This window comes from Salvelinus fontinalis, chromosome 28, assembly GCF_029448725.1.
Source record: "Salvelinus fontinalis isolate EN_2023a chromosome 28, ASM2944872v1, whole genome shotgun sequence".
In the NCBI taxonomy this organism is placed as follows: domain Eukaryota; kingdom Metazoa; phylum Chordata; class Actinopteri; order Salmoniformes; family Salmonidae; genus Salvelinus; species Salvelinus fontinalis.
In genome coordinates this window covers 16940925-17082074 of record NC_074692.1, presented here as the reverse complement: position 1 = coordinate 17082074, position 141150 = coordinate 16940925, and the positions used below count along the sequence as shown (strand labels likewise).

General features: G+C 42.3%; 2 protein-coding genes and 2 long non-coding RNA genes across 6 annotated transcripts; 2 read left to right on the top strand and 2 right to left on the bottom strand.

The window, feature by feature from the left end:
* Positions 1-26620: 26620 nt before the first annotated feature.
* On the bottom strand, positions 26621-37613 carry LOC129826303 (uncharacterized). Its single transcript, XR_008755013.1, has 5 exons — positions 37524-37613; positions 34268-34342; positions 33635-33759; positions 29284-29525; positions 26621-28998 (listed from the first exon to the last, which is right to left on the bottom strand). It is a non-coding gene; the product is annotated as an uncharacterized LOC129826303 (long non-coding RNA).
* Positions 36993-95613, top strand: LOC129826300 (ras GTPase-activating protein 1-like). 3 transcript variants are annotated; one of them, XM_055886867.1, is made up of 27 exons: positions 36993-38420; positions 75992-76144; positions 81265-81400; positions 81703-81773; positions 82351-82468; positions 82763-82794; positions 85499-85551; positions 86572-86722; positions 87040-87118; positions 87245-87368; positions 87615-87771; positions 87990-88077; positions 88170-88250; positions 88647-88804; positions 88983-89059; positions 89193-89365; positions 89614-89773; positions 89949-90091; positions 90591-90706; positions 90897-91001; positions 91368-91454; positions 91584-91651; positions 91767-91855; positions 92049-92126; positions 92214-92348; positions 92477-92556; positions 94286-95613. In XM_055886867.1, exons 1-27 carry the CDS (start codon positions 37891-37893, stop codon positions 94332-94334), a joined length of 3291 nt encoding a protein of 1096 aa, XP_055742842.1. In that variant the 5' UTR covers positions 36993-37890; the 3' UTR covers positions 94335-95613. The 3 variants fall into 3 exon arrangements, with proteins under 3 accessions (XP_055742842.1, XP_055742843.1, XP_055742844.1); XM_055886869.1 differs by lacking the exon at positions 36993-38420 and adding an exon at positions 66697-67098; XM_055886868.1 differs by lacking the exon at positions 90897-91001.
* ccnh (cyclin H) lies at positions 93436-100986 on the bottom strand. The gene is made up of 10 exons (XM_055886870.1): positions 100714-100986; positions 100336-100465; positions 97854-97976; positions 97693-97766; positions 97254-97467; positions 96873-97036; positions 96600-96670; positions 96338-96446; positions 93861-93924; positions 93436-93784 (listed from the first exon to the last, which is right to left on the bottom strand). The coding sequence occupies exons 2-10, from the start codon at positions 100450-100452 to the stop codon at positions 93749-93751; spliced, it is 972 nt and encodes a 323-aa protein (XP_055742845.1). The 5' UTR covers positions 100453-100465; positions 100714-100986; the 3' UTR covers positions 93436-93748.
* A 1225-nt stretch (positions 100987-102211) lies between these two features.
* Positions 102212-115181, top strand: LOC129826299 (uncharacterized). Its single transcript, XR_008755012.1, has 2 exons — positions 102212-102439; positions 114002-115181. It is a non-coding gene; the product is annotated as an uncharacterized LOC129826299 (long non-coding RNA).
* Positions 115182-141150: the final 25969 nt, after the last annotated feature.

Below are 141150 nucleotides of genomic sequence, written 5' to 3'. Positions count from 1 at the left end.
AAACAACTCTTAGCAAACTGTTGGAAAAAATTGCGTTTGACCAAATACAATGCTATTTCTCTGTAAACAAATTAACAACAGACTTTCAGCATGCTTATAGAGAAGGGCACTCGATATGTACTGCATTGACACAAATTACTGATGATTGATTGAAAAAAATAGATAATAAGTAGATTGTGGGAGTGGTACTGTTAGATTTCAGTGCAGCCTTTGATATTATTGACCATAATCTGTTGAAAATAATTGTGTGTTATGGCTTTTCAACCTTAGCTCTGAATCCACGATATGTCTATCTATCTAATAGAAGTCAAAGTGTTTTCTTTAATAGAAGCTTCACCAACATGTAAAGTTTGGTGTACCGCAGGACAGCTCTCTAGGCCCTCTACTCTTTTCTATTTTTACTAATGACCTGCCACTGGCATTAAACAAAGCATGTGTGTCCATGTATGCTGATGATTTAACCATATACGCATCAGCAACCGCAGCTAATGAAGTCACTGAAACCCTTAACAAAGCTTTGCAGTCTATTTTGGAATGGGTGGCCAGTAAGAAACTGGTGCTGAACATCTCTAAAACTAAGAGCATTGTATTTGCTACAAATCATTCCTTAAGTTCTTGACCTCAGCTAAATCTGGTAATGAATTGTGTGGCTGTTGAACAAGTTGAGGAGACTAAATGACTTGGCGTTACCTTAGATTGTAAACTGTCATGGTAAAAACATATAGATTCAATGGTTACAAAGATGGGGAGAGGTCTATAAAGAGATGCTCTGCTTTTTTGACATCACACTCCAAAAAACAAGTTCTGCAGGCTTTAGTTTTGTCTAATCTTGATTATTGTCCAGTCGTGTGGTCCAGTGCTGCAAGCAAATACCTAGTTAAGCTGCAGCTGGCCCAGAACAGAGCGGCACGTCTTGCTCTTCATTGTAATCAGAGGGCTAATATAAATACTATTCATGCCAGTCTCTCTTTGCTAAGAGTTGAGGAGAGACCGACACTTCTTTTTATAAGAAACATTAATGTGTTGGAAATCCCAAATTCTTTGCATAGTCAACTTACACACAGCTTTGACACACACACTTACCCCACCAGACATGCCACTAGGGGTCTTTTCACAGTCCCCAAATCGAGAACAAATTCAAGAAAGCTTACAATATTATATAGAGCCCTTATTGCATGGAACTTTCTTCCATCTCATTTTGCTCAAATAAACAGAAAAAAAAATATTATTACTTAACATATTGGAAAGAATAAACAGAGAGTAATATTGACCCAAAATTAAGAAAAGCTTGGACTATGTACAGACTCAGTGAGCATAGCCTTGCTATTGAGAGGCCGCCGTAGGCAGACCTGGCTCTTGAGAGAAGACAAGTTAAGTGCACATGAGATGGAAACTGAACTGAGAGAGAGAGAGAGAATTGTAAATACAACGAACATTTATGTTGATTTATTTTCCCTTTTTTGCTTTAAGTATTTGCACATCCTTATAACACTGTATATAGACATAACATGACATTTGAAATGTCAATTCTTTTGGATCTTTTGTGAGTGTAATTTTTACTGTTAATTTGTTACTGTTAATTTCACTTTTATTTATTATCTATTTCACTTGCTTTGGCAATGTAAACACATGTTTCCTATGCCAATAAAGCCCTTAAAATGGGAGAGAGCGAAAGAGAGAGAGAGAGAGAGAGCGAGGAGGAGAGAGAGAGATGGTGTTAGTCTCCACAATTCAGAAGTTAAATGCCTACTCTTCGTAGATGACCTATGCCTGCTGTCACCCACAGCACATGGCCTTCAGCAGAGCATGGACCTGCTAGAGCAGTACTGCCAGACCTGGGCCCTGGCAGTAAACCCCAAAAAGACTAAAATAATGATTTTCCAGAGAAGATCCAGATCTTAGGGAATTAGACCAAAGTTCTCAATTGGTACAACATATAGAGAGGACTGCACACACTACACTTACTTAGGTTTTTGTCAACTGGACACCTTAATGAGGCAGTGAATGAACTGAGAGAGAAAGCACGCAGGGCATTCTACGCCATTAAAAAGCACATTCAAATTGAAATACCTATTCAAATTTGGCTAAAACTAATTGAATATGTCATTGAACCAATTGCACTTTATGGCATTGAGGTGTGTGGTCCACTTGCAAAACAAGATTTCATCAAATGGGACAAACAACCCATTGAAACCCTGCATGCAGAGTTCTGTAAGATTATCCTACATGTCCAGAGGAAAACTACAAGAAATGGCCATAGATCAGTGTCTAGGTGCAACTTCACTCTACTCAGCAGCTGGATGACGCACAGTGTATGCCACCAGGCCAATCATATCCCACTGAGCGGATGGGAAAGGTCATCGACGTAGTCTCGCACCTGGCCTGCTCTACCTGTCAAAATGTATCGCACTCTGCCTTTTATCTCCGCTGTACCTCTACAGCTCTCTGGCTCGCTAAAAGTAATATAATAAAACAGCCAAGTGTACAAAATATGGTGGGCTAGCCTCGATGAGAATGAGGTGTTATTTGAAACAAAGCCTAGTTCACAAATCATGGCAGTGAACACAATCATGCTGAGGACTGAGGACTGATAATATAACATTGAGGACTGATATAATTGATATAACACTGAGGACTGATAATGTGGTTTCTTAACCACAATAGCAGGGTTGGCAGGGTTTACAATGTTTAAATAGGTCATGTCTTTGGCTGGGCGTTTTGCGACCACCTACTGTACAGGCCAAATCAATTAAGTGCATGACCTAAACCACATGGTACACAGACATTTAGCTAATGTGTATTGGAGAGATCATTAGGAGGAAACTAGAGGGGGAGTTTGCAGTGTTATCCGATCAAACGCCCCGGTGGAGAGGGATGACACACAGACGTACTCGTAGCAGCTCTCTGGTTCCTGTGACCACATTACGTTTATGGTTATTAGTCACATCGGGAAACATCCACTCAGGCATGGTCAAAGAGAAAGAGAAACTCACTGAGATTACTTTTGAATATATTATTCAGTATGTACAGTGCCGTCAGAAAGTATTCAGACCCCTTAACTTTTCCCACGTTTTGTTGTGTTACAGCCTGAATTTAAAATGTATATTTTTTGTCACTGGCCTACCTACACACAATACCCCATAATGTCAAAGTGGAATTATGCTTTTGGAAATGTTTACAAATTAATAAAAAATGAAAAGCTGAAATGTCTTGCATCACTATGTATGCAAACCCTTTGTTATGGCCAGCCTAAAAAACTTAATGTGTAGAAATTTGCTTAACAAGTCACATAATGATTTGCAAGCAAACAATAGTATTTAACATGATTTTAATTTGACTACCTCATCTCTGAACCTCACACATATAATTATATGTAAGGTCCCTCAGTCAAGCAGTGAACTTAAAACCACAAAGTCCAGGGAGGTTTTCCAATGTCTCGCAAAGAAGGGCACCTATTGGTCGATGGGTAAAAATAAACAAAAGCAGACATTGACTATCCCTTTGAGCATGGTGAAGTTATTAATTACACTTTGGATGGTGTATCAATACACCCAGTCACTACAAAGATATGGGCATCCTTCCTAACTCAGTTGTTGGAGAGGAAGGACACCGCTCAGGGACTAGTGGCCTAGCCAGTCTCCAGACCTGAACCCAATAGAAAATCTTTGGAGGAAGCTGAAAGTCCGTATTGCCCAGCGACAGCCCCGAAACCTGAAGGATCTGGAGAAGGTCTGTATGGAGGAGTGGGACAAAATCCCTGCTGCAGTGTGTGCAAACCTGGTCAAGAACTACAGGAAACGTATGATCTCTGTAATTGCAAACAAAGGTTTCTGTACCAAATATTAAGTTCTGCTTTTCTGATGTATCAAATAGCGGTACTTATGTCATGCAATAAAATGCAAATTAATTACTTAAAAATCATACAATGTGATTTTCTGGATTTTTGTTTTAGATTCCGTCTCTCACAGTTGAAGTGTACCTATGATAGAAATTACAGACCTCTACATGCTTTGTAAGTAGGAAAACCTGCAAAACCGGCAGTATATCAAATACTTGTTCTCCGCACTGTATATGTTAATATTGTGTTTCCCTTTCTTTAAAAAAATGATGCTGTATATAAATAAATATATCGAAAGCATACTATCTGTCATAAAGCATGATAGCAATGTTATATGATTAATGTAAAAGCCATCATCACTCCTATAACATGAACCATATACTGTACATTGTACTAATCTTGGTCAGTGTAAGACAGCATTGTGTTTAATACAGCTGGAATTCATTTAATCGATTTTAAAGAATACTTCTGACAAAAAATGCCTGAGGGCTTAATTATTGAAAGACTAGATAGACTAAGCCTACATTTAATGTATATTATGAGAACAATAATAAACTATTCTAGATTAGAAATACAATAGAATAGAGACCGCCAGGGTTAGATAGTACAGAAGTGTTGTGTGCCAAAGCAGTGAAGAGAGTAGAGGAAGATGGATATAGGGTGAGGGATACTGAGAGGATTCCTGTGAGTTGGCAGAGACCAAGAGAGAGTCATTGGAAGAATATGTGCTTCTTTGGTAGTCAGTGTTGTTTATGATGAGGGAGGACCATTTTTTTTCTTATGAGCATGGCCTTACTTCTATTACAGCATATTGGATGACTGTCATTTATATTCCATTCGCCCAGTTCAATGTAACATCGATAGGTTTAGACTACTACATGATACTACAATTTCCCCTATACCTATCATGAGGTTGCTACAAAGAGAATTTGAGGTGACAGACAGTGGACAGACAGTGACATATTCAATACCGCCTTGCACACTCTTGCCTGCATCTAGCTGTTATAGGTATAATCATTTGTCCAACCTTTGCAAACAAGAGTTTCTATTGGTCAAACTCAGGTATGTTTATGCCTGTTTCGTTACATTTGCTTCAGTTTAAGAAAAGTTTTTCACCAGAATCGGCGGAATGAATACACCACTGAGCACACGTAAAAACAGTTCAATTTCATAGCAGCCACGTTGAATTCCTTCTCGCGTCTATGTGCTCTCCTCCTCTTCTCATCTTTTCCCTTTCGTTTGTGGACTTCAATGCACAACACATCAGCTGTATGTGACCAGGCGAAAAAAACATTCCAAGCAAACCATATCGTAACCGCTACACACGGCATACATCGTTGCCACCATATTATCTAAAATAATGTCATAGACAACATAGCTAATAGAACTAACTCATTAGCAAACCCGCTACAATTGTGCTGACAAACTGCCTGGGAGCTCCTCAGTGGTGAAACTCCTCCTCCTTCAATCAGTGGTGAACCAGGTGGAACAAATCTTCCAGGCAATCTGGGCGTGCCAGCACCTAGCTCTGCTGTTGTCTTTAGACCGCAGTGAAAGGAGCATTTATAAAACCACAAGACCAAGGAAACTTCATCTTTGTGATCAAGGTGACTGTGCAAGTCCAAGCCCTCCACAAAACTGTGAAAGACAGCCGGTAAGCGCCATATTGGCCATGTTTGGTTAGACTGACTTAAGCAGTGCACTGCTAATAATACTCTGGAAAACACAGACTTAACTCTTAACTTTGATAGGACCTTTGCAGTGGTATTTATAACTTCAAATGTTGTTTGTGGGGTAAAGGAAAAGTAAGAAGAGCCAAATTCATTGTTGACAAAGAACTTGTTTGAAATGGTTAAAAGTCATTTAAACTTTGTAGAAATCTTAGTAAACCAAGTTCTTAATTCAGTAACAAATGTATAGTCTAAAATATCTTTGGCTAAAAAATGTAAGATGTGTCTGCTTACCTACTGATTAGAAAATAAATCTAATGTTTTACTACTAAAAATATTTTGAATGTATTTGGCTAAAATGCTAATTTAGATAAAAATATAATGATTCTGCTCATTTAAATAAAAATGGTGGGTTTCTATTTTGGGAAACATTTGCTTAAAAGTGGAAACCTTGTATTTTATAATGGCAGAAATGTGTTTATCTGAGGTGAATGTGGATAATTTTGTGTATTTAATTAGGCTGTCAACTCAAATAATAACTTGTATTTGTCATCTCTTTTTTGAGGTTTTTCACCTGTTTACTGCCAACCAAAGAATGGTAAATAAAAGGCAAACAACTGATTCCATGGCTATTTATTGAGTGAAATCCAGTTAAAATCTTCATGTGGAGGGACTGTCCTTTTCAAGTGGGGAATTGCACAAGAAAGAGGTCAAAACTTGACAACAATCATGCAGTAACGTTTCAGTGTATAGTCAGTAACCAGTTTAGCAGTTACACCGGTGGGCCCCAGTGGAAATAAATGAGTCAAACCAAAAGCTTACACTATCTTGACTTGGAAGATTTCCAGTGTTGTGTTGAATAGTCATAGCCAGCTAGCTAACATAGCATCCCTCTGTTTGAGCAGGGTGTTTGAGTAGGCTAAACTAGCTAGCGGCATTTGTAGCTAAGTAAGTGAGACTGAAACTGAAAAAATTGATCGCTCTCTTGCTCTTGCTTCTCCTTCATTGTTGAAGAAAAGAATTTGATCAAAACTGTTCAACTATTGTCTTTCTCTCTCTTTGAGTCAACTACTCACCACATTTTATGCACTGCAGTGCTATCTAGCTGTAGATTATGCTTTCTCTGATCCTTTGATTGGGTGGACAAAATGTCAGTTAATGCTGCAAGAGCTCTGATGAGTTAGAGGACGTCCTCCGAAAGTTGTCATAATTACTGTGTAAGTCTATAGAAGGGGGCGAGAACCATGAGCCTCCTAAGTTTTGTATTGAAGTCAATGTACCCAGAGGAGGACGGAAGCTAGCTGTCCTCCGGCTACACCATGATGCTACCCTACATAGTACTGTTGAGGCTACTGTTCATTGCAAAACAGTGTGTTTTAATCAATTCTTCGGTGACGTGAATATATTTAGTTTTTAATAACTTCACTGAGGAGGATGGTCCTCCCCTTATTCCACTGATGTGCTTCAGTAAGGTGGGCTTTTTAGCATTTATAGACATGTTTGTCAATTGTACTGCAGAAATGGATCAGAATTTTCTGAAGATAGAGGTTGTGGTGGCTGTGGTAGAGAAGTACTTGGGATGGCGAGGATTTAGCCTACTGCAGAACAGTTGCAGGGGGTGTTGAGTGGTATTGTTCTGTCCTCTCAAACTGTTGGTCTGGAGTAGGATTAGATAGGGATGAATAGTGGAATGGGTGGTGCTTTTTTTTTTTTATAGAAGGCCAATATTTGGCAAGGCAATTTTCCCAATTTGTATTACTGTATAAATAATTTCATGTAGATAGGCCATGAATTTTCTCACACACCAGTACATTAGGTGGCGGCATATGCAACTAAAAGTTGGATGCGGTCTGCCAACCAAATCGTAAAGAAGATGAATAGAGTTACAGCTTTGAGACCCCTCGATTAGACTACAATCATCTCATTAAAAGGTGGAAATCATCATACCAATCACACCATTCATATGGGGAATGTGGTACCCCACACGGCACGTGTGGTAAGCGTTACCTTTGAATAGTGATTCAGATTGTACTGTGTGTACTGTGTGATACGCAACCCTTTCAATGGTGATTTTGGACAATTTCAACTAAGCCTGAGTGTGCATGTTCATCAAAGAAGGCCAAAGTTCAAATTCGTGGGTTTTTCAAATTGTCCATTCTCACCAGCAGCAGCGTAGGGCAAGTGTGTGTTCGCTGCCCCCCCCCCAACTTGTAAGGATCAACGCTGAAGACGAGAAGCAAGTACAGGGAGAGAACATTTAGTGGAAAACGGACATCAAACCAAAACAAGAACAGCGTCTGGACAGGGGGAACAAAACGACATAATGCTGACACGGGCAGGCTGAGGCTGGACAAGCTGGCTGAGGCGTAGAAGCCAAACGAGCCGGAAGAGGCGTGGCAGCCTGATGGGCCAGCTGAAGCATAATATGCGGTGGGCACCTGCCGACCTCTCGAGCCAGCTGTTCTTGACATAATATGGACTTGGTCTTTTACCAAATAGGGCTATCTTCTTTATACCACCCCTAACTTGTCACAACACAACTGATTGGCTCACACTCATTAAGAAGGAAATACATTCCAGAAATGACAAGGCACACCTGTTAATTGAAAAGCATTCCAGGTGACTACCTCATGAAGGTTGAGGTAATGCCAAGAGTGTGCAAAGCTGTCATTTGTTTAACACTTTTTTGCTTACTACATGATTCCATATGTGTTATTTCATAGTTTTGATGTCTTCACTATTATTCTAAAATGTTGAAAATAGTAAAAAATAAAGAAAAACCCTTGAATGAGTAGGTGTGTCCAAACTTTTGACTGGTACTGTATATGTATTTTATCTGATTCTTCATAACTGTCTTTGTTTCAGAAATGAATACACAACTTAAAAAATAAATCAAATAAAAACGTTATCCTGGCAAAGGAAATTCAATTTAGAGGCAAGGCACTGAGGCGAAAGAGGTACATTGTCCCTCAGTGCTGACCTCCGGCTCAGAACCTCCTCAGGTCCAAAGGCAGGACCAAAGGGAAGACCATAGTCCAGCTACAAGTAATACCCAGAATAATAGTGCTCAGAAAAGGAAAGGGGAAACAGTGGCTGCCTGGAGAGAAATGAAGGAGTAGCTGCACAACATCCTTGTGGAGAACATGCCCCCCCAACCCCCCCCCCCCAGTAAAATCCATCTGCTCCGTGTGTGGGATCGAGCCAGAGATAATATGGCGGTCCACTGACTGTGGGGCTGAGACAATATTTTGTCCTAACTGGTTGGTGGCCACCCATAAAGACAAAAACATTGTGCACTACCTGGAGATCTGGCAGGTAATTATCATTGACAATGTTTCATCATGTGTCCAATTGACAAAGAAACTAATTTCTCAAGCATAAGTTATGTGAAATGGTCAGTGTCTGAGGCCTTTGCAGTTGCACTTAAACTGATCAACAAAATGTATTTATTCTCTGTCTTTCTCTCTCTGATACATATTTACACCCACAACTTACTTATTTTCACCAGGTCATGCTTTTTAGCCATTGCTAAATCATTGAAACCAAGCACAAACTCTTAACCAAAACTTTTCCTCTTAAGGATGGTCAATTTATAAGGACCCTTCCGTTTGCTTTCGAATGGCATTGGAGGCGGAGAGAAGGCCATAAGTGCTCACTCTACCACAGTAGACTTCTAAGGGTATTTGATGACTTTGGTAAGTAATAAAGAATTTGTAAGTAATATCAAATCAAAACGAAATCAAATGAAATTGTATTTGTCACATGCGCCAAATACAACAGGTGTAGAAATTCCAATGAAATGCTTACTTACAAGCCCTTAAAAAACAACGCAGTAAGCAAAAATCGTTCAACTTAATCTCTACATAAGATTTTAAGTGTCTTTCAAGGCAATTTTGTTCAAGGCAATTTTGTTTGCATTTTTAAATAATATACACTGAGTATGCAAAACATTCCAGTTATTTCCATGACATAGACTGACCAGGTGAATCCAGGTGAAATTTATGACATCTTACTGATGTCACTTGTTAAATCCACTTCAATCAGTGTAGATGAAAGGGAGGAGACAGGTTAAAGAAGGATTTTTAAGCCTTCGGACAATTGAGACATGGATTGTGTAAAGAAAAATGTAAGAGCCTTTCAATTGGTTATGGTAGTACATTCACCCAACTTGACACAACCGTGTTAGGCTGTTCTGAGGTGGTTTTAATGTTTGGTTGAATCAGTGTATACCCCTTGCTTATTGCTTGTGCCTTATTTGTAGTAGCGTAACTGTACCGGCTTTCGTCGGTGGAACGAGAGGAGGACCAATGCGCAGCGTGGTATGTATCCATATGTATTTGAATACTCTTCAATACGAACAAAACAATAAACAGAACGAAACCAACGACGCTACAATCCTGAACTAGTGAACATAGACAAAACAGGAACACACGAACAGGAACAATCACCGACAAAACACACTACAAAACAGGCTACCTAAATATGGTTCCCAATCAGAGACAATGACTAACACCTGCCTCTGATTGAGAACCATATCAGGCCAAACAAGAAACCCCACATAGAAACAGAAAACATAGACTGCCCACCCCAACTCACGCCCTGACCATACTAAAACAAAGAAAAACCAAAAGAACTATGGTCAGAACGTGACAGTAACTGTGTTATGATATCATTGCTAGAACAATAAGAAACTATTACTGGATATAGTCATTGGGATAGTTGTTGTTGTCATGGGAGACTTTAACTAAACTCAGCAAAAAAAGAAACGTCTCTTTTTCAGGACCCTGCCTTTCAAAGATAATTCGAAAAATCCAAATAACTTCACAGATCTTCATTGCAACGGGTTTAAACACTGTTTCCCATGCTTGTTCAATGAACCATAAACAATTAATGAACATGCACCTGTGGAACGGTCGTTAAGACACTAACAGCTTACAGACGGTAGGCAATTAAGGTCACAGTTATGAAAACTTAGGACACTAAAGAGGCCTTTCTACTGACTCTGAAAATTACCAAAAGAAAGATGCCCAGGGTCCTTGCTCATCTGCGTGAATGTGCCTTAGGCATGCTGCAAAGAGGCATGAGGACTGCAGATGTGGCCAGGGCAATAAATTGCAATGTCCGTACTGTGAGACGCCTAAGACAGCGCTGCAGGGAGACAGGACAGACAGCTGATTGTCCTCGCAGTGGCAGACCACGTGTAACAACACCTACACAGGATCGGTACATCCGAACATCACACCTACAGGACAGGTACAGGATGGCAACAACAACTGCCCGAGTTACACCAGGAACGCACAATTCCTCTATCAGTGCTCAGACTGTCCGCAATAGGCTGAGGGAGGCTGGACTGAGGGCTTGTAGGCCTGTTGTAAGGCAGGTCCTCACCAGACATCATCGGCAACAACGTCGGCTATGGGCACAAACCCACCGTCGCTGGACCAGACAGGACTGGCAAAAAGTGCTCATCACTGACGAGTCGCAGTTTTGTCTCACCAGGGGGGATGGTCGGACTCGCGTTTATCATTGAAGGAATGAGCGTTACACCGAGGCCTGTACTCTGGAGCGGGATCAATTTGGAGGTGGAGGGTCCCACATAGTCTGGTGCAGTGTGTCACGCATCATCGGACTGAGCTTGTTGTCATTGCAGGCAATCTCAATGCTGTGCGTTACAGGGAAGACATCCTCCTCCCTCATGTGGTACCCTTCCTGCAGGCTCATCCTGACATGACCTTCCAATATGACAATGCCACCAGCCATACTGATCATCCTATTCGTGATTTCCTGCAAGACAGGAATGTCAATGTTCTGCCATGACCAGCGAAGAGCCCGGATCTCAATTCCATTGAGCATGTCTGGGACCTGTTGGATCGGAGGGTGAGGGCCATTCCCCCCAGAAATGTCCGGGAACTTGCTGGTGCCTTGGTGGAAGAGTGGGGTAACATCTCACAGCAAGAACTGGCAAATCTGGTGAAGTCCATGAGGAGGAGATGTACTGCAGTACTTAATGCAGCTGGTGGCCACACCAGATACTGACTGTTACTTTTGATTTTGACCCCCCCTTTGTTCAGGGACACATTATTACAGTTCTGTTGGTCACATGTCTGTGGAACGTGTTCAGATTATGTCTCAGTTGTTGAATCTTGTCATGTTCATAGAAATATTTACACATATTAAGTTTGCTGAAAATAAACGCAGTTGACAGTGAGAGGACATTTCTTTTTTTGCTGAGTTTAATTATGTGATTGGCCACCCCTTTACAACTCGGAAGACAGGGTTTTGCAGATATTAAAAGTGAACATAACAGTTTCGGTAAGCTATTGCCCTCAAATCATTAAAGGAGAAAACATAAAACATCAGTTTGAGTTACAGCAGCGGATGTTGTTTATTTAATGCTGTTAGTGTCAGCCCTGAGATTGGAAGGTTGGGTTCGATCCCCAGTTTTGTCATACCAGATACTCTAAAAAGCGGGACCTAATGTATCTCTGCTTGGCACTCCACATTAAGCAGATGGATTCGGGGTAAGGCATTGCGGTAGACTAGCATCCTGTCCAAGGGGTATACTTGTATATCAAGTTGCCTCACACTACTGAACAGGAGATAGGCTTCTGCCCCATGGGCTGTTATGACTGGGACAATGCTAACGATAATGCACTCAGAGGTAACGTTATTTCTCCATATATTTTTCACCAACTAAACTTCTTAAGCTTGTTAGTTATGCAAAGTTTTCTACATTGTTGACCACGAATGATGGTAAAACTGAATTCCTGACCACGGATTGTGCCGTTACGCATCACAGATATGTCAAAGAAAACAATTTATATTTGCATTGGGAAATGTGTAATATTTGCTCCATTCTTTTTATTGGAACATTTCATGACTAACTATTTTTGTTCTTTCAGGCCGAGCGCATGATGTGCGAGTAGAGCTTTGCCATAGGTCAGGTACATGCTTTGACATTGCACACCTCGCCAGCCTCAGACAGCAGTGGTCTGCTCACTACTCAAGCGGATAACCAGCCTGCAGCTTGAGAGTGATGTTTAACAGAGGGCTATATGCCTGTCATAAAATGTTCCTCATAGGACAATAAGTCATCACTGATTCTATACTATGTCTACTTTGTCTGCAAAGTTCATAACCAAATTCCTGTTTTGATAAACAGATCTGTTATAGAAACCATGTGCTACTTGTATGTGAAGATGAATTTGCTGTATGTGTTGATGTCCTACTCTGATGGAACGCAGCAATGAGTGTTTTTAAGTGACTCTGTATATTCATTTCAGGGAAGGGTATGCTGCCCTGACAAATGAGACCTTTGAGGAGTTCCGACATGCTATGTCGGCACTTGATATGTTGCGCAGTCTGCCCCCAGAAACTGCAGATGGAACCCAGTGCCCGCGCTGTCTCAAGGTTTGTTGTATTTATTGGGACAATTTTTTTTTTTATCACCCCAAAAAACACATTTAAGGCATAAGATGTCAATTGTGCCGTCTCCCTGTCACGGTCGTCGTAATGAGCGGACCAAGGCGCAGCGTGATTGAAGTTCCACATCTTTATTTAGGTGAAACTTTAAACAAAAACAATAAACCAATAACAAAACGTGAAGAAGTGGTGCACAAACATAAAACAATATCCCACAAACACAGGTGGGAAAAAGGGCTACTTAAATATGATCCTCAATTAGAGGCAACGATTACCAGCTGCCTCTAATTGGGAACCATACATACACACCAACATAGAAAATTTAAACTAGAACACCCCCTAGTCACGCCCTGACCTATTACACCATAGAGAAACAAGGGCTCTCTATGGTCAGGGCGTGACACTCCCTCTTCAATAAACAGAAATGATCTATTAGAAACATCTCTGTTCCATTTTTGTCAAACAATTATACAGACTAACAGACCTCTAGTTTTTCCTTTTATTTGTTTATTGGGATCCCCATGGTCTGTTACAAAGCAGCAGCTACTCTTCCTAGGGTCCAAAAACTATAAAGCAAGTATATTTGACATCTCTTTACAGGACAATGGAACAGTGGTGGTAGCAGCGAAAGAGCTTTTAGGTTTGCCTAGGAAAGAATAGTCTGGATCAAGTTATCAGCCACCAAAACATAAGGAAAAGTACTTTGCAAACCAAGCTGATGTGGATCGATTTGTTTGTAAGCCCATATCACCAACAGGGGTATTGTCCGAACGTAATATGCACTGCATTTTAAGGATACCTTCCATTGTTACCTTATGCACGACTGGAAGAGAATGTGACAAAATCTAGAATTATTTGAACTCATATCAAAGCTCGCCACTAATTCATATTTAAATGAGGCAGTTATCCCTCCACTTCATCTGTTTGACTTAGTTGTCTTAAGGTTGGAGACAGTATTTTGGTATTGTGTATGTTGAATGCAATTTAATCGGTTGTCTCATGCGACATCTATTTAGGCACTGAACCTGGCACCACTGTGTGTGATCTGCTTCAGGCAACAGCCCCAGTGCGTTATTGTCACAATGGCGTGTATAAGTGGCAGAGGAAGTCAGGCGCAGGAGAGTCAAATAGAGTGTAGAATGGAGTACTTTAATTAAAGTCCCAGTAATCTGCTCCATAACACTCACGGGAAAAAACATAAAACAAATCTGGGTACGAAGACCCGACGCACACCTATACACAATCAACACAACACTTGACAACGAACAATCTCTGACAAACACATGAAGGGAAACAGAGGGTTAAATACACAACAGGTAATGAATGGGATTGACAACAGGTGTGTGGGAAGACAAGACAAAACCAATGGAAAATGGAAAATGGATCGATGATGGCTAGAAAACCGGTGAAGTCGACCGCCGAACACCGCCCGGACAAGGAGAGGCAACGACTTCGGCAGAAGTCGTGACATTACCCCCCCCCTGACGCGCGGATCCAGCAGCGCGTCGACACCGGCCTCGGGGAAGACCCGGAGGGCGAGGTGCAGGGCGATCCGGATGGAGGTGGTGGAATTCTTTTAACATGGAAGGATCTAAAACGTCCTCCACCGGAACCCAGCATCTCTCCTCCGGCCCGTACCCCTCCCAGTCCACGAGGTACTGAAGGCCCCTCGCCAGCGTCTCGAATCCAAAATGGATCGAATAGCGTACGCCGGGACCCCCTCGATGTCTAGAGGAGGCGGAGGAACTTCACGCACTTCAGCCTCCTGGAGCGGGCCAGCCACCACCGGCCTGAGGAGAGACACATGGAACGAGGGGTTAATACGGTAATTTTTGGGCAGTTGTAATCTATAACATACCTAGTTCACTCTCCTCAGGACTTTAAACGGCCCCACAAACCGCGGACACAGCTTCCGGCAGAGCAGGCGGAGGGGCAGGTTTCGGGTCGAGAGCCAGACCCTGTCCCCTGGTACGAACACCGGGGCCTCACTGCGGCGACGGTCTGCGCCAATTTTCTGGCGCCTTATGGCACGCTGAAGGTGGACGTGGGCTGCCTCCCAAGTTTCCTCAGCGTGCCGAAACCAATTGTCCACCGCAGGAGCTTCGGTCTGACTCTGATGCCAAGGAGCCAGAACCGGCTGATACCCTAATACACATTGAAAAGGGGTAAGGTTAGTGGAGGAGTGACGTAGCGAGTTCTGGGCTATCTCTGCCCAGGGCACGAACTTCGCCCACTCCCCTGGCCGGTCCTGGCAATAGGACCGCAGAAACCTGCCCACATCCTGGTTAACTCTCTCCACCTGCCCATTACTCTCGGGGTGAAAACCTGAGGTAAGACTAACCGAGATCCCCAGACGTTCCATGAACGCCTTCCAGACCCTTGACGTGAACTGGGGACCCCGATCAGACACTATATCCTCAGGCACCCCATAATGCCGGAAAACATGTGTAAACAGAGCCTCCGCAGTTTGTAAGGCCGTAGGGAGACCGGGCAAAGGGAGAAGACGACAGGACTTAGAGAACCGATCCCCAACGACCAGGATCGTGGTGTAACCCTGTGAAGGTGGAAGATCAGTCACAAAATCCACTGACAGGTGCGACCACGGCCGTTGAGGAACGGGTAAAGGTAAAAGCTTACCTCTAGGCAGGTGTCTAGGAGCCTTGCACTGGGCGCACACCGAACAGGAGGAAACATAAATCCTCACGTCCTTAGCTAAAGTGGGCCACCAGTACCTCCCATCAAGACAGCGCATCGTCCGACCTATCCCAGGATGACCAGAGGAGGGTGATGTGTGAGCCCAATAGATCAATCGGTCGCGGACAGCAGACGGAACGTACAGACGACCAGCTGGACACTCAGGAGGAGAGGGCTCTGCACGTGACGCCCGCTCAATGTCCGCGTCCAGCTCCCACACTACTGGCGCCACCAAACACGACTCTGGGAGTATGGGAGTGGGATCCATGGGTCGCTCCTCTGTGTCATACAGCCGAGACAATGCGTCTGCCTTGACGTTCTGGGAGCCTGGTCTGTAAGTAAGCGTAAACACAAAACGAGTGAAAAACATGGCCCACCTTGCCTGGCGAGGATTTAGTCTCTTCGCCTGCCGGATGTACTCCAGATTGCGGTGGTCAGTCCAGATGAGAAAAGGGTGATTAGCCCCCTCAAGCCAATGCCTCCACACCTTCAAGGCTTTTACGACAGCTAACAGCTCTCGGTCCCCCACATCATAGTTACGCTCCGCCGGGCTGAGCTTCTTCGAAAAGAAAGCACAGGGGCGAAGCTTCGGTGGCACACCCGAACGCTGAGAGAGCACTGCTCCTATCCCAGCTTCGGATGCGTCCACCTCTACTATGAATGGCAAAGAGGGATCCGGATGAGCCAACACAGGCGCCGAGGTAAACAGAGCCTTCAGTTTACCAAAAGCCCTCTTCGCCTCGGCCGACCACTACAAGCGCACCGGTCCCCCCTTTAGCAATGAGGTAATGGGAGCTGCAACCTGACCAAAACCCCGGATAAATCTCCGGTAGTAATTGGCAAACCCTAAAAAACGCTGCACCTCCTTTACCGTGGTTGGAGTCGGCCAATTACGCACGGCTGTAATGCGGTCGCTCTCCATTTCCACTCCTGAAGTGGAAATCTGATGCCCTAGGAAGGAGATGGATTGTTGGAAGAACAAGCATTTCTCAGCCTTGACATATAAATCATGCTCCAACAGGCGACCAAGCACCCTGCGCACCAAGGACACATGCTCAGCGCGTGTAGCAGAGTATATCAAAATATCATCGATATACACCACTACACCCTGCCCGTTCAGGTCCCTGAAAATCTCATCTACAAACGATTGGAAGACTGATGGAGCATTCATCAACCCATATGGCATGACCAGGTACTCATAATGACCTGAGGTGGTGCTAAATGCCGTCTTCCACTCATCACCCCTCCTAATACGCACCAGATTGTACGCACTCCTGAGATCCAATTTTGTGAAGAAGCGGGCCCCGCGCATTGACTCCATTACTGTATTGATCAAAGGTAGCGGGTAACTATATTTTACCGTGATTTTATTAAGGTCTCGATAATCAATGCACGGGCGTAAACCGCCATCCTTCTTCTTCACAAAAAAGAAACTCGAAGAGGCGGGTGAAATGGATGGCTGAATGAACCCCTGACGCAGGGATTCAGAGATATAATTATCCATAGCCACTGTCTCCGCTTGCGACAGAGGATACACATGACTCCTGGGATATGCAGCGTCTACCAGGAGATCTATCGCACAATCCCCCTGTCGATGGGGTGGTAATTGAGTCGCCTTCTTTTTACAGAAGGCGAGTGCCAAATCGGCATATTCTGGGGGAATGCGCACGGTGGAAACCTGGTCTGGACTTTCCACCGTAGTAGCACCAACGGAAACCCCTACACACCTACCTGAGCACTCTCGCGACCACCCCGTGAGAGCCCTCTGTGGCCAAGAAACAGTGGGGTTATGAGTAGTTAACCAGGGTAGGCCTAACACCACAGAATACGCAGGGGAATCAATAAGGAAAAGACTAATCTTCTCCTTGTGACCCTCCTGCGTTATCATAGACAAAGGTGCGGTGACCTCCCTGATAAACCCTGACCCTATTGGTCGACTATCTAAGGCATGAATAGGGAAAGGCATATCCACAGAAACAACAGGAATCCCTAAACTATGAGCAAAATTTTTATTAATGAAATTCCCAGCCGCGCCTGAATCTACTAGCGCCTTATACTGGGAATGCAGGGAAAAATCCGGAAAGGTGACAGAGACAAACATAAGTGCAGCAGAGGGCTGTGGATGAGTATGGTGCCTACTCACCTGGGGTGATGCCAGAGTGCCCTGCCTGCCTTCTCTATTCCCAGAGGAACCAATCCGGCACCGATCAGCAGTGTGATCTCTGCGATCGTAGATGGTGCTCGAGCGGGTACCCCCTCCGGTCTCCCTGCGCACCATCCCTCCCAATTCCATAGGTTTGGGAGAGAGAGTGCGGGAGGATGGAACAACCAGACCCCGATCTAGACGTCCCCGAGTAGCCAGCATGTTGTCCAGCCTGATGGACATATCCACCAGTTGGTCGAAGTTGAGGGTGGTGTCTCTACAGGCCAGCTCCCGACGGACGTCCTCGCGTAGACTACAACGGTAGTGGTCGATCAGGGCCCTGTCGCTCCATCCAGCGCCGGCAGCCAAAGTCCTAAACTCAAAAGCGAACTCCTGAGCACTCCTCGTCCCCTGCCTCAGATGATAGAGGAGCTCACCTGCTGCTCTGCCCTCGGATGGGTGGTCGAATACCTTCCGGAAATGGCAGATGAGCTCCTCAAAATGGTCCAACGCCTTATCCTCTCCACACACAGCGTTGGCCCACTCCAGGGCTTTCCCGGTAAGGCATGAGACGAGGGCGAAGCTTTTCTCACGGTCTGATGGTACTGGAGAGACCGTGGCCAGATACAAGTTCAGTTTTAGGAGAAAACCCTGGCAGCTGGCAGTATCTCCATTGTATTCCGTGGGTAGGGATAACTGGATCCTGTTCTGTTCCGGAGGATAAAAAACGTTCAAAGGAATTCCAGGTGCTGGTGGAGGTACTGGAAAAGCTCCCTGTCTCTCCCAGCGGTCCATACTCTGGACAATGCGATCCATGGCAGCGCACAGACTTTCAATCTCTGCCGCGTGTTCCAGGACGCGTTCCTCAACCTCCATTAGCGAAGTGCCTCCTCCTGGTGACTTCATTTTTTATGGTCAGAGATTCTGTCACAATGGCGTGTATAAGTGGCAGAGGAAGTCAGGCGCAGGAGAGTCAAATAGAGTGTAGAATGGAGTACTTTAATTAAAGTCCCAGTAATCTGCTCCATAACACTCACGGGAAAAAACATAAAACAAATCTGGGTACAAAGACCCGACGCACACCTATACACAATCAACACAACACTTGACAACGAACAATCTCTGACAAACACATGAAGGGAAACAGAGGGTTAAATACACAACAGGTAATGAATGGGATTGACAACAGGTGTGTGGGAAGACAAGACAAAACCAATGGAAAATGAAAAATGGATCGATGATGGCTAGAAGACCGGTGAAGTCGACCGCCGAACACCGCCCGGACAAGGAGAGGCAACGACTTCGGCAGAAGTCGTGACAGTTATACCTGTACTATACTTGATATTAAAAAAAAATAATAATGTTTAGGGTTGCCATGGATTTCAAGCAGACAACGCCATCAGGTCCAAACCCAAAACAACAGAATTGGACGAGACAGGTGTATTGGGGGGTTTCCTGCGAGCATGAGCACCCGCTTTACTTCTTGAACATGAAAAAGGGTGAAAGGTGGGATGCAGTAATGAGTTTTTTTATTTAATTTTTTTTGTATTTTTTTTCAGTGTTTGATTTATTTCGTATGCAAATAGGATATATCTCTTCTGTAGTTTGTCAAATGCAGTCTACCTGCTGCGAGTGATGAAGGAGTGGATGAGAGGCAAGAACATCAATCTCATCTTAATGTATGACATTGCATGCAACAAAAAAAGTATATTTCTAGATGAAATTCAACACTAGATATGTTGAAGGTGCTGGCCTGGCAGATGGGGAGCAGATGGAGAGGCTGTGGTCTGATCTGAGGCGCTTTGGGAAGGTCACCAAAGAAATGACGCCGTCCCATCGTATTGACCTCCTGACTGATGCACTTCTCCACCATGGGAAAAAGATACGCCAGAGGAAACGTTAGTACACCTGAAATTGTTATTAATTTACTTGATGCTGGTTGACTCTAGCGATGCTCCTAACATTTCCTATGTTTTAGTGGACTCTATCTGCCGCGAAGGCTTCCCCGAGCAACAGAAGTTGCAAAAGAGGCAGAATGGTAAACCATTATATTGACAATCTAAGCATATCATTTCATTATTGATTAGAAATGTTGTCACAGTTATGTTTTAGGAACAACACTGGACACCATTAGGAATTGGGGCAGGAATGTCAGTGTCAACCTTGAGGCAAAAACCTGCTCTGTGCTGGGAGGAGCGATATGTTGCAATGCTACAGCAAAATACAATGTATGTAATTGCAATGTATGTAATTAATTTCAAATGACTAAACCAAGTTATTTTTAAGCATGCATTATTGTATGCCCTCTCTAATCAAATGTTTTTTTTCAGTGTAAGCATGAAAGTGGAGATGGAACAGCTGTTTGTCAGCTTGTGCAGATCGAAAGGTAATTCCTCAGTTAACAGTGCAATTGTTAGACCAATGAATATAATTGATCTCCCTGCTCAAAGTATTTAGAACCAAAGTATTTAGAACCTTTCTGATTACAGAAAACTAAAGATCATGGAGAGGAAGAACAGCATCCTCCATCGATGGACCCTCACCAGCAGTCGCTTCCACGGACTGCAGAGTATCAGGGCACAAAGTGTGACCCAAATGCAGACACAGGAGGCAGATGGTTGGAGTCTTACAATGTTTATTAATCCAAAGAGATAGGCAAGAGAATGGTCGTGGACAGGCAAAAAAGGTCAAAATCAGATCAGAGTCCAGGAGGTACAGAGTGGCAGATAGGCACGTGGTCAAGGCAAGCAGATTGGTCAGGCAGGTGGGCACAAAGTCCAGAAACAAGCAAGGGTCAAAACCGGGAGGACTCTAAAAAGGAGAATGCAAAAAAACAGGCAAACGGGAAAACCGCTGGTTGACTTGGAAACATACAAGACAAACTGGCACAGAGAGACAGGAAACACAGGGATAAATATACTGTGGAAAACAAGCAACACCTGGAGGGGGTGGAGACAATCACAAGGACAGGTGAAACAGATCAGGGCGTGACAGCAGAGTAACAGATTGAGGATCAATCTGGAGGGAGCCTTCAGTCTGGTGCTAGAACGGAGATTCCTCTGTGGCATGATAAGAAAATATGCTGGTTATATACTGTATATATATATATTTTGTTTTTCATTTTTTTTTCAACAATATGACTTCTATGATATTTCTTGGTGGGCAAACACAATTATAATTTTTTATTTTTGTCTGTTCTTGAACTTGGTTTCTGTTGCTTATGATCTATTGTTGGATGGTAACAGAGGAATTGTATAGCAGCTTTTGTCACCTTCAAATGTTTTATCGTTCAGATTGAATTACCTTCAACATATTTTGCCACGGGCGATAGTAAGAAAATTGTGAAGGACTACAACCTGAGGAGACAAGGTTCGTCCTCAGAGCTCCCACAGGCCCTGGTGTATGAGCATGCAGTGCAGGTGGACAGCACTGTTTGTTAATGGAGAGCAGGAGGAGCAGAGGATGATGGGGAGTTTCACCTCAAGCAAAGGCTCTTTGTGCTCAATTCCATCAGAAAGCGGGTGTATGAAGAGAAGCGGTACATTGAGGAGTAGAGAACTTTTTATAAATAGGTCATTAGGCTTTTAGATAGGGTTGAATATACTCCTCAGTAAACTTGGGAAACAGCTTGATTGTACCACTAGAGACTTTTAATGATAAGAATAAGCATATATTTGATTGATCAGAGAGTTTATGTCCACATGCCAAGCCAACAGGCTTTAAGCGAGAGCTTAAAACGCATCAGTTTTCACTATCTGAACACCTGAATCACTTCTTGGGCTAGGCTTAACTATACTCATTATATAGGCCAGGCTACACATATTCATATACAGCATACATAGGTCTACAAGTTGTTGAAATTTAAATGAAATGTTCCCGCTTTCGCGGAGACTGCATTCATGGTGAACGCTGCAATTTCAATCTGAAATGACCTTTACATTTCTATAGCCTATGTCTCAGCTGTGATTCTTTCAGAATTTTCTGATTAATCGATTCTTGTTGCTCTATCGTTCTTTCATTTGAATCACAACTACGTTTTCGTATATAACGTCGGATTGTTTTAAATAATGTATGTAACAAATAGGCTAACAACTGACATCGTTACAGAAACCAGAAGAGTTGTGAACTACAAATATGGTGCCATATTTTGTCGTTTTCTTCCTAACCCTAACCCTTGCTCTCCTTTATCAATATCTTCACCAATATCATTCCAATTGACGTGTAACATGACATGTACCTTAATTAATACCTAAATAAAGCTGTATTACATCAGCACATGCCATTTCAATATTTTAAGTTGTGCACTTTTTTAAATGTGTTTTTCGGTTACTAAGATTCAAGCTTGAAATGTGAGGCTGACATGATTTAATAGGTGTCCCTTGGTGAACCTTCATGTTCAGCTTACGTTATGATATGTCAATCTATTCATGATTTACAAATCATTAAAGCGTTAAAATTGACCTTTAGGGGGCACCACTGAGCCCCCCATGTGCACCAGGGTTTTGGGGTAGGAGACAAGAAAATCTGAAACATCCCAAATACGTATTTGTGCCAAACCCCAAGTCTAAGCTACAAAAAAGACAAGAAAGTCTGTCTTTGCAAACATGACCAGATCTGGCATGATAAACACATGGGTTTTAGGACGTCAAAAGCTGAATAATAGGTCAAACAAGTATGTAAATGTATATATAAAACTGAAATTATATCGACATTAGAGCCTCAAAAAATACAAATAAATATATAATGTGTGGCCATTAAACCCCCTATAGTCTATGCCGGGACATTATCAAATCGTATTTGTCACATGCGCCGAATACAACAGCTGTAGACCTTACTGTGAAATGTTTACTTTCAAGCCCTTAACCAAAATTGCAGTTTGAAGGAAACTACCAAAGAAAAGTAAGAAATAAAAGTAAGAAATAATTCAAGAGTAGCAGTAAAATAACAACAGCGGCCCTGTGTCTATTTAGGATATTGCTTGACAATGATGCACTGAATTCATTATCATGCAGATGGCAGTGCCATGACGCGTTTTAACTTTTGATGAAGTTTGCCAAGGACAAGTAAGGCTCCAGCAGATGGACACATCTTATCCATCCACATATATTGCCTATATGCTGCAGCACCACATGATGCAAGCAGCCTACCACCATACACGTTAGAACATACACTTATTTGCATGGTTTTAATATAGGCTATGTTGACATATAAAGACGTAGGTCAATGTCAAGTAGTAGCCTATAGAGCCTAAGCAGATAGATGCACCTGTCGCATCCTTAAGCCTATAATAAACTCCACTATAAAGACGTGCTTAATATCGCATAGGCCGATAGGCTATCGAGTAAGCGATTTGAAGGAAAGTCGGCCATATAACATCGACTGTTGTTCTCTCTTACAATCGATTAAACATATTGGCCTTAGGTAGACTACAATTTCTACAAGTAGGCTAATATAATGGAAAGTGGACTACCAGTGGTTCATACTGTTGTGCAGCTGCATGTGTTGGATGTTAGGCCGATCATTTTTCTTTATCGTCCTTTTTTGACGTTGCTTACTTACTGTATATTTCTCTGACTTCTCGTCTGTCTGTCATACAAATTCACCAGGAGAAAGTAGACCCGTCGCCTAGGCGTAAATGGTGCAACATTCAGCCCCTCCAAAACTCCCTAATTAATCTGACACACCCCTCACGCAGGTCCACTGATGTTAGGATCACTATTTCAATTTGCCTACAGATTCAATAGTATTTGCATTTCAAAAATGCAATATTCTCATACATTTTGATCATTTTTTCTCAGTTTTCTCAAGAGACATTCACTAAGAGACTATAAGTTGTTCAGACCAATGTGTTTCTCTAGCATATCAACATAGTGCCATGTGACTATAGCCTTTAGCCTACCACTATAGCCTACTGTAAAATCATATCCTGCTTTAGGCTAAATACTATAGTTTTCTGTGTACTTCAATAGGACAAATGGAAAGAGTACCTACTGTATGTCCAACCATTCGAAATGGTGGTGTTGTGTACCTACAATGCACTGCTTGGGTAATATAGCCTGGTTCCTCTCTAGGTTTCTTCCTAGGTTTTGGCCTTTCTATGGAGTTTTTCCTAGCCACCGTGCTTCTACACCTGCATTACTTGTTGTTTGGGGTTTTAGGCTGGGTTTCTGTACAGCACTTTGAGATATCAGCTGATGTAAGAAGGGCTATTTAAATACATTTTATTTGAACATTCCACTCAACAGGAGTGAAACGGTTGGATAGGCGTTACTAGTGTTGGATCTGGAAAGTCACATTTTAGAAAGGTGTTATTGTAGTGTTGCAATGGGCAGAAATGTCTTTATACAGCAAAATAATTCACACACACTTGTGAATGATGTTTCCAGTCTAGGGCCGGAAACTACTTTGTGAGAGGCATTTTTTCCTATGAGCCGTTCTGGCTCGCACAAGCCAAGGCTCCTGCAAGGCTCCTTCTTACTTATCTACAAGGATGCATTGGAACCCTGAAGCACACTCCACCACTCCCTGTGCTTTATCTGGTGAGACGTGAGATATTGTAGATCATCATCTACAGCCCATAAATTAACATCCTAAATCAGGGATCAGCAACTAGATTCAGCCGCTGGACAATTTTTTTCTTGAGTGTATGGTCAGGGGGCCCGGAACATAATTAAGCAATAAGGCCTGAGGGGTGTGGTATATGACCAATATACCATGGCTAAGGGCTGTTCTTATGCACAACGCAACGCAAAATGCCTGGATACAGCCCTTAGCCGTGGTATATTGGCCATATACCACAATCCCCCAAGGTGCCTTATTGCTGTTATAAATTGGTAACCAATGTAATTAGAGCAGTAAAAATACATGTTTTGTCATACCCGTGGTATACGGACTGATATACCAAGGCTGTCAGCCAATCAACATTCAGGGCTCGAAACACCCAGTTTATAATTACAAATAGTTTGTAGACTGCATATTGACTGCAAGAAGCCCAAACATATGTTTGACTAAAACATACACTGCTCAAAAAAATAAAGGGAACACTTAAACAACACAATGTAACTCCAAGTCAATCACACTTCTGTGAAATCAAACTTACCACTTAGGAAGCAACACTGATTGACAATAAATTTCACATGCTGTTGTGCAAATGGAACAGACAAAAGGTGGAAATTATAGGCAATTAGCAAGACACCCCCAATAAAGGAGTGGTTCTGCAGGTGGTGACCACAGACCACTTCTCAGTTCCTATGCTTCCTGGCTGATGTTTTGGTCACTTTTGAATGCTGGCGGTGCTTTCACTCTAGTGGTAGCATGAGACGGAGTCTACAACCCACACAAGTGGCTCAGGTAGTGCAGCTCATCCAGGATGGCACATCAATGCGAGCTGTGGCAAAAAGGTTTGCTGTGTCTGTCAGCATAGTGTCCAGAGCATGGAGGCGCTACCAGGAGACAGGCCAGCACATCAGGAGACGTGGAGGAGACCGTAGGAGGGCAACAACCCAGCAGCAGAACCGCTACCTCCGCCTTTGTGCAAGGAGGTGCACTGCCAGAGCCCTGCAAAATGACCTCCAGCAGGCCACAAATGTGCATGTGTCTGCTCAAACGGTCAGAAACAGACTCCATGAGGGTGGTATGAGGGCCCGACGTCCACAGGTGGGGGTTGTGCTTACAGCCCAACACTGTGCAGGACGTTTGGCATTTGCCAGAGAACACCAAAATTGGCAAATTTGCCACTGGCGCCCTGTGCTCTTCACAGATGAAAGCAGGTTCACACTGAGCACATGAGCACATGTGACAGACGTGAAAGAGTCTGGAGACGCCGTGGAGAACGTTCTGCTGCCTGCAACATCCTCCAGCATGACCTGTTTGGCGATGGGTCAGTCATGGTGTGGGGTGGCATTTCTTTGTGGGGCCGCACAGCCCTCCATGTGCTCGTCAGAGGTAGCCTGACTGCCAATAGGTACCGAGATGAGATCCTCAGACCCCTTGTGAGACCATATGCTGACACGTGCACATTTGTGGCCTGCTGGAGGTCATTTTGTAGGACTCTGGCAGTGCACCTTCTTGCACAAAGGCGGAGGTAGCGGTCCTGCTGCTGGGTTGTTGCCCTCCTACGGCCTCCTCCACGTCTCCTGATGTACTGGCCTGTTTCCTGGTAGCGCCTCCATGCTCTGGACACTACGCTGACAGACACAGCAAACCTTTTTGCCACAGCTCGCATTGATGTGCCATCCTGGATGAACTGCACTACCTGAGCCCCTTGTGTGGGTTGTAGACTCCGTCTCATGCTACCACTAGAGTGAGAGCACCGCCAGCATTCAAAAGTGACCAAAACATCAGCCAGGAAGCATAGGAACTGAGAAGTGGTCTGTGGTCACCACCTGCAGAATCACTCCTTTTTTGGGGGTGTCTTGCTAATTGCCTATAATTTCCACCTTTTGTCTATTCCATTTGCACAACAGCATGTGAAATTTATTGTCAATCAGTGTTGCTTCCTAAGTGGACAGTTTGATTTCACAGAAGTGTGATTGACTTGGAGTTACATTGTGTTGTTTAAGTGTTCCCTTTATTTTTTTGAGCAGTGTATATTGTGACATTCTCATTGCTTTCACAGCCCTTTAATTCATGACAATAACGACAGTGACCGGAGAAAAGGTAGCATGCATATCTGCTATGCCTACGGCTTCCAGAATGTATAAGATAAGAAACATTTACAATAAATGTAATTATATCCGAATCATGGATGACAGAGCAGACAGTTTTAAATGTATGGCTCAGTTGGAATGAGAAATATGAATACTTACAGTTAGGATCACCACTTTATTTTAAGAATGTGACATGTCAGAATAATAGTAGAGAGAATCATTTATTTCAGCTTTTATTTCTTTCATCACATTCCTAGTGGGTCAGAAGTTTACATTCATTCAATTAGTATTCGGTAGCATTGCCTTTATATTGTTTAACTTGGGTCAAATGTTTCGGGTAGCCTTCCAAAAGCTTCCCACAATAAGTTTGGGGAATTTTGGCCCATTGCTCCTGACAGAGCTGGTGTAACTGAGTCAGGTTTGTAGGCCTCCTTGCACGCACACTTTTTCAGTTCTGCCCACAAATTTTCTATAGGATTGAGGTCAGGACTTTGTGATGGCCACTCCAATACCTTGACTTTGTTGTCCTTAAGCCATTTTGCCACAACTTTGGAAGTATGCATGGGGTCCCATGTGGCTCAGTTGGTAGAGCATGGCGCTTGCAACGCCAGGGTTGTGGGTTCGATTCCCACGGGGGGCCAATACAAAAAAGTATGAATGTATGTACTTGTAAGTCGCTCTGGATAAGAGCGTCTGCTAAATGACTTAAATGTATATGGAAATGTCGTTATTCATTTGGAAGAACCATTTGCGACCAAGCTTTAACTTCCTGACTGATGTCTTGAGATGTGGCTTCAATATATCCACATAATTTTCCTGTCTCATGATGCCATCTATCTTGTGACGTGCACCAGTCCCTCCTGCAGCAAAGCACACCCACAACACGATGCTGCCACCCCCGTGCTTCACGGTTGGGATGGTGTTCTTCGGCTTCCAAGCCTCTCCCCTTTTCCGCAAAACATAACAATCGTCATTATGGCCAAACGGTTCTATTTTTGTTTCCTCAGACCAGAGGACATTTCTCCAAAAAGTACAATCTTTGTCCCCATGTGCAGTGTCAAACCTTTTATGGAGGTTTTGGAGCAGTGGCTTCTTCCTCGCTGAGCGGCCTTTACGGTTATGTCGACATAGGACTCGTTTTACTGTGGATATACTTTTGTACCCGTTCCTTCCAGCATCTTCACAATGTCCTTTGCTGTTGTTCTGGGATTGATTTGCCCTTTTCTCACCAAAGTACGTTCATCTCTAGGAGACAGAACACGTCTCCTTCCTGAGCGGTATGACGGCTGCGTGGTACCATGGTGTTTATACTTGCGTACTATTGTTTGTACAGATGAACGTGGTACCTTCAGGGGTTTGGAAATTGCTCCCAAGGATGAACCAGACTTGTGGAGGTCTACAATTTTTTTTTTCTGAGGTCTTGGCAGATTTCTTTTGATTTTCCCCTGATGTCATGCAAAGAGGCACTGAGTTTGAAGGTAGGCCTTGAAATACATCCACAGGTACACCTCTGATTGACTCAAATGATGTCAATTAGCCTATCAGAAGCTTCTAAAGCCATGACATAATTTCCGGAATTTTCCAAGCTGTTTAAAGGCACAGTCAACTTAGTGTATGTAAACTTCTGATCCACTGGAATTGTGATACTGTGAATTATAAGTGAAACAATCTGTAACACAAACATATGTATTAGGACTCATTAAAATCAACTGCATATTTAATGTAGAGTTATGAAATTGACTAAAATGTACAGCCATGCAGTTAAATACTATCATACAGATAAACAAAACTATTTATTTTACTTTCATTCCTCTTTCTGTCTCACAACTTATGCTCATGAGATGGAAGCATTTAATTTCAATATACTGGACACTTAATTTCAACATATTTTTGTGACTCAATCCGCACCATTATGAAACAAAGCAAACAACCACATTTTTACCACTCACATCCGACACCAGCATGGCCAAGAGTGTCAGTTATGGGTCCCACTGACCCAGCACCTGCGGGACATGGGGGCCCGGGGGGGGGGGGGACAGGTAGACCCTACCCCACAAAAAACATCTTGATTTTTGTACACTTCATTTTGGCCCATTCTACCCCTCACCTTCCCATGCATGCAAATTGTCCCAAGTTTGTTGCTGTAATACAGTTTGGGTTCTCAGTCAACTTGCTTGGTAAAAGAAGGGCCAATAAAGAAATATAAACTTCTGAAAGATGTCGTAAAGGACAAAATAGCTAGAAAGGAACATGTCAATTCCTAGGTTAGACAAAATACAGCTAGGAATGTGATCAGCTCGACATTAGCAAATTCTTTACACGCGAATGGACTTCCAAGTGCAAATTGCGCTCGACTTCGCGATTCGGACGCTGTGGGCAACTTCAGTCAAGGTTTGTTCTTGAATACAAACATCTGTAATGGGTTCAGGGTTTTTTATACGAGTGACAGGTGTAGTGGACTACTAGCTGAACCAGCAAGGATGATGAGGAAATATATAGAATTTTGGTTTTCAGTGGAGTGAAGAGAAGTGGACCCACCAGAAAAGTCTCCAAGGCAGGATACCCAGAAAAAAACACAAAGGTCTGAAACAAAGAATGTAAAATTGCTAATTATACATCATAGCAGTAATATGACCCATAGCCTTTCCCCTGCATTCACAAACAGGTAGAGGCTACTACTTTGTAGTTCAGCCCCCACAACACCTCCCCTACAGTAATGTAGCTGAAATATGATTGGTCTCAACTGAACATTTTGGTGTTAACAACCCTATTTTTGTTGTTGCTTCAGGGTCTTCGCTAGTTGCAATGAATGTGGTTGCAGAAGCATATTTTGGACAGACTTTTGAAAATGGAAGAATGTAGACCCACCGGCTGGGGGGTCTGGGGGGCCCCGGAGGTCCGCTGAGGCCAGTCTGTTCCTCACCACGTCTGAGGGGCACTGGAGCCCGACTGGCCCTCGCCATGTCTGGATGGGAGTGGAGTTCTACTGGGGCCAGGCTGGACCTCGCCGTTTCTTGGGGGGACTGGAGGTCCACTGTGGCCCATGCCACTTCTTGGGGGGACTGGAGCTGCACTGGGGCCCGGCCGACCCTCGCCGCGTCTGGGGGTGACTGGAGCAATGTGCAAAAGGACTATTGTTAAGTTACACTAATAGACTATCAAGAAAGATCTGAAAGATTAATATCAAGGAAAAACCATAAGCTACAGAACATGAACTGCCATTAATAAGGCATTATTCTACACATGATCAGAGAGGGAGAAACATTAACCCCTTTACCAAAAGAGCAACTTGATCTACAAAAATATATTATGGTGCAGCGCTTCCCTTACTTTTCACACAATAAACCATTTGCATACAGTTGTTAAGAGTAATTTCGGGGGCCGTCCTACAATATCTATTCAGTTATGTCAAGTATAAATTTCATTGGAAAATTGAACAAAAACAAGATAGAATGAGACAAAAATAATTTCAAATTTGAGGTCCCCTGCCTTCGCCAGTATGTCTTCCAGCGGTTTCTATCCAAAAGATGACGTTCGCTTGATGGTTAACTCATGCCCCAGACATCGAATTACGATGGTCCTATCCTCAAAAGAGCAATAGGGGAACCAACCTTTTTCACCACATTCATCTAACAGGGAAGACACAGAGAGCTTGGCGTGGATAACATACACTACCATTCAAAAGTTTGGGGTCACTTGGAAATGTCCTTGTTTTTGAAAGAAAAGCACATTTTTTGTAGATTAAATTGATCAGAAATACGTTGTTAATGTTGAAATTACTATTGTAGCTGGAAACGACTGATTTTTAATGGAGTATCTACACACAGAGGCCCATTATCAGAAACCATCACTACTCTGTTCCAATGGCATGTTGTGTTAGCAAATGCAAGTTGATCATTTTAAAAGGCTAATTGATCATTAGAAAATCATTTTGCAATTATGTTAGCACAGCTGAAAACTGTTGTTCTGATTAAAGAAGCAATAAAACTGTCTTTCTTTAGACTAGTTGAGTATCTGGAGCTTCTGTGGGTTCGATTACAGGCTCAAAATGGCCAGAAACAAAGACCTTTCTTCTGAAACTCGTCAGTCTATTGTTGTTCTGAGAAATGAAAGCTATTCCATGTGAGAAATTGCCAAGAAACTGAAGACTACTCCCTTCACGGAACAGCGCAAACTGTCTCTAACCAGAATAGAATGAGGAGTGCTAAGGCCCCGGTGCACAACTGAGCAAGAGGACAAGTACATTAGTGTCTAGTTTGAGAAACAGATGCCTCACAAGTTCTCAACTGGCAGCGTCATTAAATAGTACCCACAAAACACCAGTCTCAACGTCAACAGTGAAGAGGCAACTCCGGGATGCTGGTCTTCTAGGCAGAGTTCCTATGTCCAGTGTCTGTGTTCTTTTGCCCATCTTAACCATGTATTTTTATTGGCCAGTCTGAGATATGGCTTTTTCTTTGCAACTCTGCCTAGAAGGCCAGTTGAGGACTTGTGAGGCGTCTGTTTCTCAAACTAGACACTCCAATGTACTTGTCCTCTTGCTCAGTTGTGCACCGTGGTCATCAACTCTTCTTGCCCTAACGTCTTCAGTCATCTGTCCTTTATCCCTTGACTCCCTGAGCTCCTCAGCCATCTTCTGGAATTTCCTCCTCTCCATCTCACCTAAACTCCCCCACCTGCCACTGAGGGTTGTCGGGTCACCTGAGATGACAATATTGTATACTGATGTCAACTATAACAGAGGATATTGTCGTGGTGAAAGTGTTGTGAGCTATTGGCTTACTTGACCAATACAGGATCACCTTCAAACTGCTAATGCTCACCTACAAAGCACCCAATGGACTGGCGCTCTCATACGTTACTGACCTTCTGCACCCCTACATTCCGACCTGCTCACTGCACTCCTCTAACAATGGCCTCCTCATAATTCCTTGCACCAGGCTCCGCACCATAGGAGACGTTGCATTTAGCAGTGCAGCCCCTCAAAATAGCACACAAAAACTGTCACAAATCTCCGGTTTATTGTACCGATGCGGTGGTACAAGACAATGGGCGCTTTTGCGCCAGTGCCACGGGACACAGTTCTACCGTGACAGAGCTAAGGCGAGAACACCATGTTCTTTCACTATTTAATCAGATATTCAACTGATTAACAGGCCAGATACAGTAGGTTATAAACACACAATAACACACGTGACCCATGATGTAACAATATTATAAAGCTATTATAGTCCCCACATAATATACGCCATTAAGCAGACACTTGTAAGCGACGTAGTCATGCAACTTAGGCATATGTAGCTTAACCTCTTTCTAAATATGTTGGAAAACAAATTGCTTTATGTAATGAAGAGCACCAGTGTAATGAAACAATTCACTTTTAAATTGTTCTCTAATTGAACATCACGGAATACCCAAGTCGAATGTTTCATTGGTGTGACATGCGTCACCTAATTGTGATTGCGCCTACTTGCGTCTCGTTATTGGTGGGTGGGGTTTTCCCTATACATTTCCAGTGTTTCCCAGTGGCTAGAAGATTCCCATTAATTGTAAATGTTGGAGTGCCTTCAGAGGACAAGAAAGGTGAATGTGACTTAGACCAAATTTCCAGTAATGGCAGGCTGGTAGTATGACCTCCAGCACTTGGAAACGAATTAAGAAACATGGCATCACTTTGTACTTACTGCTATGTAATTACAGTCAAGCAGTATTGGTTGTTAGATAACAGCACAACTCCAGCCAACCTGTTTCAGAACAATGTTGATACTGCATAAATTATTGTGTACTAGTTATATAGGTTTGAGGGCAGCTTGATGTAGCGTGAATAGATACACTGTCATTACCACTTACTGTAGGCATCCCATCTCACAACTGCTGAATTATTATGGATTGACAAGTGATTTGTAGTGAGCCACATAGTTTTAAGTAATAGATTTCTGAATACATTTCACTTGTGATTCAAACCATGGACCTCATTCCTGTAAATCACTCATTAATGTGCAAAAATCTTCCTCAACCATGAACGCTTATTGTCAGAAGAATCCATATTCCTCCTACCCCTGGGCAAGATCATGCAACATCACAAAGTTCACTTCCACTGCTATGCTGATGACACGCAGCTCTACCTCTCCACCAAACCCACCACTCCCCTGCCTTCACAACATCCAGAGCTGGATGAGCATGAACCTTTTCAAACTCAACAGCAACAAGACAGAGGTCATGCTCATCAGCGCCAAATCCACTCTTTCAAAGCATCACCAAAGATGGTTTCCTGGTCCATCTCTAAAACACAAGTCAAAAGCCTCGGTCCCTCCCTGGATAGTTCCTTCTTCCCACATAAAAACCAGCACCCGGACAGCATTCCTCCACCTCCGCCACTACAGCATCGAAACCCTCATCCATGCCTTTGTTACTTCCCGACTAGACTACTGTAACACTCTCCTCACCAGATCCCCACCAAACTCATCAATAGACTCCAACTGGTTCTGAACTGCTGACAGAATTCACACCAGCACCAGATCAACTGAACACGTCAAACCAATCCTGGCTCCCTGTGGTATCCTGTATTAACTTTAAAATCCTCCTCCTCACCTACAAAGCCCTCCACAACCTACCTCTCTGATCTTCTCCCAGTCTATGCCCCCTCCCGCTCCATCCGCTCCTCCTCTGCTGGTCTCCTTGTCTCCCCCCATTCCACCATGTGTGCCCGGGCCTTTAGCTCCTATTCCAAACTCTACCACCTTAAACCAAACCCTTACCCTAAACTGGGTTTGTATCCTCTTCCCAACCCCTCCCTCCTCTTTTTATCTGTCCTATTTTGTCTGGTCCTTTGATTTTAGATTGTTTCTATTTTAAATTGCACTGTTGATTGACGCACTTCATTTTATGACTTTACGTACCGCATTTCATTTTATGTAGGCCTACTTTTAATGTAAGATGTCTTTGAGTGTCCCGAAAGGCGTCCGCCAAATTAAAATGAATTAATAGCATTGTTTAAATAAAACTCTTACTTAAAACCCCCTTTAAAAACATCCAGCAGGAAACAGTCTTATTTGAAATGAGGAATATATCATATTTTTCTGACTAAAATAGGACTACTGTGGAAAGATGCATTATGGAATGGAGAAGTGAAAGTGATAGAGTAATTCTCAACATTTCACATCAGAATGTAGGACTAGATGTTTTATGTCGGAATAAACATTCATCTGAGAATACATACCTTTCCCCTTCAGCAGCTCTGCGCAAAACAAGTTATAGGCAGACACCGCGCTTATAACCAGCAGCTTTGCGACACCGGGTGTTGCAGGAGGTATTAAGTGAACACCCATAGTTACCAATCCAGTTCTGTAATTTCAAAAGGAAAGCATTGTCGTTAGATGTAAGTCATCTAAAACCATTCAAGCATAACACTGTATAACTTCTGTGTTGATAAAATGCTGTTTACAGTACAGTAATTAAACATGATTTTACACTGTTGCCTGATCCTGCCTAATCTGCAGTGTTTTAGGTAGTGGATTGTTCTTTTTTTCTGACAATATTCTAATAATACAGGGGGTTAGGAAAGAAAAGAACTTGACCAGGGGTCAGTCAGTAATTTTGTGCTATGGTGGAATGTCTCCCCATTATGCTCGTACCAATCCAATGCTTTTAGATGCAGTGGGTGAAAGGAAAGTGTGAACACTTCTGGATGCAGGGTGTCAGAACACAGCCTATTTCTTTACCCACTCTCCCCGAAATCAATGTGTACCCAATCCCCTCTTGCCACTAACCCCTCAAAATCCACCAACCCTAGTCACGTCTCTAATTCCACCTCCCTTCCTCTCTTGCGCCACCTCTTCCCTCCATTTCATACCTTAACTAAAGACACAGGTAGTCCTGTACCTGCAGCAGCCTTCGTCACCAGGGCTAAGGACCTCCTTTTCATACCCTGTTCATGATAATACACAAGGATGCCCCTGATGTTAGCTAACAACAACAACAAACAACAACAACAAAGATATATGAAATATTAAATTGTAACATGGCTATATGTAAGTGTTATCTAGTCTTTGAATAAGAGCCTTCAAGCCATTTGGTCTAACTGACAGGGGATTAGCCTTTGCCAGCAAGACCAACAGCCCTTGGTCAGGGTAGTTGGAACCAGTATTTTCATTGTACTTCACTCACATAGATAGCCTACTGCAGGTTACAATATGAAGCAAATTAAAACCACTAAAGCTGCGATTAAGTTTCTTCCATGTCTCTGTTTTGGTAAAAAAATATATACACTGTTCAAAAAAATAAATGGAACACTTAAACAACACAATGTAACTCCAAGTCAATCACACTTCTGTGAAATCAAACTGTCCACTTAGGAAGCAACACTGATTGACAATAAATTTCACATGCTGTTGTGCAAATGGAATAGACAAAAGGTGGAAATTATAGGCAATTAGCAAGATACCCCCAATAAAGGAGTGGTTCTGCATGTGGTGACCACAGACCACTTCTCAGTTCCTATGCTTCCTGGCTGATGTTTTGGTCACTTTTGAATGCTGGCGGTGCTCTCACTCTAGTGGTAGCATGAGACGGAGTCTACAACCCACACAAGTGGCTCAGGTAGTGCAGCTCATCCAGGATGGCACACCAATGTGAGCTGTGGCAAGAAGGTTTGCTGTGTCTGTCAGCGTAGTGTACAGAGCATGGAGGCGCTACCAGGAGACAGGCCAGTACATCAGGAGACGTGGAGGAGGCCGTAGGAGGGCAACAACCCAGCAGCAGGACCGCTACCTCCGCCTTTGAGCAGGAGGAGCACTGCCAGAGCCCTGCAAAATGACCTCCAGCAGGCCACAAATGTGCATGTGTCTGCTCAAACGGTCAAAAACAGACTCCATGAGGGTGGTATGAGGACCCGACGTCCACAGGTGGGGGTTGTGCTTACAGCCCAACACCATGCAGGAAGTTTGGCATTTGCCAGAGAACACCAAGATTGGCAAATTCGCCACTGGCGCCCTGTGCTCTTCACAGATGAAAGCAGGTTCACACTGAGCACATGTGACAGACGTGACAGTCTGGAGACGCCGTGGAGAACGTTCTACTGCCTGCAACATCCTCCAGCATGACCGGTTTGGTGGTGGGTCAGTCATGGTGTGGGGTGGCATTTCTTTGGGGGGGCCGCACAGCCCTCCATGTGCTCGCCAGAGGTAGCCCATTAGGTACCGAGATGAGATCCTCAGACCCCTTGTGAGACCATATGCTGGTGCGGTTGGCCCTGGGTTTGTCCTAATGCAAGACAATACTAGACCTCATGTGGCTGGAGTGTGTCAGCAGTTCCTGAAAGAGGAAGGCATTGATGCTATGGACTGGCCCGCCCGTTCCCCAGACCTGAATCCAATTGAGCACATCTGCGACATCATGTCTCGCTCCATCCACCAACGCCACGTTGCACCACAGACTGTCCAGGAGTTGGCGGATGCTTTAGTCCAGGTCTGGGAGGAGATGCCTCAGGAGACCATCCGCCACCTCATCAGGAGCATGCCCAGGCGTTGTAGGGAGGTCATACAGGCACGTGGAGGCCACACACACTACTGAGCCTCATTTTGACTTGTTTTAAGGACATTACATCAAAGTTGGATCAGCCTGTAGTGTGGTTTTCCACTTTAATTTTGAGTGTGACTCCAAATCCAGACCTCCATGGGTTGATAAATTTGATTTCCATTGATAATTTGTGTGATTTTGTTGTCAGCACATTCAACTATGTAAAGAAAAAAGTATTTAATAAGAATATTTCATTCATTCAGATCTAGGATGTGTTATTTTAGTGTTCCCTTTATTTTTTTGAGCACTGTATATATATATTGGACAGGGCTGGATAAATGTTTCCACTCTCAAATTCTTAGACAGAGCTATGGAAGAAAGGACTGACCATCCATGATATAGCTTGAGGCTATACAGTGTTTGTTTTTCATTTATTTTGTTTACAAACATTGGAGTAAAACAATCTTATATTTGGGGTTCTGGTGGGGTATGACAGTTGAACTAAGCTCATAAGGCATGTATAAGTTATATTCTTCAAGAATCAAATGGGTACATATAATTAACTTATAAGTCCAAAGATGTATGTAGAAACTGCTGATTTCACAATTAAAAGCCTAATGACAAGTAGCTAGCTAATCTGATTATATATTTCACCTGTCAGTGTTTTACTTATTATTTTCAGACAAACATTGAAAGGAATTGTTGAACACATCCGGTTGATTGGAGAAGTCATCATTGAGTGGGAACAGACTAGAGTGGAACAGAGAAATTACATGTAACATTAGCTACACAACGTGACGAGAATCCGTTAGCTAGCTAATCTTTTTTTTAAATTATAGCTAGCTGCTGTAACTAACATTATTTTGTCAATACTTGCCAACTTGGCTAGCTCAGAGACTACGCAACTATTAAAATCAGGGTCTAAACAGCTCACCAATTTATAAATCAAGCATGCTTTTATAAGAATCATGCTTAATCTAAATATGAAAACCCAGGAAATTGACAAAAAAATCCCGGGAATTGTTTTGCCTTCTATGGTGAACATGCGCACGCGGTCTCAGTTAAAATCACCATTGAAAGGGTCCAGTATCAGACAGTACTATGTGTGGTTCTGAATTACTATTCAAAGGTAACGCGTGTCATACATGTGGCGTGCCACATTCATCATATGAATGGTATGACAATTCTGTCCTTTTAATGGAGTGATTGTAGTGTAATCCGGTGTTGACACTGCTTTTCACTTCCTCGCCGATAGCAGATATAATGGATGCAGCTCGCGCAGTGAATTTACTCGGTACTCTCTTGGCTGGGCCTGCGCGTTAGCGAGCAGAGTGGGGAGAGGGAGGGAGCGAATAGCGGCGGCAGCAAGCCTCCAGCCCCGTAATCGAGAAAGAAACGCGAATTTACGCAAGAGCTGTAAATACCTCAGTTGGTGGGCTACATCGGTTAAACGAAGTCCACCAGAGGTTCAGGCGACAGAGGGGGCCGTTTGTGGTGGCATACTAAGACATTTGGGATCTCCGTAGGAGCAAAACAACAACAGCACAATACAGGATTTCACACACAGGCAGTGACAATAAAACAATACTTACCGACAAGTAGACTGGTGGCTGCCGAGGGAGCAGGCAGGACTAGGGAAAAAAAGGAATAAAATACGTCATCTGCCTCTCCCTTCAGGTATTTAAACGTTATTTTCAAAACCGCAATTCTAGCAGAACTTTAAACTCATGAAAACTCGTGTCTTCATAGCTAGCTAATGTAGGTAACTAGCTTTGGCTAGAGTTTAGCTAACGAGTTTGCGTTATTAGCTAACCGCTAGCTGGCTACCGTAAACGTGTTGTTTTCCAATAAACTTTTGGTGTTGTTTTTACCAACCCAAACAGTGAGGGGGTGCTGCAAGACTAGAGGGGAAGGGCAGGTTCCCTTCTCGACTTATTCCCCTCTACGTATTTAACGAAAATGATGGCTGCGGAGGTCAGTAGCGAGGATACGGGCTCTGTCTCGGCAGGGAAAGGGGTGGCGGGCGGCGGAGGCCCAGAGACGGCCCATTTTCCGTTTTATCCCAACCCGACCAGAGTGCGGGTCACTGATTTGGGCCAGGGAGCTGCAACAAACCTCCGCCACCCGTTGAACACCTCCCCAGACTCCCCCCCTGATATAAGTATGATTTACCCCGTGTCTGGAGGAGATATTGCCAGACCTGCCTTGTCCGCTACAGGGAGTGGCGGACATGCAATTATTCTAGGAACAAGTTCAGGGACCATTGGCAGTGTGTGTTACTCCCCCACCTCGGAGGGACCCGGCATCCGGATGTCACCCACCTCGGTGGGTCCCGACGGGTCAAGTGTCTTCCCACCTCTGCCACCACCTCCCCCACCGCCCCCAGGCTACGGGGGACTCGGAACTGTGGATGAAAGCGACATGCAGGATGGACCTGAATACGAGGAAGAGGAGGTGGTCTTCCCCCTCTCAGCGCCGCCCACGAACCAGTAAGGATTTGTTTTATATACACTCAAATTGTTCTGTGTATTGTTCATTGACACTTAGTTAGAAAACCAAAATAGTATTTTAAAACGACCGGGGTATATTTCCTTCCTGCTGCGGCCATCACCAGTGCTCAAGTTTCTATTATACTTGTTGCAGCTGATGTCGCTAATGGCAGCAAGTCAAATTAAGAAGGTAGATGTCAGGGTGTTCCAAGTAACCTAGGTTGTTGTTAATCATAAATCTAGTGAAGTAATGAATCATGTGTATATACCTGAGAACAATTACCATTAATCTCTCAATGTATAGAAATATTTGCATACTGGTTGCCTTATTTAACCAACTCAGCCAGTTCACTTGCTTACAATTATGAATGCAATATCATTCCCGGAATAATTGTAATGCATTTCTTTCAAGTGTAACAGTATAACTTTACGTCGTCCCCTCGCCCCGACACGGGCGCGAACCAGGGAACCTCTGCACACATCAACAACGGTTGCCCACGAAGCATCGTTACCCACCCACGTTACCCTACCTGCGGCCCTTGCAGAGCAAGGGGAAACCCTACTTAAAGTCTCAGAGCAAGTGACGTAACTGATTGAAATGCTACTACGCGTACCCGCTAACTAGCTAGCCATTTCACATCCGTTACACTCACCCCCCTTTCAACCTCCTCCTTTTCCGCAGCAACCAGTGATCCGGGTCAACAGCATCAATGTAACAGTATAACTTTAGTACGTCCCCTCGCCCCGACCCGGGCGCGAACCAGGGACCCTCTGCACACATCAACAACTGACACCCACGAAGCGTCATTACCCATCGCTCCACAAAGGCCACGGCCCTTGCAGAGCAAGGGGAAACCCTACTTAAAGTCTCAGAGCAAGTGACGTAACTGATTGAAATGCTACTACGCGTACCCGCTAACTAGCTAGCCATTTCACATCCGTTACACTCACCCCCCTTTCAACCTCCTCCTTTTCCGCAGCAACCAGTGATCCGGGTCAACAGCATCAATGTAACAGTATAACTTTAGTACGTCCCCTCGCCCCGACCCGGGCGCGAACCAGGGACCCTCTGCACACATCAACAACTGACACCCACGAAGCGTCATTACCCATCGCTCCACAAAGGCCACGGCCCTTGCAGAGCAAGGGGAAACCCTACTTAAAGTCTCAGAGCAAGTGACGTAACTGATTGAAATGCTACTAGCGCGTACCCGCTAACTAGCTAGCCATTTCACATCCGTTACACAAGGCCACACTAAAGTTATTTGGCCAGCCTGTGGCAGGTGTAGCAGTTGTGAAACCTATCTAGCACCTGTCAAAAATCATTTTGCTTCATTATTCTGAGCACCAATTAGGATCTTCTTTTAATCCACAGAATCATGTGGTCATAATTTATTTTATTTTAAATTGACTTTGGTTTTCTAATTGGTGTTCTCAGGAAATAATGAATCTCACATGTCCCTCCTAAATAAGGCTAGCCCATGCCTAGCCAAGAACTCCACAATGATTTCATCCACAGAGTTGGGCTCAGACTACACTAAAATTATATTTGGATCGACAATAACATTTTAGGACAGTAGTTTACACCTAATGGAAACAGATCATTTAATGTAAAAATATCTACTTTTTTAAATTCTGTTATTGAAATACAAACAATTGAGAAATAATAATTTGAAATGATTGTCCGGTTGATTAAATGTATTCAGGTAATCATGTTTCAACTCAATTAGAACCAGTACCTCCCAAATGAATGTTGTCAGTTTTAGCACTTTGAGTTGTTTGTCCTAACTACTAAATGAAAAATGCACTTTACATTCAAAAGTTTTATTTCCAAATAACTGGTATAGTGAAGGGAGCTTTGTACACCCATCTGCTTCTTTCTCTTCTATGAGCTTCTCTGCCAACTCCTAAGCCAGCAGTAAACAGTGTAGTACAGGGAACAGACCAGTTTAACTACAGTGACGGTTATATAAACTTTCAACTTTTTACATGTGTATGTTTATTTAACTTAGTTGAATGCACGTTTTTATTGAACAACTTCAGTGTCTGCTAAATGACACATGTCAATGTACAAATGTACGGTTGCAAAGCACGCTCTTTGAGCTCTCTAATGAGCCCCCCCCCCCCCCCAAATATATGTTTTTGACAGAAGGAAATTGGAATAGTTAATTTCTACATGAATTAATATTTCTGCACATCAAGTTCCACTGAGTTAAAGGGATAATCCACAGCCAGAAATAAGTCATTACATTTTTTTACACCTAGGTTCTATCCCTATGATTTCACTTCTAAGTGGTCCATTTGTGAAATCAGGAAATTGTGTAGGAACGCGTCATAGCTACATGGTTCTCGTCACTGGAGATAGGGGATAGCACACTATCACATTTCAAAATGCTTTTAAAACAATTACCTGCGCTACAGATCGCCAAATCATCCAATAGATGGTATGGGCATACTTGTCTTAAAACATCTATCTGTCTATATCATCTTGACAAAGTATATATTTCGCTTAGATGTGCCCAATCTAAACGGTGTCTAAACGGTTTCTCCTTCAAGTACCATATCGCACAGCACCCTGTGGGAAACCTGGGAAAGGGCCATTGTTGCATTAGCTGCATATTCTGCACTTGCTCTGGGCAGAGGCGAACTGCAGTTGAACTCTGTGAGATAGACACCTAAATGGATAGTCCAGTTTGTTTAGGCGATTTTACAGCTCGCTAGCTAGCTACTTCACATGCTGATATTGACTATGGTATTATTGTGCGTAGCTACGTTTGGTTGCTAGCTAGCCATCCAGCACAGAGAGAGCATTGCATTTTGTAGTTGAGCTGCAACAGATTTCCACAGATTTTCACATGTTGCTACCAACTTTATATAAAGACAAAATGAAGAATTTCTTCACAAATAATTATTTTCACATATTAGTGCTCTTTACCTGTTAATCATAGGAATTAGTGGTTTGTGGTGGATTATCCCCTTAAGTAAATTCTACCACAGACAATATAATTCCGCCATGAAACATAAATTGATCGTGTAAAGTAACAAAATATGATGGAGCAAAAGTAACTTTTTTGTGTGTAGTTAAAAAAAACAAAAAAACAATCTGACTCCTTTGAGTCGATATGCAGTCGATACTTAAAATGTAAATTCTTTAAATTTACTGTGTACCTATGTTTGTTCTGTGTTGCGTGTCTTTGTTTGAAATCCACATTTCTTAAATAAAACGTTAATCAAGTAAAACCACGGACTGTTTCCTTCTTGTAATTGAATTGGCATATTCGCTGAGTTGCTGTCTTAGAGCAACAGCAGTAAGGAAACAGTCGGTGGTTGTATTTGATTAACGTTTTATTACATTACAGCAAACAAAAAAGCACGCTACAACAGAGGACAAACATTGGTAGGCCTACATGGTAAATGTTTAAGAATTTTAAATGTTTAAGTCCGAGGTAATTTCAAAAACTCTAGTCTGTGCTTCAACTCCGTGGAGAAATCATCATGGAGTTGAGGTATTTGGCTAGCCTATGCCCTCCTACTGTAGGCTTTTGTGTCCGTGTGCTGCAGTAGGACTATCCATTGTGGGAGATGGAACTTATTGGGTTTCCCTACACAATCATATAGGCCTATGTATATTTTCTTTGTAGTTTGTGTGCTTGTGGCACTCGCGTTTGTCACAGTCTCATTAGAGAAGTGCTGAGCTTTTATCATTTCTGGCCTCACGCTGTGAGATATGGAAGTGACTGGGGCTGAAGTGTGGAATCAGCTCTTATTTTAGGAGCTACATATCTCCCTGTCAGATTGCAGAGGAAGGGGGAAGGCCAGCTTTTTAGCTCCCATTCGTTTCTACATTTGTGATGAACAACGCTTTGGAAGCAGCCCAACTGGAAATCCACTGCTTACAAGCAGTGAAAATAAATGTTTAGCCCAACGTTAGTGGTTTCACCACGATTTCCTTTATATCCCAACCTGTAGGGACGCCAGGCAGTGACACAGATGTCACATGTGTAATGAATGGGACACATTCTTTTACCCTTGTTATTTTTCCCACAATGAGAGATGTCAGATTTTTTTTTTTAATGTATTTTTTAATCAACTATAGGCACATTTCACACAACTGGAATCTGCTGCAACACAAGTCCTCTTTATCTGGTCTCCTGGTCTGTGGGTTGAGTTGTGGTGACCTGGCCACTGTAAACTAGCATGTTCAGACTTAGTGCCTGGTGTGACGTGCTGTGCCAAAGGTTACAAATTACCCTACCGTACGCACACAATGTTGTCAGACAAAACAAAGTGCGTTGCAATTCAACATCAAGACTCAGAGAAACTATTTTGTATGAAGCATTATGGCTTCTTTGGCGGATTTCATATTTATTGTTGTCAGTGTAGCATAGCACTACAGATCTGCTACAGTCAGCAATTTTACATCATCACTTATTGTTGACACATTATAGTTGAGGCCCTAACACATTTTTGCTCATGACTTAAAAGTCTCAAACAGTTATTCTGATAAAACGTTATATGCTACATGACCAAATGTATGTATACACCTGCTCGTCGGACATCTCATTCCAAAATCATGGGCATTAATTTGGAGTTGGTCTCCCCTCTTTGCTGCTATAACAGCCTCCTGGGAAAGCTTTCCACTAGATTTTGGAACATTGCTGCGGGGACTTGCTTCCATTCAGCCACGAGCATAAGTGAGGTCGGGTACTGATGTTGGGCGATTAGGCCTGGCTCTCAGTCAGCGTTCCAATTCATCCCAAAGGTGTTCAATGGGGTTGAGGTCAGAGCTCTGTGCAGGCCAGTGAAGTTCTTCCACACCAATCTTAACAAACAATTTCTATATGGACCTCGCTTTATGCAGAGGGGCATTGTCATGCTGAAACAGGAAAGGGCGTTCCCCAAACCGTTGCCACAAAATTGGAAGCACAGAATTGTCTAAAATGTCATTGTTTGCTGTAGCGTTAAGATTTCCCTTTACTGGAACTAAGGGGCCTAGCCCAAATCAAGAAACAACCCAGACCATTATTCCTCATCCACCAAACTTTACAGTTGGTACTATGCTTTCGGGCAGGTAGCGTTCTGCTGGCATCCATATTTGTCCGTCAGACTACCACACGGTGAAGAGTGATCAATCACTCCACGGAATGCATTTCCACTGTCTAGAGTCTCTAGTTACGGTGAGGTTTACACCACTCCAGCCGACGCCAGACATTTTGCATGGTGATCTTAGGTTTGTGTGCGTCTGCTCGGCCATGGAAACCCATTTCATTAAGCTCCTGACTAACAGTTCTTGTGCTGATGTTGCTTCCAGAGGTAGTTTGGGACTTGGTAGTGAGTGTTGCAACCGAGGACAGACAATTTTTACGAGCAACCTTCATCAGCACTGTCCCGTTCTGTGAGCTTCAGTGGGCTTACCGCTTTGCGGCGCTCCTGTTTATAATTTAAATTTGTCATTATGAGGAGGGGGTTTATTTAATCAATTTTAGAATAAGGCTGTAACATAATAAAATGTGATAAAAAGTCAAGGGGTCTGAATACATTCCGAAATCACTGTATAGTGTGTTTTTCCCCCTAAAATTTAAACGGATTTTTCTCATGTTCAACTACCAGGAAGTCTGAAAAGACAGACTTGAGTTGGTGGTGAGCTAGTAGGCTGAGTGGATGGGGAGCTCGCCTTGACTGGCGGTTCTTTGAAGCAACATGGATGCAGTGTTGCAGTGACATTTTCTCAAGCAATTTTGCCGATACACAAAGCAACTCGAACAACATTGAAATTGCATGCAACATCCAATCCTGTCATACATCGCATCATGGTTTCACCAAATATTTGTTTCCAACTTTTTTGTCATTGTAACAGCATTAATATTGACAACATGTTGTCTGTAGGCTACTTTAGCTATCTAGCCCAAGTTAGCTATCTAGCCCAAGTGTCAGCACTGTTTATCAAGCTAGCTAGCTTGGACAATTTCAGTTGACTTTACAGGGTGAGTTCTGGGTATTTTTCCTTATATATAAATATTGTCTGACAATGTTCATATCATGACTATGTCAAGAAGTTTATGAATTGTCCATTTGGCATGTATCTTGATGTAATGATTGACAACTAAATCAGAGTTTTGGGCAACCCTTTCCCCACTTCTGTTCTATTCTGACTGAAGACTTAGCTAGCCAGTTACTAGCTAACAATGGAAGCGGAAACTTATCTTTGCCTTAGATGAACAGGGCAAACCAAGTTATATTTGCTGTTATGCTTCAGTCAAATTTTGGCACTAGTAGACTAGCTACCAAGCTAAGTAAACCACGGCCATTTGCGATGTTGGTTACAAGGTGGTACTTATTTTAAATTGGGTACGAGAACATGACTTCACCATTAGTGTATTAAAATGAGACTTCTTGTGATGACACAAAAAGCCCTTAATAATTCCGCCTGCTGAATCGGTGTTTGACATGCGGGAGGGGACCAGTAACTTTATGATTGATCTTTATCAATGTAGAAGCAACCATCTTTTTTTCATTCTTTGAAAGTCATACTTTGATCTGGTTTCATCCAAATATCATCACATTTCCTGAAAAATATGGTTGACTTGGGACCTTCGCTGATTGAAGTGCACACACTGTCGACCAGGGCCTTAGAGTGGTGACACACCATCCGTCCACACACCAAGTCCATAGGCGACTCCTTACAATGTCACTCTCAGGGCTGGACATCCTAACATCCCTGGCAGCGTAATGGACACCTCTTGAGGACAGTGTAGTTGAGAGGATTGCGCCCTTGCCACAAAATTATGACCCAGTTAACCTCTCTAGGGTATGTGGGACGGTAGCGTCTCACATCGTCAACAGCCAGTGAAACTGCAGGGTGCCAAATTCAAAACAACAGAAATCCCATAATTAAAATTCCTCAAACATAAGTATTTTACACCATTTTAAAGATACACTTGTTGTAAATCCAGCCACAGTGTGCGATTTCAAAAAGGCTTTGCGACAAAAGCACACAACGATTATGTTAGGTCAGTACATAGTTACAGAAAAACAGACATTTTTCCAGCCAAAGAGAGGAGTCACAAAAAGCAGAAATATATAGAGAAAATTAATCACTAACCTTTGATCTTCATCAGATGACACTCATAGGACTTCATGTTACACATCATTATAAATATTCACTTACCTTTGATCTTCATCAGAATGCACTCCCAGGAATCCCAGCTCCACAATAAATGTTTGTTTTGTTCGATGAAGTCCATAATTTATGATAAAATACATCCTTTTTGTTTTCGCGTTTAACCCAGTAATTAAAATTCATGACGCGCGATCACTAGGGGCAGACAAGTCAAAAAGTTCCGTTACAGTCCGTAGAAACATGTTAAACGATGTATAGAATCAATCTTTAGGATGTTTTTAACATAAATCTTCAATAATGTTTCAACCGGTGAATTCCTTTGTCTTCAGAAATGCAATGGAATGCAAGCTAACTCTCTCACGTGAACGCGCCTGGTCAGCTCGTGGCTCTCTGGCAGACCTCTGACTCATTCCCCTTTCATTCGCCCCCACTTCACAGTAGAAGCCTCAAACAAGGTTCTAAAGACTGTTGACATCTAGTGGAAGCCTTAGTAAGTGCAATATGACCCTATTTCCACTATCTTGGATAAGCAGAGAGTTGGAAAACTACAAACCTCAGATTTCCCTGTTCCTGGTTGGATTTTTTCTCAGGTTTTTGCCTGCCATATGAGTTCTGTTATACTCAACAATATCATTCAAACAGTTTTAGAAACTGCAGAGTGTTTTCTATCCAAATCTATGAATATGCATATCCTAGCATCTGGGCCTTAGTAACAGGCAGTTTACTCTGGGCACACTTTCCATCCGGACGTGAAAATACTGCCCCCTACCCAAGAGGGATTTAGACGCAGGTCTTATCCGCATGTGCCACTACTCCACTGTGGAGAGGTGACTGTCTGAAGCAGTGGTGCCGTCCCATGGATGATGCATCATCTGATAAACAGGCAGACAAATGCACATTTAAGATCCTATAAAATCGCTTATTCCGTTTTCTCTGTTTTTAGTTTTTCCAGGTTAACGTTCTTCCCAGTTTTTTTACAGGTTTTCGTGCTCAAAATTTATATATTTTTTTGAAAAACAACTAAATTGTTCTATTAAGTCCACAACTATGCTTAAACCACATCAGCAGACCAATTTTGAGCCCTGGGAAAATAGAATTTTGGTTATAGTTACCCTTTTAATGCAAGTGTGCACCCACCAGCAAGAAACCGTTGTTTCTGTAGTGTCATTGATGCAAAATTCATGATATAATTCTGCCAAGCAGGCATAGACTACTTTGTAGTTACCATATTAATCGAGAAGGTTTTTGGTAGAGCCTGACAAATATGGGATTTTTGGGTCCTATGCCGATTTATATCTGAAGCTATATTGTGGAATCAAAAACACACTTTTAACACATTATGCTCCAAAGGGTTAACAAATACTCATGCAGGAAAAGTTACACACATTGTTTTTAGCAAGCTAGCTAAATTAGAATCTTATCTCATCATGAACACAATCACATGGTCCCAATGATAGATCTGCCCCAACTGTCTTGCAGATTGCATATTTTGGAAAACGAATGAAATAAGTCCACTAACATAATAGGCCCAGATAGCAATGGTGTCTTTGTATCAAGTACCCGTGTTCACTTTGGCACCAGTTTCAGTGTTCGCACATAGCACTGGCTAGATGGAGACTAACTACATTCCTATACCGCCTTATGCGGTGGGTTCTGATTGTACAAGGATACAATGTACAGATTCACTATGTGAAGGGTTCGGCGAATGTGGTTGCCGATGCTCTATCACAGGTTTAGTAAACTGAGGATACGTGTTGGGTTTTGTTATTGCAAACTGTAAGTTTGCAGGTTTTGGGGTGGGCGTGTTAGGTTCCCCAGTTTCTGTGTTGTTGGTTTGTATTTGTGTGTATGTATTTCAGGAAATGGCTTCCTGAATTCCCCCAAGCAGCTGATTGGTCGGCACCATTGCAGATTGGAGCTGACCCCGCCCTCTCGTCAGGGGATACAGCTGTCTGCAATTAGAGTCTTTCTCCAGCTGTATAAAAGCCAGTGTTGCTTTGCTCAGAGAAAGAGCTTATTAGTATGTCTTGTGTTGGTTGTTGCTCAGAGCTTATTTGATGTCATGTGTTGGTTGTTGCTCAGACAGTTTTTGTAAAGTATTTTGTAGCCGGTCCTGCTGAGGTATGTTTTTGTAATAAGGACTGTGTTTTGATTATTGAAATTGTTCACGTTAAGTTACTATTATTCTGTTTTTATTCCCAGGGGGGAAGGGGAAGGCCCCTTGGGAGTGTTTAGGCAAGGGGCCTGCAGGCATACATATACCCGTAGTATGTACTCTGTCTATGCACCCTGGGTAAGACCTGGGCGGACCATCCCCTGTATTTTGGTTAGTGCGCCAGGTGATGTTAGTTAGGTAAGTTGTGGGTAGGTAGGAGAGGGGGCTCTAACTTCTACTTTCTTTGCTTTGGTTCCGTCCAGCCCCTTTTCCCCAAAATTACTGTGTGAAGGAATAAATTCCCTGTTAATGGTAAAATTCTCTCTGTCATCCTTACCCGCAACTACAGTCGCATGCAACTCCCCATGGAGTGAAAGAGGTGTGTAGCAGGGTATTGCGTTCACTCTAAGAGGCTTGCATAGCACTGATATTGACTTTGGTATTATTGTGTGTCGCTACGTTTTGGTTGCTAGCTAGCCATCCAGCCCAGAGAGAGCATTGCATTTTGTAGTTGACTTGAGCTGCAACAGATTTCCACAATGATTTTCACATGTTGCTACCAACCTTTTGTAATGACAAAATGAACAATTTCATCACAAATATTGTTTACGAAGTAAGAACGTGATGAGGACAGGACTGCTTGCTTGGTGATGTGTTCTTTTGATTATTTACTTATTCAAATACACTGTTGCTGTCTGTCATGCCTACTCTCTTCAACGTTGTGACTTAGGGCTGAATGATGTTCAATGAAAAGCTCGTAGAGCACCCTCTTAAGGCAACCTTAATAAAATAAATAAATGACCGCAACTGAGCAGATGTATTTGTTCACTCTACGTATATAATGGTGCTTTACCTGTGGAATAAAGACCGATACAAGTATTTCTGTGAAAGGTTATCGGTCAACTGATTTATCGGTTGGGCTCTAGATTTTGGGAAAGCCTTTCCATCTCTACCAGAAGAAGGTTATCATTGGCATCAAAGTGTAGACATATGCACGTGCGCACACAGACGGCGGTTTCAGAAAGTTGCAGGAAAATACAAACGTTTAAATCAACACATTGTGTGATATCTTAACTTCTACTTCCTCCCAATCCCAGATCCGGGAGCACCCCCATCAGTAAAAAAGCTGACTAGCATAGCCTAGCATCTAAATATCATGAAATCACAAGTCCAAGACACCAGATGAAAGATACACATCTTGTGAATCCAGCCATCATTTCTGATTTTTAAAATGTTTTACAGGGAAGACACAATATGTAAATCTATTAGCTAACCACGTTAGCAAAAGACAACTTTTTTTACTCCACCATTTTTTTCCTGCATAGGTAGCTATCACAAATTTGACCAAATAAAGATATGAATAGCCACTAACCAAGAAACACTTTCATCAGATGACAGTCTGATAACATATGCTATACAATAAATATGTTTTGTTAGAAAAATGTGCATATTTCAGGTATAAATCATAGTTTACCATTGCAGCCACCATCACAACTCTCACCAGAGCAACTAGAATAACTACAGAGACCATCGTGTGTTACCTAAATACTCATCATAAAACATTTCTGAAAAAATACACAGTGTACAGCAAATGAAAGACAAACATCTTGTGAATCCAGACAATATTTCAGGTTTTCTAAGTGTTTTACAGCGAAAACACAATATAGCATTATATTAGCTTACCACAATAGCCAGAAACACAAGCCATTTACCAGCAGCAAAGGTTAGCGATTGTAACAAACAGGCAAAAGATATATAATTTTTGACTAACCTTCATAAACTTCTTCAGATGACAGTCCTGTAACATCATATTACACAATGCATATAGGGTTTGTTCGAAAATGTGCATATTTAGCGGCACATCGTGGTTATACAATGTGATTAGTGGCCAAACTTCAAGCAATCTGTCCGGCGCCATCTTGGAGAGGCACCTAATCTAATCGATAACTAATCATAAACTTGACTAAAAAATACAGGTTGGACAGCAAATGAAAGATACATTAGTTCTTAACCTCTACAGAGTACCTAACCCGGATCCGGGAGCACCCCCCCCCCCCCCCACACACTGATTAGCATCGCTAGCATAGCGTCACAATTAAATAGTAGCATCTAAATATCATTAAATCACAAGTCCAAGACACCCAATGAAAGACACAGATCTTGTGAATAAAACCACCATTTCAGATTTTTTAAATGTTTTACAGGGAAGACAAAATATGTAAATCTATTAGCTAAACACGTTAGCAAAAGACACCATTTTCTTACTCCAACAGTTTCTTACTCCATCAGGTGCTATCACCAATTCGGCTAAACTAAGATATTGATAGCCACAAACCAACAAACAAATTTATAAGATGACAGTCTGATAACATATTTATGGTATAGCATAGTTTTTTTTTTTTAAATGTGCATTTTTCAGGTATAAATCACAGTTCTACATTGCAGCTGCAATCTGATATAGTGCTGATGCAGCTAGAACAATTACAGAGACCAACGTTATATAACTAATTACTTGTCTTAAAACATTTCAGAAAAAATACACAGCGTACAGACATTGAAAGCCCAACATCTGGTGAATCCAAACAATATTTCAGATTTTTTAAATGTTTTATAGCGAAAACAAAATGTATCGCTAATTAGCATAACCAGGCCAGCCAGAACCGGCTGGACGCGCCCGACCAGTTCACATGCACGACAGATATATGAAATAACATCGTAAATTGGGTCTTACTATTGCTGGTCTTTCATCAGAATGTTGATCAAGGTGTCCTTAGTCCTGATGAGTCGTTCAATCCATTCACAATGGCAACCTCCCCTCTTCATTTAGCCTGGTACTGGTCGACTGGCACGGTCAATTCCCAAAGTTAAAAAACTCAAAGAACGGAACACGGCAAAACTCCCGAAAAAATTCTAATAATCTGATTAAACTATATTGAAAAAACATACATTACGGTGATATGGTCACATGTAGCAAACAAACTTCGACACGGAGCTAGTTTTCATCCGTAACGTCAGCATAACAAAAGACAATGCCACCTCTGAAAACGCGCATCTCAGAAACCGGAAGTTGTCGGTCACGCTAAAGAAATAAGTCTTATTTCACGTCAGTACAAGATAAACAAAAAATTTCTCCTCTGACGTCTTCCAAACACCCATAGGAAGAAGTAGGAAGTGTCATTCGGGTCATAGGTGGCGTGACCATATATAGGCAGAGCTTTGAAGCGAGCATACACATCTTGCAATCTTTTTCAGGCTCAGGGAAAGTGCTGTGAAATGACCTGTGTTTGACTCAGAGACTCAATTGGAACGGTTTTAGAAACCATAGCTTGTTTTCTATCCAATGCTATATGGTTATATGCATATAGTAACAGCAATAATTGAATAAGAGGCAGTTTAGTCTGTAGAGGCAATTATGCTAATGCGAAATAGCACCCCCTGTATTCTCAAGAAGTTAATGCAACCGCTGTGTTACATTTTTAAAATTAACGTTACTACGCATACAGCGTGCGCTAAAGCGGGACCGCACAGAAATTCATGCCGAAATTTTTGTTTAACATTTGTCAACATAAATACGAATTAACAGCATAAAACTTTTTACTATTTGCTGAGCTTCCATCAGAATCTTGGGCAAGGTGTCCTTTCTCCAGAACAATCGTCTTTCTGTTGAAAGATATCCTCTTCTCCTGTAGAAATAGCAGCTAACGCTAGCCATGCGCCGGAGAGGTGTCCAACTCGCGATAGCGCGTGACAAAGAAATTCCAGAAAATCGCAATAAACTGATATAAACTGCTATAAGTCGGTTTAAATTAACTACCTTGTGAAGTTAAGACAAAAATCTAATTAAATCAGAGCCGGAGATATAGAACTGCTAAAACAAAAGCTTTTCAGGACGCCATTGTGATGTCCCTCCTGCGTCAGGCCCCCCGTTGAAAAGGTCGGACCTTCCGTTCCATGAGGTTTTATAGTGGCCCAGATGTAATCCACTCCATTCAAATTCTCACCGCTTACTGACATCTAGAGGAAGGCGTATGCGGTGCATGTAGCCCCATAGCTTACATGGGAACTTATAAACTGACCCTAGAACAGAGACCTCAATTTCAGAAATCTCACTTCCTGACAGGAAGTGTGCTGCAGAATGAGTTCTGTTACACTCAGAGAAATAATTCAAACGGTTTTAGAAAATAGAGAGTGTTTTCTATCCAATAGTAATAATAATATGCATATTGTACGAGCAAGAATTGAGTAAGAGGCAGTTTAATTTGGGAACGAATTTTTACAAAGTCGAAATGGCGCCCCCCTATTGACAAAAGTTTTTAAGTAGTACTTTAAAATATTTTTACTTAAGTAGTTGTTTTGGGGGTATCTTGACTATTTAATATTTTTAACAATTTATACATTTTTAAAGAAAATGATGTACTTTTTACTCCACACATTTTCCTTGACATCCAAAATACTTAGCAGAACAGGAAAATTGTCATTCACACTTTTCAAAATAACATCCCTGGTTGTCCCTACTGCCACTGATCTGGCGGACTAAAGATGCCTTTGTTGGTGTGGGCTTGGCGGTCTGTAAATTTAGAAGAAAAAAAAAGAACATGGTGCCATCTGGTTTGCCTAATATAAGGGAAATGATTTATTTTTACTCTTGATATTTTAGCAATTACATACACTTTTGATTCTTAAGTATATTTTAAACTAAATACTTTTACTCAAGTAGTATTTTACTGGGTGACTTTCACTTTTACTTGAGTCATTTTCTATTACGGTATCTTTTACTTTTACTCAAGCATGACAATTGGGTACTTTTTCCACCACTTGCATTTGGTTTGCTAACTAAGTTGCTAGATATCAAGCTTCTAGGTTACAACAGAGACATCCAATCCCCTCCTGGATCAAGAGCCCTGTTGCCTAAAATAGTTTTCCATAACAAAAAAAAATATTCTTAATTCTTTTGTAGGATTTTGAAAATCATACCGTTGGCATTTTGAAGTACGCTGGTAAACGGTATATCACCCAAGCCTAGTATGGCCATGACCAGATTTAAATCCTTTGAGTCCCCCCCCTTCCGTCCACAATATGGCTGAACCAATCGACGTCCTCTGATAATCAACGAGAATCACCTGTACTGGGCACTGAAGTCAAATTATAACAATGGCTGCTATAGGAGCAGTTAATGCAAACACGTTTCTATTGGACAAATTCAAGTAAGTCCCTCCCTGTTTTGTTCCATTTGGTCCTTAAACGGTTTTCGTAATGAATACGCCCCGGGTCTAGTGAGGGGGACCACAAAAACAAGACCCCTTCTTCCTGTCCAACATGCAGGATGCAGTAAAGGGGGGAGATCGGGAGATGTTGAGGTTATACGCTGTAGCTCTGTTCTACAAGGCCTATGGTCAAAGCCATTATGCCTAAAGTACCCTTCTACTGACATTGCAAGTCTTTGCCCCTGGTTGGCACAGTCTTACCTGGTTCTGGAATGGGAAGGGAAAGAATATCACTCTTGACTTACACCTGGAACACCCCAACAACTTCTTTTAAGTCAATTCTGAAGAGCCTTTGTCTAAACATGACTGAGCAAGCAGCAGACAGGATTAGCAAGTCCATTGGTTTACTCAAGGACTTGATGGACAACAGATGTTGAGTTACAGTCATTCAAGTCTAGTGGCATCCATTACAATTGTACATTTTAGTAAATTAGCAATTAGGGTTAAGTGCCTTGCTCAAGGGCACATACAGACTTTTCACCTAGTCTGCTCAGGGATTTGAACCAGAGACCTTTTGGTTAATGGCCCAACACACTTAACCATTAGGCTACCTGCTGTCCATCATGCTGCTTGACAGACCAGGGACATTTTAGCTTTTGTGGAGGTTGTCAGGGAGGCAGAGCCAGGCAGAGTTCACAGCATTTCCTGGTTTTAACAGAAACATTCTCTCAAAGTGAAGTACAGTGAGTTGTGGATGTGGTCCAACTTGGAGTGGAGAAATGCTCCCGTTTTTGATTTGAAACAGCTTAGGTGCCAGGCTAGCTTGGGATGTGGTTGCCTTAGTCTGACCGTCAGACCCTGTCAGGAGTGAACTCAATCAACTGTTGTCACTAAATATTTCTTATTCTGTTTGTATTTATCAGTGCAACTTTTTATCTGCTTTTATCTGTAGATCTTCCCATGTATCATTGTTCTACTGTAACAAAGTAAAAATACAACTTTTATTTTTGCTTCTTGATGAACTAATAATTTGAAACACTCCATAATGTTAACAATTGAAATTAAACACCACTGACCTATTTTTTTTTTTATTCAGTTGCATTTGGACATGTAACAAATATGCAGATGGTAATAGCCTAATTTCTGAGCAGTCATTCTTTCATGTCCCTCACACGACGATTAACCCAGCAAGACATAGAGATATTGTCCTGTTACGTGATGGGAAATCAGCTGGCTAGGCTTCTTCTTGAATTTGCTTGCTTCAGGATAGGGTTAAGAATGAAGTGGAAATTACCACAGCCCATATTTAGGAAGTTACAAACAGGGGTGGGATCTGATTCTTGATCAGCACTCCTACGTTAAGACACTTTAGGAATAAGTATCCAGGAGATGAGCTGGCAATGATTTCATTCAGTGACAATGTTTACTCATCCTCTTTGGAAAGCTCTCTTTGGAGACTGACTCTCCCCTGGTTGAAATAAAATAAGATCCAACATAAGTCTATAAAAGAAAGTACAACAATATCCATATTTATGGACTTGCAAAACAAAGTAAGCATACTGTCCATTACTTTCTGTAACATTGTAACGTTAGAGTAAGGCTTATAGCTAGCTAAGGTTAGCTAGCTAGTTGAGAAGGTCTGTTACTTATGCACTATTGGCTAGCAACGTGGCCCTTAGTTCTGCACTGCCTGTCGTCAAGCTTTCCAATTCTGAGGTGACCTGCTATTTGCAGCTTATCTACTGTTCCGTGGTCTGTCACATTCTACGATTCTTAGCCCCCCCCCCTCTCTGTGAATCCTGTGATCAGGCTCCATGACTGGACATGTAGGCTATTCCTCTGTGTCATGTTAGCTGGCACCAACAAGCAGGCCGTGAGTGAGGTGGTAATCATTCAGAGTTGAACATGGTTCCGTACTCTTTCTTCCAGAGTGTGAGTCTGCTAAACATAGCACTTTGTAGCACGCCATGGAGAGGGCGACACAACCAGCGGCAGTCAGACCCAATCACACCTCTATACAACAGAGGCTTATTCATTAACAATGGTGGGATCAGTGTTTCACGCTAACAACTGCTTAACGAAGAAGGCAAGGAAGGCGTCAGGAGCCCTAATGCTGCACTCCCCACCTCCGAGAACACCGTCCATGTGCCTGAACTAAAACAAATAGGGCACTAGGAAACAAGCCGTTGATTTTCAGTTTCCATGAAGATTAAAGGGGATTTTGAGTCGGAAACTGTTTCCCTGGGGGGGGGTGGGGGGGGGGGGGTTGTACAGTGCCTTCAGAAAAGTATTGGTACGACTTGACTTATTCTACGGTTTGTGTTACAGCCTGAATTCAAAATGGAATCAAATTTATCTAAACCATCAATACACCATAATGATGAAGTGAAAACCATGTTTTTGAAAATGTTTGCAGATGAAATGCAGAAATATATATTACCTAAGTATTCACAGCCCTGAGTTAATACTTTGTAGAAGCACCTTTGGCAGCGACTATAGCCGTGAGTCATTCTGGGTAAGTCTCTAAGAACTTTCCACACCTTGATTGTGCAACATTTGCCCATTTTTTTTAAATTATTTTTTAATTTCTTCAAGGTCTGTCAAATTTATTGTTGATCGTTGCTAGACAACCATTTAAGTCTTGCCATAGATTTTCAAGCAAATTCAAATCAAAACTGCAACTCGACCACTCAGGAATATTCACTGTCTTTTTTGTGTTGTAGATTGTTGTCCTGCTGAAAGGTGAATTCTTTTCACAGTTTCTGGTGGAAAGCAGACTAAACCAGGTTTTCCTCTAGGATTTTGCCTGTGTATTCTTTTATCCTGAAAATCTCCTCAGTCCTTAACGATTACAAGCAAATCCATAACATGATGCAGCCACCATTATGCTTGAAAATATGGAGAGTGGTACTCAGTAATGTGTTGTGTTGTATTGGATTTGCCCCAAGCATAACTTTGTTTTTAAGGACAAAATCATTTTTTTGTCACATTTTTTGCTGTATTACTTTACTTCCTTACATGATGCATGTTTTGGAATATGTTTCACTCTGTCAATTAGGTTAGTATTGTGGAGTAACTACAATATTGTCGATCCATCCTCAGTTTTCTCCTAGCACAGCAATTAAATTGTAACTGTTTTAAAGTCACCATTGGCCTCTTGGTGTAATCTCTGAGCAGCTTCCTTCCACTCAGGCAACTGAGTTAGGAAGCACACCTGCATCTTTGTAGTGACTGGGTGTATTGAGACTAGAGGTCGACCGATTAGGATTTTTCAACGCCGATAGCGATTATTGGAGGACCAAAAAAAGCCGATACCAATTAATCTGCCGATTTTATGAAAAAAAGTGTGAAAATATATATATTTTTATTTTATTTCTTTTTTACTTTAATATATATAGAATAAAAATTAAAGTAATAAATAAAAGAGAAATATTTTTTTATAATAATAATAAAAAAAATATATATATATATATTTTTTTTTATAATATATTTTTTTAATGAATTAATAATACGAATTGAAAGAAATTGTATTTGTAATAATGACAATTAAAACAATACTGAATGAACACTTATTTTAACTTAATATAATACATCAATAAAATCCATTTAGCCTCAAATAAATAATGAAACATGTTCAATTTGGTTTAAATAATGCAAAAACAACGTGTTGGGGAAGAAAGTAAAAGTGCAATATGTGCCATGTAAAAAAGCTAACGTTTAAGTTCCTTGCTCAGAACATGAGAAAGCTGGTGGTTCCTTTTAACATGAGTGTTCAATATTCCCAGGTAAGAAGTTTTAGGTTGTAGTTGTTATAGGAATTATAGGACTATTTCCCTCTCTACGATTTGTATTTCATATACCTTTGACTATTGGATGTTCTTATAGGCACTTTAGTATTGCCAGTGTAACAGTATAGCTTCCGTCCCTCGCTCCTACCTGGGCTCGAACCAGGAACACATCGACAACAGCCACCCTCGAAGCAGCTTTACCCATGCAGAGCAAGGGGAACAACCACTCCGAGTCTCAGAGCGAGTGACGTTTGAAACGCTTTTAGCGCGCACCCCGCTAACTAGCTAGCCATTTCACATCGGTTACACCAGCCTAATCTCGGGAGTTGATAGGCTTGAAGTCATAAACAGCTCAATGCTTGAAGCACAGCGAAGAGCTGCTTGCAAAACGCACGAAAGTGCTGTTTGAATGAATGCTTACTGTTTGAATGAATGCAGACTGCTCTATCAAATCATAGACTTAATTATAACATAATAACACACAGAAATACGAGCCGTAGGTCATTAATATGGTCAAATCCGGAAACTATCATCTCGAAAACAAGACGTTTATTCCTTCAGTGAAACACGGAACCGTTCCGTGTTTTATCTAACGGGTGGCATCCCTTTTATTTTTTTTATTTCACCTTTATTTAACCAGGTAGGCAAATTGAGAACACGTTCTAAGTCTAAATATTCCTGTTACATTGCACAACCTTATAATTCTGGCAAATTATGCAGCCCAAACTGTTGCATATACACTGACTCTGCGTGCAATGAACGCAAGAGAAGTGACACAATTTCACCTGGTTAATATTGCCTGCTAACCTGGATTTCTTTTAGCTAAATATGCAGGTTTAAAAATAATACTTCTGTGTATTGATTTTAAGAAATTAATTGATGTTTATGGTTAGGTACAGTCGTGCAACGATTGTGCTTTTTTCGCAAATGCGCTTTTGTTAAATCATCCCCCGTTTGGCGAAGTTGGCTGTCTTTGTTAGGAAGAAATAGTCTTCACAGTTCGCAACGAGTCATGTTAGCAGGCAATATTAACTAAATATCGCAGGTTTAAAAATATATACTTGTGTATTGATTTTAAGAAAGGCATTGATGTTTATGGTTAGGTACACATTGGAGCAACGACAGTCCTTTTTCGCGAATACGCACCGCATTGATTTATATGCAACGCAGGAAACGCTAGATAAACAATTAATATCATCAACCATGTGTAGGTAACTAGTGTTTATGATTGATTGTTTTTTATAAGATAAGTTTAATGCTAGCTAGCAACTTACCTTGGCTTCTTACTGCATTTGTGTAACAGGCAGTTTCCTCGTGGAGTGCAATGTAATCAGGTGGTTAGAGCGTTGGACTAGTTAACTGTAAGGTTGCAAGATTGAGTCTCCGAGCTGACAAGGTAAAAATCTGTCATTCTGCCCCTGAACAAGGCAGTTAAGCCACCGTCCCTAGGCCATCATTAAAAATAAGAATGTGGTCTTAACTGACTTGCCTAGTTAAATAAAGGTGTAAAAATGTAATTTAAAAATCGTCCAAATCGGTGTCCAAAAATACCGATTTCCAATTGTTATGAAAACTTGAAGTTGGCCCCAATTAATCGGCCATTCCGATTTAATCGGTCTACCTCTAATTGAGACACCATCCAAAGTGTAATTCTTAACTTCACCATGTTCAAAGGCATATTCTGTGTCTGCTTTTTATTTTTTTTAAACCTTTGCAACGCGTTGGAAAACCTCCCAGGTTTTTGTGGTTGAATCTGTTTTTTAAAATTCACTGCATACAATTATCTGTGTGTGTAGGGTACAGAGACGAGGTAGTCATTCAGAAATCATGTGAAACCCTATTGCACACAGTTATGTGTGACTTATTATGTGACTTGTTAAGCACATTTTTACTCCTGATCTTATTTAGGCTTGCAATAACAAAGCGTTTGAATACTTATTCACACAAGACATTCCAGCTTTTAATTTTTTATTATTTTGTAAAAATGTCGATCATTTCCTATTTGACATTGAGGTATTGTGTGTAAACCAGTGTCATTTAAAAATGTATCCATTTTAAATCCAGGCTGTAACACAAAATGTGGGAAAAAATCAAGGGTGTGAATACTTTCTGAAGGCATTGTAGATCAGCGGATGTGTGAATGAGTTTGCCAGATAAGCAGTTGGTCATGAAAACGTTGCTTGCTGAAGGGCTAATTGAGCATCGACACTCTCTAATTGCCTTTTTGACACGTGGTGCCAGTGGAATTCCTAATGGCGCGAGGATCCAGTCACATACCTATCCCCTTGTTGAGACAGTCCTTTATAGCAATTCACTTTTTTATTGTCTGTCGTTGCAAAGATTTGGTGACTGGTAATCCCAACCATTAGAATTAGTTTAGGCCTTGGAGAGCCTTATTAAGAATGTAGCCTAATTTCCTGGGCCTTAGCGTTTTGAAATTTCTGCAATGCCACAACTGAAAAGCCACAAGCCGCCACTCTAAAACTAAATGCAGCTTGTATTGCAGTGTACAGCTTTATCTGGTTTTGCCTGGATGCTGGTTGAAAGTTCTTTAGTTGTTGCTAAATTAAATTTGTCGTCTTACTGCAATGATGTATGCATTAGTTTGTAACGGTAACATTCATATTAGATCACATGCTCTGTTCTGTGCATTGGTAAGGCATACGGTTTCCAAGCATTTTCTGCATGATACGCAATGTCCTGTCATGACTCTCCAGTACCCACACGGCCCTGCCTTTTTCTCCTGCATCCTGTTTTCAAGACTTCTGAGCTGCTCATTGTGGCCTCCATAGGATATTCTACAATCGTTTGGGATTTTATCTATACTGAACAAAAATGTAAACGCAACATGTAAAGTGTTGGTCCCATGTTTCATGAACTGAAATAAAAAGATTCCAGAAATCTACCGTACGCCCAAAAAAGTGTATTTCTCTTAAATGTTTTGCATAAATGTGTTTACATTCCTGTTAGTGAGCATCTACCTGACAGCTGTGGCATATCAAGAAGCTGAATAAACGGCATGCTCATTTTACACAGGTGCACCTTGTGCTGGGGAAAATAAAAGGCCACTCTGAAATGTGCAGTTATGTCACACAACACAATTCCACAGATGTCTCAAGTTGAGGGAGCATGCAATTGGCATGCTGACTGCAGGAATGTCCACTAGAGCTGTTGCTAGAAAATGTCATTCTCCTTTATCTACCATAAGCCACTTACAACGTTCTGTTAGAGAATTTGGCAGTACGTCCAACCGGCCCCACAACCGCTGACCACGTATAACCACGCCAGCCCAAGATCTCCAGATCCGGCATCTTCAACTGCGGGATCGTCTGAGACCAGCCACCAAGATAGCTAATGAACAGTCAACAGCCTGATAAACTCTATGCGAAGGAGAGACAGTGCATTCGGAAGTATTCAGACCCCTTGACTTTTTCCACCTTTTTGTTAACTTACAGCCTTATTCTTAAAATGGAAGAAAAAAAACATTTGTCTTCCCTAATCAACACAATACCCCATAATGACAAAGAGAAAACAGGTTTTTAGAATCTATATACAGTACCAATCAAACATTTGGACACCTCATTCCAGGGCTTTAATTTATTTTGACTATTTTCTATGTTGTAGAATGATAGTGAAGACCAACTATGGAATCATGTAGTAACAAAAAAAGTTAAAACAAATATATTTGAGATTCTTCAAAGTAGCCACCTTTTTGCCTTGACAGCTTTGCACACTCTTGGCATTCTCTCAATCAGCTTCAAGAGGTAAGTCAACTGGAATGCATTTCAATTAACTTGTAACAAGGCACACTTATTAAATTGTGGATTGGTAAAAGACCAAGCCCATATTATGGCAAGAACAGCTCAAATAAGCAAAGAGAAACAATAGTCCATTACTTTAAGACAGTCAATCTGGAAAATGTAAAGAACTTTGCAAAAACCATCAAGCGCTATGATGAAACTGACTCTCAGGACCGACACAGGAAAGGAAGACCCAGAGTTACCTCTGCTGCAGAGGATACGTTCATTAGAGTTACCAGCTTGAGAAATTGCATCCCAAGTAAATGCTTCAGAGTTCAAGTAACAGACACATCAACTGTTCAGAGGAGACTGCGGGACAAATTAGAGACTTGCTTGGGCTAAGAAACACGAGCAATGGACATTAGACCGGTGGAAATCTGTCCTTTTGGCCTGATGTGTCCAAATTTGAGATTTTTGGTTACAACTGCTATATTTACATACGTTTTCAGACCCTTTGCTATGAGACTGGAAATTGAGCTCAGGTGCATCCTTTTTCCATTGATCATACTTGATGTTTCAACAATTTGATTGAAGTCCACCTTTTTGTACATTTTAAATTGATTGGTCATGATTTCGAAAGGCAGACACCTGTCTATATAGATCAGGGGAAGGGTACAGATCAGGGGAAGGGTACCAAAACATTTCTGCAGCATTGAAGGTCCGAAGAACACATTGGCCTCCTCCATTCTTAAATGGAAGAAGTTTGGAACCACCAAGACTCTTCGTGGAGCTGGTCGCTCGGCCAAACTCAGCAATCGGGGGAGAAGAGCCATGATCAGGAAGGCGACAAAGAACCCGCTGGTCACTTTGACAGAGCTCCAGTTCCTCTGTGGAGATGGGAGAAACTTCCAGAAGAACATCCATTTCTGCTGCACTCCACCAATCAGGCCTTTATGGTAGTGGCCAGATGGAAGCCACTCCTCCAGTAAAAGGCACATGACAGCTGCTTGGAGTTTTCCAAAGGCACCTAAAGGACTCTCAGACCATGAGAAACTAGGTTCTCTGGTCTGATGAAACCAAGATTGCGTTCTTTGGCCTGAATGCCAAGCGTCACATCTGTAGGAAACCTGGCACTCTCCCTACGGTGAAGCGTGGTGGCAGCATCATGCTGTGGGGATGTCTTTCAGCGGCAGGGACTGGGAGACTAGTCAGGCTCGAGGGAAAGGTGAACGGAGCAAAGTACAGAGCGAACCTTGATAAAAACCTGCTCAGGACCTCAGACTGGAGCGAAGGTTTACCTTCCAACAGGACAACGACTCTAAGCACACAGCCAAGACAACGCAGGAGTGGCTTCGGGACAAGTCTCTGAATGTTGTTAAGTAGCCCAGCTAGAGCCTGGACTTGACCTTGATCGAATATCTCTGGAGAGACCTAAAAATAGCTGCGCAGCGATGCTCCCCATCCAACTTGACATGTCAAGCTTGAGAGGATTTGCAGAGAAGAATGGGAGAAACTCCCCAAATACAGTTGTGCCAGACTTGTAGCGTCATACCCAAGAAGACTTGGGGCTGTTTTCGCTGCCAAAGGTGTTTTCAACAAAGTGCTGAGTAGAGGGTCTGAATACTTGTGTAAATGTGCTATTTCAGTTTTGATTTTGAATGAATTTGCATGTGTGTGTGTGTGTGTGTGTGTGTGTATATATATGACACACACACAGTTGAAGTCAGAAGTTTACATACACCTTAGGCAAATACATTTAAACTCAGTTTTTCACAATTCCTGACATTTAATCATAGTAAAAATTCCCTGTTTTAGGTATGTTAGGATCATCAATTTATTTTAAGAATGTGAAATGTCAGAATAATAGCAGAGATAATTAATGATTTATTTCAGCTTTTATTTCTTTCATCACATTCCCAGTGGGTCAGAAGTTTACATACACTCAATTGGTATTTGATAGCATTGTCTTTAAATTGTTTAACTAGGGTCAAATGTTTCGGGTAGCCTTCCACAACCTTCCAACAATAAGTTTGGTGAATTTTGGCCCATTGCTCCTGACAGAGCTGGTGTAACTGAGTCAGGTTTGTAGGCCTCCTTGCTCGCACACGCCTTTTCAGTTCTGCCCACAAATGTTCTATGTGATTTAGGTCAGGGCTTTGTGATGGCCACTCCAATACCTTGACTTTGTTGCCCTTAAGCCAATTTGCCACAACTTTGGAAGTATGCTTGAGGTCATTGTCCATTTGGAAGACCGATTTGCAACCAAGCTTTAAACCGGTGTATAACACTTGTATGATTTATGAATTATTATTATTATGAGTATTTCTGGTTTTGAATTTGGCGCGCTGCTATTTCACTGGGTGTTGTCGCGCCAAGGGATCACTAAGAGGTTTTAACTTTCTGACTGCTATCTTGAGATTTTGCTGAAATATATCCACATAATTTTCCTTCCTCGTGAAGCCATCTGTTTTGTGAAGTGCACCAGTCCCTCCTGCAGCAAAGAAGCCCCACAACATAATGCTGCCACCCCCGTGCTTCACGGTTGGGACGGTGTTCTTCGGCTTGCAAGCGTTGCCCTTTTTCCTCCAAACATAACGATGATCATTATGGCCGAACAGTTCTATTTTTGTTTCATCAGACCAGAGGACATTTCTCCAAAAAGTACGATCTTTGTCCCCATGTGCAGTTGCAAACCGTAGTCTGGATTTTTTATGGTGGTTTTGGAGCGGTGGCTTCTTCCTTGCTGAGCGGCCTTTCAGGTTATGTCAATATAGGACTCGTTTTACTGTGGATATAGATACTTTTGTACCTGTTTTCTCCAGCATCTTCACAATGTCCTTTGATGTTGTTCTGGGATTGATTTGCACTTTTCGCACCAAGTACGTTCATCTCTAGTACGTTCATCTCTTCCTGAGCGGTATGACGGCTGCGTAGTCCCATGGTGTATATACTTGCGTACTTTGTTTGTACAGATGAACGTGATACCTTCAGGTGTTTGGAAATTGCTCCCAAGGATGAACCAGACTTGTGGAGGTCTACAATTTATTTTCTGAGGTCTTGGCTGATTTCTTTAGATTTTCCCATGATGTCAAGCAAAGAGGCACTGTTTGAAGGTAGGCCTTGAAATACATCTACAGGACACCTCCAATTGACTCAAATTATTGTCAATTAGCCTATCAGAAGCTTCTAAAGCCATGATATCATTTATGGAATTTTCCAAGCTGTTAAACGGCACAGTCAACGTATGTAAACTTCTGACCCACTGGAATTGTGATACAGTGGAATAATCTGTTTAACAATTGTTGTAAAAATTATTTATGTCATGCACAAAGTAGATGTCCTAACCGACTTGCCAAAACTATAGTTTGTTAACAAGATCTTTGGATTGGTTGAAACACTAGGTTGGAGTCATTAAAACTAGTTTATGTAAACTTCCAACTTCAACTCTATATCTCTGTCACACACACGCACACAAATTCAATGACGTGATTCTCTGGCAATAATTCGATTTAGAGGATTGGAGGATTTTTTATTAATTTTAAATTATTGGCGGAGAGTCACGCCATTGAAAAATATATATATTTCGATATAATATAGGCCTACCGTATGCGACAGGAGTCTCACTAGTGTTGAATAATGGGTCTTATTTATTTAAAAAGCATATTTAAGTTAGAAGGAATATGATTTGAAGCAATAGCCTACCTGCTGTGGTCAACTATTTCAGCACCGTTTCGTGCTGCTCTGAGACAAGCATGGGGACTGGTCTTGATAAATCAATGAGATTTTTATTTTCCCTCAGTCTCCGTTTGGGTATTGGTTGGACTTCAATTAGGGTGTGGAAATGTTTGGATTATTTTGCTCTTACTGTAGTACTGTAGCCTACTCCTGATTGGTCACGTTGTACAGTGCCATTATGGGCTATTAGCAGGACAATAGATAATTTGCAAGGCAGTTAATCAGCATTAACTTTGGATGGGGCCTCTTGAGTGTGCGTTGCAACAGATGCTGGTTCGATACCCTTGACGGCTGCGACCGGGAGACCCATGAGGCGATGGTGGGTTTTTGTTTCTCTCCCTCTAAAAACAGAAATAATTAATTCTAAATGTTAAACTGGCTTTATTTTCAAATTTAGTAAATGTCTCACCCCATTTTCAAGAATGGCTTTTTCTTCCTTACTTTAGGTTATTTGAAAATGAAATCTCAAAATATAATTATTTTTAAGAAAAGTGATTATTATTACTGTGGGACTTTATCATAGTCCCACAGTTCTTACCTTTTCTAACAGTACTAAGCAGGTTTTGGTAGGACTTGTAGTTTTGAAACCGAAATATACTTTGAGGGTAGTATACAATATTCTGCGTTGTTTAGAAAATGCCATCAAAGTGGGTCAGAGTTTAACAGGTTAAATCCGATGGAACATGATTGCTAGTCATTTTGGAGGAGCAAAGCAGTCAGAACTCCCATAATGGCCCTCTGATTAAATGGGTCAAAATCTTTGAGTAGCTTTGTAGGGAACCTGATTGGCAACCATAAGGTTGGAGATTTGTTCTCCGTGTGGGCACTGTGATGGAGATGGGGCAACATTCTGACTGGGCTCTAAAGTCTTGGATGATGCCCTTAGCCCTCCATCTGTGTGCGTCAAGCTAGTCCCTGTGTGCTGTCACTCTCTCCCTGACTGAGGGTAACAAGCTGTGACACTCCATCTGTGAATAAAAATAGAGCAGTAATAAAGCCTTTGCTTATTCTAAATGTTTTGTATGTGAAGTGGTTGAAAAATGTATATGCCTTAATTTCTAAAAAAGTATAGACTCTTAGCTTTCATTTGACACTCAATGTGACATGCTCCTTTAAACTTCTCATGTTGGTGCACATGGGTCATTTTAGATGGAAATACCCAGATCACAATTTGCATAATGATCCGGTTGGTACATAAACCCATGTAGTGTTTACATTTTGAAGCTGTGGTGTTTTTGTACATTTACCAAAATAATCCTGGAGTTTGTAACCAATATGGAATTTCAGGGTGAGTGTGTCTTGAACCACGCACACAGCTAGTTACAGGTGACATGTGGTTGTATGTAAGACCCCCACAGAAGTCCCCCCAGAGGTTATGGCAGCATGTTCAGGGCTCGACATAGAGGGCTGCCCACCGTGCCAGTGGAGGTTTTGGAATCCCTCTGAGCCAGTCAATCATCCACATCAGTGGCCCAGTTGGGCCAGTGAAAAACAATATTATAATAATGCTATTTTTAATCTGGGCTATATCATTTATTTAAAAAAATATAAATGAATTCCCAAAGCTGTTCGTTATGTAGATTATTTATCACATGCGCACATACCCTAGTTTGAGAGGAATAAGTTTAGTCTTAAGTCATCATGCGCCGTTTGAATGAAACTTTTTATAGGCTTTCCCTGAAAACCTTAACAATTTTAAATGTTAACTGCAAAGTAGGCCTACCTGGCGGAGTGATATCATGTGGATTTGTATCAATTTGTTTTGCAAACTACCATCACACTAAGCCTACGCTGTACATTGTACAGAAACGCTGCTTGCCAAACCCAAGTGTCTCTTGCTAAGTGCACAAATTAATTAAAGGGCAACTTTTTTCTGACCTCATAAGTGGTCTCCTGATGTGGTGTAAGTATTGTTGTGGACTTAGAACATCAAATGTGTATTTAAAAAAAATATATATATTAACAAAAAGTGTGAGAGTGAACTTGAAAAAACAAAACTTGAAAACCTGGAAAATCAAAACCGTAAAAACTGAATTTGGCAAAAATCTAACTGACTTTATAGGGCCCTAAAATATAGAAGGCTGATTTGTTGAAAATCGCTAACAATAACACCCTTTTTTTTAGATTGTTTGAGGGGGGGAAATAAAACTTTTGATGGTGCAATGTAAAATTATAATATTGTCAAGTTAAAATGTTATTATTTGAGAATGGAGGCTAGGTCATTATAGGCTACGGGCTACTTGCTCAGCCTGCAAAAAGAAGCATTGAAATTATGTGTGCGTCATCAGCTTTCTTGGGCCAGTATTTTCATTCTAGCCAGTAGCATTGTTGGCACAGGCCCAGTGTGCAACTGGCAAATATACCTGGATGTCAAGCCCTGATGTGTTGTTGCTTTCCAACCTCACTCGTGTGACGTTACTCCCTACCCACACTGCCCCACTTCTCCTAAAGCCAATTGGCTGCGTGATCATGATGCGTGACTTTATTTTAGACTCCAGAGAAAGAGAGGGAAAGAGACATTCTTTCTGCTTGGCTTTAAGATGGAGACTGACTCAACCTCCTCATCCTGTAAGAAAAAAACTTTCCCTCAAACCTTCTGGACGATAACAAAACTGGACAACTTATCAGAATATTTTCAAATCGCTTGGCAAGGATTCCAGCATATGTGAGGTCTGGTCCAGTCCAGCAGCCCCCTTCGGTTGCTGCTCACTAACCCTAGAGTGCGGACTGACTTTATCGGGACAGCAGGTTTATAGCATCATGGCACAGACGGATTTAGAGTTGTGTTTGCGTTGCTTTCCGTGCCGGAGCATTCAGACCCTAGTCACTCCGACTCAACAGTCTCCTCAGCAGCAGAATAAGTAGCATCAGTGGAGCGGGCACACCTTGTGAGAGAGCGGGACAAACGACAAGATGCAGCAGAGAGCTAACTCGGCGTAAGTGGGGCACCTAGCCAGCCAGCCCTCCTTTTACTCTCTTAACAGGCTAGTAGGACAGGATACATAGAACATGCAAATCCTATCTCTTTATCTCTCTCTGTTTATTAATCTCTCCCAGACCGTTGGGTTTTGGAATTACCCATACCTTTTTTCCATAAATATATTTCCGTAAGGCTTTGCTTTTGTTTGGAGCTGTGTTTGGGTGAGTTATTGCTTTGATTCTAGTTTACATTCATATACTTGTTGTTTGAGTCCACATTAATTGGCTCCATTGATATAGATTAAAAAGCTGGTGTGTGTGTGTGTATATAATGGTGTAGAAATGTGTTCCCAATGTTTTCCTCCTGTAGTTACAACTAGATGTTCCTTTAGAATTTTTGTAGGCCTGTGTCAATAAATATGAGGAAAAGCTTCATTATCTCCAATTTAGGGCTATTTGAATATGGCAAAAAATATCACAGCTTTTTAGAAAATTGCACATGAAAAACTTCAGGTTTTGCTTGATTCCTCTAAGTAAAACAATTAGGACTCAAATTCATGACCACCTGAGGGGAAAAAAACGATTGATGTGGAATATACATTTAAATATGGACTGTTAGGCTAAACATTGTTAGTGACAGAGGGCAGTCCTATCCGTGCAGAGAAGACACGATGAGCTTCGTTTCCCCTCTGACAGCTGGCAGCTCCGCCGAGGCATATTGCTAATGTAAAGTGGTGGTGCAGTTTCATTACTTGTTGACGTTGATGAGCAGTGACTGGACGACTTCGGAGATGTTTTCGCATGGCGGGGGGAGGGAAAAACAGCAGAGGCAAATGCACAAGGGAGAACTAGTGAGCGAGAGAATAAGACTCAGTCCTCATTCAAGCAACAACAAGCCAAGTGCCCTCTAAGCCCTAGAGACGTAGCCCTTGCAAGTCGAGAGGTCTCGGTCCCGCTCTCTCCCTCAATCCCTGCTCGCCAGCCGTCCAGGTCTAACCAGAGGTCACGTCTGGTTAGGGGGGGGGGGGGGGGGGGGGGGGGGCAGTACATAGTATATAGATCTCCGCATGTGAGATGGTTTGGGAAGAGTTGGACCGCAGAGTGAAGGAAAACCAGCCAACAAGTGTTCAGCATATGTGGGAAATCCTTCAAGACTGTTGGAAAAGCATTCCTCCTGAAGCTGGTTGAGAGAATGACAAGTGTGCAAAGCTGTCATCAAGGCAAAGGGTGGCTACTTTGAAGAATCTCAAATATAAAATGTTTTGATTTGCTGAACAGTTTGTTTTTTTGGTTACTACATGATTCCATTTGTGTTTTTGAGTAGTTTTAAAGTTTTCACTTTTATTCTTCAATGTAGAAAGTAGTAAAAATAAAGAAAAACCCTTGCATGAGTAAGTGTCAACTTTTTGTGTGTGTCTACAGAACATTAAGAACACCTTCCTAATATAGAGTTGCACCCCACTATTTGCCCTCAGAACTGCCTTTATTTGTCGTGGCAAGGACTACGAGGTGTCGAAAGCATTCACAGGGATGCTGGCCAATGTTGACACCAAACCTTCCCACAGTTGTCAAGTTGGCTTGATGTCCTTCGGGTGGTGGACCATTCTTGATGCAAATGGGAAACTGCTGAGTGTGAAATGCAGCGTTGCAGTTTCTGACACACAAGCCGGTGCGCCTGGCACTTACTATCATACCCTGTTCAAAGGCACTTAAGTCCTGTCTTGCCCATTTACCCTCATTCATCTACACTGATTGAAAAATGGAGGCCCTCTTCTCATGTTGTTGTAGTGATTGTGTCTCGGTTGCCTTCTGTCATGGGGTGAATTTTGGTCCATTCCTCCTGACAGAGCTGGTGTAACTGAGTCAGGTTTGTAGGCCTCCTTCCTCGCAAACGCTTTTTCACTTCTTCACATATTTTCTATAGGATTGAGGTCACGGCTTTGTGATGGCCATTCCAATACCTTGACTTTGTTGTCCTTTAAACCAGTTTGCCATAACTTTGGAAGCATGCTTGGGGTCATTGTCCATTTGGAAGACCCATTTGCGACCAAGATTTAACTTCCTGACTGATTTCTTGAGATGTTGCTTCAATATTTCCACTTAATTTTCCATTCCTTGTGATGCCATCTATTTTGTGAAGTGCACCAGTCCCCCCTCCAGCAAAGCACCCCCACAACATGATGCTGCCACCCCCGTGCTTCACTGTTGGGATGGTGTTCTTCGGCTTGCAAACTTTCTCTTTTTCTTCCAAACATAACTATGGTCATTATGGCCGAACAGTTCCATTTTTGTTTCATCAGACCAGAGGACATTTCTCCAAAAAGTACGGTCTTTGTCCCCATGTGCAGTTGCAAACCGTAGTCTGGCTTTTTTAAGGCGGTTTTGGAGCGGTGACTTCCTTCCTTCCTTATCGGCCTTTCAGGTTATGTCGATATAGGACTCGTTTTACTGTGGATATAGATACTTTTGTACCTGTTTCCTCCAGCATTTTCACAATGTCCTTTGCTGGGATTGATTTGCACTTTTTGCACCAAGTACGTTCATCTCTAGGAGACAGAACACGTCTCCTTCCTGAGTGGTATGACGGCTGCGTAGTCCCATGGTGTTTATACTTTCATACTATTGTTTGTACAGATGAACGTGGTACCTTCAGGCGTTTGTAAATTGCGCCCAAGGAGGAACCAGACTTGTGGAGGACCACATTATTATTATTTTTTTTTTATCTGAGGTCTTGGCGGATTTGTTTTGATTTTCCCCTTGACGTCAAGCAAAGAAACTTCTAAAGCCATGGCATAATTTTCTGGTAATGTCCAAGCTGTTTAAAGGCACATTCAACTTAGTGTATGTAAACTTCTGACCCACTGGAATTGTGATACAGTGAAATAATCTGTCTGTAAACAATTGTTTGAAAAATTATTTGTCCATGCACAAGTAGATGTCCTAACCGACTTGCCAAAACCATAGTTTGTTAACAAGAAATTTGTGGAGTGGTTGAAAAATGAGTTTTAATGACTCCAACCTAAGTGTATGTAAACTTCCGACTTCAACTGTGTGTGTGTATATATATCTATCTCTATCGTTTTTCAACCACTCCACAAATTTCTTGACCAAACTATGGTTTTGGCAAGTCAGTTAGGACCTCAATTTACTATATATATACAGTAATCCCTCGTTTATCGCGGGGGTTACGTTCCGAAAATGACCCGCGATAAGTGAAATCCGCGAAATAGAAAACTTTTTTTTTTTTTTTTACAATTAGCAACTATTACATGTATACAAATACAGTGACTCACGTGTAGGCCGTTTCACTGCTCAGGCCGTTTCGTCGACATTATGGGTTTAGGAGATGTTCGAAATTACAAGATAATTTGGCCAACTTAATGTAAATTTGCCAAGCTGTTTTATGTACGTACACATAACTGCACGAGACGACAAAATGATAGCACAATTCGTAGCATGTTTTGATACAAGAAGCGGGAGTGAGTTTTTAGCGAATCAGAATGCAGAGCACAATGCACCAAAAAAAAAAAAAAAATGCATTATGAAAATCCGCGAAATAGCGAATCCGCGATAAGTGAACCGCGAAGTGGCGAGGGATCACTGTATATATTTCACACATACACACACGCACACGCGTATGTATGTTAGTGCGATTGCTGTAGCCTATGTTTACCATGTTGAAGCAATGCAATTAGAACAATGTTGACTGCAAACAAAATATTTAGCTAATATGGTGCAGGCTATTTAACGAACTAGGCCATAACGGACTAAAATTATATTTTTAGTTGATGATAGCACACTACATTAAAGACCGTAAATACACAACTTGAAGCAACCACCTATTTAGCCATGGAGCACATTCTGATTTGCCAGTGAGGGGCTCCAGACACACCCACAACTTGTTTATTCAACAAAACCCAGCTCTTTCGCGCTACTCCACCCATTATTACGGTTGTGAAAATGGCACAAATATTGTGGACACCCCCGAACCTGTAACGCTACTGCCAGGGCTAAGATTTAACATTGCGTTAGGGCTTTATTTTAACAAACCTACATCAGATCAGGTCTGCATTGTATGTTTGTGCAGGAATTTGCTTTGGTTTTTAACTAGCCTATTCAATGAAATATGTTTTTTTGCAGCATGAACAATCAGTTTTATTGTTGACAAGTTTCGGTTGTTGCTCTTTTGAAGTGCACACGGCACAGTATGCAGGATACAGAGGGAGCATCCTTATTTCAGAGTAGTGCTTGAGGGTTATTAAACTAGTAGCAGAGCAGAATAGAGCGTCACTGCTGCTCTAGGTTCATGCACCGACACGACATTCCCCAGACTGATAAAACCAGCGTGTCCTATCGCTGCTGTCGTGGGTTATGGTCATACTGCACATATCACAACACCTTGGCTAACCCCTCCACCCATCCTCCAAAATGTATTGAAAATAAGCTCGTACATTAGTGAGGACTGCGTTGCTCGTAGCCTTCAACTTCTTTTAACATCTTGTTTGGTTGCCATGTTTTTGTTGCTTTTTAAAGTTATTGTGTGCAGTAGCTTGTTGAGTAACTTTTAGCTGGTTAGGGATATTGCACATAGGTCGGTGGAATGTTTTTATAGACGTTTAGAATTTTAAGTATCGGAAATAGAAAGTGTTTCTATGCACTCATCTCACTGCAATTCATTAACTTGCACACACAAGCGTTTTCAGACATGGTGGGGTTGGAACACTTGTGACGGGTGGTGCAATTAAATATGACAAACATCTCAAATTATTCAGTAAAATCACATCTGCAGGAGTTGCAGTTTTTGAATGTATGCAAGAATACAGTATGAGCCAAGAAACGTTCACAGCCAGACTCAGCTAGACTCACACATCCTCTATCAGACACCATAGTGACCAACAGCTATAGACAGTTATGATCTAGGCTAATTCAATTCACTCGGATGCAGTTGCAATATGATTTAGCCCATCAGTTGATACTGTAGCCTACACCTGGACATCTGTACAACCTATAGCAGGCCAGTACACCTGAGCTCCGGAAGACAAACACAGCCGGGGGGAGTTTCTCTGTATGGAACTCATCTTCTGCTGCCTTAGCGTTTCCACTCTACTCACTGTAAATCTGCACACTGTTTACTGTGGACCTTCTATAGAACAGGGCTTTGACCCCCAACCTTACTGGAAGGTTTAATAGGGAAGCCCATAAGTGCACAGCGCTCTCTCTGCTGCCTCAGGATGGACCCCCACTGTCTAAGTAGCCTAGGGCTACTATGCACACATCTCATGGTGCAGCTAATGTGTGAGTTCCCTGTACAGGCTGGTGTAGGATATTTGCTGCAAGCAAAAGTTGGGTGAATGTAGCCTAATATGGTTCTTTATACTGGATAGATGTATTTGATGCAATTTCTGCAGTACTTTCAGAGTTCAAAATTGCAGTAGGCCTAGGCTACCACTTGACAAACCCGACTTTTCAATCAGGCACATAGTGTATGTTCCAGAACAACCAAAATACCCCTTTACATGAGGCAGAAGTGTTGGGAAGCAAAACTCTGACTGACAGCCTCTCTGACGGCTGCCTCGTTCTCTCGGCTGTTTGGAGTGTCTCGTTAATGAGCCTGAACTCCAGGAAAACCTGAACCTCCAATTCAGCAGCAACACTGTTGGTTCTGGCCAACCTGGTTTGTATGCGAGGCACTCCACTCCGCTGTACTACATTCCATCTCATGTTTTGTCCATGCTGACAGATATAGCTGAGGACTGAGAAGGTGGGAGGAGAGGCCCCCTTCCGCCTGTGCCCTCCCCCAACCCCTTGCCCATTAACCTCTCTTGGGTACGGGAGATGTTAGCGTCCCACCTCTTCAACAGCCATTGAAACTGCTGGGCGCCAAATTCAAATACAGAAATACTCATTATAAAAATTCTGAAAACAAAACATATTTTACATGGGTTTAAAGATTAACTTCTTGTTAATCCAACCACGGTGTCAGATTTAAAAAATGCTTTACGGCGAAAGCATACCTTACGATTATTTGAGAACATAGCCCACTAGACAAATCATTACAAAATGTAACCAGCCAAGTAGAAGAGTTACACAAGTCAGAAATAGAGATAAAAATTAATTCCTTACCTTTGATGATCTTCATATGGTTGCACTCAGCAGACATTCATTTACTCAATAAATGTTCCTTTTGTTCGATAGTCTCTTTATATCCAAAAATCTCAGTTTTGTTCGCGTTTTCTTTAGTAATCCACAGGCTCAAACGCAGTCAAAACAGGAAAACAAAAAAATCCTAATTGTATCCGTAAAGTTCATAGAAACATGTCAAACGATGTTTATATTCAATCCTCAGGTTGTTTTTAGCCTAAATAATCGATAATATTTCAACCGGACAATAACATCGTCAATTTAAAAGGTAAACAAGAAACGCACTCTCTCCGTCTCTCGCATGAAAAAGCTCTGTGACACTTTAGGGTCCACTCATTCAGACTGCTCTTACTTCCTCATTTTTATCAGGATACAAGCCTGAAACAATTTCTAAAGACTGTTGACATCTAGTGGACGGCATAGAAACTGCAATTTGAGTCCTAAGTCAATGAATACTATAATGGCATTGAATAGAAAACTACAAAAAAATAAAAAATAACTACTTCCGGAATGGATTTTTTGTAGGTTTTTGCCTGCCAAATCAGTTCTGTTATATTCACAGACACTATTTTAACAGTTTTGGAAGCTTTAGAGTGTTTTCTATCCAAATCTACCAGTTATATGCATATCATATCTTCTAGGCCCGAGAAGCAGGCAGTTTAATTTGGGCATGCATTTCATCCAAAATTCCAAATGCTGCCCCCTACCCTACAGAAGTTAAGGCCTATGCCACCGGGATGTCTGCTTTGCATATCAGTAACTGGGCCAAATTGTCTAGGCCAAAATGTTCAATGTTTTAAATGTCAACTTCCTTGATTTTACATGGAATTGAACCACATCCTGACCGGCATATCCATTTCACTAACACCATCAGTACCTCTGACAGCCACTGATTGACCTCTCATCTTCTCTTATAGCTACTACACTCTGGACCTTAACCCCTCACATAAGCCTACTGCTGAAAACTGCTTTGAAATGGCCCTGGCTTGGATGTCACGTGTACACCATTAGCCTATTCTCACTTCACACACCTAGTTTATTCACATGCACTCCACCCGTAAGCTACATATTAAGCGTAGTCCACACACAGACACACTTGCACTCACTGCTCTCAATCATTCCTTAAGTCATAGGCCCTGCTCCTTAGCGCTTCTCTCAATCACACACTCACTTCTCACGTCTGTCCTCCTCAATACTCTCTCCATCACACAAATCCTTTAGCCAGTCCCCTAACCCCCTCCCAGGAGCTCCACTGGCCCATTTCCTCCTTCACAGCACGCTTGCCTCCACACCACAGACTTCACATTCTCATTATTTTTTTACAAGTGCAGACCCTTGCTCTTCTAAGCCAGACGGGAGCCCTTAACGTCCTGTGTGAAAAGAGCTACTGCAGCACCTCATGCATCTCGCCTCCCCAGGCCCCCTGTTCTGAGGTCGCTAGCCCAAATCTGGGCCAAAAGAAAGTACACCCCACCCCCCCACCCCCCATCTGTCAGGAGTGTCAAGTCAGTAACCTGTTAAAATTTTAACCAGTGTTGTTCGAAAAGCTACTGTTTAATTAAAAAATCAGCCTGGTTTTAATGGTGAGGCGGAAGCTTAAAAAGCTTTTAGCATTTGCTCTCCGTTCCACTCTCCTCTCGCCTGTTTTAGAGTGACTGCTCTCTAGGTATACTAGAGGGTAAAATCTTAGTGCGGTTTCTTACTGGCTTATTATTTCAGAAGATATCAATGTAATGTTTCTCTCACACCCGTAGTTTTTATTTAAAGTCAAGCCCACAGCACTCCCAGTCAAGACCCTGCCTACTAGGACTACAGCGTAACTTTTTAGCAGTAGGCTATTTGAATCCGTCCCAGCAGACCTGTGTATTATTATGAATGAGTGTTAAATAATTGCTCCGCCATTTCCTGGTTGCTAAAATTAGAATAGTTTGCCTAATTTCAGTAGTGTAGAGAATCGTTGTACCATCTAAACCGCTGTGAATTTGTTGTTTTTTACAAAAATATTGTATTTTCAGCTGTTTGAAGCTTGTGTACAAAACCCAAAAGTAAGACTCAAACAAAACTTAAGACCGGGAAGCATAGAAATATTGCACATACAACAGATCTACTGCTTCTTAGACTCGCTTTCAATGAGCACGACAGATCTATAACTCACATTTCTATACGAATTTAGTCAGGTCACCCAGAAAGTTACATATTGCAGCTTGAATGAATGAATGAATGAACAAACGAGTTGAATGTTCATTGAATATGTGACTCCATTGAGTCTATGCATGTGAGAGAACGAGTATGACAAACTGAGTGGTTGATTTGAGAACTAGTGAATAGTCGAGTAGTGAACGAGTTAATGTGACTGACTGGAGTAGCCTAAGATAATGGGTGAACATGGGAGTGAGAGTTTGGGTGAATGAGGTAAGTAGGCTATTTTATTTATGACCCCAACATATTTATTCATTAATTCAGTGACTTTAATTATTCATAGTGTTTACGATGTGAACCAAATTTGAACTTGCACGGCTATGAGGCTGAAGTATGTTTGAATAATGTCACGCCGTGTAACAAGCCTACACGAAGACCTTGTTTGTGTGTTACTGTGCATATGTCACTCCCTCCTGGAATCCTTTCAGATGGTACGCTAAATAGAGCACATAGCCTTCGTGTTGACAACGTTTTCCCGAGAGAAAAACCAACACCGAGTCCAACATAATGTAAATGCAGGTCTAGTCACCCGAGGCTGACTGTAGCTTTCCCTCCCTGTCTGTGTGTCAGGTGGTACCATGGGAAGCTGGACCGGACCATTGCTGAGGAGCGGTTGCGGCAGGCCAGGACCCCCGGCAGCTACCTCATCAGGGAGAGTGACCGCCGGCCCGGCTCCTTTGTCCTGTCCTTTCTCAGCATGACCAGTGTGGTCAACCACTTCAGGTCAGTACCCACACAGACCGAGAGAGACACTGAGCATATAAACACTTGATCATGACTAGGGCTGTTGCGGTGACCGTATTACCTCCATACCGGCGGTCATGAGTCATAAAGGCAGTCAAATTCCACATGACCGTTTAGTCACGGCAATTAGGCTTCTCCGAGCTCTGATGCGGCTGATTTTGTCTTTAGTAGCCTACCAAACTTGCTAACTGCCTAGTACTCAGCACACTATTGTTCCTCTAATCAATTTGACATCAATGTAATCAAACAGTTCACGAAAGCCCATGAGCTCATTTGGCGCAACATTTCTATAGGCTATGCAATTGCAGAAGAAAACATAGTGATGGCCGCTAATAAAAAGACTAGGGCTATTATATTTATTTCTCAACATTCCAAATATTAAGCAAATTGCTTATATTTAAAACAGGAGTATAGCCTACCTGGCTGGCATGACAATAAACCGTGGGGAAAAGCGTCCTCCATTTGCTATTTAAGTGCCCCTGTTTCGATACAGGTGCATGATAATGGTCCATTTCTAAATTGAAACAAATGTCACACATTATTTAGTATATGTAAAGACCAGATTTAAATCAGGAATAGTCTAATGGGTGACAATATTAGCCTTTCACTTGTGAATGATATATTATCACTTGTGAATGATGCCCAGCACATGAAACAATGCCTTTTTTTGCAACTTTTTCAAATCATAGTTGCATACCTCGTAAAAAAATCTTGTCTGCTAAATGAACTAGTGCAGCCCACAGCCATTTGGCATAGCCACATAAGGACAACTCGGAGTATGCTATTCATTTCTTCTGAAATAGACTACATTTTCTTTATCTTCTTTAGACCTGTCTATAATGGATTTATTGGGAAGGTGTAGGCTATATTACATGGATTTATTAGGCTTTTTAAAATTGATTTAGGCTTTTTAAAATTGATTTATTAGGCTTTTTAAAATGACTTGTAGGCTATGTGTGGAAGCTAGGAGGTGCTAAATATGTTTATGTTAATGAACGGTCAATTGCCGTGAGACTGACCAGTTATTTGCTTAACAATCACTTGCTGACAATTCCGTGACCACAACAGCCCTAATCACGACTCAGTTCCATTACATTACACATTAAGTCATTGGACAAAGGCGTCTTCTGTAAGGGGCAGTTTTGTTAAGATCCCCTGACACTCTGTCTGAACATTAACATGCATGGCTTGCATGTACGGTTTTGGAAGCATAAGGATCTTATCTTTCCTTTCAGTAAGAAATTAAATTGATACACACCTTAAAACAGTTAGGGTTAGTGTTCCCACACGGGCCATATCTCCGTGTTACAGCACTTGTTTATGGAAAACAGACGAAAGACGAGCCAACCACCTGTGCTAATTTGAGAACAAGGCTACCTAAATTCTACCAGCACATTGACTGTGGTACCCTCTCAAGCAAAACACTGGACCACTGCTCCTCTAACTTCTGCAATGCATACAATGCCCTCCCTTCGGCAAATCGTACTGTTCTATAGGCAGAAACTCAAACAGGATGTACCCGTGACTAGAACTATTCAACGCTGGTCTGACCAATCGGAATCTACGCCTCAAGATTCTTGATCACTTGGACTGGAAAATGTTCCGGGAAGCCTCAGACAATAACATCGATTTATATCCTGACTCGGTGAGTGAGTTTATTAGGAAGTGCATGGGAGATGTTGTACCAATTGTGACTATTAAAACCTACCCCAACCAGAAACTGTGGATAGAGGTGGCATTCACGCAAAACTGAAAGTGTGAACCACCGCATTCAACCATTGAAAGAGGTTGGGGAATATGGCCGAATATGAACCGTGCAGTTAATTCCTCTAAGGCAATCAAACAAGCGAAATGTCGGTATAGAAACAAAATGGAGTCGCAATTCAACGGCCCAGACACGAGACGTATGTGGCAGGGTCTACAGGGAATTACAGACTACAAAAAGAAAACCAGCCACATCACGGACACCGATGTCTTGCTTCCAGACAAGCTAAACACCTTTGCCCGCTTTGAAGATAATACAGGGCCACCGATGTGGCCCGCTACCAAGGACTGCGGGCCCCTCCCTCTCCTCCTCCGTGGCCGACGTAAGACATTTAAACATGTTAACCTTTGCAAGGCTGCTGGCCCAGACAGCATCTATAGCCGCGTCATCAGAGAATGCGCAGACTAGCTGACTGGTGTGTTTTACGGACATATTAAATCAGTCACTATCCAAGTCTGGTGTCGCTAAATTCAAGATTGCCACCATTGTTCCTGTACCAAAGAAGGCAAAGATACCTGAACTAAATGACTATCGCTCCGTAGCACTCACTTCTGTCATCATAAGTGCTTTGAGAGATTAGTCAAGGATCATATCACCTCCACCTTACCTGCCACCCTAGACCCACTTCATTTTACATACCGCCCCAACAGGTCCACAGACGATGCAATCGCCATCACACTGCCCGGTCCAATGTGGACAAGAGGAATACCTACGTAAGAATGCTGTTCATTGACTACAGCTCCGCATTCAACACCATAGTACCCTCCAAGCTCATCATTAACTTTAGGCCCTGGGTCTCAACCCTGCCCTGTGCAATTGGGTTCTGGACTTTCTGATGGGCAGCCCCCAGGTGGTGAAGGTAGGAAACATCTCCACTTCGCTGATCCTCAACACTGGGGCCCTACAAGGGTGCATGCTCAGCCCCCTCCTGTACTCCCTGTTCACCCATGACTGTGTGGCCATGCACGCCTCCAACTCAATCATCAAGTTTCCAGACGACACAACAGTAGTGGGCTTGATTACCAACAGACAGCCTACAGGTAGGAGGTGAGGGCACTCGGAGTGTGGTGCCAGGAAAACAACCTCACTAAACGTCAACAAAACAAAGGAGATGATTGTGGACTTCAGGAAACAGCAGAGGGAGCTGTTTCCTGAAGGCGTAACAGCGCCTCTTCAACCTCAGGAGGCTGAAGAAATTTGGCTTGTCACCTAAAACCCTCACAAAATTTTACAGATGCACAGTTGAGAGCATCCTGTCGAGCTGTATCGCCGCCTGGTACGGCAACTGCTCCGCCCACAATCGTAAGGCTCTCCAGAGGGTAGTGAGGTCTGCACAACGCATCACCGGGAGCAAACTACTTGCCCTCCAGGACACCTACACCACCCGATGTCACAGGAAGGTCAAAAAGATCATCAAGGACAACAATCACCCGAGCCACTGCCTGTACACCCCGCTATCATCCAGAAGGCGAGGTCAGTACAGGTGCATCAAAGCTGGGACCGGGAGACTGAAAAACAGCTTCTATCTCAAGGCCATCAGACTGTTAAACAGCAATCACTAACATGGAGAGCCTGCTGCCAACATACAATTCACTGGACACTTTTTTTTTTAATACATTGACTTTAATGTATCACTAATCACTTTAAATAACGCCACTTTAATGTTTACATATCCTACATTACTCATCTCATGTGTATATACTGTATTTCATACCATCTATTGCATCTTGCCTATGCCACATCCATATGTTTATATGTACATATTCCTATTCCGTCCCCTTACATTTAGTGTATAATGTAGTTGTTGTAAGTTTGCTAGATTACTTGTTAGATATTACTGCACTGTCGGAACTAGAAGCACAATTTTGTTACACTCACATAAACATCTGCTAACCATGTGTATGTGACAAATAAAATGTAGATTTGATATAGCGTGCTCCGAACACATGTGTTTAAACGTAACCCGGGAAATGGAGCAGAACATTAGTTTTGTCGGATGGAGGCATCCATAGCTGTGTGGATTGGTGCAAAACTGCTACAGTCCTGTTTGTAACAAGGCGCTGAAGTAATACTGCAAAAAATGTGGCAAAGCAATTCACTTTTTGTTCCGAATGCAAAGTGTTATGTTTGGGGCAAATCCAATACAACATATTACTGGAGAGTACCACTCTCCATATTTTCAGCATAGTGGTGGCTGCATCATGTTATGGGTATTGCTATAAATTTTAAGGACTGGAGTTTTTTTCAGGATAAAAAAGAAACAGAATGGAGCTAAGCGCAGGAAAAATCCTAGAGTAAAATCTGGTTCAGACATGGTTCAGAGATTGATTCACCTTTCAGCAGGACAATACCTAAAACACATGGCCAAATCTACACTGGAGTTGCTTACCAAGAAGACACCAAGTGGCATTTTTGACTTAAATCTACTTGAAAGTCTTTGACAATACCTGAAAATGGTTGTCTACCAATGATCAACAACCAATTTGACAGAGCTTGAAGAATTTTGAAAATGATCATGGGAAAATGTTGCACAATCCAGGTGTGGAAAGCACTTAGACTTACCAAGAAAGACTCACAGCTGTATCGAGAAAGTCACAGTACATATCGTATCGGCACCTAAGTATCGTGATAATATTGTATCGTGAGGTCCCTGGCAATTCCCAGCCTTAGTGCATACTGTTTTAAACTTTTTTATTTTATTGAACTGTATTTGTTCCAATGCGTTTGATAGACCTGTCAATTAGGCCCAATCTTCATTGATGACTAATAGCTCCTAGACCTGATCAACACCAGGCACTTCAGTAGACGATTGATAACGTACTAGGAAATGATGACATCTCATTCACAACATTGCTTTATAGGAACCCTTGTGGATTGGTATTAGGAAGGCAAGGTTAAACATGTAGCCTAACCATAAGAAGATGTATTTGAATGGTGTCTAGTCTACATTACCGCATAGTCAGACTGAGATGTGCTCCCCTCTGTTCGCTGCTTCGCCAAGACTTTAATCATGTCATTTTCATCATTACTCGAGCAATTTCACACGACTATTATCTGATGAGTCATGGTGGTTTAATGCATGTCTTTTCCTTTTGTTTCATGAATCCCAGGGCAACTGGGCCTAATTTGAGCACTGTGCTGCTCTGCTCTTGTACTCTTTGATGTTTTAGGTCATTGTGGAAAATGTAGACCAGTTGTTTGCTGATATTGTTCAAACTGTCAATTTAGCTTTGGCCTATTTGTATTTTCATACATTCTGCAGACTGTGCATGCATTGTGTTTAACAAGTAATCATTCTTAGTGTTGTGTGTGTGTGGTCTGTGTGTGTTTACAGAATAATCGCCATGTGTGGAGACTATTACATAGGCGGGCGGCGGTTCTCGTCCCTGTCGGACCTGATTGGTTATTACAGCTACGTGTCTTGCCTGCTGAAAGGTGAAAAGCTGCTATCGCCCGTGGCACCCCCAGAGGTAAGATTTCATTGCACTCGAGTAGAAATGGAAGTTAGACTTTCTTAGACACATACTCAATATATCTGGGAAATATCTACTTCCCCCTACACCCCAGGCCATATATCATAACCTCTCTCAGGAGAGAAGCCAGGCAAAATACTAATGAGTGGTATGAAGCTGTGAAATCATCATCCCGGAGGGTGTCTGGTGGAAAACTTTTAATTTAGAATTCTGAGGGGGGTTGAAGATGTGAAGATTTTGGTGGAAGCATGGGTTAATGTGCAGTTCTGTGTTTTTATTGTCTGCGCTCGTGTGTGTAGCCTGTAGAGGACAGGAGGAGAGTGAGAGCCATTCTTCCATACACCAAAGTGCCAGAGACCGATGAGATCAGGTAATCCCTACAAGAAACATAAGACATTTGTGGAAGGTGAAAGTGTGTGTTTGCCCTGTTGGAGATCACATTATCTGAATAGGACAAAAACAGACCTCTCCCTTTCATTTAGCAAATCCCAGCACGCGAACAGATGAGCCTGGCTATTCTTCATGTTGTCAGATTTGAGAAACTGTCTGAACCCTTAACACAGACACACTGCTAGCACATACTTAGCTGGCTGGAAAGAACCATGCTATAGTTCTTCACAAAGGTGTTTGGTAGCTTACATGCGACACCTTGTGGAGAATGCCTGATACGACACCCAAAGACTACCATATGTAAGAAATAGTTCAGTCGGCAATAAGCTGTAAAGCCTCAAGCGTCCGCACTGCCTTTAGATCTCATAACTAAATAGTTAATTGTAATTGAAAAGAACAAAGACTGTTTCTAGTGCATTACAGTGGGTTTTTGTGAAACAGGAGATGCAGGTGTGAGTTCATGCGTAGCAGCACATTAAGATGGTAACACATATATTTTTTGCCCCCTGAACGTTGACCAGTTTTTATTTTTCTTCCCTCCTCTCCATGTCTGTTAGCTTCCTGAAAGGGGACATGTTTATCGTTCACAATGAACTGGATGACGGCTGGATGTGGGTGACCAACGTGAGGACGGAGGAGCAGGGCCTCATTGTGGAGGACCTGGTGGAGGAGGTGGTGAGTTGAGTACAGCACAATTTCTGCTCTGCACAGGTCTGGGATCAGCCCTAACCTGTAACCATTCACTTGGACTGTTTCCCAAATGGCACTATTCCCTATGTAGGGCACTACTATACACAGGAAATAGGGTGCATTTTGGGACACAGTCATGGTTTGCCATTTAAAAATGTATTTTCTCAACCTTTTCTACTCAGCTGGCAATTGGAGTCTTTTGGGTCTTTTCTGATGTTTTCTTTTTCATTCGTTATTATGTCTCCACTGATTTGTTGAACTGTTCGTGCTTATTTTCAGGGACGGGAGGAGGACCCACACGAGGGCAAAGTGTAAGTTCTGATTTGGCTTTTTCTCTTAGGTTGCCATAATGTCTATGTACAGTATATGTTATTTCGTATGTAAACCTTTGTCAAAACAGATCATTTCATCAATACTTTTGCCAATACCCACCATTATCCAACCCCCCCAAAAAACATTGACTCAATAGGTGATATTAATTCCTGAAAATGGCTGTTTAGATCATATTTTTAGACAGCCTATCATTTGAGGTTCATTACGTCCCTGCCGTCTGGCTGCCTCGACACACGCTAACCCATGTTTACCCCTATCCTCTAGCCAAATTATGTTTTCATGTTGCGCAAGAATGGGCAGGGAAGCTTGAGTGAGAGCGTACTGTATACAGTATGCGTCGTTAGTGACTTTGACATAATCCATGTTTGCATCTACACGGCTCAATGAATCACTTACAATGATGGTGTGACTCTGACCCAACACACAGTAAGGCTGTAAATGTGTGTTCATTTTGTTTGCCGGCCTCCCAAAGACAGACGTACAGTTGAAGTCTAAAGTTTACATACACCTTAGCCAAATACTAAATGTACTCAGTTTTTCACAGTTCCTGACATTTAATCCCAGTAAAAACTCCCTGTGTTAGGTCAGTTAGGATCACCACTTTATTTTAAGAATGTGAAATGTCAGAATAATAGTAGAGAGAGTGATTTCTTTCATCACATTCCCAGTGGGTCAGAAGTTTACATACACTCAATTAGTATTTGGTAGCATTGCTTTTCAATTGTTGAACTTGGGTCAAATGTTTTGGGTAGCCTTCCACAAGCTTCTCACAATAAGTTGAATTTTGGGCCATTCCTCCTGACAGAGCTGGTGTAACTGAGTCAGATTTGTAGGCCTCCTTGCTCGCACATGCTTTTTCAGTTCTGCCCACAAATTTTCTATGAGATTGAGGTCAGGGCTTTGTGATGGCCTCTCCAATACCTTGACTTTGTTGTCCTTAAGCCATTTTGCCACAACTTTGGAAGTATGCTTGGGGTCATGGTCTATTTGGAAGATCCATTTGCGACCAAGCTTTAACTTCCTGACTGATGTCTTGAGGTGTTGCTTCAGTATAGCCACATCATTTTACATTCCTCATGACGCCATCTATTTTGTGAAGTGCACCAGTCCCTCCTGCAGCAAAGCACTCCCACAACATGAAGCTGCCACCCCGTGCTTCACGGTTGGAATGGTGTTCTTCAGCACGCAAGCCTCCCCCTTTTTCCTCTAAACATAACGATGGTCATTATGTATGGCCAAAAAGTATTTTTTTTGTTTCATCAGACCAGAGGACATTTCTCCAAAAAGTACATTCTTTGTCCCCATGTGCAGTTGCAAACCGTAGTCTAGATTTTTTTATGGCGGTTTTGGAGCAGTGGCTTCTTCCTTGCTGAGCGGCCTTTCAGGTTATGTCGATATAGGACTCGTTTTACTGTGGATATAGATACTTTTGTACCTGTTTCCTCCAGCATCTTCACAATGTCCTTTGCTGTTGTTCTGATATTGAAAGTACGTTCATCTCTAGGAGACCGAGCACATCTCCTTCCTGAGCGGTATGATGGCTGCGTGGTCCCATGGTGTTTATACTTGCGTACTATTGTTTGTACAGATGAACGTGGTACCTTCAAGCGTTTGTAAATTGCACCCAAGGATGAACCAGACTTGTGGAGGTCTACACTTTTTTGATTTCTGATTTCTTTTGATTTTCCAATGATGTCAAGCAAAGAGGCACCGAGTTTGAAGGTAGGCCTTGAAATACATCCACAGGTACACAGGAGGTGTCCAATTGACTCAAATATGATGTCAATTAGACTATCAGAAGCTTCTAAAGCCATGACATCATGTTCTGGAATTTTCCAAGCAGTTTAAAGGCACAGTCAACTTAGTGTATGTAAAGTTCTGACCCACTGGAATTGTGTTACAGTGAATTATAAGTGAAATAATCCAACTTCCAATAAAGTTGGAAAAATTACTTGTGTCATGCAGAAAGTAGATGTTCTAACAGACTTGCCAAAACTATAGTTTGTTAACAAGAAATTTGTGGAGTGGTTGAAGAACAAGTTTTAATGTTTCCAAAGCCATGACATCATGTTCTGGAATTTTCCAAGCAGTTTAAAGGCACAGTCAACTTAGTGTATGTAAAGTTCTGACCCACTGGAATTGTGTTACAGTGAATTATAAGTGAAATAATCCAACTTCCAATAAAGTTGGAAAAATTACTTGTGTCATGCAGAAAGTAGATGTTCTAACAGACTTGCCAAAACTATAGTTTGTTAACATGAAATTTGTGGAGTGGTTGAAGAGCAAGTTTTAATGTTTCCAACCTAAGTGTATGTAAACGTCTGACTTCAACAGTATGTACAATGTGAGAAAGGCATTTTACAAATCCAACATTAAAGAAATTGTATTGTATCCGTTAACTAACTTAAGTTGCTTTTTTTTGTACGAGTAGTTGAGTATTTGGAGTGAGATGTCGTTAGAATGACTGACATTGGCCCATGTATGAGAGTTGACTTGCTGATGGGAGTTCACCAATAGGATCTATCAGCTTGTGCATCATCATCCTAGACTCTGATCTGACCCTTCTAAAACCCCTCACCCCTTACCGCCCCTTTAAACCCAGCACATTATTGATCTGTCGGTTTTCTTTTCCCTCCTCTCTCCCTTTTTATCTCTAATGGTCCATCCTCATCCTCTCTGTAGTTGGTATCACGGCAAGATCAGCAAACAAGAGGCCTACAACTTGCTGATGACAGGTAGCAAGCACTATATTCTCTGTCTTTAGATTTTATATTCTCCTCACGATTAATGTAGTACAATGGGATTATGCTCCCATTTCTATTATCTTGTTATCAACAAACCTTTTCTGTTGCTAAAATATACAGTACTAGTCAAAAGTTTGGACATGCCTACTCATTCAAGGGTTTTCTTTATTTGTACTATTTTATACATTGTAGAATAATAGTGAAGACCTCAAAACTATGAAATAACACATGGAATCATATAGTAACCAAAAAAGTGTTTCTTCAAAGTAGCCACCCTTTGCCTTGACAGATTTGCACACACTTGGCATTCTCTCAACCAGCTTCATGAGGTAGTCACATGGAATGCTTTTCCAACAGTCTTGAAGGAGATCCCACATATGCTGAGCACCTGTTGGCTGCTTTTCCGTCACTGCAGTCCAACTCATCCCAAACCATCTCAATTGGATTGAGATCAGGTGATTGTAGAGGCCAGGCCATCTGATACAGCACTCCATCACTCTCCTTGGCCAAATATCCCTTACACTGCCTGAATGTGGGTTTTGGGTCATTGTCTTGTTGAATAACAAATGATAGTCCCACTAAGCGCAAACCAGTGGTAGCCATGCTTGTTAAGTGTGCCTTGAATTCTAAATAAATCACTGACAGTGTCACCAGCAAAGCACTCCCACACCATCACAGCTCCTCCCATGCTTCACAGTGGGAACCACACATGCGGAGATAATCCATTCACTTACTTTGAAGGCACAGGAGGTACTTTGAAGAATCTCAAATATAAAATATATTTAGATTTGTTTAACTTTTTGTTTTGGTTACTACATGATTTCATGTGTTATTTCATAGTTTTGATGTCTTCACTATTATTCTACAATGTAGAAAATGGTAAAATAAAAACCCTGGAATGTGTAGATGTGTCCAAACTTTTGACTGGTACTGTATGTTCCAATTTATTGGTGGTGAGCATCAATACTGTCAATGTCAACAATCAATGTGATTTCTCTCTCCCTTATTTAGTTGGCCAAGTGTCCAGCTTCCTGGTCCGGCCGTCAGACAACACACCCGGGGACTACTCCCTGTTTTTTCGCACCAATGAGAACATTCAAAGGTTTAAGATATGCCCCACCCCCAACAATCAGTACATGATGGGGGGGAGATACTACAACAGGTATGTGTAGCAGGGGCGCGTACTGTCTCCCAGTGCAGTAGGGATGAACCAAAAGATTAATAGAATCAGAAAATAACCTGGCCTATAAATAGCGCCTGGAGATTTTCCTGGTCATGGGATGTGGTCAGGAAATCCCTTTCGGCCTTACCTGTAATCATACTGTATAACGATGTGATATCCAGGCATACAGTTCCACATAGAAGTGGAGGTTATATAAAAAGGACTATATAAAAGTCTGATGAATTAGGAACAAGTATGGTGGTTAGTGCTGGTCATTAGAAATAACTGCTGTGTTCTGTCTCTTCTCTCTCTGGCAGTGTTGATGACATTATTGAGCATTATAAGAAAGAGCAGATCGTGGAGGGCTACAACCTGAAAGACGCTGTCTCAGTGCAGGTAAGCCTGAGTCCACTAACCTCTGTTGTGGTGCTACTCCTGTCCGTAACGGTTTGAGACGGCTATAGATGTGCAGATATTTAATGGTGTTGATGTGGTGTTTTTATTGACGTTTGTGTATTTCAGCAACAGGAACAAGTGCTTTCAGACTTGGTGGACGGCAAGGAGATCTATAACACTATCAGACGGAAAACGAAAGACGCCTTCTACAAAAACATTGTCAAGAAAGGCTACCTCCTATTCAACAAAGGTACCCATATGTTTTTACGCTCAAATGCCTGTAAATGTAATCTTCCAGACCGTAGCCCATTTCTCTCTCTCCCACTTCTCCCTGAAGTGGTCACTAGTATACTACCCCTCGTGGATTTAAAAGGCACGGATTGGTGTAATAAATATGATGTAACTCCCCCCTGAACTTGAGAGGGAGTGAACAAGTGCAGGCAGAGGGGAAGGAATTGGCCTCATGTCTTCTCCCCTCTCCTCTCCCTACCCCCAGGCAAAGGCAAGCGGTGGAAGAACCTCTACTTCATCTTGGAGGGGAACGACGCCCAGCTCATCTACTTTGAGAGTGAGAAGAGAGCCACTAAACCCAAAGGCCTGATTGACCTGAGCGTGTGCTCGGTGTACGGCGTGCACGACAGTCTGTTTGGCAGGTGAGACATTTCACCCATTTACTATTTATCCTAGATCTGCGTGAACATTGAATGGGACAAGATCGAATCAGTGCAACAGAACATAAGCCTATGGTTGTTTATGAATTATGAATGAGTCTTTTCTTTAGTTCTTCTGTCTGAGTTTGATAGGAGTGCATACATTCGATTGGGCACGTGCTTGTTCAGAAATAACTACCTGCTCCTGTTTTTGTTTGCAGGCCAAACTGTTTCCAAGTTGTGATCCAGCACTTTAGTGAGGAACAGTACATATTCTACTTTGCTGGCGAGACCCCTGAACAGGCACAGGTTTGTACTGATCTCTCTCACACTCTTTCTCTCTTTGGGACATTCTCCAATCACACTTTTCTTTAATCAAAGTGTTTTTTTCCTCTCTGTAGGACTGGATGAAATGTCTGCAGACGTTCTGCAGTAACCTTAGGAAACCCACCCAGCCCACTCCCAACAAGAGGCTCCGACAGGTACAAACACACTGTCAAGTGCTATTTTTATTGTGCTTTATCATTTAAAAAAAAAAAAAAGTTTTTTACAAATATATGCACAATATGTGCATTTCTCTTTTTTATTTTTATAAACTGCGCCAAATCACATTCCTAACTTTGTTTGATATGGCAAACAAGTATTGAATCTTAAAATGCAAGTTGGGCCTTCACTCCCCAAAGAACAACCCCAATTCATCACTCCTTTCTTCAAAAAAAGGTTTAATTACAGATTTGGTCATTTTAGCAGATGCTATTATCCAAAGCGTCTTACAGCGAACACATGTAGGTGGCCCATGCGGGATTCAAACCCACTACTTTGTAGTTCCAAGCAGCTGAGTGACTGCTTGACTGTTGACCTGGTATGTGTCCCGTCAGGTGAGCAGTCTGGTCCTGTACGTGGAGGAGGCCCACAAGCTGCCGGTGAAGCACTTCACCAACCCCTACTGCAACATCTACCTGAACAGTGTGCAGGTGGCCAAGACCCACCCTCGAGAGGGCCAGAACCCAGTCTTCACTGAGGAGTTCATCTTTGAGTGAGTCCCAATTCCATCTTCATTCAAAGTGTTATTGGCAATTTAGGGGGAATTGGGACATTTTTTATTTGGCTTCCATACTGCACTTACTGATGTAATCATTGCCATCAGCTGTCCAATCATGTTTGGGTTCACTAAATTGACAGACAATATCTTTCTATTTTTTTCCCCCCTTCAGTGACTTGTCGAGTGAAATCAACAGGTTTGAAATCAGCCTGAGTAACAAGACAAAGAAGAGCAAGGAAAGTGACATCTGTGAGTCTCTGTTCTACTTAGACTAGAGCTATGTCACGAAATCGAACACTCTTTTATAATCTCAATCCATATGGATATGCGAAAAACAGCGTTTTATTGTCTCTGTGTTCCACTAAATGTCTCTCTGCCTCAGTGTTCATGCGTTGCCAGCTGAGCCGACTGCAGAAGGGCCAGATGATAGACGAGTGGTTCCCTCTGAGCTCCCACGTGCCTCTGAAAGGCATCGAGCCGGGCTCCCTGAGGGTGCGAGCCCGCTACTCCATGGAGAAGATCATGCCTGAGGAGGAGTACAGCGAATTCAAAGAGGTCACACACACACTTATTGATGAAGTCATTCATTAATTAAGGATTATCAATAGTCAATGTACAAAGACCAGCACTCGGTTGCAATAAGTGAGACACCAAAACATGGATCAGCAGTTAGTAACAAATACTGTATTACGTGTGAGGTACATAGCATGTGTCCTGGAAAAATACATGTCAAAATGATGGCCGCTTGTTTGACCATAGGTCACTGACATTGACTCTGTCTGATTGTCTGTGTGGCCCCCCAGCTAATCCTGCTGAAAGAGTTCCATGTGATCTATGCTCTGGCCCATGTGTGTGGGCAGGACCGCACCCTGCTGGCCAGCATCCTGCTGCGCATCTTCAGACACGAGAAGACAGAGGCCCCCTTACTCAGGACACTCAATGACCGAGAGATCAACATGGAGGGTAAGACAGACACACACCTCTGCATGTTGTAGCGCCATTGTGGAAGCCCACTTCACAATGATAAAAAAAACAATCTCCACTTTTAGATGCTTTGTGTTTATGATTCCAACATGAAAGCTATGACACACACACACACACTTGGCTGATGAGAAGTCCCCTCTCTGGTGGTTCCCAGATGAGGCGACGACCCTGTTCCGAGCGACCACGCTGGCCAGCACGCTGATGGAGCAGTACATGAAGGCCACGGCCACACCCTTCGTCCACCACGCCCTCAAAGACACCATCCTTAAGATCATGGAGAGCAAGCAGTCCTGCGAGGTAAACACACAACACGCACACATTTTCTGACATGCAGAAAAGGCTTTAGCCTTATTTTGTTTAGCCCAAGCTCTACCTACTGTATCAGTTTGGCAACATCTTACGTCTGTAAAGTTACTTTAGTCAACTCTTTCGGTAGAGAAGTGTGTGGGCAACAACCCAGCTATTCTTCACTTTATCTCCCGAGTGGAGTGGAACACTTGGCATTTATAACATCATATCAGTACTTTGGCTACCCAGAATACAAAACAGTAACTCATGTCACAATGACACAGATTCAGTGCTGTGATCTCACAGGACTCTTCAGACTGACTGTCTCCTCCAGTGGAACAGAGGGCATTACACATTATCTTCCACAGTTGCTTCCAACAGTAAATCCTACTCTAGTGAAATAATCTGATGTAGCCCATCTTGTTTTTGTTCATGAGCACACTTCTATCTGTATAATGAAACATCTCTCTTTTTCCTGTCCTCTGTTTTTCTGTGTCCCCCTCACTAGCTGAATCCCTCAAAACTGGAGAAGAACGAGGATGTGAATTTGAACCTAGCCCACCTCCTCAACATCCTGTCTGAGCTGGTGGAGAAGATCTTCATGGCCGCCGAGATCCTGCCCCCGTAAGCACACACCAATCCACGTTGCACATACTAACACGGGAACCATCCACATAGGGTTGGGGCGATGTATGAACTTTTGGCATATCGTCGATTGGGACTCATTGATTTGGACTAACAAAAAGACGAATCAATCCGTTAATTTGACTAGAATTCTGAAATGTCACTGTCTGTATTGTTCTGCTTTGTCAAGTGTAAATAGGCTATCATCTGTCATCGACGATGACGTCCCCATCGACGATGGCTGTCAATCATTATCGTCACCCGATGACATCATTCATCGGCCCAACCCTAATAAGTAAGGAAGTGTATATCCGACCGGCAGAACGAAAACTTAAGTTTAGGCATAGGGATCGAAATTGAGGTTAAGGTTAGGAATAGTTTCAGTGAGGCATAAAAGTAACATTGAGGTTAGCGTAACGCCGCCATTCATTTTCTGCCGGTTAAATATGCACTGCCATTTTAAGTAACCATCTCCACAGTTTGAACCCTGTATATCATGACATTCTCCTGTAGTACAATCAATCTATTATGTCATCAGACAAACCAACAAATGAACTGAACACATTAAATACGTCCATAGGCTAGCTTGATGTTCATAAAGTCTATTTTAAGTCATGTTCCAGTACATTCAGTCTCACTCTCTCTTCCATGACCCTTCCAGGACTCTAAGGTATATCTATGGGTGTCTGCAGAAATCAGTGCAGCAGAAATGGCCGACCAACACCACCATGAGAACCAGAGTCGTAAGGTAACTAACTGTACACACTATGGATCTACTTTGCCATTCTAGTGTTATGGTGCCTTTGGTCAAGGGGAGGCCTATATCAGGAATGTTTGGGAAGCACTGATCTAACGGATACTTGTTTCACTCTTCCAGTGGCTTTGTGTTCCTGAGACTGATCTGTCCTGCCATCCTCAACCCAAGAATGTTCAACATCATTGCTGGTGAGCCTATACCCTTCTTTGTATTTGGTATTGCATAAATTGATTATTTCTTAGCATGGAATGAACAGTGTGTCCATACATTACTTAATTTACTTGTTCATCTTTTTTTTTGAAGACCCTCCATCTGCAACAGCAGGCCGTACCCTCACATTGATTGCCAAGTCTGTCCAGAACCTGGCTAACCTGGTGGAGTTTGGTGCTAAGGTACGACCACCTTAAAGCTCCTACACTGTTCTGTGTAGGGACGTTTGTATCCCTGTTGTCGTCTAAGCGCAGGCAAACCAAAAAGTGTAAGCCTCCATAGCTGTGCGTTGTACCTTGTTTCCATCCTTCAGGGAACAGTATCTTTACTTTCTGACATAGATGTTAATGTCGTGTGTTCCTCTTTTCAATCCAGGAGCCCTACATGGAGGGTGTGAACCCTTTCATCAAAAACAACAAACACAGGATGATCATGTTTCTGGATGAGTTGGGGGTAGGTTACTTGTTTCCATTTCCGTTAGACACGTGGCAGATCTGTTCCAATGTCTAGGTCAGACGTTAACATGTGTGTCCTTCACAGAATGTCCCTGACCTCCCTGAAACTACAGAGCACTTTAGGACAGACCTGTCCCGTGACCTCGCAGCCCTGCATGAGATCTGTGTCTCTCACTCAGACGACCTCCGCACCCTGAGCAATGAGAGGGGAGCACAGCAGGTGTGTGTGGCAAGTGCATTCAACCAGTGATTGAAAGGCCAAAAAGTATTTTTGAATCTGTTAATGATATGGTACCAAACATGCCATGATGATTGTAAACCATGGCTGTCTCCTGTTTCTCTTTGTAGCACGTGCTGAAAAAGCTGCTGGCCATCACTGAGCTCCTTCAGCAGAAACAGGTTCACTATGCCATGTCCAACAGCAACAGGTAGTACAGCACTCCTCCCCTCTCTCCATCCATCCCGCCTTTTCCTCGCACGGAGTCGCACACGGGAACCGACCACGCATGCTCTACTCATCACCATGGCAACCCACCCCTCATCTCCGACAGCCCCGCCCACCATAATTTCCCATGCCACGAGAACAGCAGCAAACAGAACCAGTACCTAGAAAAACTAAACTTGCACCAGTGACTTCTGATAAACTGTTCATGATTCTGTATGTATCGCACCCCTTTTATTACAAGGGTCAAAGATTTTATTTCAATGCAAAGCGTCACATACCCAAGACATGTTTGTCCACACATCATAGGTTGCCATCTTCAATATGAGGAAAGTCAACTGACATGAAGCTACAGTAAAACCTGTTTCTTATAACTGGATTATGAGCGATAATGCTTTTTATACTGTAATTTGACTTTCTTTTATGGTTGTGACAATGCTGAAACTTAGCGTTTCGTTTTTTTTTTTGTTCTGTTTTAGTTTGAAAATGTTAATGCAGAAAGTATGTCAAATTCTCTTGCTGGAATCATGAGTATATAATTGAGACACTGAATTGTTTTGTTTTCCAACTGTATCATGTTTTAGTTCAGTCTCAATGCCAGACAAGATACATAATCAAAGAAACAGCAGTACAGATTGTATCAGACATGCATGCACTTATTAAACTGTTTTGTAAAGTGGAACCTTTTCTTCCCCAGGTAACTGGTGTATTTCTCCTTAAAACATATCTTTTAGAAGTGCAGCTCTGTATCATAGCCCAGTACACAGGATGCCTGCCTAAACTCTTTCCATGGAATATTCTTGCATACATTTATACCACGTTATCACAAGAGAAACACATTTGGTATTTAAAGGTTGACACCATAAAACGTGTACAAAAATAGGTTTATTATATTACAGGAATAAGTGACAAGACCATAATGTATGGCCCGATAAGAACAAAGAAAAACACATGGTGGACTTTTTCCCCACACTGGGTAGACCACCTGTGAGACCATATTGCTGATCCTTCGGCAAAAGGGGTTGGGTGATATTTGGCTCAAACTAAGGGGATCTATTCAATCCGTATGTCAGAAGTTCAGCATTAGTAATTTAAAGGCAATGTTAACAGAGCGTAGACTGCAAACGCTGATTTGGAAATCCAGGGATACAGACTGAATAAAGCACTAATTGTTTTCTTCATAAGTCATCCAAATCTTCATCTGTCCACTCCTCCTAGAAAACACAGCAAGCTATTAATGACCTGAAATGTAGAGGCACTGGTAGCCAAAATGTATGTGGTTTCACTCACTTCTTCTGTCATGCGGGGCTCTTTCGCTACATGATCGTCATCCTCATATCCTCGTTTTCTTTTCCTGTAAAACAGATTAAGATTTAACTGTCAGATGAAAGAGTGCGCAATTTTTTGTTTGGGTGGTATATGAAGTATTGGTGACCGGTAGGCTAAAACTGACTGGATTTATGGAAGGTAAAGAATCATGGAGATCGGTCTGCTGGAAGCTGTTTTAGCAGGCCACATTTGTTCATCCCTTCAAGTCATGCACATCTCCAGTCCCATGTCATTAGGTAGAGTACCACGGTGAACGCCCTGCAAAGTGACTCTCCGGAGTTCATATCAGATTGTATGAATATAGAAGGGGTAGGGTCTTAAATAAATGGCATTAAGATGTAACTGATCAATGAGGCCTTTTCAACAGCGTACACTTTGTCTTGCAGGACCGAGTGCACCATCATGGCATTGGCTGCCACCATCCAGGTAATGTGAATTCTACAAAGACTGGACGGGTTGGTCACTCAACCAAACCGCCATCAAGCCCTGGCACGGAGCGCTGGACCGGAGACTAGGTGAATTTGTATTGAGCATGTAGCTTTCTGGACGTGTCGGTCCACTATAGCTGACTGTGGATCTGGGAATCTCTTGCCAGTCCCAAAGCCCTGGAACAGACACCGGTGAAATAAGGAAGAACTCTTTACCCAATGCTAGGTTGAACTATATTCAAGCTGAGAGGGCCAGACTGACATGAACAGGACACTGTTAGCCTATTTTGGCAGTTATATTATAGCTTACAGACAGCTAAAGAAAACTGAACTGGATCACCTATATGTTGATTGGCTTGGCCTTTGTCCTGAAATTGGGAGGGGGCCTGACTTGAACCCTAGAGGTACATACACACTGCCTTTTCAACAGTGGAACCTTCCCAGAGGGCCTCGGGGCAGCGGCGAGCCAAAGCATCGTAGCGATAACAACGATCTTCAGGGAAATCTAACATAGCACCTCCAAGACACAAGCCTTAACTCACTTTACACACCACGATTTCACAACCCTAACTCCAAAATGGCAGTTTACAATTCACACTAGCTTCTTATACAGGTAACTGACAAAATAGTGGAAACCCCTGGGTAAATGAGGGTTCTGGAGGCTCTTACGGTGTGGGGTGCATTTTCCTGGCATGGTTTAGGTCCACTCAACCCCTTAAGAGTAGATGACAATGCCCACATCCACAGAGTATGAGTGGTCACAATGGTTTGATGAGCTTGTAAACGATGTAAGCCATGGCCGTCTCAGTCACCAGATCTCAACCAAATTGAACACTTATGGGAGATTCTAGAGCGGCGCCTGAGACGGCGTTTCTACCAACAAAACACCAAATGATGGAATATCTCATGGAAGAATGGTGTTGCCCCCCTCCAATAGAGTTCCAGACACTTGTAGAATCTATGCCACGGTCGCATTGAAGCTGGCGGCTTGTGGTGGCCCAACGTCCTATTAAAGACACTGTGTCGGGGTTATCTTTATTTTTTCAGTTACCTGTATGTAGCACTGAAGCTACTAGCTATATCGTTTGTATGCTGCTTTGCCTGTTATATGACAAAACCAGTGTTTATGTATGATAAGCTATCATACAAATGTTAACCTAACAGTTTGTAAGAACTATTTGTAACATGTGCATGTATAACCCTATGGAAACTGCCCTGATGTCTGGGCCTACATACAGTATGTGCTGCTCTGAGAAACTAAAGGAACTGAGAAATCCTCCCTTTAAGCCTGGGCTCATCAACTGAAGCTTTCATATATTTGCAACTTCAAATGTAACCCTCACTAACCCACTTTCCTTGGCCATAACAAGCCAACACCACACTGACCAAGATAAGAGATTCATTTTGTGCAGGCCATGCCCAGATTTACCTCTGTCGTTTGGATGAGAACTGGCTGACTTAGTACTGCTCATACAAACCACTAAAAAAAGTCTGACTCAATTTAGATGCACTGAAGAGTACACAGACTTTGCAAACCTCACCCGAGTGTTCATAGACTTGAGATTAAACTCCACTCTTCAAATATATAAAATGTCAGCTGTGCTTCATGGAGCGTGAAACGGTTCTGCTTCCTCTTTATTTCATATAGCTAATGTTTATTTTTCTATCTGATCGGCAGAACCGTGAATCTTTTGCATCTTAGATACACTTGATCGACCTGGCTAAATAAAAACGGTTAGTATGTATGGAGAAATGTATTGCTTCATTGCTGCTAGACTATTTACTATGACGGGAGTTTGGAGGAGTCCTGATTGTTATAGTAGTCTCAGAAGCCGGAATATCCTCTCGTTACCGGTCAGCCATTCCTATCACACAATATTAACCTGTTACTCAAGTCAGCTGATAATTTCTACCTTGAAATTCACTCCCTAGTTGTGCGGTAGTGCACCATGTAACAATTGCATGTGTTTGTAACTGACAGATGCATGCACTCAAGAAGGCTATACTTACGTGTTGGAGTTTGTGACAAAGTCAGCATGGACCCTCTCCAGTTTCACTTTGTAAGCGTTCACCTCGTCTGGTTTCGGAAGTTCATACTTTTTCATGAGACTTTTTATCCCTGTGTCAAAAGGAAAAACACATGTTGATGTTTGTCACTGAAACCACATGTTAATGTTGCTTTGTAGAATGTCGATGTGCTGTCAAACAGATCAAACTTGCCACCAAGTGGTTGTAATTGGTAAATGCAACGATGCAGGCAAAAACTACTCACGTCTCATCGCATCGTACATCTTTAAGAGAGTTTCTTTGTCCTCCTTCAGTCCCATACATTCGGTCAGATAGCTATAACAAAAGGGACAACAAAACTAGTTCAAGGCTAAATTGATCATAATTCATGACAACAGATTGTGAGAATACTACCCTGTCTACAATACACTGTGGAAGAATGTTTGTTTTCACTTGCTGTTCTCTAGGCCATGTTCAGCCCATGTCCCCTGGAACATGGCCTTGCTCTAGTCTACACAGAGCCCAGTTAGTGGCCTACCTCTCCATGCTGAGGCCGGCCCGCGACGCACTGTTCAGGATGGCTGTCATGGCTATCTGAGATGGGGGAAACAGCAGCCCACTGTCCGTCAGGGTGACCCGCGTCAGGAAGTCATCAACACTCTTCCTCAGAGACTCTGGGTTCTCCAGAAGAGGGTACCTTGTCTGTGGTAAAGGTCCCCAATAGACAAGAGCTGTTGACTGAAGCCGTAGTTGGCACATAACCTGCTGGGTTTTCTATTCTTACAGAATCAACAAAGTCCACAACATGGCTCTTTCAATCTCAGCAGCATATTCTTGCACTACACTCCACCGGGTTTATGTTCATCTGCTGTATCTCTACTGCGCATCATTGACCCAGTAAGTATTTCCATCTACCCACCTTGATGTCTATGAGCAGGCCCTCCATAGGTCTGTAGGGGGTGTGCACCACCAGGTGGAAGTTGAGCTGCTGAATGAGAAGGAGCTCATACTCTAAAATCTGTTCAAGAGCCCTCTCCTGCCCGGCCGCACTCTCCTGCACAAGATTCCCCACAAACTGGGTGCTGGACACATTAAACTCATCCACCTTACAGGACAGATAGGCACAGATCAGCCTGAAAGAAAAGGAAAGAAAGCAAGAAGCCAGGGCAGAGGTGGGACAAAAAGGGATGATAAGGGTGGCAAGGAGATTGGGAGGAGGAAAAGACGCGAAGAGAGAATGAGGGCGAGAGAGGTTATGCACAGTGAGTTCAGAAATCAAGTTTATCTGTATCTAAATAGGAGTTTCTCAACATATGGCTCTGGGACTACTGGTCAAAGACGAGCCCTTTACTACTCACATGATTGTTCTGGGGTGGTATTCCATCAGTGAGTTGTTCAGGTAAAATCTCCGGAAATACATGATAGCTGTACCCTGTTGAGATGATTGCACTGTTAAGCCCCCTAGACAAATCCAGTTCGTCTAAGTCTGATTTACGGTGTACCCTTACAAAACACATACCACAACAGACTTGGGCATCACAGGCTTGAAAGCATTACAGAAGTCAAGGAGTCTCTTCTCATAGTGTCTGAAAAGGACATTCTCCTCGTGAGCCTCCAGCAGCACGGCGTCACTAACCCCAGGCTTTATCAAGGCAGGGTCAAAGGAAAGGAGGAACAACAAGGGCATTAACAAACTCAATGTTGGACGCAGGTGACAACTATAATCAAAGTTAAAGATCCAATGAGGCCATTTAAAAAAAAAAATCTCTAAATCAAATAATTTCTGTGTAACAAGTACCAAGCAAGAATTTTACTGGGAGTGGTCTGAGTGGGGAGTGGAACATTTTAAATGAGCTGTTATTGGCAGAGAGGTTTGGAACTCTTTCTTATTGGTCTATTAACTAGGCCTAATTCACCAGGCAGTCCAAAGCCAACACAGCCTGTTGTTTTACAATAGGAGCAAATGAATCCGTGTGCAAAACAAGCAAGGGGGTGGGCAGAGCCAAGCACGAGATCCTATTGTCGCATTCTAGCATCTATTTGCATATTTCCGTTAGGGAACGCATACTCTGAAGTGTGCAATAACTCAATTCACCATTGCACTCCTAAACATATTTTTTTCAAACATTGGCAAGGGGTAAAGTCTACAAAACCTAGTCCATTCTGTTTGTAAAAGATTTGTTTTTCTGGAACAGAAAAATGCATTGAGATCGATGAGAAAAATTTGCAGAATTTTGGCCAGAATCCATCTTTTCCCACTGGCTTTCTCACATCTGAGTGTGCAAATGTCAACCGGATGATTAGGATGTATACACCATTATTTTCACAGTATTATTCCAACCTCAGTGTAGAAATACAGTTGAAGTTGGACGTTTACTTACACTTAGGTTGGAGTCATTAAAACTAGTTTTTCAACCGCTCCTTGTTAACAAACTACAGTTTTGTCAAGTCGGTTAGGACATCTACTTTGTGCATGACAATACATTTTTCCAACAATTGTATACAGAAATTATTTCACTTATAATTCACTGTATCACAATTCCAGTGGGTCAGAGGTTTACGTCCACTAAGTTGACTGTGCCTTTAAACAGCATGGAAAATTCCAGAAAATTCTGTCATGGCTTTAGAAGCTTCTGATAGGCTAATTGACATCATTTGAGTCAATTGGAGGTGTACCTGTGGATGTATTTCAAGGCCTACCTTCAAACTCAGTGCCTCTTTGCTTGACATCATTGGAAAATCAAAAGAAATCAGTCAAGACCTGGGAGCAATTTTCAAGCGCCTGAAGGTACCACGTTCATCTGTACAAACAATTGTACACAAGTATAAACACCATGGGACCACGCAGCCGTCATACCGCTCAGGAAGGAGATGCGTTCTGTCTCCTAGAGATGAACGTACTTGGTGCGAAAAGTGCAAATCAATCCCAGAACAACAGCAAAGGACATTGTGAAGATGCTGGAGGAAACCGGTACAAAAGTATCTATATCCACAGTAAAACGAGTCCTATATCGACATAACCTGAAAGGCCGTTCAGCAAGGAAGAAGCCACTGCTCCAAAACCGCCCATAAAAAAGCCAGACTATGGTTTGCAACTGCACATGGGGACAAAGATCATACTTTTGAGAAATGTCCTCTGGTCTGATGAAACAAAAATAGAACTGTTTGGCCAAGATGACCATTGTTATGTTAAGAGGGAAAAGGGGGAGGCTTGCAAGCCAAAGAACACCATCCCAACCATGAAGCACAGGGGTTGCAGCATCATGTTGTGGGGGGGGTGCTTTGCTGCAGTTCACAAAATAGATGGCGTCATGAGGAATGGAAATTTATGTGGATATATTGAAGCAACATCTCAAGACATCAGTCAGGAAGTTAAAGCTTTTTTTTCGCAAATGGGTCTTCCAAATGGACAATGACCCCAAGCATACTTCCAAAGTTGTGGAAAATGGCTTAAGGACAACAAAGTCAAGGTATTGGAGTGGCCATCACAAAGCCCTGACCTCAATTCCATAGAACATTTGTGAGCAGAACTGAAAAAGCATGTGTGAGCAAGGAGGCCTACAAACCGGACTCAGTTACACCAGCTGTGTCAGGAGAAATGGGCCAAAAATCACCAAACTTTGTGGGAAGCTTGTGGAAGGCTATCTGAAACGTTTGACCCGAGTTAAACAATTTAAAGGCAATGCTACCAAATACTAATTGAGTGTATGGTAACTTTTGACCAACGGGGAATGTGATTAAGTAAAAGCTGAAATAAATAATTCTCTACTATTATCCTGACATTTCACATTCTTAAAATAGTGGTGATCCTAACTGACCTAAGACAGGGAATTTTACTATGATTAAATGTCAGGAATTGTGAAAAACTGAGTTTAAATGCATTTGGCTAAGGTGTATGTAAACTTCCGACTTCAAATGTATATATAAAACACAGGAAATCACGTTGTCTGCACTGGGCCTTTTAACATTAGCCTAATGTAAAATGTTTTTAATAATTTTACCTTCCCACTGGCAAGCATTTTGTTGCGATATGTCTGGTTGGCTTCATATCTCAGTTGTTCCAGACTTTCTTCATTGTCGAATGTCCAGTACTTTTTCTGCGAGCTAATGTGAAACATGGTGAAGCTCTGACTGCACATAACAGAAAATTGATTGTCAAATACTGTCACTTGAATAACAGTTACACAACATCACATGTGCAAGCTACGTTAGCAAGCCAACAAACGGATTAGCCTATGCTATAGCATTTGATAGTTCGTTGCCTGTCCAATAGGAAATATTATAGCTAGTTTAAAGAAGCAAGTGACGTTAAGTGGTAGCTAGTATTAAGCAAGCTGGTTGGCAACATTGAAGAGGAAGAGGCCCCATTCTTTCCTTACCTTTTAGCTAGCCGTTGGTAGCTAAGGTGTTAGCTACAGCAACAGCCGGCTAGCACTATCTAGTCGGTCGTTGCTGTTCGACTTGTTAGCGAAGCTTCAACTAGCAGTCTAATCAAACTCCAGATGATCCGTACACACGTTATGATATCACTAACTTGCTAGCTCGATAAACTTAATATCTTTATGATTTTGAAAGTAACTAGCTATCTTAGCAAGTAGCTTTCACATTCATGTCAACAGCATGTCCATTGCGTAGTTGTACCGTAATATATGGTAAAGTGCGCAAATTGATATGAGCATGTAGGTGGGCAGGTTGGCTTTTATTGTCATGATGCTTGACCCAGAGGCAGCTCTGAAGAGTGGTGAGTAGCTAGAACAGCCACAAAGTAATACAAACAATGTAAAACTGAACCTTAACCACACTGCTAACCCAAATGACTAAACCGAACCTTAAATTAAGACCAAAAAGCACATTTTTGTTTTCATGAATTTTATCATATAGACAATTTTGACTCAGCAGCTGGCACGTCAAAAGGAAATTGCTCAGTGCGGCCTTCAGGGCAAGATTCATGACAATAAACGTCAACCTGCTGTACTGTACAGTGGGGCGCACGTATGGGTTCAAGTCAAGATCAACTAGGATGAAGAATTAGACTACACGTTTATATGATTATTATTATCATCACAGCTGGGGCTCTTTTGATCAGGGCATAAAGCTGTGGTAGTGTGATTTTGATAACTGATTATATCAAAGTCAAACAGCTCTTCAACATAACTCTCCATATCTATCTATCACACACACACACGCACACACACACACACACACACACACACACACATACACACACACATACATACATACATACATACATACATACATACATACATACATACATACATACATACATACATACATACATACATACATACACAGAGAGAGAGAGAGAGCAGCAATTAAGTAAAATTATGGGTAGGTCTTTATGCTGAGAAGAATGTCAGAAAGATCAAGGTAGGTGTGGATACACAAGCTGGCCTTTTGGCCATAGGAGAACATAACCTATAATCAGTGGTAGCTTATTACATTTAGCAAAATTTGGGCATCAACTGAGATGATTGTTTAGTTGTTGTTATAGGCACTGTCAGGACATAGTGATGAGTTTTTATTATACAAATAAATGTCCATTTAACAACCAGTTGAGTTCCATTTTCTCTTGACATTTGAAATAACAAGTATGCAGAGGCTTGCTACAAGCTAAAGGCAAGACATTTCTTTGGAATCACTGAAACCCCCACATCTATTCACCAAACTAAAAGCCATGTCATCTCCCGGACAATTTTATTTGTCTATTTGTCAGATCCGTCCCATCGAAATCATAGGCTATGGCCAAAACATAAAAGGGATATTAATTAGCCTTTAGCCAATCAAGGGCAAATGTACTGTTTCTGAGAAATGTGACTCATTGAAATATGAAAACCAGCAACTGACTCAAATGTTTACTATAACAGACTGAAAGGTTTACTCAACCCCCACCCTACCCAGTGGTTCCGTATTGCCTTATTTGCATAAACATTAGTAATTTATGAATAATAAATGGTCTTGCGTTCAGTGGGAGCCATTCATTTGAATATCACCATAGCACTACAGTTGTATGTCCTGTGTGCGGTGTTATCACGAAGCCCTTAAAGCCTGCATATTGAACCAAAAACAGAGGAAATGCTATAACAGGTATGTGAGACTTTTCAATATTTTTATGTCTTGCACGCGCTGTCAATCGGCAGTACATTTTCAGCCTGAGCGTTTTAACAGATATGGTTTTATTATGGCATGCTATGTACAGGGAGCTTGTATCTAGCCTACAATACCGACCGCTCGTTCTTTGCCCTGTGAATTGCATAAACATGAAGCGTCAATGCATTATTGATGAGACCATAGCAACGTATATAGCTATGGTTTGTGTGTGTACGCGCGTCATGTGTGCATATGTGCGTGTATGTGGGTGTGTTCGTGTTCACTTCTAGGTGGTTTCACCCTGCCTTTGATAACATGCAGCTAGGCATGTATATAGCATAAATCTACACTTTCCTGTTGTTGTCAACAAGATGTAGCCTAGTTTCCCTATTTGCATTATTTTCCCCCTGTGTATGGGATGTGTGAGAGAGAGAGAGAGAGAGAGAGAGAGAGAGAGAGAGAGAGCGAGAGAGAGAGAGAGAGAGAGAGAGAGAGAGAGAGAGAGAGAGTCTTGATACATATTGCTATCTGTGTGACTAAGGGCTGTGTTTATGCGTTCTGACAGAATGTGAGTGGTGGGAAATCACGCAGGGTTGCTTTGGCATCAGCAGATCAACCAAATGATCTGAGCAACACCCTGATCGAGTTACTCTTATTTAGTCTAAAATGAACTGCATTCGCACTAGCCTGTGCAGCATGATGCAAAAATATTGCTTCATCTGAAAAGCTTCAGGCATTGACACATTAATGCTAGTTCCAGAGACTGTCTTTGAGCAGCAATTTGAATATGAAATAGGAATAATAATGTGGAATGGGGATTGCCTTGTTGGCTGTACTTTACTGCGATGATGCTTTTTGTGATGTTGTCATCATGATCTGATTGTAGTGCATATTGCTATCTGAGTGATTGATTGACACCTTTTTCACAAGCATTATACTGTACCACATACTGAACACCAGACACGAAAGGATTTCCATTCAAATTGAATATGTGTTTTATACAATTAAAGTTAGCGGGTCCAATACTAGCCTACTGTTTATTATTCCTTATGAATCTAGAAGCTCTAAATGTTCTCTAAACACACTACACACCTGTCATCTGTAAGGTGGTTACCATGATGAGGGACAAGACAGGCCAAAGGGAAGGCTACTTGCTCTACCAATTAACCTTATATGTTGTGGACCCAGTCAGTATGATTAGGATTGTGATGAAGAAAACTGATTGGAGCCATGATGACCATGGAACAATGATGATGATGATGGTTATGATGATGATTATGAGGGTGTTGACCAGGTTGATGATGATAATGATGGGTTCCTATCTTTGTTTTTTTTTCTAATTTACATGGTTGTTCTTCATTTTTTGTCAGAATCATGTGATGGCATTCAGGTATTGGCAGTGGTCATTGACAGAACATTACATAACATTTGGTTTGAGATTGGAGTTGAATGATGTTTATTTGTACAGATGTGTTTATTAATTCTTAAAGATGCATGTTATTTTTATGGCCCGTTCTTCCTTACCGGCATGTTAGTCTATATTACATGTGACAATCAGTGTCACATTTTTTTTAATCAATGTGTACTCTGGCTTAGACACACTCAGTGAATTCCTTATTTACATCCCCATCATGCCAATATTAATTATTGCTCTCCACAATACCCACCCCTTTTAATTTCCATACCAACCCTTGATGCAGTGGTTGCCATGGTGACCAGGAGTTGCTGTGGTAATTTCAGTAGCGCCCCCAAGGACATGCATTGGGTCAGGTGCGTACTGACATAGAGCTCCCTCAAGAGCACATCTCGCCACCACTAGAGTGTGTGAATGGAATTACACTGGTACAGGATCGACTCCTGTGCTCAGTAATGAAACCAATTTTGTTTTTTTGAGTGTTTAATTTAGTCTTTTTTTATATGGATATATCCCACATACATTATGTCGCCAAGCTTGTTGATCTGACAATGTAAGTGCTCTCTGTTGAATCAGATTAACTTGGGAGTATGCCCGTGTGTGTATGTATGTATGTGTGTATGTGTGTGTGTGTTTGTCTGAGTGTGAATGGGTTTCTCCAGCCAGCCAGGTTGGCATTAAACCTCCTCCCCCCCCTCCCCCTCTCCCTCAGACAGCTAGCGCTCCCCTTCCACCCCTCTGCCTAATTGAGCTTTGTGTCTACCTTCTCTCCATTCAAATCCAGACACATTTGCATGCGCTGTACGCCAACTCCCCAGCTGTACAGTAGCGCACTAAATGAGGAACACGGACCTGCTTTACGTGATGTGCATTCTAAACAGGCAGGGAACCAGCTCTACTCCTCTCCCCTGGAAACACATCCATTCATCCATCTATCCATCCACACTGGGAGGAGCAAAGAAAGAGGGGGAAAAGGGCAGAAATAAATTGCTGGCTGTTTATTTCCATAAATGTATGGCGATATATCACACACACACACACACACACACACACACACACACACACACACACACACACACACACACACACACACACACACACACACACACACACACACACACACACACACACACACACACACACACACACACACACACACTCACACACTCACACACACAGAGCGAAGTAAGGAATTCTGACAGAAGTAAGTGTTTCTATTAGTACAATATTTCTTATCTGGTCTGAGTTACAACCCCAATGTACCTTCCAAGCTACATTAAAGATGCATGCACATCCTTAAGGGGAATGTTAAGACCCCAAGGCCAATCTTTTATTCACCTATTGGCTGGATCTTGCTCACATTTCAACTCATTTCTGGATTCAATCAAAAGACTGACTTGAAGGTTCGCTGAAATCAGATGCTCCACAGTCTAATAGAAGTCTAACAGCGATGTCCTTGGTAGACAATAGTTGGGCTGCACTCAAGAATCCCTCCTCGGATATGCCAATGGACAAGTTATTGGATCAAATTTATCAACACATTCACCAGGAATACAAATCTGCTATGGCAATGTTTCTGCTTTTGTTGTTTTATGGATCCATTAGTGTGTGAATGTTAGCTGTAAGTGTAGACCTACTCCAAAAGTTTGGGTAAGAGGCCGTGTTTCAAGGTTGGTACTGAATGTCTTTGTAAATATTGGTACATGTGGACACAGGCTGAAGACCCATATTGTGCTCTGTCACTCAGACTGTCTCCATCCCGAGTGAAAAGGGGAGAGAGATGTGAAAGTGCAGGCATTCATGTGAAAATCCAATCCTTCACAGTACACAGCCCCTGCAAAGTCTTCCAAATGACCCTTTATATCAATGTGCCATGTCCGCACCTTTCCAAATAGCCAGCCCATTTCACCGACATGGATACATGTGGGCTGCTGCTTGAGTAATGTATGACCTGTCTGTGCAATGTGTTCTCTGTCTGCCCCTCGTGTGTGTGTGTGTGTGTGTGTGTGTGTGTGTGTGCGTGCGTGCGTGCGTGCGTGTGTGTGAGAACGAGAGAAGGAGAGAACGAGAGAGAGAGATCAAATAGAGAGAAGAGAGAGAGAGCATGTGAGAATGAACATTTCCATGGACAGCAGTGTAAAGTATGGAGAAATACATGAGAGGCTCCAATGGAAAGATGCACAAGGTTGACTGAATGAAGATAGGTTGTATAACCTACCTTTACAGTATGTCCTACTACTTGTGGTTTTGGTGCGTAGGGTTTTCCTCTGATTCTCTTGTAAGCTAGTAGCTACTGGAATTGAGATGGGAACGGCATATCGGCTATACATAGCTTGCGCCGTTGAGAATATATCCAAGTCATGATGGGCATATCCCAAATCAAATCAATTAGTAGCTTAAATATCTGAAAACCTCACAGTATGCTAGTGGTGGATGTAGATGTTTCCCTGTTGGGGGATTGTTTGTTTGTTTGAAAAAGGAACACATTAGCCTGTTAATAACGCACGGCGAAAATATTTTTGTTCCATTTTGTTTACCTTGTTTGTATTGTCATGAGAATAATATAGCCTATTGCATAATGAAATATCAATGCTTCAGTGCTTCAAATAACCGATAAACAAGCCATATTTGTTACATGTTTCCATAGGCTTTCTGTCTGATATTGTAATAGTTGTGCATTCCATCAATTAGCCTACATTGTGGTGAAGCTTAGATTTATTTTAGCTAAATAAATAGATCGAAAAAAGACTAGAAGGCCTATTAGGGATGTCCTGTCATTTTTAAATAGGCTAATCTAAGACATGACAGGGTGTACGAAAAAAATTGGCAATATTTGAGTTTATGGAGGCTGTTGCTGTTTTAGTTTTTTTACTGATTGGAAATTCGAGGGTTAGACGCTGGGTGTTGATTGGCTGAAGTGCTGCACTATAATCACGTGGTGCCCCTATGATCTATCCCGTCTTTAATTGCTTTTCCTCACATGAAAAGCATTAAATGGCCAGTGATGATTCACCGCTGAACATGTCAAGCCTTCCAGGGACTTCAACAAAAAGCATGGCAGGTGGATCAGGCATCACAGTCACAAGTTCCCTGTTTTCCCTGACAAATGTGCAGTTTAAATCACACTCAAATAATTTTAAAACACTCAGTAGTTTGGCAATTACAAGCATATTGTTCCATAAATATTGCAAATGGAAGTCCTAAACTTTTAGTGAACACCTAAAAAGATTGGAGTTTGACATGAGACTGAGACAAGTTAAACAATAGCATCCCTCTGGGCACAGACGTTAATTCAATGTCTATTCCATGTCGGTTCAATGTAATTTCCGTGAAATGATGTGGAAACAACGTCGATTCAACCAGTGTGTATCCAGTGGGATATGGTATACTGGGAACAAGTTAACAACTGGCATATTGTACAACATATATTTGCATTAGATCTGTTTTTAATTGAACGCTTTCTAACTGAGGCATTTTGATCACGCTGCTCATGCAGGGATTTTAGAATTTAGAATTAAGCTATATTCATTTCAAAAAGTGCACAGCATATTGCTCATCATTTTTGTTCCTCTTATTTTTAGAACAAATGAATTTCTTAATTCAGTATTTAGAGAATAGACAATAAAATTGGGTATGTGCATGTTGCATTTTTATTGTAGGCTATATGAAGCATCCCCTTTGCTAACTATAAAGACAATTTGATTAAGCCCATAATACCAATGGGTCCATGAATTCTCTTTAATTTTCCCTCACAGTTCAATTCAACAGCACTCTAGTTATTGATTTGATTCAAGCAATTTCCAAGGTATGGATGTCTTGAATCATGTGCACGGTCAATAGCAAAGGCTTTGTGTTTCTGTGTAGGAAGTGCCTACATCTTAAATGGTATGCTATTTGATTCTGAATAATGCCTTTTAAGGATCTCTCTATCTCTCTCCCTGTGTGTGTGTGTGTGTGTGTGTGTGTGTGTGTGTGTGTGTGTGTGTGTGTGTGTGTGTGTGTGTGTGTGTGTGTGTGTGTGTGTGTGTGTGTGTGTGTGTGTGTGTGTGTGTGTGTGTGTGTGTGTGTGTGTGTGTGTGTGTGTCTCTATTTTGCACTTACAAAAAGACCAATGTCACCCAGCTTGAGTGATAACTCTAGTAAATATAATATCCACTAGATGGTGCCACGGTACTATCGTGTGGGTTTCTGATGCTTTGGACAATACTCTTGGTAAAGGAATTCAAGGATGTGTTTGTTAACTTTCATGGGAAATGTCTTCAGTGTGGTGTATATTTAAATCATATGGTTATTGTTCACATAGAAGTTAATAAGGACCGCCCAGAAAAGTAATGTTCTTACTGTTTAATTTATAGTTTAGATCATCACTATGCGTTATTAACAGGCTAATGGGTTCATTTTTCAACCAAACAATCTCCCAACACAGAAACTACTCTACATCAACCACTAGCATACTGTGGGTTTTTTAATAATATTTACGAAATTAATTGATTTGTGATGGGATATGCCCATCACGATTTCGCAATATTCTTAATGGCGCAAGCTATGTGTAGCCTATATCCCATTCCCTCTTTCTCGCTCTCTCTTTTCGCTCTCTTTTCCACACACACAAATTAGAGCAGAGTGTTATTAGCTCATAGTTGTTTTATGGGCCACCCTGTTTGTCTTGTCTCAGGTTCTCTGTGGGTCTGAATAGCCATGGTAAAGAGAGGGGGGAAGCACTGTAGACGTACAAACCGACAGCACTGTGAGACACTATGGAGATTACAGGTAGCCCTTCATTAAACCATGGTCCAGTCTAACGGACCCTTTTGCCTGTGTCCTTTATTCATTTCCCCAGTCCCTTTCTCTCTGAAAGAGACCCAATAGAGCCCAGCAGGTGAATGTAAAGAAACACCAAAGGACTCCCCTCCGACCAGCCTTTCACATGTGGACAATACCCTGCCCACCTCTTGTACCACCACATTAAAAACATGATTAAAACTCTGCCTGTTAGGTATTGATTGAGGGTGCAAAACTAAAACCAACAAAAATCCTGCGCCAGAATCCCCCAAAAGAGAATAAGGCCCTCCCCCAAAGGCTGGGGATGAAATGCTTGTGAGGTTTGTGTTTCCTGTGTGTGTGTGTGTGTGTGTGTGTGTGTGTGTGTGTGTGTGTGTGTGTGTGTGTGTGTGTGTGTGTGTGTGTGTGTGTGTGTGTGTGTGTGTGTGTGTGTGTGTGTGTGTGTGTGTGTGTGTGTGTGTGTGTGTGTGTGTGTGTGTGTGTGTGTGTGTGTGTGTCTATGCCAGGGGTGTATAGAGGAGAAGGCCATAATTAATTTGAAGGTTAGGTTGCTCAGGAAACAAGGAAAGAAAGATCTCACTGTACATTCTTTCTCACAAGTACAATGTCAGACACAATGACTCTAAAGACAACCGTGTGTGTATAGCTTGATGTGTTTCCCACGCCCTGTTCAATTTGCTATTTTTGATTGCATTAAAAGTAATAATATCTAATTCACAATTAAGTCGTTCATTTTTCCGTGTTTCAGCTCAGTTAGTATTTTTGTAAACCTATCTTTCAATGCAATATGAGCAAATGCAAAGTTTCTTTGTATACTGTATACCAAAAGAAACTGTCTCTGTTGTCTTGAAGGGATTTGCATTGAAGGAAATTGGGATGAATAAGTGAAGTCAAGTGTTAACCCACTAAGCAAAAACTGGTTGAATCAACATTGTTTCCACGTCATTTTAACCAGAAAATTCTGTGTGATGATGTTGAATCAACATGGAAAACTGATTGGATTTGATATCATTTATCAATATAACTAATACTTTTAACCTAAATCCAATGACTGTGAAATGTTTTGTTGATTTCAAATCAATTCAAGTTTTTTGGTAGAATTTCACGTTGGTATCACGTTAGTTGACAACTCAACCACATGTAAATCAAAACTACAGTGCCTTGCAAAAGTATTCACCCCCCTTGGCATTTTCCCTATTTTGTTGCATTACAACCTGTAATTTAAATAGATTTTTATTTGGATTTCATGTAATGGACATACACAAAATAGTACAAATTTGTGAAGTAAAATGAAAAAATAACTTGTTTCAAAAAATGCAAAAAAACGAAAAGTGGTCTGTGTATATGTATTCACTCCCTTTGCTATGAAACCCTAAATAAGATCTGGTGCAACCGATTACCTTCAGAAGTCACATAATTAGTTAAATTAAGTCCACCTGGGTGCAATCTAAGTGTCACATAATCTGTCACGTGATCTCAGTATATATACACCTGTTCTGAAAGGCACCAGAGTCTGCAACACCAAGCAAGGGGCACCACCAAGCAAGCGGCACCATGAAGACCAAGGAGCTCTCCAAACAGGTCAGGGACAAAGTTGTGGAGAAGTACAGATCAGTGTTGGGTTATAAAAGAAATATCAAAAACTTTGAACATCCCATGGAGCACCATTAAATCCATTATTAAAAAATGGAAAGAATATGGCACCACAACAAACTTGCCAAGAGAGGGCCACCCACCAAAACTCACAGACCAGGCAAAGAGGGTATTAATCAGAGAGGCAACAAAGAGACCAAAAATAACCCCGAAGGAGCTGCAAAGCTTCACAGAGGAGATTGGAGAATCTGGGACCACTTTAAGCCGTACACTCCACAGAGCTGGGCTTTACGGAAGAGTGGCCAGAAAAAAGCCATTGCTCAAAGAAAAAAATAAGCAAACACGTTTGGTTTTTGCCAAAATGCATGTGGGAGACTCCCCACACATATGGAAGAATGGACTCTGGTTAGATGAGACAATTTTAGCTTTTTGGCCATCAAGGAAAACGCTATGTCTGGTGCAAACCCAACACCTCTCATCACCCCGAGAATACCATCCCCAGAGTGAAGCATGGTGGTGGCAGCATCATGCTGTGGGTATGTTTTTCATCGGCAAGGACTGGAAAACTGGTCAGAATTGAAGAAATGATGCATGGCGCTAAATACAGGGAAATTCTTAAGGGAAACCTGTTTCAGTATTCAATCGATTTGAGACTGGGACAGAGGTTCATCTTCCTGCAGGACAATGAACCTAAGCATACTGATAAAGCAACACTCAAGTGTTTTAAGGGAACATTTAAATGTTTTGGAATGACCTAGTCAAAGCCCAGACGTCAATCCAATTGAGAATCTGTGGTATGACTTAAAGATTTCTGTAAACTAGCGGAACCCATCCAACTTGAAGGAGCTGAAGCAGTTTGCGCGCTCAAGTTTTCATTTTTTTTTGTCACATTTCTATTTTGCTTTACAATTTAAAAATATGTTGCATCTTCAAAGTGGTAGGCGTGTTGTGTTAATCAAATTATACATACCCCCCCAAAAAATCTATTTTAATTCCATGTTATAAGGCAGCAAAATAGGAAAAATGCCAAGGGGGGTGAATAATTTCACAAGCCACTGTAGATGTTGAACTGACATCTGTGTACGGTGGGTAAGAATGCTGAGCTATAATTTGAGGTTTATCACAAGTTGTCATTGGTTGCAATATATCACCATATACTGTATCTATAAAGTGATTTTCAATTTAATTGATACCATTCAATCAGCTTCTGTAAAATGCATCATTAATGCATATTAAATTGTCATTCATCTAACTCAACTGAGGACTGTTACTGTTTCTGGTGTGTCTTTCGCTCTTTGCCTCTAAAAATAAGTAGAGAAGGATTTAACTCAGAATACATTCTTTTGGTTTCATTCAGTCTATGCATCCTTTCAGTATACTTTCTGTGAGAGTTTTGATATTTTGCATTTGCCTCCATTAATAACATAATTAGGATGATCTTCCACACTGTATGGTGTTCCCTTGTTGAAAGGACTCTAACAAGCTTTTTTGCCTGTATGACGACATAGAAATGCTTTTGATTAGAAAGGAAAAAGCGGGAAAATTAGCTTTTTACATATCTGTGAATATGTGTGTGTATGTGTCTAGAGAGAGAGAGTCCCAAAAACACCATAAATATCGTATTTCTTTGTTTGGCGGAAGTTTGAAACATATTCATGTTTCCCCAACAAATACCAGTGTCATATTTTTCCTTTGTAAGTCACCTTCCAAACAGTGAATCCTGACAATTATCCAGGGGAAATTCCTGATCAAAACCATCCTTTTTCTGTCTACAGCTCACTTCCATCACGTTCTGTGCTATAGGAGACCTCTCCCTATATTTTAATTTGGTTTTTGAAGTTTGTGTTGCATCACTCATAATATGAAATGCTAAAATCGCTTTTACGAAACGATTAAGTCATACAATAGATATCATGCGTTACAATATTGTGTCGTTTTATTGATACTATACAGAGTTAAAAAGATATTATGAAAACTTGGTAATTTGTGCTGTAGCCTACCACTGAACATTTTCAATAATTAAACAGCTTGTTCCCTATTCGAACAACAGAGGGCGATGTGCATTGTACTAAATAATATAAATAATGTGAGTTGTAACAAACATGTAAAGGGACTATGGTTTGTCTGTGTATGCTTTTGTAATAGTTTGATGGTCACATCATTGCTAATTCTAAATCAACATCTTAATCATGCTGGTGGGAATCTAAGTTGTCCTCATTCCATTAGAAATCATTTGGATAGGCAATAACTAGTTTTACCTTTGGTGTAAGAAAATAAAAAGACAACCCGTAAATCAAAATGTGTCTTGATTCAGAGAATTCATGTATTCTTCACAATGACACTAGGTTGCAATGGCATGCAATACATTGCAACAAAAATAGCGAGGAATAGAAAGAGCTTACATGTACCATTCAAAGAGGTTAGAAATCCTCATTCAGAGGAAATTGACATGTTTGAAAATGAGGTGAAGGAGGGAGAGAGGGGGGGGACCAGAGAAAGAGGCCCCTCAGGCTATCTCCTATGGTAAAGTGGCTCTAGGCTGTGGCTGAAGTGTATTTAACACAGCCTACGCAGTATTCAGAGAAGGGTTAGGGTACCACGCCTACACCAAGACCCTGCAGCCCCCTTGATTCAGTGAACTCTATCTCACACACACACACACACACACACACTCACATCCCTCCTGTCAGTCAATGTGTCTGAATGAATGACTTTATGTTGTTTTTTTGTCATACAAACAAAGTACATGTGGGGGTAAAAAATACAAATAGGGAAACTAGGCTACATCTTGATGTTGACAACAATAGGAGATTTATACTATATAAATAGCTTTAAACAAAACAAAGATTACTATTTTTTTTGTTACTAGAATGTTTTAAGAATATAATCAGTGGTGCAAAGAACTTAAAAAAATATATTTTAAGTACTACTTAAGGACTTTACTTTACTATTTATAGTTTTGACAACTTTTACTTTTGCCTCACTATATTCCTAAAGAAAATACTGTACTTTTTCTCCATACGCTTTCCCTGACACCTAAAAGTACTCGTTACATTTTGAATGCTTGGAAGGACAGGAAAATGGTCAAATGCACACACTTATCAAGAGAACATCCTTGGTCATCCCTACTGCCTCTGATCTGGCGCACTCACTAAACACACATGCTTTGTTTGTAAGTGATGTCTGCGTTTTAGAGTGTGCCCCTGGCTATCCATAAGTAAAAAATAAAATAAATAAAAACATTAAATGGTGCGGTCTGGTTTGCTTAATAAAAGGAATTTGAAATTATTTATACTTTTACTTTTGATACGTAAGTATATTTAATAAATACAAATACTTGACTTTTACTCAAGTAGTATTTTACTGGGTGACTTTCACTTTTACTTGAATCATTTTCTATTAAGGTTGCCTCTCTGCATGCATGACTCACACTTGCAGACTCAGTAGCCTCAAGTTATTTTACACGCGCTTGTACACATACTGTAGGTATTAGACAAATATCCACCCACATGGTATTTATAAAGAAGGTCAGAGCGATACGTACATTCAGAGATGTACACTGAGTATACCAAACATTAGAAACACCTTCCTAATATTGAGTTGCACCCCCCCGTTTAGCCCAAAGAACAGCTTCAATTCGTTGGCCTATGGACTCTTCAAGGTGTCGAAAGTGTACCAAATTGATGCTGGCCCATGTTGACATTGCAGGCAATCTCAACGCTGTGCGTTACAGGGAAGACATCCTCCCTCATGTGGTACCTTTCTTGCAGGCTCATCCTGACATGACCCTCCAGCATGACAATGCCACCAGCCATACTGCTCGTTCTGTGCGTGATTTCCTGCAAGACAGGAATGTCAGTGTTCTGCCATGGCCAGCGAAGAGCCCGGATCTCAATCCCATTGAGCACGTCTAGGACCTGTTGGATCGGAGGGTGAGGGCTAGGGCCATTCCCCCCAGAAATGTCCGGGAACTTGCTGGTGCCTTGGTGGAAGAGTTGGGTAACATCTCACAGCAAGAACTGGCAAATCTGGTGCAGTCCATGAGGAGGAGATGCACTGCAGTACTTAATGCAGCTGGTGGCCACACCTGATACTGTTACTTTTGATTTTGACCCCCCCTTTATTCAGGGACACATTATTCAATTTCTGTTAGTCACATGTCTGTGGAACTTGTTCAGTTTATGTCTCAGTTGTTGAATCTTGTTATTTTCGTACAAATATTTACACGTTAAGTTTGCTGAAAATAAACGCAGTTGACAGTGAGAGGACATTTCTTTCTTTGCAGAGTTTTACAATCCATGTCTCAATTGTCTCAAGGCTCAAAATCCTTCTTTAACCCTGGCTCATCCTCTTCATCTACACTGATTGAGGTGGATGTTACAAGTGACATCATAGCATAAGGGATCCTAGCTTTCACCTGGTCAGTCTATGTCATGGAAAGAGCAGATGTCCTTAATGTTTTGTATATTCAGTGTATATTGCCGTGTTTGTGTCTTTATTGCTTTGATTTGCAAAATATGAAGCAGGAAAATCCTGACAAATGAGAAATACATGCATTTCCGCTCCCTAACAGAGTCTAAATGAAGCTCATATCTTATATGAGTCATGCCTAAAAATGATTTACATAACGCAGAGGCAAGATATTTTTCTTAAATCTAAAGCCATTGGTTGAGGTTGATGTAGAGTTTATTTTCTATACATAGACTGTATTGAAGCCATGTCTGTATCAGAACAATGTTGTATGAGTTGTAGGCTGAAGGTTTAGCAGTTGTTGTGGTTGTTGTGTGTGTCATGGTGGGTGACACAGTGCTTAATGCATGTTTAAGTCCCATTATTCCTTGATATTGCAAAGACGGTCAGACTCTTGCTATTAGTCTCTGCTGAGGTTAAGGTGCCCTAAGGCAACAGTAGAGAGAGTATCAACATCAGAATAAAGGACTATCTCTCCTCGATGTGCTCCCTGAATGTATCTCACTCTATGGCAGTTTTCTCCAATGGAAATGGACTGGTGCATTAGCCGACAGGGTTTTGGTGGAATAACAGTTAGTGTGTGTGCGTGCGTGTGCGTGTGTGTGTGTGTGTGTGTGTGTGTGTGTGTGTGTGTGTGTGTGTGTGTGTGTGTGTGTGTGTGTGTGTGTGTGTGTGTGTGTGTGTGTGTGTGTGTGTGTGTGTGTGTGTGTGTGTGTGTGTGTGTGTGTGTGTGTGTGTGTGTGTGTGTGTGTGTGTGATAGATGCGTACGTGTGTGTGTGTGTGCAAGTGCGTGAGCGTGTTTGTGTGTACACGCGTCGCTCCATTTTTGTTTGTGTCTTTGGGCACGTGTCTGGGAATGCACAATTTTGGTCACCAACTGAGGTGGACTTTGAGTAAAGGGAGAGCCAGAGAGTAGGCCTATCCATGAGTGACTGGGGGCAGGAGGGAAGGTGGTGAAGAGTGGATGATATGGTGGAGGTGGGGACTGTGTGTGTTTCCACCAGGCCCAACCCTGTGTGGAGTGACTGGCAGCCAGGACATGGCCCCTGCCACCCCCTCCAACCCCACTCCATGGGAGCACAAACAGGGACATACTGTCACACACTCAACCCCCAGTGACAGCCGACAGGGCACAGAGAGGGACGACAAGGTGTGTGGAGACCTCTGAACACACGTCATAGTGAAGGAGAGTCAGAAGTGTCAGTAACTCCTCTCCTCCTCACACAACCGCATCCTATGGCCCAAAAACTGGGCCTGTATCCTGATCCGGGCTGACCCTGCCGGATATGGATCAGCGCCGCGGCGAGTTCTCCGGTCAGGAACGCCGGTGTTGGCATGCTGACACTCGGGGGCATGTTGCTGATGAAGTGATGCGCTGAATTAAAAGTGTAGTTCGACGCTAAAGAGGGTCTAACCTGATTTGACTTGCTAACTCGATTTGACTGGGCTCTGATAGTGAGTGAGAGGGAGAGCGCTATGACAAGAGAGATGGACTCCTGCCAGGTTTGCATCTCTTTCAGCATTTAATGGCAGCAAATGAGCCAAATGAGCCAAAGGGTTAGCATTAGGTTAATCTGAAATGTTAACGTTTGCGCATGTATTCAAACTCTGCAGAGGTTGATCATTTTGATCATCTAATACACTACGACATGCCAAAGGTTTCGCATTGCAATCATCAAAAGTATATCCCAGGCCATTTTCAGTCCTGTCTGGATGGCTCTTATTTCTCCTAACCATCAATGCCAATGAGGAACACAATACCTGGCCTACATTTTGAATTTAAAGATAACTTTGAAAGGTCCAATGCAGCCATTTTATCCGAATATCAAATAATTTCTGTCTAACAATCAAGTACTTTAAAGTGATTTGTTTTCAATTAAAATGGTCAGTAAATAAAGCAAAATTTCTCAAGAAAGAATTTTGCTGGGACTGTTTGGGAGGGGCAGTGGCATAGGAAGAAATCCGTTGATGGCAGAGCCAGAAAAAATGTATGTGGGCCAAAATGCGGGCAATAAAAACATTAACCTTTTCACGTGTGAGTTCCAAATATCTCTAACTGTCCCCCCAGCGTGAGTTTTTATATGTGTGTGATATGAGAATACGCTCACTGTTCCAAAATGTTACTCAACAGAACAGTTAACTCTTCACTCCCCTTAAACCAAGGCACGCTGCCTGCTAATTCTCAATAGGCTATGTAGGCTATAGGCTATGTAATTCTCTATAGGCTATGTTTCAACTTGTCAATTATTTTCAAAAAAAGTTTATTTTCAAACAGCAGTTTTAAATTAGGTGTGTTCTGCCTCCTCATAATTCACGTAGAAGTAGCCCATTTCACTGTGGCAGACCAATTTATGTTTGAGGCATGCTACCCTAAATTTGGGCCGGACAAACTTCTCTCTTCGATGAGAGCCCAAGTACTCCCCCAGTAATTCCCCAAGTCAAGTATGCAGAAGTATTAGTTTGTGTTGCTTCCTTTGAAGCTGCCCTGGCCTTATCATGACCATGGCCTGTTTAGCATAGCTCTGCTCTCAGCTGCCCTGCCCCCTGGTGGAGCCCTTGTGGAGCTCTTCAGTTACTGTTTCTTACTGTGTCTTATATCATTCATAGTTGTGATTTTGTCAATGCAGCTTATTTTTTTATAGCTGTGTTATTATGTTACTTCACTGTAATATTGTTTTATTGCTGTATCCTGACATTGTATTCTAATTACTAATAAATCCTCTTTATTCTGTACTTTCGAAAATCACATCCACATACATATTGAACATTATTTGCCAACATCATGACTGGAGCTGGACATCTTTCTTGCTGAAGATTGAGGCTGGCTTTTGTATGCTAGCAACATGATGTTTGAACGTACACTCCTTTACGGTTTTACTTGAGGAAAAAACTGCAAGAAAAGACATAGGCAATATGTAATGGTTGTCTATTTTATTGAAGTATCAGTAGTTGTTGAACAACAAAAACAAAAGCTAGTTTTACTAGAGGAATAAAAAACGAAGGAAAATACTGACGACTTATTAATACGCATAACCCAGATTTCAATATTCATGTAGTGATTTAACAACAAAAACTTCATTCCCATCCCTGAATCCTAAAGGCATAGTATCATGGCAGGTCACTATTCCCATGAGAAGGGCTGTCACCAAGAGTATACATTTCACTATTTTTGGTTGTCACCCATTTAGCGAGCTTCCCCCTCACTCCGGGCTCTCTCTTCTCCTGTAGCCCCAAGGGCATATTGATTGGTCTTCTCCACAATGTCTCCCACCAGCTCCTCTGTCAGAAACAGCTTGAAGCATTCTGCTTCAGAGGGAGATGGCAAAGGGCTTTTCACTCCAGACTGGAACTCATCAAAGCCTGGAGGGGTGAAATGGCTGGAGGCCTTACAGCTACCGCAGACCTCCCATTCTTCACCAACTGTTGGTCTGCCTTCATAACCACCAGCATTTTCAGCAGAACCTGGGACTTCATTGGTGGACAAGGGGTCTTCATATTCAGGGTTCTCAATGGCCAGAAGGTTGTTGGCAGCCCCTCACTGTCACGGTCAGAATCTGATTCCTTACTTTGATACTCAGACTCATTGTCATAAATAACAAAAATCTTCTGAATTTCCACATTTATGAGTTGTCTCCTTTCGAAAGACATTGCTAATGCTACAGCTTAGTCCACTAACTACATACATAAACAACAACACTGAATGGTTCCGAGTGGGTGTCAGAGGTTACGTGATTGACTTCTGGCACGCGCCACTAGTATTAATAAATCATTATCAGAAAATGGTTTGTGTGGTAATAATTTATTTATATACTGTTTTATTCACTTTTTCAAGTACTGGTGACAGATCATACATTCCGATTATTGCACAGATAGTAATGGACATAGATACAGTTGAAGTCGGAAGTTTACAAACACTTAGGCTGGAGTCATTAAAACTTGTTTTTCAACCACTCCACACATTTCTTGTTAACAAACTATAGTTTTGGCAAGTCGGTTAGGACATCTACTTTGTGCATGACGCAAGTAATTTCTCCAACAATTGTTTACAGACAGATTATTTCACTTAATCACAATTCCAGTGGGTCAGAAGTTTACATACACTAAGTTGACTGTGCCTTTGACTGTGCTCGGAAAATTCGAGAAAATTATGTCATGGCTTTAGAAGCTTCTGATAGGCTAATTGACATAATTTGAGTCAATTGGAGGTGTACCTGTGGAGGTATTTCAAGGCCTACCTTCAAACTCAGTGTCTCTTTGCTTGACATCATGGGAAAATCAAAAGAAATCAGCCAAGACCTCAGAAAAAAAATGTGGGTTCATCCTTGGGAGCAATTTCCAAACGCCTGAAGGTACCATGTTCATCTGTACAAACAATAGTATGCAAGTATAAACACCATGGGACCACGCTGCCATCATACCGCTCAAGAAGGAGACGCGTTCTGTCTCCTAGAACTGAACGTACTTTGATGCGAAAAGTGCAATCCCAGAACAACAGCAAAGGACATTGTATACGGTACAAAAGGATCTATATCTACAGTAAAACGAGTCCTAAATCGACATAACCTGAAAGGCCGCTCAGCAAGGAAGAAGCCACTGCTCCAAAACCGCCATAAAAAGCCAGACTACGGTTTGCAACTGCACATGGGGGCAAAGACCGTACTTTTTGGAGAAATCAGTCCTCTGGTCTGATGAAACAAAAATATAACTGTTTGGTCATAATGACAATTGTTATGTTTGGAGGAAAAAGGGGGAGGCTTGCAAGCCGAAGAACACCATCCCAACCGTGAAGCACGGGGGTGGCAGCATCATGTTGTGGGTGTGCTTTGCTGCAGGAGGAACTGGTGCACTTCACAAAATAGATGGCATCATGAGGGAGGAAAATTATGTGGATATATTGAAGCAACACCTCAAGACATCAGTCAGGAAGTTAAAGCTTGGTCGCAAATGGGTCTTACAAATGGACCATGACCCCAAGCATACTTCCAAAGTTGTGGCAAAATGGCTTAAGGACAACAAAGTCAAGGTATTGGAGTTGCCATCACAAAGCCCTGACCTCAATCCGATAGAAAACTTGTGGGCAGAACTGAAATGCATGTGGAAGCAAGGAGGCCTACAAACCTGACTCAGTTACACCAGCTCTGTCAGGAGGAAAGGGCCAAAATTCACGCAACTTATTGTGGGAAGCTTGTGGAAGGCTACCCAAAACATTTGACTGAAGTTAAACAATTTAAAGGCAGTGCTACCAAATACTAATTGAGTGTATGTTAACTTCTGACCCACTGGGAATGTGAAAAACTGAGTTTAAATGTATTTGGCTAAGGTGTATGTAAAGTTCCGACTTCAAATGTATGATGTGTGTGAAATACTTTTTTAAAGGTTGTACTAATTATGATGAGCTAATGCTAAGCTAATTGCCAGCTATGTGTGGAGCTATGTTTGTTGACATCATACAATACATTCTGGTTGTCAGACCAAAGATGTTATAACAAAACGAGGTAAAGGGATGGTTCACTCGTTCTTTTGAGTAAATTTCCAGAAGTGAGTGATGGTAGATTACACACCCCCTTCAACATGCATACTGCAATCAGACCCAACTTGTCTTGTCAACTCTTCTTATCTTTGGTTGACGCAGAAAAACAAACATTGTGGCACACACAAACTCTACCCACAGTCGGATTACTTTAGACTTTTACAAAGTGTTTTACTAAATGATTTCAATCTCTGGTGAGCTCACCCGGGATTTGATGAATTGTAAATAGTAGCTGCTATTAGCTAATTCATATTCTGATTTCTATCAGCCGAAATTTAGCTAAATATGACCGCTTGTGTTAGCTCACTCTTTCCTCGAAGCGTTGGGATTAATGTAGACTACAAATTCCGATTTGGATGAGCATTTTGTCATGCTGTTACTACTTCTGTGAATGTCTGAACATTACATTTGGAAATAAACTACTCAAATTGAGGACATATCATTGTAAAGACTGTTTTTGCTAAATGTTTCTGTGAAAAAACTGCGTGGCCAGCTCAAACGCTGACTGTTGTGTCAATCTTAACTAGACGGTCTTATTAAGTGTTCTAATCACACCGGTTTGAGCGTATGCTGCAGTGACCACTGTAGAATGATCACACCTGCGAGTTCTTATGCATCAAAGGATGCATACAGAAACTATTCAGACCCCTTGACTTTTTCCACATTTTGTTACGTTACAGCCTTATTTTAAAGGGATTAAATAAAACAATTGCCTCATCAGTTGACACACAATACCCCATAATGACAAAGTGAAAACAGTTTTTTTTTTTTTCAAATGTTTTAAAAATAAAAACAGAAATACCTTTTTTTACATAAGTAGTCAGACCCTTTGCTATGAGACTCAAAATTGAGCTCCGGTGGATCCTGTTTCCATTGATCATTTTTGAGATGCTTCTACAAATTTGAGTCCATCTGTGGTAAATTCAATTGATTGGACATGATTTGGAAAGGCACACACCTGTCTATATAAGGTCCCACAGTTGACAGTGCATGTCAGAGCAAAACCAAGCCACGAGGTTGAAGGAATTGTCCTTCGAGCTCTGAGACAGGATTGTGTCGAGGCACAGATCTGGGGAAGGGTACCAAAATATTTCTACAGCATTGAAGGTCCCCAAGAACACAGTGGCCTCCATCATTCATAAATGGAAGAAGGTTGGAACCACCAAGACTCTTCCTAGAACTGACCGCCCAGCCAAACTGAGCAATCGGGGGAGATTGTCAGTCTGACAGAGCTTCAGAGTTCTTCTGTGGAGATGGGAGAACCTTCCAAAAAGACAACCATCTCTGCAGCACTCCACCAATCAGGCCTTTATGGTAGTGGCCAGATGGAAGCCACACCTCAGTAAAAGGCACATGACAGCTGACTTGGAGTTTGCTAAAAGTCCTCTAAAGTACTCTCTGGTCTGATGAAACCAAGATTGAAGTCTTTGGCCTGAATGCCAAGCGTCACTTCTGGAGAAAACCTGGCACATCCCTATGATGAAGCATGGCTATGGCAGCATCATGCTGTAGGGATGTTTTTCAGCGGCAGAGACTGGGAGACTAGTCAGGATGGAGGGAGAGATGAATGGACAAAAGTACAGAGATATCCTTGATGAAAACCTGCTCCAGAGCACTCAGGACCTCAGACTGGGGTGAAGGTTCACCTTCCAACAGGACAACGACCCTAAGCACACATTCAAGACAACGCCTTCGGGACAAGTCTCTAAATGTCCTTGAGTGGCCCAGCCAGTTCCGAGACTTGAACCCGATCAAACATCTCTGGAGAGACATAAAAATAGCTGTGCAGCATCTCTCCCCATCCAACCATACAGAGCTTGAGTGGATCTGCAGAGAAGAATTGCAGGAGCTCCCCAAATACAGGTGTGTCAAGCTTGTAGCGTCTGAATACTTTCTGAATGCACTGGATACCCTACTGCAGGGTTAGGCAACCCTGGTCCTGGAGTGCTGCAGGTATGTGATGTCTTTGATTTAACCAACCTGGAAGACCAGGTGTATTGAATTTGGGCAATCACTGAACTGGTCAATTAGCTTAGTTGGTCAGGTGTGGTGCCTAGTTGGAACAAAATCCTGCAGTACCTGTGGCACTCCAGGAACAGGTTTGCTTACCCCTGCCCTACTGTAATTGATTGCACACAATAAACCATCTAACATGTGATTTCGCATTACAGACCAAAGTGTTGTAGGCCTACCTAAATCCTTGACTTGCATTTAACTTGTGATTCACATAGACCTACACATAATAAACCTTAGGCATATAATTAATAAACTATGATACTAGAACACAATCCCCTGATATAACAGTAATAATCACAATAACCAACCATACCCTAAATAGACTAGAATAGTTGTCACTAAACTTCTTAGTCAAGATCACTTTAGGAGTCAAAATGCAGTTCAATTCTCTGCTGGGCGCAAGCGATCAAGTGTGCCTGCAATTATCACGTTTAAGGTAGGACCCAAATGCAGACTGTGCTGAAGTAACAGTGTTTATTACAACAACAGGGGCAGGCAAATGACAGGTCAAGGCAAGCAGGGGTCGATAATCCAGAGTTTGCGGCAAAGGTACGGGACGGCAGGCAGGCTCAGGGTCAGGCAGAGTGGTCAGGCAGGCGGGTTCAGAGTGAAGACAGGCAAGGGTCAAAACCAGGAGTGCGAGAAAAAGAGAGACTGGGGAAAAGCAGGAGCTGAGACAAACATTACGAACTGGCAACAGACAAACAGAGAACACAAGTATAAGTACCCAGGGGATAATGGGGAAGATGGGTGACACCTGGAGGAGGGTGGAGACAAGCACAAGGACGGGTGAAACAGATCAGGGCGTGACAACAATGTATTGTGTGATATCAATTAAATGATCAATAGCCTATAGGGCCTAACTGTAGTGCATGGGCAAAAAAACACAGGGCAAAGTTATATTTCCAATGAAATGTAGTTTCTAAAATGTATAGGCTATTTACATTGATTGGAAATAAATATTGTTTCATGTATTTGCCTATTTTCATATATAATAAGAGAGGTTTGATTTTCTCCATGTAGGCCTACCCTTTATTATAAATAATGTATAATCATTTCTCCATGTAGTCCCATTATATATCAAAACTAGAGTCTCAAGCTAGAATATATGATAACACTGGTAAGAGGGTAGTTTGTGTAGCCTATTACTTGCAAGGCACGTCGGAGCATAAATTGAAATATCAGATTTTTTTATTACACAGGACTGATAGTCATGTCTCAGTGGAGGTGTGAGTCGAAGTGGAGAAGCGTGTTTCACGTTTTCTCAAAGTGTTAAATAAAACATTGTTGTAGTGCTGATCATTGTCTCTGAATGTACTGAAACTGACATTAAGGCCATCGATTAGATCAATCTAATCAGTGATTTATTTGGAGGGTGATTATCATAACCCATACGGTGGCTAATTTTGTCACGATAAAATAATTTTAATGATACTGGATTACCAAAGTGTTTGGAAAAGTGAGGCAGTGTCAAGAAAGCCAGCGGTGAGATACAAAACACAGAAGCAGCTGATTGAGCCCATGTGAGGGGAAGCGATCCGGAGAGAAAAAGACTCGACCATTAGGCGGCCATTTACCTACATTAATATGAAGTGCCAGCAAGGGCTGTATATTTCTGCTTTTTATTTTCCTCCGTGGCATTACTGTTTGTGTAGAAAACAGGGTCTCTTTGCTTTGTATGTAAAAGAAGGGAGGTGTTGTTGCCTCTCGCCTGTCCTCAAAGAGCATTAATCAGTGGTGCTCAAAGACAGAAGCCTCTCTGAGGAGCAACCGCTCACCTTGCAACGACAAGCCACATGAAAGCCAGCGAGGAGTTTTAAAGATAAGGTATAGAGAGAGAGCCCGTGCAGCAAAAGGGGGCAGGGGGGAAGAGCAATTCCCCTTTCATTAAAGATCAACCGCTCAGTGCCTGACTAACGAGCGTTTCTCCCTGGAAGAAAACAAACAAACACTCGGAGCTAACCGTAAGACACAGGCACATGATTCTAGACATTAGCAGAGACGGACCCAAAATGGATGCTTTGAAAGAGATGTGACTGGCTGTCAATCTTGTAGGGCTGTGGTGTGTAGTCTGTAGTGTATTAGAGGTCAGAGGTCACAGGTGGTCTCAGGAAGGGGGGAAGATGGCCGAGCACGCCTGTCCATTCTTAAGGTCCTATCTGTAGTCTTCTGTATGGTCTCTCTGTGGTCTCCGGCATGAGTCCAAGCTCCTGAAGACCCACCCCTGCTGGGCCTGTAATCCTATTTTAAGAATGAGGAGGATGGACTCCTCTGCTCTGCCTTGACCTTTGGGTCTGCTCTGTGTGAGTGGATTAGCAGAGAAGGCCCCAAGAATCCCCACCGTCGCAGTCTGGAGCTGACCGAGTGACCCTGCACCCTGTGAGGCCAGGTGGAGCTTTACTATGGGTGGGCACCGGAGGCTGCATTAGCCCTTCTGTTCCCCTGTAAATGAGGTATACTGATAGACACCAGGTAAGGGAGGTCACTTGGGTAGATGGACCCCCACAGTGCTACACAAAATGAGCCAGGATCACCTGCCACTCTCTAGGTCAAATGAGGGCTTAGAGAGGCTCCCCTCTCTTCAAATCTCCCCATGAATACTTAGACAGGCCAGACAGGTGTTACTGGGTGAACTCCCTCAGCTACAGCCCCTGTCCAAGACGCAGGTTGACATTTATTGTCCTGGATGGGGAACTGAGAGATTTCCCATTATATAGGCCAGGTGCAATGTTAATTAAAATTGCCTTTATTGTAAATATGAATGAAAACAAAATGAATTTAAGGTTATGTTTAGGTATTGGAGTTAGCAGTGTGGTTGAAGTCATGGTTTAACGCTTAGGGTTAGGTTTAAAATCAGGTTTTCTAACTTTGTGACTAGGCTAGGCTATTGCCATCAAGTAGGCTTGGGTTTTGCTAGGGCGTTGTGGATGGGGGAAGCGGATGTGCGCAATCCCATGACTCCGAATCCGAATGTTTGATGTTCACGCCTAAATGGAATGTTTTAACCTTATCCAAAACCTTAACCCTTAACCTCGAAATTATACGAGCAGGATTAGCAACTGAGGGTGTCAAAAACACTTTGAAATTTGATATTTGGAGCAACTTCAAAATTGTGTGTTTGTAGAAACGTCAGACTCTGAAGTCAAACTAGTAATACCGTGAGATCATGTCGACACCCCTAGACCCACACTCCACCACCAAGCCCCTCTCGGTTCCCATACATTTCTACTCTTAGCCAGTCACTAATTACAATGGTGCGTACTGGACCTTTAATCAAACCCATGGCCAATAGGCCTTTTCTCTGCCTGTAGTCCTCATGTTGAGCAGGCCTGGTGAGTAGCAACGATTGTTAGATCTGTGGGCACATTCAAGTGCACTTTGTCTATTCAATATGAATTCTCTAGGTACAACATGTTTTTTTAAATAAAAAATAAAAAAAATACAGTAGAAACTATGGGTGTGTTAGGTAGTTTTGGAATTAAGAAATTCAACATTTTGAACACAGAACAAAGTCCCCAGACAAGCGTGTTGACAGATGTAGCTGGTTGTTCAGGACCAGGTTTCTCCTCTAAATAACCCCATCAAACAGGAGAGGATGACAGGGTAAGTAAGGGGTGTGACGAGCTGGGTACCTCACACAATGTCCATTGTCAGTCAACCCTACTCCTGGGGGTGAGGAGGGGGGCAGACAGTGGCCCTTAGGTCTCTGCAATTGCCCTTAATCCGGCAGTTAATAAGTTCAGAGCGGGGCCATATGCTCCTATGCCGTGTGTGAGGAGGGGAGTGTTGCCCCATGCTACTTACACCAGGCCGGTGCTTTCTCAGGTACCGCCCCCCTATGGCCAGACCCTTTGTACTGGAGGATCAGCCCTCTCCATACTGTGAATGGGCCGAATTGATTAAACCCCACCGTATAATTGTCAGCAAATCCCACCGAATCATTTCCCACCCATTTGAAAAGCACAATGCACGTTTCTCCTTTTCTCCCCTTTCTCTCTCCTCCTCCTCTTTCCACGGCGCCAGGTTTGTCCCTGCGCGCCTCAGCTCTCTATCCCCCCTGTGTGAGGAAAGGTAGAGGGAGGATGAGGTTGAGGAGGATGGGGAGAGAGCCGAAAAAGAGAGAAAGCGGATCCGTCTCTTGTCTGTGCTCTGCTGGGGAGCTGGCCGTGGATGAAAGCGGGTGGCGGGGGACGTGTTCTAATCTGTAGGCCTGGTGAGAGAGCGACGCGCTGTACTGGCCTGGCCTGAGCCCCTACCTGCTTGGACACAGCCAGTGCCTGGCCACAGCACCAGCACCGGCATTAATCTGGGCCAACAAGATTTAGTGAGGGGAGTGGCTACAAAACAGGGATTATTCTGTTTTTAATACATATTGTTGGGGTATCTGGAATTTGTAAATTCAGAATAACCACTCTATAATTAGGACTTCCATCAAATGCAGGTTTAATTAGCCCTACAATTGTACATGCTTACAGTTTAGCCAATTGCCAATCCCCCCCCAAAAACATACACTTGTCTCTATCTCAATCTATCTCCCAATCTAAGTACACATGTTCAATACCCTCTCAGTGATCTAAGGGTTCCTCACACAGAGGGCCATTACCCTCTGACATCAACCATTTAACCCTTGACATCAGCCATTTAACCCTTGGCCACGTCTGTGTACATCCTGCCCCAAGCAGACACCAAAAATGCTCTCAACTGGAGATCGCATACCCGCATACCCAGAGGCAGAGTACTTTAACAAAGATAATTAGAGGTCCGTCTCCCAAATGATTACCAACAAATTAACTTCCATACTCGTGGAAATTCTAAGCTTGTTCACTGCTACAGTACACGCCTTTTAGACACAGGTAAATCTGATCACGACGCCATTTTGCTTATCCCCGTCTACAAACAAAGTCTTGAGGGAAGTTCCGGGGGTCAGGTCTGTACAGCGCTCGTCCGAAAAATCAGAATCCAAGCTCTAAGACTGTTTTGATCACTGGACTGGAATATGTTCCGGGTCGCCTCTGTGGATAACATCAATGCATATGTTGATTCAGTCACCGGTTTCATAAAAACATGCATAGATGATGTGATACCGATAGTGATCAAAACGTACCTGAATCAAAGCCGTAGATTGATGGCATCCTTGTAGGGAACCTGAAGGAGAGAGATGCTGCTTATGAACACGGCAAGGTGACCGGGGACAATAATTTGTTTAAACAGTAAAATTACTACTTACACAGATCGATCAAGATGGTGAAACACAAGTATAGGTATGGAGCATTTCAGCAGGTCAGACACGAGGCGTATGTGGCAGGGGCTCCTAATGATCCAGGAGTACAAAAAGAAAGCCAGCCACGTTGTGGACATCAACGCTGCCCTACCAAACGAGCTAAACACCCTGCTCACACTTCAAGCACAACGACGACTCTGAGCTGCCTAGGAGAGCCCCAGAGGACAACTAGGGCTACGTACGTACGGTATCCATGGAGGATGTATGTAGGTAATTCAAACGTGTTAACTTCTTATGGGGTAGGGTGCAGTATTTTCACGTCCGGATGAAAAGCATGCCCAGAGTAAACGGCCTGCTACAAAGCCATGAAAGCTAGAATATGCATGTTATTAGTAGATTTGGATAGAAAACACTCTGAAGTTTCTAAAAATATTTGAATGATGTCTGTGAGTATAACAGAACTCATCAGGCAGGCAAAAACCTGAGAAAAAAATCCAACCAGGAAGTGGGAAATCTGAGGTTGGTCGATTTTCAACTCAGCTCCTATTGAAGATACAGTGGAATATTGGTAATGTTGCACTTCCTAAGGCTTCCACTAGATGTCAACAGTCGTTAGAACCTTGTCTGATGCCTCTACTGTTAAGTGGGGCCGAAGGAGAGAGGAATGAGTCAGGTCTGCCATGAGGTGACCATGCTCTGACCACGAGCGTTCACGTGAGAGCGAGCTCTGTTCCATCGCAATTCTGAAGACAATGGAATACTCCGGCTGGAACATTATTGAATAATTATGTTAAAAACATCCTAAAGATTGATTCAATACTTCGTTTGTCATGTTTTTACGGACTGTAATATAACTTTTACAATTTTTGTCTTGTACTTTCCGCTGGACCTGCTCGCGCGTCGTGAGTTTGGAAAGTGTACTGAGCGCTAGAACAACAAGGAGGAATTTGGACATAAATTATGGACATTATCGAACAAAACAAACATTTATTGTGGAACTGGGATTCCTGGGAGTGCATTCTGATGAAGATCATCAAAGGTAAGTGAATGTTTAGAATGTTACTTCTGACTTCTGTTGACTGCATAATATGGCGGATATATTTGTGTCTTGATTGGGCTCTGAGCGCCGACTCAGATTATTGCATGGTTTGCTTTTTTCGTAAAGCTTTTTTGAAATCTGACACAGCGGTTGCATTAAGGAGAAGTGCATCTAAAATTACATGCATAACAGTTGTATCTTTTAGCAATGTTTATTATGAGTATTCCTGTAAATTGATGTGGCTCTGCAAAATCAAAGGATGCTTTGGAACTTCTCAATGTAAGGCGCCAACGTAAACTCAGATTTTTGGATATAAATATGAACTTTACCGAACAAAACATACATGTATTGTGTAACATGAAGTCCTATGAGTGTCATCTGATGAAGATCATCAAAGGTTAGTGATTAATTTAATCTATATTTCTGCTTTTTGTGAATCCTCCTTTTGGCTGGAAAAATGGTTATTCTGTGAATAGGCACTCACCTAACATAATCGTTTGGTTTGCTTTCGTCGTAAAGCCTTTTTGAAATCGGACACTGTGGCTGGATTTACAACAAGTGTATCTTTAAAATGGTGTAAAATACATGTATGTTTGAGGAATTTTAATTATGGGATTTCTGTTGTTTTGAATTTGGCGCCCTGCAGTTTCACTGGCTGTTGAAGAGGAGGGACGCTACCGTCTCACGTACCCTAGAGAGGTTAACCCTCGCAAGGCTCCCTAGCCGCGCTCTCAGCATACAGTATGTGCAGACCAGCTGGCTGTTGTGTTCTCTGACATTTTCAATCTCTTTCTGGCTCAGGCCGCTACCCCCACCTGCTTCAAGATGTCCACTATCATCCCTGAGACTAAGAAAAACAATTATCTGAACTGAATGACTACCGTCCCGTAGCACTCACCTCCGTTATCATGAAGTACTTCGAGACGCTAGTCAAAGACCACATCACCTCCTCCCTCCCCGAAACACTTGACCCTCTCTAATTCGCCTACCGCCCCGACAGATCCACAGACGACGCAATCGCCATTGCACTGAATACTGCTCTTACCCACCTGGACAAAAGTAAGGCATATGTTAGGATGCTGTTTACCGACAACAGCTCGGCCTTCAGTACCATAGTGCCCTCTAAGCTCACCGCAACTCTCACAGCCCTGGGACTGAACTCCTCCCTTTGCAATTGGGTCCTGGTCTTCCTGACAGGTCACCCCCAGGTGGTGAAGGTAGACAACGTTAACAAGGGTGCATCCTCAGTCTCCTCCTGTACTCCCTGTAAACCCATGACTGAGTGGCCACACACAGTTCCAACTCCATCATCAAGTTTGCTGACGACATGACAGTAGTAGGCTGTCATGCCCTGGCCATAGAGAGGCTTTTATTCTCTATGTTGGTTAGGCCAGGGTGTGACTAGGGTGGGCATTCTAGTTTCTTTATTTCTATGTTTTCTGTTTCTATGTTTCGGCCGGGTATAGTTCTCAATCAGGGACAGCTGTCTATCGTTGTCTCTGATTGGGAATCATACTTAGGAAGCCTGTTTTTCCACCTTAGTTGTGGGTAGTTGTCTTTGTTAGTGGCCTGTATAGACCTAGTAAGCTTCACGTTCGTTTTTGGTGTTTCTTGTTTTGTTGGCGACATATATAATAAAGTCAAATGTACGCTCACAACGCTGCACCTTGGTCCGGTCATTTCCCTGACGACGTTCGTGACAGTAGGCCTGATTACCAACAACAACAAGATGGCCTACAGGGAGGAGGTAGGTACTCTGATGGTGTTGTGCCAGGTAAGCAATCACTCCATCAACGTCAGCAAAACAAAGGAGCTGATTGTGGACAAGTTCCTTTGCATGCACATCAGGAGAAGCTGAAATGGTAAAACTACACGGACACCGTGGTGAAGAAGGAAAAATCAGTGACTCTTCAACCTCAGGATGCTGAAGAAATTCATCCCGTCCCAGAGGGCATTACAGTGTTCTACAGGAGCAACATTGAGAGCGTACTGTCGGACTGAATCACGACCTGGTACGGTAACTCCATCGCCACAGACGACAAGGAGCTACAGAGGGTGGTGCACTCAGCCGAACGCCCCTTTGGGTGCACACTGCCTGCCCTTCAGGACACCTACAACACCAGGTGTTGCAGGAAGGCCAAGAAGATTATTGGGGACCCCAGCCACCCGAGCCATGGCTTTTTCTCCACGCTTCCTTCACTCAGACGGGGGTAGTACTGGAGCTTCAGGGCGATAACTGGAATACTGGCCAATAACTTCTATAGGCTTCTGAATAGCCACTAGGCATCTACCTGACCCCCCCCGCTGGAATGCATTTCAGTTAACAGGTGTGCCTTATTAAAAGTTTATTTCCCTCTCAATGCACTTCAGCCAATCAGTTGTGTTGTGACAAGGTAGGGTTGGTATAAAGAAGATAGCCCTGTGAGGGAAAAGACAGAGTCCATATTATGACAGAGTCCATATTATGACAAGAACAGCAAAGAGAAATGGCAGTCCATCATTATTTTAAGACATGAAGGTCAGTCAATACGGAACATTTCAAGAACTTTCAAAGTTTCTTCAAGTGCAGTCGCAAAACATATCAAGCGTTATGATGAAGCTGGCTCTCATGAGGACCACCACTGGTGATGGTACAGGTCGCAGTGATGGGTAGTATATGGGGCTTTGGTGACAAAACGGATGGCACTGTGATAAACTGCATCCAATTTGTTTAGTAGAATGTTGGAGGAGGACATTTTATAAAAGACATCGCCGAAGTCGAGGATCGGGAGGATGGTCAGTTTTACGAGGGTATGTTGGGCAGCATGAGTGAAGAATGCTTTGTTGTGAAATAGGAAGCCGATTCTAGATTTAATTTTGGATTGGAGATGCTTAATGTGAGTCTGGAAGGAGAGTTTACAGTCTAGCCAGACACCTAGGTATTTGTAGTTGTCCACATATTCTAAGTCAGAACCGTCCAGAGTAGTGATGCTGGACGGGCGGGCAGGTGCGGGCAGTGATCGGTTGAAGAGCATGCATTTAGTTTTACTTGCATTTAAAAGCAGTTGGAGGCCACAGAAGGAGATATGTATGGCATTGAAGCTCGTCTGGAGGTTAGTTAACACAGTGTCCAAAGAAGGGCCAGAGGTATACAGAATGGTGTCATCTGCGTAGAGGTAGATCAGAGAATCACCAGCAGCGAGAGCGACATCATTGATGTATGCAGAGACGAGAGTCGGCCCGAGAATTGAACCCTGTGGCACCCCCATAGAGACTGCCAGAGGCCCGGACAACAGGCCCTCCGATTTGACACACTGAACTCTATCAGAGAAGTAGTTGGTGAACCAGGCGAGGCAATCATTTGAGAAACCAAGGTTGTTCAGTCTGAAAATAAGAATGCGATGATTGACAGAGTCGAAAGCCTTGGCCAGGTCGATGAATACGGCTGCACAGTAATGTCTCTTATCGATGGCGATATCATTTAGGACCTTGAGCGTGGCTGAGGTGCACCCATGACCAGCTCTGAAACCAGATTGCATAGCGGAGAGGGTACGGTGGGATTCGAAATGGTCATGGAATCTGTTTGTTAACTTGGCTTTCAAAGACCTTAGAAAGGCAGGGTAGGATAGATATAGGTCTGTAGCAGTTTGAGTCTAGAGTGTCTCCCCCTTTGAAGAGGGGGATGACCACGGCAGCTTTCCAATCTTTGGGAATCTCAGGCGATACAAAAGAGAGGTTGATCAGGCCTTCATGGTCGAATTGGTGCAAAGAAACCACTACTAAAGGACACCAATAATAATTTGAGACTTGCTTGGGCCAAGAAACATGAGCAATAGACATTAGGCCTGTGGAAATCTGTCCTTTGGTCTGATGACTCCAAATTTGATATCTTTGGTTACAACTGCCGCGTCTTTTTGAGACGCAGAGTAAGTGAACGGATGATCTCTGCATGTGTAGTTCCCACCATGAAGCATTGAGGAGGGGTGATGGTGTGGGAGTGCTTTGCTGGTGATACTGTCTGTGATTTATTTAGAATTTAAGGCACACTTTACCAGCATGGCAACCACAGCATACGCCATCCCATCTGGTTTACGCTTAGTGGGACTATCATTTGTTTTTCATCAGGATAATGACCCAACACACCTCCAGGATGTGTAAGGGCTATTTGACCAAGAAGGAGAGTGATGGAGTGTTCCATCAGATGACATGGCCTCCACAATCACCCGACCTCAACCCAATTGAGATGGTTTGGGATGAGTTGAACCGCAGAGGGAAGGAAAAGCAGCCAACAAGTGCTCAGCATATGTGGGAAATCCTTCAAGACGGTTGGAAAAGCATTCCACGTGAAGTTGGTTGAGAGATTGCCAAGAGTGTGCAAAGCTGTCATCAAGGCAAAGGGTGGCTACTTTAAAGAATATAAAATATAAAATATGTTTTGATTTGTTTAACACTTTTTTGTTTACTGTATGTATGATTCCATATGTGTCATTTCATAGTTTTGATGTCTTCATTGTCATTCTACAATGTAGAAAATAGTCAACATTAAGAAAGACCCTTGAATGAGTAGGTGTACAAACTTTTGACTGGTACTGTATGTCTCACACTTCTCATGCTTCTCTTTCATAAGGGATAAATGCATGCTACCTGAAGTCTATTCTAGTTGTGTCCATGGCCTCTCTCCATTGTTTGCTATTGTCATGTCATTGATTCACTGGGCTCTCATCCCCTGAATATAATTATTTACTGCTACTTCCCTAGACCAAAAACATGGTTCATGTCTCATAACATTCATGATGTTGACAACAGGTAGTTTGTAAGTACACGCACAACAACCCACCCACCTCATCGTCAGTACCTAGCACATTTGACTTTTTCCCTGACTGTCGTCTCAATCGTTTGAACATCTACTTTAAAGGGTTCAATGTGTGCCCCAGATACTGTAGAAGCCGGGCTCTGACATCACACTGACATTGGTCTTTAACCTGAACACTTAGGTTTGGTGACTGGATGAAGGGCGTTGTTTGCAAGAGAGATCTTCATCTGAACTGCTTATAAAGTCATAGAGGCCATGAAGATAGATTTACGTTCATGGGGGTTCTAAAGAGACATGGGACGACAAAACCGTCTTTGCTCAAGTCACTTCAACTGGGCATATCTCAAGGGATGTGATGATGAGGATCTCTACAGTTGGATGAATAGAACACGATTTAGTTAGTTGAACATGATGCTGTGAGATGGTGCTACACTTAATTCAACTGATATCAAATATTTGCGTATACAATTTGGTACTGTAGGGTTCCTGACAATACCTGGTCTGAAATGTAGTGCTCTCAGCCCCTATTTACACGTGGCATCGTTAACCTTGAGATTAAAGTGTCAGACTTAAAAGAGCTCATTATTATCCCCATAATAACACATCGTAAATTTGCCCTCTACATACGCTTCCACGGAGGATTTTCATGTTCACGTTATAGTGGAATTATACTACCAGCCATCAGCAATGCATTGGAGCGGATTTCTCCTCATCCCTGTCCGGCCTGAGTTGTTTAAAAATGATGTCCACTTACTGAACATGAAGTCAATAGCCATGATCCCCCTGGGAACCAGGTCTCAGCCTCTGACCCCGAGCCACCGCAGTGACCTGACCCAGACATGTGTTGGTGTCCAGATGAGGTCACCAATGGGATGTTGTCAGGGATCGTGAGCAAGCAGATAAGGCCATTGAGTGTGAATGGGATGGCCAACCATCACGCTGTCCAACACCATCATGGGCTGACCTCTGAACCTGGATAACTGGCACGTGGCCTGCTTTATGAAGGGCTCAGGCCACGCTACTGGTGATAATACCACTATTAAGGGTCAATGGTTAAGATGCCTGTTCGTCAAATGCTCAGCAAGAGGTTGGATTCGGTTGATTCATTGGTTGACCATAACCACAATTGTTTTAAGTACACACATTTTTTTTATTGAAAGATTTCGATTAACAGCACAAGTAATTGCCAGATTTATTTTCCATTGAGTTATAATAAATGATTTACAGATATTTTATTTTTTGATATAATGAAGGCTCCAACACAATGACAACCATTAAAACCACCATACAAATTACCCAACATGAAGCGCTCTCTTGGGGTAACCCCATCAACAACACATAAGGTCACAGGTCAATGTGGGAAGTGACCAGCACACCTTCCATTGACTGGTCAACCATCCCACACCACAGTGGAGAGTCTATATCCTTTACACATCCCTCCTCTTCCTCCTCCTACGCCTCCTCCCCAACCGACTGTCCTGCCATCCCCATTTGACCTGCATCTCTATCTCCCATATGGAAAGACCAGCGGTCTGAATTAGTGGAGACATACCACAAGGTCAAAGGTTAAATGACCAGAGCTGTTAACAAGGAGATGAGATTGTAAACACCACACCACTTTTGAGCTATTGTTCTCCCTCTTTGTTGATGACTATGACATAGTGGAGTCTCTTCAATATTGTCGTTTGAATCCCTTCTGTTGGCTGATGCCTTATTTAGCCCCAATGAATATAAGTTAAGACTTTTGATTCCTTTTTGTTGTAAATTAATGTGTATTACTTTTTGGTGTAGACAAGAAAAGTTTGCCAAGATTAGGATGGTATCAATAAATGATCTGCAATTAGTGGAGCCTCTTCCACAGACCGGTAAAAGGGCATTTTCTGCCACATTTAGGACAGCTCCATCATGAGCTGGTCAGCAGTCCATACACAGCCTCACTCACCTCCTCAGCTCTATAGCTCCTCATAAGGGTTATGAATCTAATTAACACGGAGGCTTGCTTTGTTTGGCCAACCTCTGTTTACATAAAGGACCCTCATGGGACCAGGCCTCGGGGTCAAGGGGTCGCATTGTCGCTGTCAGAGAGCCTTATGACATTTCTTTCCCACGTTCTCCAGCCCCCATTGTCCTGGGCGGGGAGCCTGCTTTAGCGTTTGGCCCTAGGAGGTGGTGTGGCGTGAGAGGAGGGCCTGGGGGAGCTGGCCCCTTAGCGGATCCCTGGGAAACAGGCGGAACCAGGCGGGGCCGAGCCGAGCGGGGACAGCATGGGGTCATTTTACGGCTTGCTGCCCCTCTAAAGGGGTCTGGAGCACAGAATAGGCCCCCAGAGGAGTGCTGGTGTGGGAGAGAGCACAAAAGGCTGTGTGTGTGTGTGTGTGTGTGTGTGTGTGTGTGTGTGTGTGTGTGTGTGTGTGTGTGTGTGTGTGTGTGTGTGTGTGTGTGTGTGTGTGTGTGTGTGTGTGTGTGTGTGTGTGTGTGTGTGTGTGTGTGTGTGTGCGTTTGTGGAGTGAGGGGATTGGGAGTTTGTAGATTGAGAGTATTCGTGAGTGTTTTAACCGGAGGATTATTTTATTTGTACGTGGGTGTTTGTGGCTCTACAAACATATGAGTGTAAATAAATAAGTGTAGGCATGAGATAATAATGGGGGAGAGAGAGAGAGACCGATAGACCGACAAACTGAGAGACAGCGAGACAGAGAGAGAGATTGAGAGAGAGAGAGAGAGAGATTGAGAGAGAGAGAGAGAGAGAGAGAGAGATTGAGAGAGAGAGAGAGAGAGAGAGAGAGAGAGAGAGAGAGAGAGAGAGAGAGAGAGAGAGAGAGAGAGAGAGAGAGAGAGAGAGAGAGAGAGAGAGAGAGAGAGAGAGAGAGAGAGAGAGAGAGAGAGAGAGAGAGAGAGAGAGAGAGAGAGAGAGAGAGAGAGAGAGAGAGAGAGAGAGAGAGAGAGAGAGAGAGAGAGAGAGAGAGAGAGAGAGAGAGAGAGAGAGAGAGAGGTGGCCAGGGGAGAAACCGTTGAAGAAACGTGGAATAACTGCCACGGCCCGAGAGATATGTGCTGATGACACTGCTGTGATGTTGTGCTGTTGTGAGGCATGGATCAGGATTGGTCTTCTACATCTCCAAGTAGACAATGGAAAACTTAGGGTCATGTTCATAGCAGAATCCATTTGAGGGGAATCTTACCAATATGTTAAAAAACAAGGGTTTTTAAATCTTATTTTAAATCTTATTTAAATGTTTTATTTGGAAAATAATGAATCACTCAGGATGAAACTACACCTGCATTGCTTGCTGTTTGGGGTTTTAGGCTGGGTTTCTGTACAGCACTTTGAGATATCAGCTGATATAAGGGCTATATAAGGGCTATATAAATACATTTGATTTGATTTGATTAGATATGCTGTAGATTAAAACTTAAAATTTGGTGGAAGTAATACAATGTTTTATTATGTATGGTTCTTCTTTGAAAAGAGGAACGTGACTGAGGCACGTTAACTTTTTCAGCTGATAATGTTGAGGTGTATTATCTGAAATTGTTTTTCACAAGGCTCGGGACACAGCCGTATGACTCTAGTGAAACCACAAACCAAAAGAGTACATTGTTAGATTATTTTCACATTAATATTCTATTCTGTTATTTTCTATGGAGTTATATTTATGTAAATATTATGCAATATATCGATTGCTACTATACAGGGGAACATGATATTGCAATATTTATATTGTTAGTTGCTTCTTTGTTATATTCATCCCTGCTAAGTAGATGGGCATTTGCATTATACCGCTTGTAGTCTTACGACGTCATTTGCAGCTTACACAGTGAGCTATTGAATTATGAATAGACGCCAACAAATGAATAAATAAAACATTTGATCCTGCCATTACTACCTTTACTCTGTCTACATACCAGAAAAATATAACCTGTTTTTCTACCTCATAAAAAGGTCATCCTTTTTTAATGTACCCGTATCTTTCGGGTCTCTGACAGGTTTGCAGAGCCGCGTAGAGCCGACACATTATATGTGACTGGGTCTTTGTTGATCTGAGAGCAGAGCACACTCGCTAGCATTGAGAGATGACAGGGGAGAAAACCTCCCTCATGCCTGCCTTCCACCCTCTCTCGCATTCCCATGGAGAGGGAAAGGGGAAAAGGAATAACGTTACAGTACTTGAGGGTGAAACACATTCCCATGTGTGTGAGGAGAGGTTCCTTGGCACTCCATCAGCCCTTTCCCTTTAGAGCAGTAGTGCTTATTTATATTGAAGAATGGAAGCCATTTTGTTTGTATGCATTAAAGATCCCCAGTATCTCACAACTCCCCCAAGTAAAAAGAATAATCTGAATTTGCCCTGGAATACTACAAGTAAGCATAGCTCTGTATTTCAAGACGCTCGTAGTTTATAACTTTTTGCATGGTTCCTATACTATTTCATTTGTAACATTATCCATCTTTATCAGGCTACTGTATTAGTTAATTATAGAAAGTTTGGAGGGTTGGGGAAATTGGGAATCTTTATTTTGATGACTGGACTATGAAACTGCAGTACCTGGTTCGATTCCAGGCTGCGTCACATCCGGCCGTGATTGGGAGTCCCATAGGGCTGTGCACAATTGTCCCAGCGTCGTCCGGGTTTGGCCGTCATTGTAAATAAGAATTTGTTCTTAACTGACTTGCCTAGTTAAATCGAATAAAACATTCAAAAAATATATATCAGACTGAAGTTTGATGAAACTTTCAATGTTCTGCTTGTTAATATCCAGTTGACCATGCTGAGTGCTCTGTGTTACTTATAAACCCTTAAGCAAAATGTGTTTTTACTCTAAAATAGATTCATCTACACTGTCCTTGTTTTTGAAAGAAAATCACATTTTCTGTCCATTAAAATAACATCAAATTGATCAGAAATACAGTGTAGACATTGTTAATGTTGTAAATTACTATTGTAGCTGGAAACGGCTGATTTTTAATGGAATATCTACATAGGTGTACAGTACAGAGGCCCATTGTCAGCAACCATCACTCCTGTGTTCCAATGGCACATTGTGTTTGCTAATCCAAGTTTATAATTTCAAAGGCTAATTGATCATTAGAAAACCCTTTTGCAATTATGTTAGCACAGCTGAAAACTGTTGTTCTGTTTAAGATGCAATAAAAGTGGCCTTCTTTAGACTAGTTGAGTATCAGCATTTGTGGGTTCGATTACAGGCTCAAAATGGACAGAAACAAAGACCTTTCTTCTGAAACTCGTCAGTCTATTCTTGTTCTGAGAAATGAAGGCTATTCCATGCAAGAAATTGCTAAGAAATTGAAGATCTCATACAACGATGTGTACTACTCCCTTCACAGAACAGTGCAAACTGTCTCTAACCAGAATGGAAAGAGGAGTGGGAGGCACAACTGAGCAAGAGGACAAGTACATTAGAGTGTCTAGTTTGAGAAACAGACACCTCACAAGTTCTCAACTGGCAGCTTCATTAAATATTACCCGCAAAACACCAGTCTCAATGTCAACAGTGAAGAGGCGACTCCGGGATTCTGGCCTTCTAGGCAGAGTTCCTCTGTCCAGTCTCTGTGTTATTTTGCCCATCTTGATCTTTTCTTTTTATTGGCCAGTCTGAGATGTGGCTTTTTCTTTGCAACTGGAGATGGAACTGGGGAACCAAATTGGAGATTGCCTCAATGGCGCTGCCCGTGCGCATACCGTCGACATAATGGAAAGTACATAGGGATGCTCTCTCTATCATTTTCTATGTGTTAGCCTCAAGGCCCATTCAGGGTCAGTTAATTAGGGGATAGCTCCAGCTGATGATCTCCCGCTCACTAGCGTCAGTGAGTGAGATACGGGTCGCTATCCAATGTGTAATATAGTGTAACCAGCACAGGTTAATAAAAATAACAGATCTCCACTGTGTTGTCTATTCAGATTTATGTTCTACAGCTGGTAATTAAATGCTACTGTTTCCAAATAACGAGCTTTCATGTTATGTGTCTTACGATTCAGTCGTAAGACACATAACCAACAATGCACTTCAAGAAATAGAGTTAAGAAAATATTTACTAAATAAACTGAAGTAAAAAATAAAATAACAATACCGAGGCTATATATGAGGGTAATGGTACCGAGTCAATGTGCGGGTGTACAGGTTAGTCTAGGTAGTGTACTTGTAGGTCGGGGTAAAGTGAGTACGCATAGATAATAAACAGTGAGTAGCCGCAGTGTAAATGTAATAAATGTGTCCATTTGATTAATTGTTCAGCAGTCTTATGGCTTGGGGATTGAAGCTGTTTTGTAACCTTTTGGACTTAGACTTGGCGCTCCGGTACTGCTTGCCATGCGATAGCAGAGAAAACAGTCTATGACTTGGGTGAGCGGAGTCTTTGACAATTTTTTGGTCCTTCCTTTGACACCGCCTGGTATATAGTTCCTGGATGGCAGGAAGCTTGGCCCCAGTGATGTACTGCACCGTACGCACTACTCGGTCAGGATCCTCTGCAGCTGTAGAACTTTTTGAGGATCTGGGGACCCATGCTAGATCTTTTCAGTCTCCTGAGGGAAAAAGGTGTTGTTGTGCCCTCTTTATGACTGTCTTGGTGTGTTTATTGATAGTTTACTGGTGATGTGGACACCAAGGAACTTCAAACTCTCAACCCGCTCCACTACAGCCCCGTCAACGTGAATGGGGGTGTGTTCGGCCCTCCTTTTCCTGTAGTCCACGATCAGCTCCTTTGCCTTGCTCACGTTGAGGGGAAGGTTGTTGTCCTGGCACCACACTGCCAGGTGTCTGACCTCCTCCCTATAGGCTGGCTTACAGTCGTGGGCGAACAGGGAGTAGAGGAGGGGACTAAGCACGCACCCTTGAGGGGCCCCCGTGTTGTTGCCTACATTTACCACCTGGGACCGGCCCGCCAGGAAGTCCAGGATCCAGTTGCAGAGGGAGGTGTTTAGTCCTAGGGTCCTTAACTTAGTGATGAGCTGTGTGGGCTCTATGGTGTTGAACGCTGAGCTGTAGTCAATGAAAAGCATTCTCACATAGGTGTTCCTTTTGTCCAGGTGGGAAAGGGCAGTGTGAAGTGCGATTGAGATTGCATCATCTGTGGATCTGTTGGGGCAGTATGCGACTTGGAGTGGGTCTAGGGTTTCCGGGATAATGGTGTTGATGTGAGCCATTACTATCCTTTCAAAGCACTTCATGGCTAACAACATGAGTGCTACGGGGCAGTATTCATTTTGGCAGGTTGCCTTCGGCTTCTTGGACACAGGGACTATGGTGGTCTGCTTGAAACATAGGTATTACAGACTCAGTCAGGGAGAGGTTGAAAATGTCAGTGAAGACACTTGCCAGTTGGTCAGCAAATGCTCTGAGTACACATCCTGGTAATCCATCTGGCCCCGCGGCCTTGTGAATGTTGACCTGTTTAAAGGTTTTGCTCACATCGGATACGCAGATCGTTATCACACAGTCGTCCAGAACAGCTGATGCTCACATGCATGCTTCAATTTTGCTTGCCTCGCAGCAAGCGTGAAAGGCATTTAGTTCGTCTGGTAGGCTCGCATCACTAGGTAGCTCGCGGCAGGGTAGTACGTAATAGGAGCAAGCCCTGCCACATCCGACGAGCGTCAGAGCCGGCGTAGTAGGATTCAATCTTAGTCCTGTATTGACAATTTGCCTGTTTGATGGTTCGTCTGAGGGCATAGCGGGATTTCTTGTAAGCGTCCGGATTAGAGTCCTGCTCCTTGAAAGCGGCAGCTCTAGACTTTAGCTCGGTAGAGATGTTGCCTGTAATCCATGGCTTCTGGTAGGGATAATCGTACGGTCACTTTGGGGACGACGTCGTCGACGCACTTATT

What these genes read in the sequence shown, in the direction of transcription:
- LOC129826300 (XM_055886867.1), top strand. Translation starts at nt 37,891, where the DNA reads ATGATGGCTGCGGAGGTCAGTAGCGAGGATACGGGCTCTGTCTCGGCA. An exon ending in CTACAACTTGCTGATGACAG is followed by an intron (nt 85,552 to 86,571) that starts GTAGCAAGCACT and finishes TCCCTTATTTAG; the next exon opens with TTGGCCAAGTGTCCAGCTTC. An exon ending in TGTTTCTGGATGAGTTGGGG is followed by an intron (nt 92,127 to 92,213) that starts GTAGGTTACTTG and finishes TGTCCTTCACAG; the next exon opens with AATGTCCCTGACCTCCCTGA.
- ccnh (XM_055886870.1), bottom strand. Translation starts at nt 100,452, where the DNA reads ATGTTTCACATTAGCTCGCAGAAAAAGTACTGGACATTCGACAATGAA. An exon ending in GATGTACGATGCGATGAGAC is followed by an intron (nt 96,447 to 96,599) that starts GTGAGTAGTTTT and finishes CTTTTGACACAG; the next exon opens with GGATAAAAAGTCTCATGAAA. An exon ending in TTTGTCACAAACTCCAACAC is followed by an intron (nt 93,925 to 96,337) that starts GTAAGTATAGCC and finishes TCTGTTTTACAG; the next exon opens with GAAAAGAAAACGAGGATATG.